Raw genomic sequence first — 144179 nt, forward strand, 5'->3', positions numbered from 1 at the left:
ATGAATTTTTTTATTTTTAATTATAATAATATTTTTTAAATATTTTTTAATAAAAAATATAGAAGTTACTGAAGATTTATCTTCTGTGAATAATAATTAGACTTATTTAATTAATATTAATTACAATAATTATATTTAAAATTCATTTTAATTAATTGAAATATTTTTGACAATTTCAACATTAATTTTTAAACGTATTAATGCGATGAAGTGAATACATTTTTCTAAAATGAGTAAATAATAATTTTAAATGAAAATATGGTATTCAACATATTTACATTCTTATTCTTTAAAGTTAATATAAATTCAATATATTTAAAAAAATATTTTGTGGTTAAGTAGTTAATTCTTAATTATGGTAATATTTAAAAAAACTACTAAAAAAAGTTGACCTAAAATATGTCTTTTTAACTGTTATTTTTATCCTTAATTAAAAAAAAAGCTGACAGCAAAGATTACTCCAGAAAATGATAAGTTAGTGGAGAAAATTATTTTTTAAAAAAGTGCATTTTTTAATATTTTTATACATATTTGGTTATCGTTAAAATAAAGGTGTTAATGAAATTGTTGTTAATGAAATTAATTTGTCGGAATATTTTTATTTTCCTCATTTTTGTATGAAATGAGACAGATAATTTTATAAACTTTTAACAAAAAACAATTAATTGGAAAAGAGATTTAATTTTTTTTTTAAAAAGAATATGAAATAGCTTGTATTTTATTTTTAAACCTTTAATTTTGAAGTAGTAGTAGATTTCAAGAAAAAGGGTGAAACTTAACCTTAATGTTAAACATTTTTCAAATTTCAACAATAAAGTAGCCGTTATTAAGCTGGGGCAACGGCTATGAGAAGTGACACGGCAACATCACCGTCTGAAATTTGCTTTTCATTATATTTCTTCTTTTTATTTTGAGTGTTGGCTTCTGCTGTCGCCTCCATTTTCAGATTTCATTTTCTTTTTCTTCTTCTTCGGATTCGTATAAGCGTGAGTGAGCGGCGTAAGGATCTTCCCAGTTATCTTGAATTTTGTTTATGTTCTTTTAACGGATCTTGCTTTTCTTCTTCTTCTTCCAATTTTTCTGATTCATGTTTATGCTTCCACTCAGTATAGCAGAGCCAATGGACGCCTCAAAGGAAAATCGCCTGCCATCGTTTCCGCTTCTGCCCTCTTCAGATCTTCAAGGTTGGTTCCTTCCTTATTCATTCTTGTTTTAATAAGAATAATTGGTATACGAGGACGAGTTTTGAGGTTTCGTTGTTTTTAATGTTTCTCCCTTTCCTTGAATCACAAAGGGCATCCAAGAATGGAGGAGACTCTGAAGCCCCTCCATCACCGGCTGCCTCTCCGCAGCATCAATCAGAATCTTATGCATAACAAAAGTCCTGTTCATGCCTGGTACAATTTGACTCCAATCTCTCTCTCTAATGTTTGACAACACTTCAAAATACATTCTTCTTTTTCTAATTTCTTTGATGATACAGCAATAGCAAAGGACACACAGTTGGGCACCACCAAGCTCCTCAGCCTCATGTATGTACTCTTCTCTTTCCATAAACCAGATGTGGATAATTTTATTTTCCTTTTTTTTAATTTTGTTTACTCTCTCATCTCTCCTATCTATCCTGTTATGTCAGGCAACTAAGAAACAGAACCCGTTGGCCCCAAACACAAGTTACCACCTAGACTCTGAAATCATAGATATTGACGATGATGATGACGAGGATGCTAGTGACAATGCAGTTCCTGTGTTCGTCAAGCATACTGAAGCCATGCTCGACGAAATAGACAGGATAGTAAGTATTTCAACTTTTCATCTCATTTTCTGCGTTTTTTGGCACAGCATCATAATGTCATGTGCTCCTCTGTTTCTCAGGAGGAAATTGAAATGGAAGATGTGCAGGAACCTGTTTTAGACATCGACGCCTGCGATAGGAAAGATCCACTTGCAGTTGTTGAGTACATTGATGATATCTACATTCTCTACAAGAAAATTGAGGTAACATTTAATTTCTGCTAACTGCCTAGACATGTACGCTAGTGAGCCGCATCATCAACACATAGTACACTGCCAATATTTAAGATCTGGCTGGTTGGTTCTTGTAATGAACAGCTGTTCTTTAAAATTACAAAATTAAGTAGACATTTTTTTGTTGGTTTTGGACATTCATGGCATTGTTCCTCCAAATAGTTAAAAAAAAAAAAACTCCTTCATAGATCAGAGCAACATCAAACAGGACAGAGCGCTTTTGTGGCTTTGATTTTGTCAATTGCCTTCATACAAACTGATTGATCAGATGGGAAAATGTTAACCCATTAGTTCTTTTGCAGAATTCAAGCTGTGTCTCTCCAAATTACATGACTAGTCAATTTGACATTAATGAGAGGATGAGAGCTATTCTTATTGACTGGCTTATTGAGGTACATTTTCATTTTCATGTGTATGTGACAAGTCTTTTAAGTGTTGAGGTTGAGTTTCTCAAAACTTAATCAAGCTTTATTGCATCTAACAGGTGCACTACAAATTTGAGCTTTTGGAGGAGACATTGTTCCTTACTGTCAATCTCATAGACAGGTTCCTGGAGCGTCAGTCAATGATCAGAAAGAAACTTCAGTTAGTTGGTGTAACAGCTATGCTAATAGCTTGTAAGTACGAGGAGGTTTCAGTCCCTACCGTTGAGGATTTCATTCTGATAACGGACAAGGCATATACAAGAGATGAACTTTTAGATATGGTAAGCAGTTTATGCTTCATTGTTCTTTTTCTTTTTTTATTTCCCTTTTTTTTTAGAAAAGCATCTAATGAAACATGTGCCAATAGGAGAAATTGATGATGAACATCTTGCAATTCAACTTGTCTGTGCCTACTCCATACATGTTCATGAGAAGATTTCTTAAGGCAGCTCATTCTGATAAAAAGGTGAGTAATGCAGCACTGTTTACTATGAATATAATACCAAAGTAACTTAACCAGTATGGGATCTATGAAACTGTATCAGCTGGAGCTCTTGTCCTTCTTCTTGGTTGAGCTTTGCTTGGTGGAATGCAAAATGCTGAAGTTTTCACCATCTTTGCTAGCTGCTGCAGCCATATACACAGCTCAGTGTAGCATGTACCAGTTTAAGCAATGGACTAAGACTAGCGAGTGGTATACTGATTACTCAGAAGAGCAGCTTTTGTGAGTTGTTTTTGCAATGTCTTTATAGTGGTCAGTTTTTGTGAGTTGATTTTGCTGAATTTCTCAAGTGTAACGTTTATTCCTTCTTTGTGATGTCAGAGAATGCTCAAGGCTGATGGTTACTTTCCATGGGAAAGCTGGATCAGGGAAACTCACTGGTGTATATAGAAAGTACAGTACATTGAAGTATGGCTGTGCCACAAAAATAGAACCAGCTCTGTTTTTACTGGATAATTAATGGGAACGCGCATGAACTTCTGGTTAGCAATTTCCATAAGATGGCTTTGGTTGTTTGGAGAGTTTTTTAGAAGTTTGTTTTGAGAACTTCACAAGACCCAGCTGCATACATAAGTTGTGGTGGATGTAAACTCTAAGGGGACCTTTCATAGAAGATTGTATAAAATGGCTATATTACTAAGTGGTATAGAAACACCCGTTTCTACTAGATAATTAAGGGAATGCAAGTAAACTTGTAGTTTTGGTTGTTTTGAGAGTTTGCTTGTAGTTTGCTTTGAGGAACTCCACAGGCCTATCAACAGAAACTTAAGTGTTGTTGTCTTTTAAGTGGTGTTTTTACTCTTAAACTACTACTATTACTTCTAAAAGTTATGTAATGGTTGCGATAACATAAAATTAGTAGGTTAGTAGTTTGGGATTTAAAGTTTAGACAAAATAGTTCTAACTTCTAGTGCAATTTCATTTACGTATTATATGGTCACAGTTCTAGAAGTTATGTAATGATTGCGATGAGATTAAAATTAGGGTTAAGTTTAGGATTTAGGGTTTATATAAAATACGTCATCCAATTTCATTTACGATCCCTCAATATGGTCACAGTTTTTCAAATTACATTTCCGAAAGGAAAAAAAATGCACAATTGCACTTGTGAATAAGCACAATTTGTCCCTAAAAGATAAACCTTCATAATTCTTAAATGATAGAAATTTTATGTGTGATTCTTCAAAATGATCATCATGTGGGGGCATGCACCAAGGGATGAAAATGAGTGGTTTTATGGGAGCAAGTACAAAAATTATTGTCATGGGTAAAAATGGTCTTAAAGAATTGTTGAAGGTAGGAAGGAATTTTCACTTACAGCCTCTTTGGATTTGAAGACGGATATACCCTTTTTACAGTGAAAGAAAGAGAATGCACGAAAATCAAAATTGAAAATAATGAACACCAAAAGCAACCAAATTGAGGGGCAAAATTTTCTCTCCACCTCCATAGTTCTTCCAACACATTCTTAATAAATGTGAAATTCCCTTTTTATCATTTCTTAAGAATTCATTTTTTTTTAATCTATCATATTAAAAAATTCGTTATATACAGTGGGATCCACATATCGGATTGTACAATATATTATCAAAAAAATATGGGAATCCAGTATATTATTAGGATTTACAAATTCAAATTGTACAATCTCGAATCGAATTTTAACTTTTAAATTGTTGATTCCAATTTGCATATTTCAAATAGAAGGTGATACGGTAAAAACTGAAAGAAAACTCACTTCAACAGTCACTACAACCAACCACAAACAACCACTCCAATGAAGCACAAGTAACCCAAATGTTTACGCCTCTTAATAACCTAATAACATAATATTTTAATTATAGTTATTTGTTTTTTAATTAAAAAGAATATTATATTATTAAAATGGGTTGTAAAGTGAACATTATTTATTTAAAATTTATTTTAATTCTAACTTATATTTTAAAATTTAGTTTTATATTAAATTATTAAAAAATATTTTTTAAATATATATTAAAAATTTATTTCATTAGATAAATAATATCTATTCTAAACTTTCCACTAAATTTTTTATTTTTTTCTTTCTTTCTTTTTCACTCTCTCTTTAATCTAAACGAAACAAAGTATATAGGTAAAATATTGAACTCAGATTATGGATACTTAAATTAGTTCTTTAAGGAGTATGATTACAGTTAGAATTAGGACAAAGTTAGATATCCTTTTCGTGTGTAGCAATATTATTACTTAATTATTTAGTTGAGACAATTTAAAACTTTTTAGGATTAAATCCCGTTACAATAATATTGATTATAATAATGTTTGTAGGTCACACAACTCATAGTTTAACTGCTTTTGAGAATAATATAATATTAAGTACAAGATGAAAAACAATCAAAGGCACAAGAAAATATTTCATAGTCATAATTTCTATATTGATTGTAACATTATGCAAATATTGATTTTTCACTTAATAATAATTAAGTGTTGCAATCAAATAATAATTAGAGTTGTTTTTAACAAGTAGAACGATTACTATTAATATATTACAAGTTTGTTAATATAGACATCATTATAAAGAATAAAATTATGATAAAATTAGGATGTATTAAAACATCTTAAACATATGTATGTGTGATTCCTTTTAATGATATTATATAAATGTTACATTATTAACTTATCAAAATAAAGACTCTCTTATTTTCTGGGATAACATATGATGGATGCTCCGATAACAATATGATAGCGGGTGGTCTGATAAGACCAACAAATACTTGTTAGGATAGGCTCGAAATGACTCTGATACCATATTACGGGGACTTTAAGCCTAACTCAACCCCATAAAACCGACTCATAAGGTGAGGTTTGCACCCACTTATATACAATGAAATATCCTCATCTCTAGTTGATGTGGGATCTCCAACATTTTGTAAAATTAAAATTAAATTCTCTCTTTACTTCAACAAAGAATGCTTACAAGTGAGTGCCCAACCTATAAGTTGCATCCTCCTTTCATTGTAGGCAAATTCTCCCTACACCATATCAGTTTTAACTGACACCTAACATATCCGTGTGAAATGACCATAACATTCTTAATGAAATGGAAAGTAGGTTACACTTAAGTACACCCAACACCTGGCAGCCAAGCACAATGTTCTTCATTCTTTCTTTTGGACATTCTCTTCCGGAAGTCTTACACACACGCAGACAACGTTCAGGCGTCGTTCAGGCAACATTTTTGAGACACTTCGATGGCGACAGAGAGCGAAGGCACCAAAGAAGGAGATGCGTCACAGAACAACAAGTTTTCACTTTCATGTGGGTTCCAGACATTTTTCATTTGTAATTGTGTTATGAGTTTCGGATGTGTATATCCGGTTGAGTTTTGGATGCTTATGTCCTGATGAACCTTTTCTTTGGTTAGTTCCGGATATTAGTATCTGTAGGCAAAACTGACACTTCTGGATACCGATATCCATAGACAAATTTGTGACTTCTGGATATTAGCATTCGTAAGCAAATATGTGACAAAGAAAAATTGAATTTAAAAAGTTACGTCAGATGCATATAAAAAATGATATGGTGCTGCTAGAAATTGCCTTCATTGCAATGTAGAAACTATGGATATTCAATCATGGGCTACGTTATTTATTTTCTTTTGCTAACAACAGCTAAGTCAAAATCCACATTCAAAATACACATTCAAAATACATCATTAGAAATATTAAGAACTATGAAGAATCTAGTTTATAGTAGTAGTAAGAGCAAACCTTCATTATCAAGAGCTCATAAAATAAACAAAGGGAATCTATTGAAACTTACATGTTTATCCTAAAAATACCAATAAAACTAGGTAGATAAACTAACTACTCATAACTATTGAATTTTTATTACACTAGTTCAATTTTTACCAAATATTATTGAAATGGATAGGAGAATTTTAAATTATGTAAATGAACAAGACGTGTCAACGTGAAAATACAAATTGTTACATAACCAATCAATATTGTTTTTTTATTCAAAAACTTTGTTCATTCCAATTATAAAAGCAACTGTCAATATATGTAAACCATAGAATATAAATTTAAACCGTTATGAGTCGTGATTGCAGTGATTGCATAATACGACTTTGTTTAGGATTATACTAAAATCGTGTTGGTCAAACATTATTTTAGTGTTAATAATGAAGTCGTGTAATTCAACTATGATTTGTTTAGCATGTATTTTTCCCCGTAATGGTTAATAAAGTTGTGTTAGGTTATCATGACTTTAGTTACATGGTATTGAAAATCGAATTCGTGTATAATTGACACTACTTCAATTATGTATGGATTGTACTAAAGTTGTGTTGAATTGACACAACTTCAATTATGTGTGAATTATATTAAAATTTGACATGACTTATCTGCATGTAAAAATGTTATACAATTTTATATTTTTCTTCTTTTTCATTGAATTTTTTAAACAAATCATTATAAAGATAGTAAATTTTTTTATTTTAATTATATTATAAAATCAAAATTGGGATTTTACTAAACTTTTTTCTAAAAAATTTCTACACTTAAACATTTTTCTATTTTGTTGTTTCTCCCAAGCCAAATTAAAATTAATCTCAATATTTTTAATTAATTATTTTAAATCATGTTTCTCTATTATACATTTTTTTCCTCCCTTTTTAAATGAATTGCAAAAGGAAAAAAAACAAGTCAAAATTCAAGAGAGCTAAATTCTGACCTAATTTTTTTTAGCACCTAGAACCATTATGCATAATTGAGAACTCGTTCTGTCAGGGTTTAAATTCTGAAGTTGCATAATAAACAAAAACTAGTTTGAAATAAAGTGTGAGAGGATATTTAGAGAATATTTTTTAATTGAGTTCACTATGGAGAAAAAATGAGTTGCCCACTGTTACTTGATCGACATTGATTGTCATCTTTATTTCATTGTAACATATGGAAACGTGTGCTAAGTACGATTCAATACCAAACCGGTTAGAGACTACTTCTAACGAAAGAGTAGCTTACCACGGCCGGGTGTAGGGATGAACAACAATAATCAGACTTTTCCTAGTAAAGAGATCAAACGAATTCCTCTTCTGAATCATTGTACAACTCCTCAAGTACTTAAAAACCCTGTGTGGAAATCAGTTTGTTTTCCTTTGAAAGTACATTTATGAGTAGTAGTGTCCAAACCCAAAATGTTTTCATCTTATTCATCATCACAAATTCATTCATCTTAATGGTAGTTGACAAAGTGAAGTATTCGTGAATCATCTTCCCAAGCCATCATATGTTCAATCATATTCTGCAATTGGCAGCTGAAAAGATTGTAAAAGAGAAGAGAGAAAGAATCAGAAATTATGTGGAGTTAATACAGCAGCAATGTGCCAAGTCAAAGGCAAATGTAATACATTAGAAGCAGCCCAAATAGCATGGCCAGAAGGAGTACATCTAGAGCAAGAATAAATTTCATTACTTTCTACTTCTACCCCTCAAAATCCTAAACTAGCCTGCATGATGTTGTAGTAATAAAATGGTAGTGAATAAGTGGGTAAATGCGAGTCAATCATAAGTTATTCGCCCCAGTGAGATTGTTTTGCAATTTTTCTTTCCAGTTCACATGGGCATTGGAGCTAGTCCATGTCAACAAACAAAGTGCTTCATGCCAAATTTAAGCAGAATTGCAGCAGAGCAAACACTTTGTCATATTCTAAGAATGGATCTTTATTCCTTATTAATTACATTTCAAATGGCAGGTCACTTTGTTTTAACAAGAAATAAAACGAAATCAAATGCATCGATTGATTGGAACCCAACTCCTAGAAACTAAGTGTCAGTCGCAGTCTCGCAGAACTGCTCAGCATCTAGTCCAGTTGGATTATGCATGACAGAATATTTCATATAAAACATAATAACTATTTTGACATTATATTATGCGAGTTGCAATTTCTTTTTAATTGCCTAAAAAGCACATTATAATTAATTGTTTGAAGATTTAAAAAAATTAATTAAATTGATTGTGTTTGCCATCGCAGCAGAATAAAATAAACCATCAATCTATCTCTAAAATATTACCCTCTCCTAAAGTAAACAAATTATTTAAGTAATCCTTCACGTATAGGAAATCATACTAAATAGTTCCCCAAGCATTGAAAATCTTTCGAATAACTCCTGGAAATTAGTAAAATGTATAAACATAGGGACAAACTGATGGATATTCAATACTTTATAGAAGTTACTTGGATAATTTCATTACTTTAAGGACTACTTAGAAAATTATTTTTGCTAACACAGGAAAATTAAACCATCAATTTAATCTCTAAAGTATGCTCTCTCTCTCTCTCTCTCTCTCTCTCTCCTAAATTTCCTAAAATAAACAAATATAAGTAATCCCTCAAGTATTAGAAATCATACTAAATAATTCTCTAAGTATTGAAAAATCTTTCAAATTAGTCCATGGATATTAGTAAAATAAATAAGTACTAAATTTTTGGATATTTAATGCATTAGAAGTTACTTATATAACTTCATTACTTTAAGGACTATTTAGAATACAACTCCATTGAGATAAATATTTTCTAAAACAAAAATTATTTGGTAGCTAACTCTGACTTAACCGTGGACTAATTATATAAGACAGCTTAGTGTGTACTTACTGCAATACACAAACTGATTCAGATCGAGAGTAACTCTGCCTTGTTTTGCTGTATCAAAAGAGTTAAACAGATTCCTGCAAATAAAAATATAAAAGTTCAACGAGGTAGGAAAAAATGGCGCCCTGTTAGAAATCTGTGGCTTTCCTTTCCCGGATTTTGTATAAAATGAGAACATACCGTGCTGATTGTAAAAATATACATATTGATATGAAGTCGTCCAGCCGAAGCCTTCCATTTTTACTTTGATCGAAGCTCTAAGAAGGATTAAAAAAATAATTTAGCATGGTCTTTGCATTAATGTGTAACGCGAATTCCAACTAAAGTTTACTTTAGGTGTCAAAACAAGGAAAAGTAGCTATAAGTCAAACATAATGCATCATAGGATTCTCCATCTCACTACTAATATACATTCAAGCTATCATTCCAAGAAAGGAACAAAAAGAAATGAGTATATAAAGATGTTTTACCTCACAGACAGAGTAAAAAGCAGGAGAATCCAGCTTGAAACCAATTTTTACCAAAGCCTGGAAGCATTTAGAATTCATCAAGATGAGTTGCAAGAGAGAATGTTATGTGAAATAAGCAGAGTTTTGTAGTCTCTCATTACTGGAAAAAGATAAATGCTAGCAACGCACAACACACTTTCTCACAGATAGGAAGTCATAAAACTGTTAGGTCTCACATCTTATTAATGACTCTCTTGATTTTGTAGTTTTCAATAAGCAATAAAAGGGTGTGTTCCTAGCACTCAAGGAAAAAACAGATCATGCACGGACACCACTGTAAGATGAGAACATGCAAGATTACACCAACAAAGGACCTTGATATTTTGTTTCTACAGGTGGGAGATTAGTTTTAAGAACTATAAGCACAATTGGGTGGAATAAAATAGTTACAGTAAGTACACGGTATAACTCAGAATAATTTAAAAAATATACCTCAAATACGTCATCAGGTACAAGAAAACCACGACCCCTGCATCAACGAGAGCCTATCAAATGTTAGGACTCATCCATTCAATCCTCATGAAAAGCACACAAATAAAAAATTATGTAATTATTTAAATTTGAATCACAAAGCCCCTGACTTTACTCTCTAAAGTGAATCCCTCACTTTAGGGAAGCCAAAGCGACTACTTCTGTATTTTGGGTGATTCAATAGTACTATCCACCAATCTACTGATTGGCACTCTATCACATAAAAGGTATTTAGACTTTTAGACTTTATAGAAGCAATGGGCCACAATAGTATTAAGATTCGAACCACCCACAGTCGCATGGTTTACGAACCTTCACATTAACAGTTTCTTTCGGAAAGGTCGTCCATCACTTCTTAAATCTAAGTAGGTGTAACTATAAAGGAAAATAATTTATAAAAAGAGACACGAGACGACATTGCATAAACTTATAACGGTGGTGAAAACAAATAAAATGATGATGACCTCTCTAGATCCGAAAATGCATGTTGAACCTGCAAAGCCATTTATTTAAGTCGTATAAGAATACACTGGGTAAATATCATAGGATAACTCGAATTTCTCTATCGAAACGTGATGTACCTGCAGATAAGGGAGGGCATGACTTAGGATGAAAAAAATATGATAATTGAGGTAGTCTTACAGACATGTGATGCGATGTGAATCAGTGTTATGAGGTGTAGAATGTAGAGTAATTCAGCACAAGTAAGAGTAAGTAGTAACCTTAAGAAGGAAGTTGTTGAGTGCAACAAATTCTGAAATTGTTTGAGGGTTAGAGAAAGTGGAATGTTGGAATTAGATAAAATAAAAAAAAAGGCAGGAACAGAGTAAGAAAAAAAGTGGAAAGTGGATAATAGGGTAGTGAGAATGTGTACCTTGAAAGTTCATGGTACCATTTCTGTCGAAATCGTACATCCTATGGAACGGCATAGAATGGATGAAAGCAGAAATTGAGAGTTAAAAGATAATGAGAGGAATTAAAACGGAGAAGAAGAAGAAACCTGATCATCTGGTGAACCACCGAGAGTGGGAATTGCAGGTTGCCCACAGCCAGAGCTTCCTGAGAAAGAGAAGAATAAGAAAAAAGAAAGATTAAGATTGCATCGCCGGAACCAACAAACACTCTTTTACCTTCAGCTGCACCGCCGTAATGTTTCCACTTTTCTCCGAGTCAACGCGGTCAAACCATTCCTGTAATGTTACCCTGTTCTCCATCCTCTTTCGTTTCGCACAAACTTCTTCCTTCCTGTACCCAACTAGCAAAAATACCTTTGTTCAACCTCGTCAAAACACCGTCGTTTCATGTTTATCAATTAATAAATGAAAACAATTTAATTTCCTTTTTTATTTTATAATTTATAATTTATAAAAAGAAGAGTAATAAAAAGAACGAAAGCAGAGCGAAGGCAAGGCAGTGGAGAGAAGAGAGACGTGTAGTAATTAAATTGATTGCGATATTATATTACTAATGTAACCTATTTTATTTATTTATATATATTTTAGGAGGGAGGGAGGGAGAGAGACGTTGTTCGGGAGGATTTTGGGGGAAAAAAAGGGTTTCCTTTGGTGAATTGAATTGAATTGCTTAGTTGGTTGGCATGAGGAGACGATCCAGGTGAGGTGATGCTGTCGAATTCATCATTCATCAATTCAATCAATCTGCCAATCCATCATTCATCAATTCAATCAATTTACAGTGTTATTGTGTTGTTATCCATGGGCGTTATTCACGTCCACTGATCCAATAAATCTGGTGATGTGTGAGTTGAATTGAGGTATATATAGTGGTGCGCGTGTGTGTGTGGGAGTGATTGGTCAATGAACGACACCAGCATTCTCATCCAATTGGTTTCCTCGCCTCCCACATGGGCAATTGTAATCGCAGCTGCATTTCTCCTCCCCACCCTCGCTTTCTCCATGTATCTTTTGTTCGAGCATCTTTCCGCTTACAAGAATCCCGAGGAGCAGAAGTTCTTGATTGGGGTTATCCTAATGGTTCCCTGCTATTCTATTGAATCTGTGAGCCCACACTTCTTTACACTACATATTATTACATATTACATGTTATATTATATCTCTGCTCACTTTCCTCTTCCCTCCAACCCCAACCAGTTTGTATCATTGGTCAATCCATCAATCGGGGTCGATTGCGAGATTCTCAGGGACTGCTATGAATCCTTCGCCATGTATTGCTTTGGAAGATACCTTGTTGCCTGCCTTGGCGGCGAGGAAAGGACCATTCAGTTTATGGAAAGACAGACTCGTCTCTCTGTTAAAACTCCTCTTCTACAACATTCTTCTGACAAGGCCACTATCAACCATCCCTTTCCTCTCAACTACTTCTTTAAACCCTGGAAACTCGGTCATCGCTTCTATCTGATTGTTAAATTTGGAATTGTTCAATATGTATGCCATGCTTCTCTTCTCCATCTCCCCCTCTCTTTCCTCCTTTCTTTTTCCTCTATACTAACTCTCTCTAAACCTTTCAGATGCTAATCAAAGCTTTCACTGCTATTCTTGCTGTAATCCTTGAAGCCTTTGGAGTCTACTGTGAAGGAGAGTTTAAAGTAGGATGTGGGTAAGATACTCTCAAATTGCATTGTTCACCACCCATATCACATAAACACGTTCGATTTCCTTTTTACCTCTTGCTTTTTTTACTGTCTCTTAAAATAACTATTTTTTCCTTATTATTGCTATTCTTTGTTATCCTTTTAAATGATTGTTATTGTTCTATAGAACATTCAAAATCTTTATATACGCAGCTATACATTTATATTATGTAGAGATTTGTGAAACTATGTTCACCAGTCACCTTCTCTTTATCGGTCGTTGACTGCTACATCTGTTATATTTAGCGTTTTGTATCACTTTTGCCCTTAACTAATAACTACTAGTCTTTGCTAACATAACATAATAAGAATATTCTCCTGGTCTATTCAGAACCCACTTTCTTCAATTTCTAAGGAGCTAATTATTAAACTACTCCAATTTCACATGAACAGAGATAACCGAGAAGGGAAACAGAATGTTTGAAAATAAACATGAAAATCTCATCCTGGAGGGAAACAAGAGTATCAGGCAAGAAAAAGAGGGGGGAAAAGGAAAGAAAGTATCCAATCATGGGAAATAGATTATAGATTATTAGATTACATTTCCATTTAGATACACCGTATAAATTTGTCCTATGACACCTAAACGGCTTTAACATAACCTGGTGTACCTGAGAATGGTAGCTTAAATTGTAGTCAGTAACAGCCATTCAAAATTGTTTTTTCTGTCTTGAAATATTTTTAACTAGAGAAATGCTAAATCGTCTTTAAATATTAGCTCGGTAATCCTACTACATCCTAATTATCTGAGGAGGAAAGAGACGAGGAAAGGGAAGTTTTAAGACTCTCTAAATATTAAATGCACGTGCATTTTTTTGTCTCTCTTTACTCTTGATGTAATTAGAAGGATTATTATTATGATGTATTCGAAATCCTCAGATAATCTTGTGATAAAATCTTTTAATTTGGTTTTTAACCAAGCCAATGGCATCATGTGATCTATGTAAGCTGACCTCATCTAGTGCGATAAGATTTTTGTTGTTGTGATTATTTGTTTAGAGGATCTAGCTTTTCTCTTTGGACTATATGTTTTTTACTAGATTCTTCAAGTAATTATTGCTGAATCTCTTGTGAGTTACTTTCATGCAAAGGTGTGTTTATTTCTATATTTGGCTGTTAAATTTGCTATCTTCATTTTAAATTTTCTGTTAAGCAATTCTGGTGGCAGGTTAAGGTTTTCAAGTTATATATAACTGCATGAGCTATCTGCTACATTTGTAGGTATCCTTATACGGCAGTGGTTCTGAATTTTAGTCAGTCGTGGGCTTTGTACTGCCTTGTTCAATTTTATACTGTTACAAAGGACGAACTTGCTCATATAAAACCATTGGCCAAGTTTTTGACATTTAAATCAATTGTGTTCCTCACTTGGTGGCAAGGTGTGGCAATTGCTCTTCTGTGCACCTTTGGTTTGTTCAAAAGTCCCATTGCTCAAGGCTTGCAGTTCAAGTCAAGTGTCCAAGATTTCATCATTTGCATTGAGGTAGATTTCGTCCTTTTATGTTTGCCTTGCTTCATTTTTGTTTGGCAATTGCATTAGGAACTGTGACAGCATTTTAATTGAATTTCTTTTGTATCTATATTATCTTACAGCTGACTGTTGTAAGGAAGCATTTTGTGCAACCATTAACCATGACTAACTCAGTTCCTGGTCCTCCATGGTCCAGAATGCCTGGTGAACATGGTCTGGGAAATGAATGCTCTCTTTTTAATCATAGTCTTGGTGGGAAGTAAATTGTGCAATTTGAGTGTGGAAATTTTCTCTAGATGGTTTATTTTAGTTTGCTGCTAATTGATCTGTCTAAAAGCATGTAGATTCAAGACACAATTATCTTTGTTGGATTATTAAACGGTGTGCTTAAATATAATATGATTGTTTTTCATGGAACTGGGTATTTTTTTGTAAATCCAACTTTTAAACTGATGTAGATTTTTTTTTCTTTATAAAAATTATCATGCTAGGCATTACAATGAAATCTGATATCTTAGCTAGACTGACACTCCAAATTTCAACTATCATCTGTCTAATGTAGATTGGTTTATCAGTATATTGATTGTTTAATTAATTTTGATAATGACCCGGCATAATGTCATGGGATGACAATATGCCACACTGTGTTAGTTCATAATTTATATTTTCAGTGTTCTGTTACATTTTGCATGTAATTTGTCAACACTTTGTATTCATCAAGCACAGATGGGAATTGCTTCCATAGTTCACCTGTATGTGTTTCCAGCCAAGCCTTATGAGCTAATGGGAGACCGCCTTCCTGGAAGCATTTCAGTTCTGGGAGACTACTCTGCTGACTGTCCTCTGGACCCTGATGAGATTAGGGACAGTGAAAGACCCACAAAGCTGCGTCTTCCTACACCAGATGATGATACCAAGAGTGGGATGACAATTAGAGAGAGTGTTCGTGATGTTGTTATTGGTGGTGGTGGATATGTAAGTTTTCAAAAGTTTGCTAATATTACAACATTTCTTCTTCGTCTCTGGGCATGTGGTGCTAGTTAACACTGCGTAAAATCCCCTTTCCTAGTAAGGGTGAGGAAATTATATTATTCCCTCATTCTCTGAAAAATTAAATCCTAAAGTATTTATGAACTTATCATAAAGGGACTAATTGGTAGTTAATAAAAAAATGAAACAAACTATTTGTAAAATTATTCTGAGGGGAATTGGGTCAAATATTTCCTTTAGCTGGCCAGGTTCCAGCACCAAGTAGAAGAAATTGCTTTTAATGTTTTCAAAATTTCAGTACTGTGCATATTTTGCAAAGGGAAAAGAAAATAAAAAATGGGTTAAAATGTCCAACTACTTTGCATGCTATTTTTATTTATTTGAACCTGTTTGGACTGTCATTTCCTAATTTGTCTGCCAATTTGCAGTTTTTAAACAGCAAATTTTGTGGGTAAATATATATACAGATACAGATGTCCTCTTAATTGAAAACTTGATTGGGATACCAAATGTGCATACATTTATAAAAAAAAGAACAGATGAACACTATATAGGTAATAAGATCTTGGATAAGAGTAAGATGGAATAAGTGAGCTGCATCAATTTTTTTATTTGTTTACTTCAATTTTTAACCCCATTCTTATTAATTTATTTTCTAAAATATACCAACAAATATGACTTATTAGGAAATTTCAGGACAACTTCCAAAACTATGTTTTATTAGTAGTAGACAAATAATCGGCTTATTAATCATAAATGCCTTTCTTAATATTGTATCTGCTTCACCCTTTCTTTTTGACATTCAGATTGTTAAAGATGTGAAGTTCACTGTCCATCAAGCTGTGGAGCCTGTGGAAAAGGGGATTACTAGATTCAATGAAAAACTACACAGAATCTCCGAAAATATTAAGAAACATGACAAAGATGGAAGAAGAACCAAGGATGATAGTTGCATTGCCTCATCATCACCTGCAAGGAGAGTGATTCGAGGAATTGATGACCCCCTCTTGAATGGGAGTGTCAGCGATAGCGGCATATTGAGGGGGAAGAAGCACCGCAAGAAATCTGGTAATGCAAGTGGAGAGAGTGGAGGTGAGAGCAGTAGTGATCAAAGTTTTGGAGGCTACCAGATTAGAGGCAGTAGGTGGGTTACTAAAGAGTAGCCAATGATTAGGGAACAGCTTTTGAGTGGGAGGAATAATTTTTTACATGCTCAGGCTGGCTTTTCAAACATGTTTGGCGCATGAGAGTTCTGGTTGAATTTTTCTTGGCCCTCAGTCGAAATCTTGATATTCTTGTGCCATTACTATAAGGGGTCTTTCTGTATTTGTATAGAGGTTACTTCTGGCAGCTTCTTATGTTTTGTACCAAACTAGAAATTTCCAGCAGTTGCCAGAATAAGCCATTGTTTGTCGGGACCATATTATTTAATAGTGGCTGGGACTTTTAGAATTTATACTTGAATGATAATGTTAGTTTTATGCAGTTCAGAGATTAGAGAAATGTGTATAATTGCCTGATTTAAGGTGTAACATCCTATATTTTCCCCTATCTATAATCTATAATCTCTATGAAATATTAAAAGAAATATATAAACATAATACAAATATATCTACAATTCTTTCATATAATGTTTTAAAATATGTCTCTTCATAAGACTTGAAACATTTACATAAAATTAAAAACAAAATTTCAAAAGAAAATAAACATTTTTCATCATCCATCTTCTCATCGAGAAACTTTATAACCTGTAACATCATCTGCTTCCGTGTAAAATACACGATCATTGCAGATCAAAGAAAAACAACTACAAAACAAAGGGTAAACTAGGTATTTTTAAAACTTATAACATAAATATAACTTTAAACATCCACATAAATCCATCATTTCTCATGCATTTCACATAACCATCAAGTGTCTATAAACAAATTCAATATTCATTTTTCTTATGTGCATAAATAATCTTAATATCATCTTTCTCCTAGTATGACAGGGTTAACTCATATAACTTAGTCATTCATATGAACCTCCTTCGACCCTCACCACCTAAATAACTTCATCTATATGATTCCATTATCTCAGTAGAGTCAAGATATCTTATTCTAAATGAATTCCTAGTCAATGTATATCTTAAACAATCTTAACATGGTATTTTCTTTCCTGAAAATACTATGTCTTGATTAAAATTCATACCCTGAACCTCACAAAAATCTAACATCAAAGAATCAAATCATACAAAATTTTAGAATTTCCAAAACATACCACAATTCATCTACTAATCATATAAATGTCTAATTAAAGAGATTTTCAATTAAATATACATGAAATAAAAGTCTATATAACTTATAACTATACAAAAAGAAATAAACCAACCTTTTAAAAACAAATATATATAGAAAACAAATTTCAGATTTATTTGTTTTTTAGAGAGTCTAGCTTGAGCTAAAATCAAACCCGAGAGCACCCAAAATTTTAACTTGAGCTAGAATTTGCTAGCTTGAGCTAAACTCAACCCGTGAGCACCCATAATTTTAGCTTGAGCTAGAATTATCTAGCTTAAGCGAAATATGCAGAAATTTTTTGCATAACTTAATATACATATTAGATTATAAATCAACATCTCATTCAATTCATAAATTTATAAATCTACACATTAAATTGACAGTTCCTGATAAGCATGATACAATCACTCTCATTGAATCATTGAGCTATTATGTCCATCTATGCATATATATGATTTCTAATTCCAAAACCATTTAAAATCAAACAACCAATTCTCAATCACAACACTTTCAATTTCAATCAAACTACAATCTACTCAAAACAAGAAATCTTGCAACAAAATTTGGAATTGGTGACCACGTCACACTCACATTTAAATTTTCTAACCTAGGATTCTATTGAAAATTTTAAACTAGCTTCTCTTACTTGGACTTTAGCAGATGCTCACTAAGAGCTCCAAACTCACCAAAAGCTTAAAGATACTCTAACTATCTAAGATTTTGTCAGTCAATCTTGTAGAGTTAATTGACAAGAGTCCAATGACGGACTCCGATCGTTGATATGATGAGCGAGAAAGTCAAAATTTTAGAGAGAAGACATAGGAAAGGAAAATGAGTTTTTAGAGAGATGATGATTCTTTTAAAAATAAAACCTGAAGAACTAAATTTCTATTTATATAGCATTTTCACTTTAATAATAAAATATTAATATACGACTATTTTTTTCAGTCCTTATCTAAGGAGAATTGACGGATGATGTTGACATTATATGGTTTAAGCATAGGAGATGAACCCGAGAATATATATATATATATATATATATATATATATCCTGCTGCTGTTTGATGGTGGGTGGGTAGCAAATAACATATGGGAAAGGAGAGGAAAGTTGATAATTCCAAGATATATTAGATTTTCTTCTTTCTTATTGACATTATATGGTTTAAGCATAGGAGATGAACCCGAGAATATATATATATATATATCCTGCTGCTGTTTGATGGTGGGTGGGTAGCAAATAACATATGGGAAAGGAGAGGAAAGTTGATAATTCCAAGATATATTAGATTTTCTTCTTTCTTATCCAACTTGGGATGACAAGATTACAAGATAATGAATTTTGCTCTTATTATTGTATTTATTTGGTGTATTTTAAATATTAATGTCTATTATAAATGGTAACACTTTAAAAATAATAAAAGTTCATTATAATTTTTTTAATTAAATTAAAGGCCACATCAAATTTTTTAAACAAAACTATAACTCCTTAAAATAAATTCCAAAGAAACCAAGAAAACTTCTTTTCTTTAATGTTATTAATAACATGCTAAGTTTGCATAAAAGAAAACACAAAATTACTAAATAATAACTACCCATCAATTTATTGATCCAAATTTAACTATAACTCCAACCTACTTTAAAAATATGTTTGTAGTTATGCTTTAAAATTTAAATTTAATAACAAAAAACCTAATACTGAACGTGAACAAGTGTCATGCAGGATTGGACGGAAGTAGTTGTAATTTTATATAGAGAAATTACCTTTTTAACGGTCTATTTTTCTTTCATTTCCATTTTACAAATTCATTTAATAATAAGATATTATATTTAACTAATAAAAATAAATATAAACAATTTTATTTTAAAAATACTAATATATTTAATTGTGAAAAAAATATCAAGAATCATTACCCTTTTATATATGAACTAAATATGTCAATGTCATTTCATCTGTGAGTCTTCTCCCACTCCCATGGCCCTCCTCCTTCTTCTCTTTTCTCCCACGAAAATAACTTTAAACACTAAGAAATCAACTAAATTGCATTAATCTTAAACTTAAATTTAACACATGAAAAATATAATTCTAATTAATTATCTCACATGAATGGTTTTCCCACCATTTTACATTTTTCAAAACATATAATATTTCCTTTTTTAGACATACTATTGAAAATTTTCCATCCTTTAGATAGGGGTAACATTCCATTTTTTTATCCGTCTTGCTATCTAAGGTTTAGGGTTTTTCTTTAATTCTTCTATACACATCTTTTTAGGTTTAGTAAGCAATACTAATGTTGTGAAATCAATAGGCAATAATAGCATGAGTGCCATGATAAATATTAATGGCTAAGTAAAAAAAAAATGTAATGTATAGATAAAATAGTAATAAGCATCAAAAAGACTTTTGTAACTTACAAAATATTTTCACTTGTTATGTTGTTAATGTTTTCCAATATTAAATATAATAAAAACTTTCATTATTAATTACATTGTTTGCAAGTACTTTACCTTAGCATACAACTTCCCTTTGAGTCTAAATAAATGTGCAAGTCTTGGAAATTTTATTTCAAACAAATATCTTTGTTTCAACCTAACTAATGAAATTTCATTTGAACTATTAGAATTATACTTAACATACTAAAAACGAAAAATCATTAAAAAATTCAGTACAGGAAACAAAATTATTAAAATATTTATAAAGAAAAAAACCATAAAATAAAGAAAATGAGAGAATTATTTAAATGGGAAAGTTGAGTTGAGAGTGGTTAAATTAATTTAGAAAGAAAAAAAAAAGGGTAGATAATAGAAGAGAAGAAAGAGAGAAGTGGAGAGTAGTAGTGATCCTTGAAGCATCCAACGTGGAGGAATTCTGATCAGACGTGGGGAGAGAGAGAGAATAAGGATCTCTTCTCTTCTCTTCTCTTCTCTTCTCTTCTTCACTGTTAACAGAAATGAAGATGGCGCTGCTGAAGGCACCCACACCCCAACTGCAATGGCGCTGCTCTGTAGCACCCACCACGCTGGCGTTTCCCAATTCTCATTCCATTTCTGCGGGTGAGTCACTGCCTTCTCCCAAATAATCACAAATTAATTGCAATTAAATCAGGTTCGGTTATAACATTAATGTGTATGGAAGAGACAGGGAGGGGAAAAGGAAGAGAGTGGAGTTGGAGGGTCAAATGCACCACCAGTGCCACCACCAGTGGCGGTGGCAGTGCGGAGATCGAGAAAGGGGCTGCAAATTTTTCGCCGGGGAGCCCAGTGAGGGCAACCAACATTCTGGTGGTGGGGGCCACGGGAACCCTTGGAAGGCAGATTGTGCGCCGGGCACTCGACGAAGGCTACGACGTCAGGTGTCTGGTGAGGCCCAGGCCGGCTCCCGCCGACTTCCTTCGCGATTGGGGAGCAACCGTTGTCAATGTAAATGTCCTGCCATTCATCACCACTTCCAATTCTCTCTTCACTTTCTTCACTCTCTTCACTCTCTTCCTGTTTCCCAGGCTGACCTCAGTAAACCAGAGACCATTCCTGCCACCTTGGTCGGCATACATACCATCATTGACTGCGCCACCGGCCGTCCCGAGGAGCCCATCAAAACCGTAACCAACCTCCTCCACTCACCTTTTCATTTCATTTCCTTTACACACATTTATCCAATTCATACATACAAACATAGGTAGACTGGGAAGGAAAAGTGGCTCTCATACAATGTGCCAAGGCAATGGGCATTCAGAAATATGTCTTCTACTCCATCCACAATTGTGACAAACATCCCGAGGTTCCCCTCATGGAAATCAAGTATTGCACTGAGAAGTTCCTCCGGGACTCTGCCCTCAATCACATCGTTATCCGCTTATGCGGTTTCATGCAGGTCACCGCCACCTTACTCTCCCCTCAACCCATGCTTTCAGAACTTCCACCTTTAATTTCTACCCACTTGCATTTCATTATCTTTCATTGCAGGGTCTTATTGGTCAGTACGCAGTTCCCATCCTCGAAGAAAAATCTGTTTGGGGAACTGATGCCCCCACCAGAATAGCTTACATGGATACTCAGGTAATCAACGTACCACAATTCATCTCCTCCCTCCACCCTCTCTTTTCCTCTTCAATTTCCTTTCTAATCGCTCTGCCTCCACCTTTAGGATATTGCTCGCTTGACATTTATAGCCATTCGAAATGAGAAATTAAATGGTAAACTTCTTACATTCGCTGGTCCCCGTGCTTGGACAACCCAAGAGGTGATTAACCTAACTTCTTCTGCTATTTCTCTTTTTTTTCCTCAATGCTTTGCTCATATACCTCCTCCTCACATCTCATATTACTGTTAGGTAATAACCTTGTGCGAGAGGCTGGCTGGCCAAGATGCTAATGTCACCACAGTTCCAGTCTCCATTTTAAGATTCACTCGTCAGTTGACTCGCGTTTTTGAGTGGACAAATGATGTTGCTGACAGACTCGCATTTTCAGAGGTACTTTATTTCTTTATCCACTACACCTTCTTTAGTAAATTGATTAACTGTTGCAGGAAATTGCTCCTTTACCCAACTTTTCCCTTTTAGATCAAACACTGATCAAGTATTCATCCACTGTTGGTTGCTTATATTTAACTGCATTTTTTAAAATTATTATGAAACCAAATCAACTTAATACCCATCAGTGAGCCATACCCATTGAGCAATTCCCACAGGGACTTCACTGATATGTGATGACTTCGTATACTAATGTTCTCGTTGTTTTATTACTAGCATCTCATAACTAATTTTTCACATCCTTCCACTCTACATATTCGTTGTCTTTTAAGTGGCTGCCTCTATGGTATATAATAGTGGGGAAGATTCACAAAAAAGATAAATGGGTGTTGCAGGTTCGGTATACTCACAAACTCGACAGAAATTCTGTTTAGTTCATAATTTGACTTTTATAGAACATCCTCATTATCTTCAACAAAAATGTATGAGATGATTTTAACTTTTAAGAGAAGTTTTAAGATGAACACTTGGGTTAAATAGGGTGGAAAGGAAATATAATCTGATCAATCTTTCGTTAGTGTCTCGTGCAAACTAAAATAAAGGGTTGTATTTTAGAAAATAAAATATGAAATTATATCTATTGTTTCAAAAAAATAATGATGTGATTTCTTGCAGTTTTATAGTTTATTAGATTACAATTTAATTGTTGATTTTTTAATATACTGTTATAAATTTATCATCCTTTAATAAATAAGAAATATTTTATTTATTTATTTGATAAAATAAATAATTGAATATTTTTTTTAATTTCAAAATTACTAAATAATTTCTCTTTTAAAAATAATAAACATTTTTTAATATTATTCTTACAAAAGTATATATATATGTGTGTGTGTATTTTAAATTATATTATTTTTCTTTTTAATTAATTTTTATAAAAATAATAAAATATTATGTATTTTAATATAATAAAAATGTGAATATACATAACTGTATTAATATAGGAAAAATTCATTAATAAAGTCCAAAAGTTTAAACTCTTGCAGTGGTTTAATTTAAAAATATCGATTTCTTGATATAGAATGGACACATTTTTTCAAAATATTTTTGTGAGAGAAAACAAGAAACAGAAAATATGAAATAAAATTTTTATAAGAGAAATTTAACTTTATGTATAAATTGAAAAGAAGAATCTAAAGAAGTTGTAAGATAGAATTTTTATTAATTAGTTTATATATAAGTTAATTTTTGTTTATAAAGAAATTTATTTGACCTTTTTATTTTAGAAGTGTTTGAGAAGAAAATGGTCTGAACATATCTTTTTGTTAGTTGTCCCATTCTTCATTAGTCCATGTGGTCACTTTTTAGACTCTTTCTTCATGTACCTCCATATGTTTTTCTGTCACCCATACAAAATGTGAAAATACTTCCATAGAGTAGCTTTCAGATTATGTAATCCGGACACGCATTTGAAAAAGACTTCCAGATTACATAATTCGAAAGCTAAAAAAACTTTCGGATTATGTAATCTTAAAACTGATTATGCATCTGAACAAATGTTTTCAGATTATGTAATCCAGAAGCTAATTATGAATTTGAAAATATACTTTTGAATTACGTAATCCAAAATATTACAAAAGAATATTTAAAAAAATATAAAAATTTATGGAGATGAAAGAACAACATATGAAAATGCAGGAATAAACAGTCAACTCTTTAATTTGAAAAAGAAAAAGAAACGTAAAATCCAAAATATGGGCCTTTAATTTGATCTTTTAGATTAAGTTTTGAATTTTAATTTGAAAAATTGCTCCCTGCACCATATGTATTAAGTTTTGAATTTTAATTTGGCTCCCTGCACCCAATTTCAGTGGAAAAGACGAAAATACATTCTGGACCCCTTTTCTGGAATGTTTCCAGAATTTTTTTTTCAGAACGAATACGGATTTTTTGTATTGTGAATTTTTTTTATTCGAAATGGGCTTTTGATTTTTATTACACAATAATCTATTTTTCCATAATATTATTTTCAATTCCGAATTTTCTTATCATAATGTGATTTTGATTTTTGTTTTTTGATTTTTATTTTCGAAACACAATAATCTCTTATGGATTTCTGGATCTACTTTTCCAGAATGTATTATTTTTAATGGATTTTCATTTCCATAATGAAGGACATTTTCAGAAATTTAGAACTGTGTTGGGTGCAGATTCAAAGGAGAATTTGCCTTTTAATTTTTGGGTTTCAACTTTAAATGAGTATCTTTCAGTTATATAGATTTGTTATATTCTCAAAATTTATAATTTATTTGTTCACCAGTTTTATTTATTCAGTAATTATTTATTTATTTTACTGGACATTGACGATTCAATCAGATAGCTATGAACTAAACGTTCACTAAGTTGTCTGTGAAACAAATGGAAGGTTATGTTATATCATAGTATCACCAAAATATATTAACATTATATTTTAGCTGTGAATAAATAGAATTTAGTGTAAACAAAGCATTTGCATTTCCTCAAGGTGGTAATAAGATATGCTTAAATGGGAAAATAATATGCAGGTCCTTAGCAGCGATACTGTGTTTTCTGTTCCAATGGCGGATACATACAATCTTCTTGGGGTTGATTCAAAAGACATAATTACATTAGAGAAGTATTTGCAAGACTACTTCAGTAACATATTAAAGAAATTGAAGGATCTCAAGGCCCAGTCAAAGCAAACGGATATTTACTTCTGAAACATTATTTGTAATATAAAACCAGTTAAGGGATGTAGATATCTAGAAGTCTCCTTGATATTTATATTTTTTTTTTCAATTTTTTTTTCCGGTTGGTGTACCTAAGAAAGTTGAGGATGTACCATAAAATTCAAACATGTATTTACGTAAGTTAAAATATCTTGATAAATATAAAAGACAATACTCTCTATTAATTGCCAAATTATCATATTTGCGTTGAACAGTGAAAGTAATAGGAAAAGTAAAAATAAAAATATAACACATTTTTGTAAACATATTATTTTTAAAAATTATGAAATATTCGATAGAAATATATTTTCAATGAAAGGACAATTTATTTATAAATAGACTTAAGGTTGTTAATGCAAAGTATAATAATAATAATGATAACATTATTAATAAAATTTATACTTTTATTTCTTTATAATGAATGCTTTATGTCATGCTTTAATATGAAAATTATAATACGATTTTTAAACTCTTATAAAAAAAATAAGTAATTTTCATTCCAATCCTGAAGAGTTGACACGTTTTTTTATATATCAAATATCTATATATATAATATATATATAACAATTGAGGGAGCACAAACAGGTCTATTTTAACACGTGTCACAACCTAAATTTTTTGGAAAAAAAAATTGAAAAAGAAATTTACCCAAAGAGAAAATTTGACCAAAGCTTCACCAATTACTACATGACACCTGAACCAACCAGAGCTTGCCACGCACCAATTCTTAAAACTCACTTTTTTTTTTCTCTCTCATTCTGATTTCCCATTCTCTCTGAAACCCTAATCTCTCTCAAAGCCATCCTATCTGAAACCCTAATCTCTCTCAAAGTCATCCTCTCTGAAACCCTAATCTCTCTCAAATCCATTCTCTCATTCCTTTTATCCTGTTCTCTTTACTGATATTCACCAATTCAGCAACTGCCTACATGCTTTATCAAAATGCATCTTTAATATGAACCAACGTATTTCCCTTTTTCGTGATGGCTGAACCCTTCTCTTCTCCATTCCCTCCAAAAATCTCAGCTTTTTCTCATCAACTTTCACTGATTTGGCCACTGCCCACGTTCTGGTCATTGTCTTACCAGCAACTCAGATATCTTTTTTTAAGGTTGTTTCTTATGGCGATTTTTGAATTTGAAAATCGCTTTCTGAGGTTATATAAGTTCTCATAAACTGGAAAACCTTCATTTCTCATTTCGTCTTCCATTCTTCCGAATAAAAGGTTAGTCTTTTATCATTCCTTTTCATTTTTGCAGTTATTTTGATGTTCTTGGTTTTCTGTTTGTTAGATTCTTCTTTGTTCTTCATATTTCTCAAGAAAGGTCTCAACTTTTAATTTTTTCAAAGAACAGGTAATTATTTAATCAATTTTTTTGATATATTTTGTGTTTTTTTGCAGGTATTTTGATGTTCTTGGTTTTCTGTTTGTTATCATCTTTTGTTATCATCTTAATCATCTTCTTCTCTGTTCTTTGTGTTTCTCAGGAAATGTCTTAACTTTTAATTTTTTCGCAACAAAAAAATGATTTATTTTGGGTTCTCTTACCAAAGTTGCTTGCTTTTGATGTTTATTCTCTTCACCTCTTTTACGGTTCCTTTGCTCCACTGTTATTAATATGGTTGCTTCTCTGTTTGTTTTGTTTTCCAGTATACTATATCATTTTTGCAGAGGATTTTGCATAGGAATCACAAAGCACCTATAGAAGGTAATGCAAGCAAAAACTAAGGCATTTTCCAGTATTCTCATTGTGTCCAGTTTTGTCCTTTGGCACCCCGGTAGCTTTTGGTCTGGCGGTGGTGGTGAAGGACATTCCCACCACGTTGGTCGGTCCAGCAGACGGTCCACCCTCAATGAACTTCTTCATCTCCTCATTCTCTGGCCACCACCCTCTTCTCTTCCCTATGATTCCTTTTCTTTTTCGTGACCGAGCGTGCCTCCTTATAGATTGAGAGCCTGTGTGTGATGATGTTAAGGTTCCCTGGTAGGTCGGCGGCTGTCCAAGCGAAGAGACCAACGTTTTTCCTTAAAGCCTGGTGTATGCTTTCTGCATCGGCTTTCATCATTGTCGTGCCAACACTCGTGTAGTGTTCTTCGTCCACTAGCAGAACGTGGCATAACTCGTCCTTGGCCTCCATGCGTGGTTCAACCTCCCGAGGGTCAAGATCGACAAGGGTGACTGCGTGATCTGCGGGTCGTCGGGGAGTCTTGCGTCTAAGAAACTGACTGCATGTACATCCTTGCGGGTGGGTTCCACCCTCAAGCTTTCCGCGTAGCAAGCCCTTTCGATTCTCTGATCCACATGGACTGTCAAGATGTCTCCTGGCGGGGATGGAAATTTCATGGCCAGGTGGGGGGTGGAGACAATCGCCCCCAACTTGTTCAAAGATGACCGTCCGAGAAGTATATTGTATGAGGTATTGGCGTCAATGACCAAGTACCTCATTTTTAGAGTTTTGCTCGCCTTTTCACCATAGAAAGTAGTGTACAACTCGATATACCCATTCGTGCCTACTCGTTCTCCTGAAAAGCCGACCACGTGGTCGTCATAGGGCGTCATCTCTTCTATTGGAATCCTCATAGATTTGAAAGTCTTCCAATAGAGGATGTCGACCGAACTACCCTGGTCGACAAGGGTCTTCATGATGGTGAACCGATCTATGTCAACCGATATCACCACCGGATAGTCCTGAGAAGGGTCAACACCTTTGAAGTTGTCATCTATGAACGTGATTGGGGGCATCCTTGGTCAGACGACAACAGAGTTTACCTGATGCACTGCGTGAAGGTGTTTCTTCCTTGCGCTTTTCGTGTCATCCCCTCCAGCAATTGTGTTTATCACTTTCCTATTACCATGTCTGTTGTTCCTCGGAGGATCGTCCCTCCTTATGCAACGCTCCTGGCGTCGGTCATCCTCCCTCTCTCGGAGGGGTGCGATCCCTCTTTCCAGTGTGCTCCTCCTTATGAGGTGAGCGTCTGGTACTTCGGCCATTACGCACGAATCGGCATAAATGTCCGGCCTGGATAAGCTCTTCTATTTTGTCTTTCAAGGCTTGGCATTCTTCGATCGTGTGACCGGTATTCTGATGATACCGGCATTTCTTGTTGTAGGCAGCGTCGACGGGGTTGAGGGCCCTCCTTGGTGGTGGCATAAATTCCACACTTAATGCCTCTTGTAAAATCTTCCCTCGATTGACGTTGAAGGGTGTATACCTAGAACTAGGGTCCTCAGTTGTCTTTCCTCGGATCTCCGCGTCCAGACCTAGACTTTCCCTCGCGATCCTTCTCTTCTTTCTTCTCTCCACTTGCTTCGGGTCGGGTTTGGTTTCTGAATTCCCGCAGTTCTTCCAACTGCATGAACTTAGCAACTCGGCGCCTAAGCTCATCCTAGCTTGCAGCAGGTTGCATGCACAGACTGTCCGCAAAGGGATTCGTTGGGAAGGCAGTAAGCAAGTGATGCATTACTACATCGGGACTAAGGTCCTGGATGCTCATCGCTACTTTCCCGAACCTTTCAATGAACTTCCTCATGGCTCCCCCTTCTCCTAGCGGATACTAACCAATGCGATAGAGGTCAGATGATGCGGTCGGCTAGTCGCAAACTAAGTGCCAAACTTGGCCACCAGCGTTTCGAAACAATCTATGGAGTTGGGAGGGAGCATGGTGAACCAACTCAAAGTTCCTCCCTTCAAAGAGGTGGGGAACACTCGACACAGGACCGCATCATCCGCGGTGTACAAGCTCATTTGCGTGGTGTACGCGTCTATGTGCTCATCGGGGTCGGTCGTGTCGTCGTAGCAATCCCAATTTAACCCCTTACACTTATATGGCTGGTAGTTGAGTCCCAATAACGGAGTCGGTGAACGAATGTCGGTGACTGGTACCCATGGTCCCGGCAGTGTTCATCGACTTGCTGGGATGAGATTCGTCACTCATCTCCAAGGGATGAGCCAGTGCGGGGTACAGCCGTTTCCTACTCCTCCTCCTCCTCCTACCCCTACTCCTCCTCCTACTGGTCTCAGCGCCCTCATACCCAAGGACACCTTCGAAGAAATGCTCAAACATCGCAACAACCCAGCCTGCCCAGGCAGAGGCTTCTACACCTACGAGGCCTTCATCGCCGCCGCCAAGTCTTACCCCAGGTTCGGCAACATCGGAGACACGGCCACTCGCAAGAGAGAGATTGCGGCCTTCTTAGCGCAAACGTCTCACGAAACAACCGGGGGATGGCCCACTGCGCCAGACGGACCATACGCATGGGGATACTGCTTCCTGAGGGAGGTGAACCAGGGTACGTACTGCTCCGCCACTCCCCAGTTCCCCTGCGCCCCTGGGCAGCAGTACTACGGCAGGGGTCCCATCCAGTTATCCTGGAACTACAACTACGCTCAGTGCGGAAGTGCCATTGGGCTTGACTTGATCAACAACCCTGATCTAGTCGCCACTGACCGTCTCATCTCCTTCAAGGCCGCCCTCTGGTTCTGGATGACCCCACAGTCCCCCAAGCCTTCCTGCCACAACGTCATCACCTCTCGATGGATCCCCTCCCTTGCCGACGTCGCCGCCCGCAGGCTTCCCGGCTACGGCACTGTGACGAACATCATCAACGGAGGCCTGGAGTGCGGACGAGGACAGGACAGCAGGGTTGAAAACCGCATCGGATTCTTCAAGAGATACTGTGATATGCTTGGAATTGGTTATGGCAACAACCTTGACTGCAACTCACAGACTCCATTTGGAAATTCACTCTCACTCTCTGACCAGTGAGACTCCCATCCCATCAGAATAAATAAATAAACTCAATAAATCTGTGTTTCCACAACTTTCCCACCATCTATCAATAACACTCCTAGTTTCCCACCATCTATCAATAAATTCATCACTTCTATATACCATATGCACACCAACATGCTACTCTTTTATTATTATTTTTTTCCCATTCATCTACGTACAAATATTATAGTTATTATATAATAAAACTATGTTGTGGAAGAATGTGATGAATGCATAATAAATGATAAGAAAACATGACTGCATGGATCAAATATTGTAATGAGCACGGCAAGGCGAGGGAGGATTCAACCTGCATTGGAGTATGTTTCTATCAACGGCAAGACTTCCCAGACCCCTAACTTTCCCACCCAAAATATTTAATCTAACTATTCTTTTTTTTATTTTATCTTTAAACTTAATATATATTTAACCACTTTACACACAATTTTAACAGTGTTTGAATTTAATGATTTACTCTTTGTAATTAAAGGATAAGGAGAAGAGAAAGTTTAGAAATCTATGCATTGGAAAATGTAAAAACACATAAATCTGATTTTATCTTTCTTCTACCAAAATTCAAAGAAAAACATTGATGAGTGTTTGCCTTGATAGTGTTAGATAAGAAAATAAAAATAAAATAGTGTTAAAAAAATAAAAATGTAAATAGTATTATATAAAGAATTGAGTACACAAATTTTTATCCTTAAATTTCAATATATATTTTTCATATATAATAGTATATAAAAAATTCTCCCATTTTATATTTATATATTTTTAATTATATTTTAAAATAAATTATCAAATTATTAAGAACAACTGTTCACACATATTTAAATAGCACAACACATTATAAACCATTCACATATTTTTGTAATTATCCACTATTCTTCTATATAATTGTCATTATTAATATTGCTATTTTTCTTAGAATATATAATTTCTCATTGATTTAGACGACATGCAAATGAGTAAACACTATGACATGCAATACTAACATTTTTTTAACACTTCAAAATAAAGGTTTTGTAAACATGATTTAACATTTAACGACATGCATTCTCTTCCCTTCCTAAATGGATATTCTAGAGGTGATGCTTAATAATTTCTTATGATTTGTTCCGGAACATCTCGTAATGAAATTTATGATTATGGAACAGCTATATAAAACAATTTAAAATGAATGTTCTAAAATTATTTTTTGGTAGATTACGGCAAGGTGTTTGATGAAGAGCGACAAGACTGAACAGGCTCTTGTTCAAGGCAGATTTCCTTCTGGGTGCTCTGTGTTTTATTTATTATGTTGAACTGTTTAAATATCCCAACTCATCCTCTTTTCTTTCTGAATCGGATTCCCTTATTCAATCTTCATGACGGTGTTGTAAATGTGGTTCAGCTTCAGGAGACCTCTTGGAGTCCAACAACATTAAGCTATTTTTTTTTTCTTAAGTAGCGTTTCACCCACAACAGTTGGCAACTTTCTTAGCGGTCAAGTTGTTAGACGTAAAATCATTCAGGTACTTTCATCAAACAGTTTTATCTTTAACAATAGTTGATTTCATCTCAGTTCATAACACAAGTTGGTCTTTCCCATCGCCATCATCCAGAGCAATCAAGATAGAAAGGAGTGAATCCACTTGATCGTCGTTCACTATCAAAACTATCTTTCATGTATATAGTGTTTGCATTTACATCCTGCATCCAATCTGAGATGCGCATGCCAAAATTTACCAGTTGGATTGTGTGAATGCATACCATACCAGTTTGTGTAAGGAGAATAAAGTCACACTAATAACCAACATTTTACTAGATCTATACTATTTTGAAACTTTCATTACATTCCACTGGAATTGCCAGAATACGTTTTCTTCAAATTCCGACCCTTTTATCCTGTGATTTCTGATGTACTAGAATGTTGACCCGTGGAATATTTTAAATATTTAATATTTAAAATAATAAATCTATACATCAAAATTAAGAATGATTGTAGGGTCAATTAAAATTATAAATCAAAATTACCTCACTTATTCAATTATTAGTAAATAATTAAGAATACATCAAATAGATCAATTATTTAATTATTAGTAAACAATTAAGAATACATAAAAAAAAATTATGACCCAAATTACAAATAACATCTTGTATTATATTTATTGTCATAACAAAGTACAAATATATTGAGATTCATCTTTTCTCAAATTTAAAAAGCAAGACATGTTTGATCCATAAATAGTACATTTTTGTTGTGAAACATTGAGTTTGAGCATTTTCTTGTTCATCAAATTGGCAAGGAATGTTTTGTACCTGTAAAAAATAAAGCATACAGAATCTTTTAGATACAATATCCATGAGGTAATAATAAATAAAATAATTTTTTAAATCATATATTCATGTAGCTGCCTTATACATGTTAACCACATAGAAAATGGTAAACACATGGTTCCAAAAACAGCAAGCCATAACTTAAATGTATACGCCTACATGTATGAATAATATTGTAAAATCACTGTATTCTGTTTCATATTATTAAATAAAGACTATTGACATAGTAAATTGTCACCTAACGATATATCTCATGAATTATAGGAAATACTATTATAGAATAAATATCAACTTCATCATTTTAGACCAAGTCTATTTAAGGCTCAATCATACAACAATTTTTCAACAATTTCATGGGAAATGCAAAATAAATTCCATAACAAAAGAAGTAAGATGTATTGTTAAGTTCAAAGCTTTATAACAGAAAATATACTCAGTAAAAGAACTAAACATACTAAAAACAATACAAAATGGACTACATAGTTGCTTTTCTTTAGGTGCTATAATATGAGCGTTGATCAATATTGTATTTAATGTCAACAGATCTCAATTTGCATCTTATGTTAATTGCATCATTGCAAAAAATAATAAATAAAAGAGAAATGTCAATATAAGAATGGACAATTAATACAATCATGGAAATATTGAAAATTGTTAACAATGATTGAGTACCTGTCATAGGTTTTGTCTTGGTAGTTTAAAGGAATGTACTGCTGAAGTTAATAGTTACGAAACAAATAAGATAGAATAATATGATACAATAAATTTAATTAGCAAAAGTTCTATTGGTTTTTGGTGACTATGTTGCTTGTTTTTGTAAACAAAGAACCATATAACTATCTGAATACAGCTGAAGTTTGATCACTTTATTTAGGAAGCATTATGTAACATCACATATGTAAAATATTATAATATAGAACCTGTGTAAAGTATAATAGCTTCCTATTTTTTGTACTGAATATCCCCTTCTTTCTCACTAAGTACAATGGAGTTCTTGTATTAAAACCCTCCCAAAGAAACAAATTCATCAAAACAGAATTATTCACAATTTAAATTATGAAATTTATTAAGAAGTTATAGATGAATACCTTTCTTTGTAATGCATTATAGTCATGTTGAAAAATTTACTATGGAAATTAAGAGGAAACCTGTAAATACAAAAAAAAAAATATTGGTTTCCTTTTGCTATATTAGAAGATATATTAGAAGAAAGATATGAGAAATATAAATAGTTTGGGATTAAAGAATTTTCATACCTGATAAGTATGGATGTAACAATATTTTTCAAACATTTTCAAATATTTCTCTGTAAACCACATTAGTAGTCGAATTAGTGGTATTTCCATCATCATCCAAAATCAATATTTTCAACCCTTTCTTGGATTTTACTCTGGAAACAACAACATATAATTGTCCATGTGTAAACACTGGATGTGGTAAATATAGACCAACTTTATTAAGTGTTTGTCCTTGGCTTTTGTTTATTGTCATAGCAAAGCACAAAGATATTGGGAATTGTCTTCTCTGGAACGTAAAAGGCAAGCCTGATTCAGAAGGAGTCAAATTCATTCTAGGAATTAATATGTTATCGCCAATATTTTTTCCGGTAATAACTTTGGCAGCAATAACATTTTTCCCCAAGTGAATTACTTGTAATCTGGTTCCATTGCAAAGTCCATTGGCTTTATCAATGTTCCTTAGAAGCATTATTGGAACTCCAACTTTTAATTTAAGACTGTGATTAGGAATTCCGGAACATTTGATATTATTCAAAAATTCAGTTGTAAACCACTCAACTTGAGCATTTTCTTGTTGATCAGATTGGCAAAGGGAGTCTGAACTTAAATAAGTAATTTCTTCTCCGGGGATTAATGTTAGAATGAAGTCATTCACTTGGTCCACACATTCTGTAGTAGGACACAATATTGCACCATCATCAAAAAATCCATCAGAGTTCAGATTTTGCATGTACCCTGGATAAACAAATTCAACCAAGTGCAATAAAGGTTGTTCAACATTTAGAATTAGAATGTCTTGTGGTATTTCAATAGTTTCTTGTCCCAACTCATTTAAGTCCATATCTCCATCTCCAATGTGAAGTATCCAATCTGCAAAATCTTTTACTTCTGATGCAGTTTGCTTTGATCTTTCACTGTTTAATCTCATATTTTCTGTAAGTTTGAAGACTTTGCAATGTTTCCAAAATTCTGAGTAGTTCACTATTGCCTTCACAATGTCATATCTTGATCCCTTTTTTACAACAGACAATATCTGCCTAAAATTACCTCCCAAGACAATGACTTTGCCACCAAAAGGTTTAAGAGCATTTTCTTCACTTACAACCTTCATGACATCCCTTATAGTTCTATCGAGAGCTTCAAAACAGAACCTATTGATCATTGGAGCTTCATCCCATATAATTAATTTAGTTTCAATCAACAATTTGGCACGAAAAATTCCTTGAGGTATGTTGCAGGTTGAATGTTCATTTATTAACAAAGGAATGCAAAATGTAGAATGAGCTGTTTTTCCTCCAGGTAGTAACAAAGAAGCTATACCGCTAGAAGCTACATTTATCACAATCAACCCTTTTGATCTAATTGCAACAGACAAAGTTTTCCACATAAAGGTTTTTCCTGTGCCACCATACCCGTATAGGAAAAATAAAATTGCCAACTTGTGACAGTACTGTTGTCATTATATTCTCATACACAACCAGTTGCTCCGCAGTTAGAGATTGAAAAAGAGAAGAATGAATTTCAGACATTTGTATCTTGTCATAATTTAATTCATCAATAATGAATCTATTCTCATAAATAAAAGAATCTGAATGAATAGGTTGTGGAAGACTGTTAAAGTCTTTTAAAGATTTACCATTACAAATCAATAAGTCTTCTAGTTGTAGAAGACAAAGGTTTTGTATTTGATCATCTTCAATTGTAAGACCTAGCAAAACAACAACATTTCATATCTTGAACAAAATAATATGTTATAAAGTTTGAGGAAAACAAAAAGTTATACCTGGTAGGTTAAACTCTTTTCTATTTTGGTATACAATGTCATCAGATAACAATTTCCAAGTTTTGTTCCAAACTTCCTCAGGTCTAGACATAGTATTCATGAGTAGCAGTGTAACAAACAATCTTCTCAACTGAGTTCCTGAAGCAAGGTTGCTGGCCTCTATAATGGCATCAATAAATTCTATATCCTCTGCCAATAGCCCCATGGCATAGCAATCCTCTTTATACGTTTTGTAAATTACACCATTAATAGTCCTGATGTTATCATAATTACAACAACACTTTTTAAAATTCAACAATAACCTGAGATAATATAATTCCCCTAAGCCAGGAGGAATATATGTAAGCCTTCCAATACTAACTCCCCTCTTCCTTGGTTTCCATTCTCTTTGTTCTGCCATCCACACAAAATGGTTAGGGTATTCAGAATAAGTCAAATTTTTCCCCTATGGATAGATTTTATTAGCTTCAAACCAAGCTAAAAGCATTTTTCTTTTATGTTCATTTGTATGCAGTATTTCATCAATATATTCATTGTCTTTAAATAGAATGGGTTGCTCGTATAACAGATGAAAAGTCAACCTTTGAACTGGAGGCCATCTATGATGAATGTCAAAGGCAAATATTCTCCACACAGCTTCACAGGGAGATATATATCTACAATCATAATATTGTTTAATTTCATCTATAACTGGTGTCTCAGTAGAGTCTTTCTGAGAATTAGTAATTTTCAAATTTGCTCTATCTGAACCTTTGTTGACATATTTAAACAAATACTTGATTGAATTAGATTTGTTGCAATATTCTGTGTTAACATGAGCCTGGTACCTCAGTAGTAGTAATGGGCTATATGGGACAACATTTCTATTGTTTAACTTAATTCCATTTTAAGAATGAATACTCCTTCATCTCGACGTCTGTAGCATGGATATCCATCCTCATCAAAAGTAGTCAACAATTTAAATTTCTTTGGGTAAAATTTTGAACATGTACCGTTAGTCATGCAAGGTGAGGAAAACCAAGCGGCTCCGCATGGACCATGTATCATGTATGTTGCAACTGCCTTTGACAATTTAGGATATAAATTTGCGTGCGGTAATTCTGCTGAAATTACATCATCAATGTCTGTTGGAGTTCTTAACTTTTTCTCTCCATCCAACCACAATAATATGTGGGCATGAGGCAAACCCCTTTTTTGAAATTCCACAATGTACATACCTATAATAAGATATAAATTGATTGAATTATAATGCATAAAAGTTGAACGAAATTTTAAAATATGGATTACTGTCATTACCTGCATTAACTTTGCCAAAATATTCATCTTTTTTTAAGTCAACCATCATTTGATCTAATTTCATCTTGAATACTCTGCAAACTATGTCTGGCCTATCAGCAGCAGTTAATCCTCTTGATGTAACAAACTCACGTATTTCAGACTAGTTTACATTGCAAGTAATAGTGATGAATAAATCACGATATCCAAACCTTTTACAAATTGCCATTGCATCTTGGCAATTGTTGAACATGTACCTCATTCCTCCTGTAAATGATGCAGGTAAAACTATACGCTTCCCAACTGCAGAAGAATTTGTTTCTCCTCTATTCATTGCCTCTTGTACACCGTGGAGAATATCACAACGTATTGTTGTTTGGTTTCCTCTTATGAACGACAATCTTTGAGCTTCAACCATAGTATATGCATCAACCAAGAATTGTTGAAACAATCGACGTGAATGGACTATATTTCCAAACTCAACACTTCTTTCTTGAATTCTAAATGCAATGAATTCTCTTAACGATATACGATTTCTTTTGCGTTCTTTGCTATTACTTCCAGAATTACGTATGGGAATATCTTCTTGATACCCATCTTCTCCAAAGGGGAATATTAAAGGATATTGTAATGTGATGAAGGCTGTATGTGTCCCATGCAACCTAAACAATTGTCCAGAAACTTTTTTCACTATGATATCTCGTCCTACATCCATGTTGCTCATATCACCCACAATTAACGTTGCTATCTCATCAGTTGTAGGGGTATTGAATCGATGTCTAAATAACCTCAATGCAAAATTTGAATGTTCAAGATCTTGAATCAATGATGTATCAAACTTCAACTCTTTCAAATTGGACCTACATAAAATTTAAATAAATAATTAATTCAAAATGATTTTATAAATGAATTTGCTGAAAATAATCTAACCTAATGTAACACATACCTAAAGTGAGATACTCTGTTTGAGACTTCATTTTGAGTATCATATATGTAAAGTTGTGCGAACTTGGGCGTTTCTCCACTGTCAGGGAGTAAGTTTCCAATGCTATGATAGTTTTTTCCATGCAGAATAAATTGAGGAGGCCCAAACCCATCATTTACAGAAGAGTGAACTTTTCCTTCAATTGAAGTAAATGAAAACATACCATTGTAACTTCTTATATGTTGTAAATAGTGTTGGCTTTGTGGATCTTGACCATTTAATAACTCTAGCATCAATTTAGGAGGTTGTTGTAGGAAAGGTAGTTGTACTTTTCCTTTTTGGAAACATATAGAAAAATCAACCTTTAGGCAAGTCTTTGCTTTCAGGGATCTTTCTTCATACCACACCTCGGCCAAACAATATTCACATTGAATATTAGGTTGTCCAAATGAAACAATATCTATATTGAAATGATAAATAAGGTTATATATTACCTTTACATTAATGCATTTAATTTGAATACAAAAGTTAAGGTAAGAGACATGCACCTTCATTTTCAGCTTTTGAATACAATTCATAAGTGTAAACTTCTATGCTCTCATCTGAACTCTGCAACGGCGACGGAAACGAAAACTCACCCTGCAACAACGACGACGGAAACGACAACTCACCTGCAGCAACAACGACGACAACGACAACACACCTGCAGAAACGACGACGACAACGCACCTGCAGAAATGACAACGACAACGACAACGACAATGGCAATGCACCCTGCAGCGACAACGACAACGACGACAACACACTCTGCAACGACAACGTCCTCTGCAATGGCGACGACAACACATTCTACAACAATGTGCTTCTCTGCTTCGAAGGAGGCCAACCTTTTCAAGTTTTATCATCGTAAGTTTTGATTCGTGATCCATTCTTGCCTTTGCTCACTCTGTATCTTTCCCATCTTAAAACCCTAGATTCTGTTATTTGTATTCCTTCATTTAATTGCTAGTTGTGTGTTGTTTGGCTTCTCTTTTAATCAATCTGATATATTGAATTTAATTAAATAGCACCACACAAAGTATAATCCTCATATGTCATTATTCTTCTACTACCACTGGTCGTCACTTCAAAGTGAGTTCAAACAAACTGTGCTAAAATATGAGTTTCGGTGCTATAGTTGGTACTTAGAATTATGATAATATAGTCCAGAGTATCCAGTGACTGAATGTAGATGATAGACACACATGCAGACAGGGACAATCACAGATTATATTGTTCAACACTTTGCATTTTGCATTTGCATAGCCATAAATATTACGCAAAGAAAGAAAAGAGAAAGGAAGAGGGAAACACACACACAGTGGAAAGATAAACTCACACTATGGATTTCTTTTTAGTCTACATACTAATATTTTTTACTTATTGATGATTAAACCTCTGTTAAAGAACATGGTTGTTAAAAAGTTTGATTCCAAAAGTGTGTTCAAGGAACTTGTGTTCAAATTCAACTTAGCCACTGTCATATATAGTAAACTTTGTTTAAGCAATAAAAGAAATGTTTGAAACTATTGAAGTCAAGAAATATTTTCTACTATGAAATGTTTGTATGATTATGAAAATATATTTTGTTTTAAATAGAAAAGTTGTAAGAAAGAGTATCAAGTTGGTTTTTATTTTTGTTTGAGGGGTCAGTGATACTTAACACTGCTATGTGTTGCTGTTTTTGGGGTTTCACCCAAAGGGCTGCCTTTTTCCTTTTCAGACCACCTACAAACAGATACTACCTAACAAGAAGGGTGAGCATCAACTTCTTTAGAGTGAAGCCAGATTCCAGTTGAATCACACTTGGGAGAGTCTACCTCTGAACCCAGTATAGCTGTTGAAGGGTAGGTATGAGTTGAGTCTTGAAGCTGCCTTTGGGTTTAAAGAGATGTGAATGGATTTCGTGCCTCAATTATTTAATTTAAACTGTGGAGTATTAATTTTGTTGTACAAACAAGCCCAGGGGTGCTAGAAGAGTTTGTTTAATTCATTTTTTTACTCACATTTTCCCTTTTACTTGCTTTTCTAGATAGATAACTTAGAATTTAGTACTCACGATAGTTTATTGTGGGTTCCAATCAGCTTAAGGGATTTGGACAAGTATAGCTTCCAAATTCGAAGAATGTAAATTATACTACCGTACCGATAGAATTTTATAAGAATGATCACTTATATTTTCATTTTAAAGGTTTAATTTGAGTCTGACTGTCTACTGGCTGCTTCAAGACATGTAATTATTAAGCCGTTTTATATAACACTTAAAATATGGTTTTATCTGGGGAATTTTTCCTATCTTTATATGCTTTGTTGTCCTAATTGATAGTCCATGTGTGACATTGACAGGTCTTCCTCCTTTTGGGCAAAGCCTTCATGTTTGTGGGTTTTGTATGGTTTTAAATACTATTGTTTTTTATGTGTGCTTCATATTACATCTCCATGCATTCTGCTTTTGGAGGTTTTCTATAGGAATAATTATGTTGTTTTGACAACTTCTAGAAAATCTGATGTAGGTGTCAAAGCATCTCATGAAGACGGTTTCTCAGCTGGGCACTGGAAATAAGCCTGTTGGTACTACAACTTATATGGCTCGAATGGAACAACTGATGTAATACCACTCTGATGTTAAAAATGGGTATAGTGAAATTGGAGATTATGCCTAGTCTAACCAGATCATTTTCATGATATCCAAATCAAATATGGCTTTATTTAATATTTCTAGTACTAACTATGAGTTGTAATATTATGCTTGTTTTATTCCCTGCACCTGAGGATTGGTTGAAGCCTAATGTTGTGTTGGAAGCATTTGAAGCCAGGGCTGCTAGGATGTGTGTTGCTTGTGCTCAAAATCTTAGCGAGTTCTCTAATCCTGAAGAGAGTAAATGATTCAATCTAGAAGCCTAATGTTTGTATTATTATATTCTTAATATTACCTAAAAACTATTTTATTTGATATAATATAAGAAATCATTTTTTTAGTAATAATTCATCCTTTGTATATGTTTCAAGGTATCATATATATTTGTTTACCATAGCTTAATTTATTTCTAATGATTTGTCTATAAAAAGGAGCTAAAACATATTGGAATCTGAATTCATCTTCTTGAATGAGTGTAAATAAAATGTTTGAGATACTTTTAAGTAAAATTATCACATTTGTTGTGACAAACAGCTTCGAAAACTTTTACTGACTAATTTTTCTAGTTTTTATTTTTTTTCTTAAACCTAATAAGCGGTTCCAAAGTTAGTTGTCTGTTTATAAAATTTGCATGAGAAACATAAAATTAATATTTATATTTACTAAAATAGAAAGATAAAGTACAAATATAGAACAATGAAAATTCCTCTTGAAATAAAATGCATCTAACAAATTTGAGAAATAGTTTTATTTTTACACGGACAAAAGGAATATATCATGAGCTACGAAAATAAAATAATTTCAACTTGGGTTTATTGGATTATCTTTTGTTTCTATCACAATCTTAGTTCACATTCATAATTTATAAAAAAAAATTATAAAAATTGAAAAAAATTACTCACTTTTAACCATATCTCGATTATGAACATAATTGTTTTGAGTTGACAAACTCTATAAATTTATTTTAAAATTAATAAACTTAAATCTACAAATAAATATAAAATATGAAAAAGTAAGTAGGTAAATAAAATAATATTTTATAATAAATTATATTATTTTGAAACCAATATAATGACCAGTTTTTGGGTATTTATATATTTGGTCATTAAATGAACTTCTATATATTTTGGTCACTAAATTAGTTTTAATGAAATTGGTTGTTAATTTAGTTTCTATATAATTGGTTACTAAATTAGTTTCTATATATTTAGTTACTAAATTGGTTTTTATTTAATGGTAACTAAATTGGTTTCTAAATTAGAATCAAAATTAATTTCTAAAATTAGCGTTTAGAAAAGAAAAATAGTTTCTAAAAACATTTTTTCTTATAGTGATTTTACTATTTGTTCAATAAACTTACCTGCCTGAATCCCTGATCAACCACCCCTGGTGAAAAAGCAGCAACTAGGCTAACCTTCCCTTCACCAGGACATGAGCCCAGTACCACGGCTGCTGGATCTGTTAGTGTTTCCAGTAAATATTCTGCGGCACTTTTAAGTGAATCAGCATCAACATCATCGAAACACTCAACTAGTACCCTGCAAATTTTCAACAAGAAATAAATAAAAACGATACATCTGCTTAATGTTTAACAAATTTTTAAAGATAATTTTTTGTCAAGTCCTACTAATTAGTTTAACAACATAATGGAATACTCAGTAAAAAAAACAAGATAAGGAAATATAAATACAAGGGACATCCTTTCAACTTAATTTCTAATAATTTCTGTAACAATCATAAAACTATATATTCAATGGACTACCAGTAATGTGATGCAATCTGCTTCTTAATTGTCAGATTTGTTTGGTTTTGACGATAAAAACTTCAAGTGAGAAAAGGTTGCAAAACTTCTATATCAAAGAAACATCTTCAGGTAGCTAAAACTGAAGAGATCTCTCTCCCCCATTATCAGGGCAACATATACCATCACACGGAGAAACATTACCTGTACTGTTTTGAATTCCCCACCAACGATGCTTTGCTCGCAATAACGGAAGCTTAAAAGGGATTTGTGAAAGGGGAAGGATCAAGCTAGTTAAGTACTTCATCGAGCGTACCCTGAAAGCCAAGGTCTTGCAATTGATACTCTACAACTCTTCACTGAGCCTATGTATTCAACCCCTTCAAAGGTAACTCTTTTTAAGACACCAACCACCAACTCTAATACTAATTTATTCATACCCAAGTATTTGAGGAATCCTTCCTTAGAAGCTAGTTGCTAAGGGGGCGAATCAAACCACTTAAGTACTTCACCAAACATCCTATACTACTCGATATGAAATTTAGGTATTCCCTAATATCTAAGTCCTTATTGATATTAACCGAGAATTTCAGAAGTATTATTGACGTGAGTCCCACCACATAGTTCCATTGATACACCGGAAATCTCTACGACACGTACCTGCAGTACACCAAATTTGAAGCCAAAATAAGCTGCATAATACATCAGCTTCATAAATACAAATTCTTAATCTTTTCCTTGATTGATGAGAAGATCTGGAACAAATAACTGTAATCTATCATTGAAGTGATGGGCAAATAGGATTAAACATTATTTTCAGTTTCATTAACAGGATATTCTCCTAATAGGATTTACAGAACAAGTTTCTTACTGTGCTGTACATGATTTACTACTCTGGTCCATGTGCAAGCGCATGTCAGAAATACAGGGATAATTACTAGTACATCAGAAATGACAATTGTAATTGGACGTATTTCAAATTTGCACTTTTTTTGGCATGAGTAGCAATCTAACAATAGTAAAAAGGGAATTTAAGTCATAAGAAGTATTGTTTTGAGCGTTAGTTGTATTTTAAACCTTACCTGAAGTTCACCTACTTTTTTTTCTTTTTTTTTTATCAGCAAATAATAGAATTAAATTAAAAAGAACATCGATGTTCCAACCCTTACACAAAATCATTCACCATTTGTAGCTATAATCATATCTAAATTAAGGCAACCAAACCATAAAAAAAATACAACAAACAGCTACCAAAGTGCCTCTAAATTATGCAGTAAGAACATGGCAGCTAGTCCCAACATCCTGTACCCCTGGATCTACATCAAACATGTAATTCCCTGACTTCTTTCCCTCTGCTGCAGCCCCAGATACCTCCTACCCATCCCTTGGCCCATCTTGTTGGTATTTCAATGCATACAAGCCCCCAAACTGTCTTCAACCGGGTTCTCTACACTACATAAAACTAGCATCCAGCGACACCCAGTTCAAACTTCACTTCAACCGGGTTCACCTACTTTGAATACACATGTCATGATAAACGTAGTCTACAAGCTTAGAACTACTAAAACAAAAGTAATACAATCGAACTTTGAAGGTCAATACTACAAGTGTTTGAAGTAAATCCTACCTCTTCTCCATATTTTTCTCCAAACATTGCAATAGCCCCAGCAGCACTTTTTGCATCAGCCAGAGGCATCACTTTGGTTTGAAGTAGTGTTGCATCTTCAATCCATCCAATGATTAGCACTTCAATTTCAGCAAGTTCAGTATCATGAAGTGGTCGGTGGAAGTTGAAATCAAACCTGAGACGATCAAATGCCACCAGTGAACCAGCTTGTGAAGTCTCCTGACCAATAACTTTTTTAAGGGCAGTTTGTAGTAGATGAGTGAGTAGCAGTATGATGGACCTACAAAACCCAACTATACTTATTATAATTTGAACAACTTGTAAGTTTGAAAATCTGAAAATATATGACTATAAACAAGCAAATCAACAGTTCTTGCACCTTAGCTCGCTGCCTCAGCTTCATATCAACTGCTGCTTCCACTTCTTTGCCAACCTCTACAACACCCTTTTGGACTGTACCCTTGTGCACAAATATGTTGCCAAATGATTTCTGAACATCTATTATCTCCACAACAGCTTTTAGTTGATTATCACCCTCTGAAATATATAGAAAACCATGATCGCCAAATTTGACCCCGATTCAACATAAAATGGTCTTATTCAGTAAAACTTTCACATTACTCCCTTCACTGACCTGTACAGCTGGATTTCCATTCACCATGAGGCTTTCTATCATTGCTTTACAATGAAGTCTGTCATATCCAATAAATTCAGTGTCAGGTACATTCTCTGCAATATTTTCCCCATTTTCAATGGCAAGTTTAATAGTATTGTGTGCAGCTTGAGATTGACGCCTTTGCTTTTCCATCTCAATATCAAAACCATCCATATCAATACTCACACCACGTTCTTCAGCCACTTCTTTTGTTATTTCCATTGGATATCCATAAGTATCATACAACAGAAACACATCTTCGCCAGCCATGCAAGGAACAGTTCCATTTCTTTCTGCACTTGATAAGGCATCAGCAAGTTTCTCCTCAAGCAACTTTTCTCTTCTCTCCAGTGTCTGCACAAACAGAAGCTCTTCTCTCTTCAGCTCCTCAAAAGATACGTGGCGCTTTGTTCTTCACATCAGCCTCAATGTGTGTATTTAATTCCACAACCTTCTCAGCAATAATTGGTAAAAACGCTCCTTCAAGGTCTCCCCTAGAATCACCCTTTTCCAGAATACGTTTTTAGATTTTTTTGTTGAGAATGAATTTTTTTTGTTGTGGATTTTTTTTATTAAGAATGGAATTTTGAATATATTATTTTTAATTCTGGATTTTTTTATCATTCTATATTTTTATTTTGGAAACACAATAATCTCTTTCATATCTAAATGTATTATTTTTAATTCTAGATTTTCATCATTTTTGGAAATTTAAAACGGGGTTGAGTGGAGGTTAAAAAAGATTGGAAGTAGGAAGAATTTGTCTTTTAATTTTTGGGATTCAACTTCAAATGTGTATCTTTTCAGTTATATAGATTTGTTATATTCTCAAAATTTATAATTTATTATTAATCTTTGTTCACCAGTTTTATTTATTCAGTAATTATTTATTTATTACTTGTCCATGGCGGATACATACAATCTTCTTCTTGGGGTTGATTCAAAAGACATAATTACATTGGAGAAATATTTGCAAGACTACTTCAGTAACATATTAAAGAAATTGAAGGATCTCAAGGCCCAGTCAAAGCAAACGGATATTTACTTCTGAAACATTATTTGTAATATAAAACCAGTTCAGGGATGTAGATATCTAGAACTCTCTTTGACATTTATATTTTTTTTTTCAATTTTTTTCCGGTTGGTGTACCTAAGAAAGTTGAGGATGTACCATAAAATTCAAACATGTATTTACGTATCTTGATAAATATAAAAGACAATACTCTTTATTAATTTCCAAATTATCATATTTGCGTTGAACAGTAAAAAATATAACACATTTTTGTAAACATATTAATTTTAAAAATTATGAAATATTAGATAGAAATATATTTTATATGAAAGAACAATTTATTTAAAAATAGACTTAGGTTGTTAATGCAAAGTATAAAATAATAATAATTATAACATGATTAATAAAATTTATACATTTATTTCTTTATAATGAATGTTTTGTGTCATACTTTAATATGTAAATTATAATACGATTTTTAAACTCTTATTATGTTTTGCTTTTGTGAAGACTATTGAGAAATTTTGATTATATTGTTGTAGTTTGGAAGTGTTAAATAGTTGTGGTTGTAATCGTTGGTTGATGGAAGAAATGTTCATGTTAGTTTACGAAAGTAGTTTGAAACTTAAGAACGCTATGCTTGATTGTAGTGTAATTACACCTTCAACAATTTTAAATAATTATAAAAATCTATGTTTGATTGTAGTCTGTGACACCTTGAACTTAATAGGAAATGAATCTTTAATGCTGAACATGAATTTTGATTAAATTGAAAAGGAAGAAATAATATGAAATAGTTTTATTACTTGATATGTGAATTGGTCATATGTAAATAGAATAGTAATTAAAAAAAAAGATATAAATGGATGATTATCCTTGTTTGTGGCCTGCTCTTTATATGCAAGATTATCATTTGGTTCTGGTTCGCTCTTCCTGGTCATCACGCTTGGGAAGCCGCCGGGGTGGGCCCGCAGAAAGGTTTGGTAATGGTGGGCCCCGTGTTTTAAGGAATGATAAAAAATATTTTTATTATATAATATAAAAGTAGAAATTTTAGATAATGAAAGAAGATTTTAATTGTATACTCGTTGTTAATGTAATATTTTTCTTTAATAAAATAAAAAAAAAAGTTTAGATGAAAATTTGTGAAATGAATAAGAAAAATGATAGTTTGAATTTTTTTGAAGTTGTATATAATTATTAATGTAATAAATTTAAAAATAAATATATATAATTATTTTTTTTATAATTAAATAATATTAAAATATATTAAAATAATAGTATAAGAGTTGTATAAAAATTTGGTTTCTTAATGTATTATTATCCAATCAATAATGAAGGTAAGGTGGAAGGAGAAGAAAAGTAAAACTAAGATAAGTTATGGTAAAGTATGAGTATAAAAGAGAGAGGTGAGGAAGGGAAATGGAAAGAGAGAGAGAAATGAAGAAGAATAGGATGATGATGATGATATGGAGCGTAGGAGTGGTGTGGATGCTGTTGTTGGTTGGAGGAAGCTACGGAGAGCAGTGTGGAAGGCAAGCAGGAGGTGCACTCTGCCCAGGGGGCAACTGTTGCAGCCAGTTCGGGTGGTGCGGCTCCACCACCGACTACTGCGGCCCGGGTTGCCAGAGCCAGTGCGGGGGACCGTCTCCTGCTCCTACTGATCTCAGCGCCCTCATATCCAGGTCCACCTTCGACCAGATGCTCAAACATCGCAACGACGGAGCCTGCCCAGCCAAAGGCTTCTACACCTACGATGCCTTCATCGCCGCCGCCAAGGCTTACCCCAGCTTCGGAAACACCGGAGACACGGCCACTCGCAAGAGGGAGATTGCGGCCTTCTTGGGGCAAACGTCTCACGAAACAACCGGGGGATGGGCCACTGCGCCCGACGGACCATACGCATGGGGATACTGCTTCGTGAGGGAGCGGAACCCCAGCACGTACTGCTCCGCCACTCCCCAGTTCCCCTGCGCCCCTGGGCAGCAGTACTACGGCAGGGGTCCCATCCAGATATCCTGGAACTACAACTACGGTCAGTGCGGAAGGGCCATTGGGGTTGACTTGCTCAACAAACCTGATCTAGTCGCCACTGACTCTGTCATCTCCTTCAAGTCCGCCCTCTGGTTCTGGATGACCGCACAGTCCCCCAAGCCTTCCTCCCACGACGTCATCACCTCTCGATGGACCCCCTCCTCTGCCGACGTCGCCGCCCGCCGGCTTCCCGGCTACGGCACTGTGACGAACATCATCAACGGAGGCCTGGAGTGCGGGCGAGGACAGGACAGCAGGGTTCAAGACCGCATCGGATTCTTCAAGAGATACTGTGATCTGCTTGGAGTCGGTTATGGCAACAACCTTGACTGCTACTCTCAGACTCCATTTGGAAATTCACTCTTACTCTCTGACCTTGTCACCTCTCAGTGACACTGTCATCCCATCAGAATAAATAAACTCATAGATCTGTGTTTCACTTTCTGATCACAACTTTTCCAATAACACTTTTCCCACCATCTATCAATAAATTCACTACTTCTATATACCATATGCACATCAACACGCTACTCTTTTATTATTATTATTTTTTTCCATTCATCTACTTACAAATATTTTAGTTATTATATAATAAAATGATGAGTTAACTCATCTCTATAAAATAGATTTATAAAAATGTTCCGATAATAGATGATACGATAGACTCAACAAACATTTGTTAGGATAAACTTTTAAACGACTTTGATACATATTAAAAAGTTGACTTTAAATTTATGTGAGTCATAAAATCAACTTATGAATTAAACGATTTTGATAAAACGGACTTTAAAATCAACTTATAAAATAAGATTTATACTCATTTATATAAAATAAAATATCATATATAAGATCTCCAAATATTTCATTTCATTTTCAATTATAAAAATTTAAGTAGATTAAGTCAAATTAATTATATCATATTAATAGTTTTACAATGTATTAATTCAAATTTATTGTATGGTATGGAAGGAGACTCTGTCCATGAAAACATGACAGCATGGATCAAATATCGTAATGAGCACGACAAGGCGAGGGAAGATTCAACCTGCACTGGTATATGTTTCTATCAACTGCAAGACTTCCAAGACCCGTAACTTTCCCACCCAAAATATTCAATCTAACTATTCTTTTTTTACTTTATCTTTAAACTCAATATATATATTAACTACTTTACACACAATTTTAACAGTGTGTTTGAATTTAATGATTTACTCTTTGTAATTAAAGATATAAGGAGAAGAGAAAGTTTAGAAATCTATGCATTGGAAAATGTAAAACACATAAATCTGTACAACAGAGTAACATTTTAATGTTTGAAAATTTGAGATGAAAGTTTAGATAATCAATAATAAGTAATATTTAATTATTTTAATAATTATATTATTAATCTTTGAACTAAGAATGGTATTGCATCGTCCACCTCACAAATTTTTATCCTTAAATTTTAATATATGTTTTTATGTAAGTTATTCTACTTTTTTAAATGTTGAAAGTTATAGTCAACTTCTTCAAGCTTTTAAAAAAAACACATGAGCAAGCTAATCGTTTGACTCTCTTAAACAATCAATTGAAAGGGTTGAATAACTAACTTGAAAACAGAGTCAAGGCACTAGAAGAAGAGTTGGAGAATTAAAAAACTGATTTTGAAAATCTAGAACACTGCATTAAAATTGAATTAATCTGTTTTACATTCTGACTGTTGCAGATTCTTTCCCCAAGCAGTTATGGGTCAAAGTGAAATTATCATGGGTCTGATTTCGTTGAGAAGGGTGTTACTTTTGTCATAAATGGAATATATTCCATAATTTCTTGAAAAATTAAGAATCTTTATGACTAGTCAAAGTATTCATGTGCCACCATGTGAAATCTGCCACTGAGTGACGTTCCACTTTGTAACCTTGGACCATGTTCTCTTTCTTGAAGACTGAAACCCACTAAATGTCAAGGATTGGAACTGTTTTATGTGAATATATAAACTCATATGCAGTTGTTTCTCTTCACAAAAACAACCCATTGCCACATCTCTTGTTGGTTTGAAAATCTGCCCAAGAATCTCATTTTGCTTTTCTATTTTTCTCTTTGTCTTCGTGGGACCCACACCCCCCTCATCAAAGAGGATCAAAACAAGGATTGTAAGAAGGGGAGGACGCATTGAGGCATGGTTCTCGGATGAAGATGAAAAGATCGAGAAATATCTTCATGAAACAAGTAGGAAGACAATAAACAATCCAAAGCTTATCTCTTTGACTTGGTTAAAGGAGCAGAAGCTAGGTGAGCTGAGAATTCTTCTCAAAGAACAGATGCTGAAGAGGTTCTTGGAGATGTCAGGAAACACATATCCTGATCTTATAAGGGTATTCTATACCAACCTTCACTTTGTTGGAAATAACCTTGTTTCTCATGTAAAAGGGGTTGATATGGAGATTACACATGAAGTATGGACTGCCATCATTGGATTAACAAAGGGAACATTGGTGTGGTGGAGGAATTTAACAAAATACAATTTTACAAGAATTGCTTGAAGAATCCTCAAGCTAAAGTGAGTATTTTTTCAGTGGGAGGTCTTAAGTTGAATGAAAGGCTAATTGTGACATGGATGCTCACACCTAGGGGGAGCAATCATTCTGTGCTTACTGAGGAGGATCTTGTCTACATGTATTGTATTATGAGCAAAGTCAAGATTAATTGGATCCACATCATCAAGGAACGCATGCAGAAATCAATGAGGTTAAGTGATTATCACTATCCATATGCTGTTTTGATTTCTAAATTCTTGAATTATTTTGAAGTGGACCTTGAGGAAGAACAAACTGAAGTTGTGAAATCATCTCTTGAAGTGAACAATGGTTCACTTAGCAAGATGGGTTTCACCAAGATTAGTGGAAAATGGGTAAGCAAAGATGGTGATCAAGGTGGTTCCTCAAGTGGTGTGCAAGCTCAACAAGAAGAGGAAGATTTTGATGTTGAAGGTGCTGGAGTTGATGCTCAAGAAGAACATGCTGCTGCTGATATAGGTGATGGAACAAGTGCTGGAAATCAAGGAGAAAAGATTATCTCAATGTCTCATTTTGAGAGGTTTATGGTTAATAGGATGGACAACTTTGCTGAAAACCAAAGGAATCTCCATGATTTTTGTGCTACAAATTTTCATAACTTTGATGACAGATTCCAAAGTATGGATACACGTTTCCAGAACCTTGATGAACAAATTTAAGTTGTTCAAAACCAACTATTTGAGCTGCAGTACAGAAAGGAAGATTGAAGCAAAGTTTTAGTTATCTTTATGCTTATCTTGCTTTAATTTTTGGACATCACTTTCCTAATTTTGTTTTTATCTCTTCTTAATTCTATTTGTGAAGAAAAATAGGGGAAGAATATGGTTTATGTGTTGTCTTAAAACTGCTATAACTCTGATTGAAGTGTGTTTTAGTTTCTGTTGCATATGCTGGATTGGTTTTGGTGCTGCAGTTTTGGTAGTTTTGGCATTGTTTGTGGCTGGTTTTTCTACTCTTGTGGTTATGCAGAAAACTAGTTAGTGTGCCATCATAACCTGCTATTAAAGATGCTTTGGGTTTGCATAGTTTCTGTTTTACAGGTGTTGTTTCAAATTCAAACAAGACTAACACAAGCAACCAGGGATTTGTCTTCATCAAATAGGGAGAGATTATTTATCAAGAGTGATCAAGAGCTTTGAAGAATCCAAATCTAAGGTGTTTGATGAAAGGATGGAGTGGTTGTTGTGTGTGGGTGGGATTTGGGTAAATTAAAGTGTAATCCACTCCATTGTTGAATCTAAAACTGATGTGAATTAAAACCTTTTTGAAAATGGATGTTTTTCTAACCAAGTGAAATAAAACCTGTTGTTTTGTCGAATCAACCAGTTGTTTTACTCTTAGAGGCTTTTGAAAAGGGTTGAAAGCTGTTTGACTTGGTTGACTTTGTTGTCAAACAAATTCAATCGGTTGTTTTGTGATTTCAACCGATTGTGTCTTTGAAAATCCTAACAGAATTCAATTTTGATTGGTGAATCTGTCTTAAATGATTTCTAATTGAATACGCTTATGCTTTAAATGTTTTTGACCAACCTTTGGAAGTATATATAGTTTGTTATACGCTCCTGGAAGGTAAGAAACAATTTTGAGAATTCAGTTTGACAAATTTGATCTCAACTTTTCAAGATTCACATCAAGCTTTGGATTTTCAAGTGAGAGTGGAATAAGATTGCAATTGTATACTTTTCAGTTGTGCTTTGATCAGGTGTAATCCTTTCTCAATCTTCAGTATTTCTGTATTTGTGTTGCTGAGAGTGTTGTGTGTTCTTGAGGTGTTCAAGATGTGGTTTGCCAAAGGTAGTGTGTTTCTTGAGGGGTTCAATGTCACTACTTTGGTGTGTGGTGTTTGTAATATGGTTTTGATTGCTTAGTGGATTGTAGCTCTTGGTGTAAGAGTGAACCAATATAAATATGTTTGTGTGATTCTCTCTTTTCCTGATCTCACATATATCTGTTTTAAGTTGTTTTTTATTAACTGCTGATAAAAACAATCGATTGAATCGCAAAAACAACTGGTTGATTTTCTGGACATCAACTAAAACAGTTTTGTACTTTGCTTTCCTTAGTTTCTTTCTCTGTGATTCTTCATTGACTTTCATTATACCTTCAAAGTTTTCGAAAATCTTTTATAAACAATTCACCTCCCCTCTTGTTTAAGGCCATATATTCTAAAAGGATTCTCCAAGGAGCAAAATAAGATATCAGAAAATTCAAAAGGCAGCTTTGGTTGTAGTGATCACAACGAGAAGGTTGATGTATTATTTTTAGAATTTTGAGTTATTGTGAATTTTTTTTTGCCAATTAAGCAGGTTTTACTAAAGGTAGAATGATGAAATGGACAATAGAGCTTTCAGAATATGAATTGGTGTTTGAAAGTAGGGATTTAATACGACCTGAAGTTCTGATACAAAACAATAACATTTTAATGTTTGAAAATTTGAGATGAAAGTTTAGATAATCCATAATAAGTAATATTTAATTATTTTAATAATATATTATTAATCTTTGAACTAAGAATGGTATTGCATCGTCCACCTCACAAATTTTTACCCTTAAATTTCAATATATATTTTTCATTTATAACCGTGTATAAAAAATTCTCCCATTTTATATTTATATGTTTTAATTATATTTTAAAATAAATTATCAAATTATTAAAAACAACTGTTCAAACATATTTAAATAACACAACACATTATAAACCATCCACATATTTTTGTAATTATCCACTATTTTTCTATATAATTGTCATTATTAATATTGTTATTTTTCTTAGAATATATAATTTCTCATTGATTTACAATAGACGACATGCAAATGAGTACTAACATTTTTTTAACACTTCAAAATAAAAGTTTTGTAAACATGATTTAACATTTAAGGTCATGCATTATCTTCCCTTTCTAAATGGATATTATAGAGGTGATGTTTAATAATTTCTTATGATTTGTTCCGGAACTTCTCGCAATGAAATTTATTATTATGGAACAGCTATATAAAACAATTTACAATTTAAAATGAATGTTCTAAAATGATTTTTTGGTAGATTACGGCAAGGTGTTTGATGGAAAGCGACATTGGAAGACTGAACAGGTTCTTGTTCAGAGCCGTTTTCCTTCTACGTGCTTTGTGGTGTTTAAATATCCCAACTCATCCTCTTTTGTTAAGAAAATAATAATGATTAAATTATACGTAATTATTGTATGCAATATTATACGATATTGTATCTAATTATATGCAATTAATTTAATAATGATAGAATCTATCTCATATGATGAATTGATACTGCTAATTAGATTGTAATTATATATACATATAAAAGAATAAAACATCTTTATTAGAGTACCGAGCACCGATCTTGGTGTGCTCTTGGTGTAGCCTCTCCATTTTTTATCCGTTTAAATAAGAAATGTCTGGCAAAGAAGACACAGTAACGAGTCCGACAAAAACCTAGGCTTCACCGCCGAGCAAATTCAACAATTGGCTAACGATAAAAGTGACACGTTTGTTAGCGCTGCAGGTCTGCTTGCCCAAAACTCGTCTATTAATTCTGCTTTTAGAAAACCATGGATTTTGGATAGTGGAGCAACCAATCATTTTGCATCTGATTCACAATTTTTCACACACACTTCATCATCATTTATTCCAAATGTTAATCTGCCCACAGGCTTAACTGCGCCCATCTCATCGAGCACAATTAAATTCAATGACAATATCACTCACAAAGATGTTCTTTGCGTTTTTTCTTTTAATTTAAATCTCATATCCGTTAGTAAGATAACCAATTCACTACATTGTTGTGTCGTTTTTACTCCACATGGTTGTGTTTTGTAGGACTTGGCTACGGGAGGATGATTGGCCCCTCTTCCAAACCAAGTCCACACATCTCAAACCTGACCCTGATTTATGACACAAGCACCTCGAACATCCTTCGTGTCTACAACTTGCATCTTCCTTACTACCTATTCTATCACTAAAAATCTCATTCTCATTCATAATAATTGTAGTATTTGTTCCAAAGCTAAACAGACAAGTTACCGTACTTGGTTATTTCTTATGAATCACAAGTCTGAAACCCAAACATCTCTTAGAATCATTCATTACTTTTGCACAAAATCAATTTCAGGCATCTATTAAAACCATTCGCGTTGACAATGGATTGGAATTTATTTCTATGCGTAATTTTTTTCTCAAAAAAGTATTGAATGTCAACGCACGTGTATGTACACTCCTCAACAAAATGTAGTAGAACACAAACATAGACACATACGAGCCCTCCTATTTCAGTCTCATTTACCATTAGAATTTTGGGAGAATGCGTTTTAACTGCCACATATATCATTAATCGCTTGCCAACACCCTTACTAAAAAATAAAGGATCGAGTCAAATACATAGCATTTTCGGTTCGGACCCTAAGTCAATGTATACAGGATCTACGGAAACCTCATTGGATGCCGCAATTCGAGTTCTAAAGTATATCATCGGGACAAGGATTGCTATTGCCATCCGAAAACAATCTAACATTGACAGCTTATTGCAACTCAGACTGGGGAGGTTGTCAGACAACTTGGAGATAAGTATCTGGGTATTTCATTTTTAGTTCTTCTATTATATCATGAAAGTCAAAAAAACAAACAAGATCATAAACGGAAGCAAAATACCACGCGATGGCCAATACTTGTTTGGAGATAGTTTGATTGCGCGACATTACATATAGTATTTCATGAACGCACAAAACACATTGAGATAGACTGCCACATTGTCGTTTTGCTGTCAAATTAATATGATTCTAGCGTAGATTTGTATTGTCTAACACTAGAGAAATGATAGTATATAATTGTGGTTAGATGACCCTAAGTCGTCTCCCAACGAATCCAATAGTAAAATTAGTATATCAGTGTTTAGAATTTATCTACAAGCAATAAAAGTTAGTAACAACAATAATAAAAAAAAGGGGCTTAAGATAGTTATGCAGAAAATATAAAAGAGATTGAAATAGAAAATAAAAAGCGGTTGATCCCAAGTTTTTCCACCATTGAATTCTTCACAGGTTCTCTAAAGATTAATCCTTTCTCAATCCTCCACCAGAGCTAAACCAGATTGAACATGCGTTGATCTGATTCAAGTGAAACTCACTAGTAAAACATGCGTTTACTAGTTTAATCAATACCCACTTTGTTCCATATTAAACTCTCAATCATGCGTTCAAGTACAAGCTCTCACAAAAACTAGTTTTTCAGAAGATTAGACAATAAAAACAACTGTTATAAAGAATTGAAAAATGAAACTTTTATTGAATAAAACCTCAAAACTCAATGAGAAATTACAAAAGAATCAACAAAAAAGGTTTAGCCTTCCATGGGGAGGCAAAACAAAAGAATTACAAAGAAGAAAAGAAACTAAGAAACAATTTCCAATTATAGACTTGATACTTGTGTCCTTTTATAGACTTTTCTGCTCCAAGGATCTTGGGAAAATATTGTAGTTTATATTTTGTTAACCGTTTCCAATTTTCCATCTTTCCAAAATTCTTGTATTTTGCAGAAGATTTGCTTCCAATTCTGTTTCTGATATATTGTAGATTTTATTTTCTCTTTTTTTTTCCTCAGAATTTGTTTCTTGTTTTGGTTCAAGAAGTAACTTGGACTTTTGCATATTTGGCCCGTTCACAAAGGTAGATGCTTCCTCCAGATAATTTACTCTAAAAACACAAAATTAACAACAATAATAGTTAAGGCCTAAATAAACCCAATTATAAGAATATTAATTAAAACAATGGAGTTATTTATTATTATAGTCCAATAATCTATGAATAAGGCTAGTGAGTGTGAATAAATATATGCGCATCAGCGACATTACATAAATGCACATTCACCTACCAACTTGGAATGAGTATTAAGGAAATAATAATTATCAAATTATACGCAATTATTGTATACAATTAATGTAATAATGATAGAATCTGATGAGTGAATCTGTCTAATTAAATTGTAATTTGGAGAGATTAGGTTTCACTACATGAAGTTATGTAAATACATAAGAATAAAACATTTTCTTTCTTTGTAAATACAATTTTCTTATATCTTTTCTTTCTGAATCGGATCCTCTTATTCAATCTTCATGACGGGGTTGTAAATGTGGTTCAGCTTCGGGAGGCCTCTTGGAGTCCGACAACATTAAGCTATTTTTTTTTTTCTGACGTAGCGTTTCACCCACAACAGTTGGCAACTTTCTCAGCGGTGAAGTTGTTAGACGTAAAATCATTCAGGTACTTTCATCAAACAGTTTTATCTTTAACAATAGTTGATTTCATCTCAGTTCATAACACAAGTTGGTCTTTCCCATCGCCATCAAAAAGCTTCAGTCTAACATCATCCAGAGCAATCAAGATAGAAAGGAGTGAATCCACCTGATCGTCGTTCACTATCAAAACTATCTTTCGTGTATATAGTGTTTTGCATTTACATCCAATCTGAGATGCGCATGCCAAAATTTACCAGTTGGATTGTGTGAACGCATACCATACCAATTTGTGTCAGGAGAATAAAGTCACACTAATAACCAACATTTTACTAGCTCTATACTATTTTGAAACTTCCATTACATGCCACTGGAATTGCCAGAATACTTTTTCTTCAGCTTCCGACCCTTTTATCCTGTGATTTGTGATGTATTTTCCAGACAGCGAAAATCGATATATTCTGTTGCTTTAGCATAAAAGGATTTGCTAAGCGTATAAGAATTCAATTCCCTTTTTCACATAGAGTAGCCATGAGTTCTGACCGAGCCTTGTCGAGGGCACTTGACATCCTTTCAACTTAATTTCTAATAATTTCTGTAACAATCATAAAACTATATATTCAATGGACTACCAGTAATGTGATGCAATCTGCTTCTTAATTGTCAGATTTGTTTGGTTTTGACGATAAAAACTTCAAGTGAGAAAAGGTTGCAAAACTTCTATATCAAAGAAACATCTTCAGGTAGCTAAAACTGAAGAGATCCCTCTCCCCCATTATCAGGGCAACATATACCCTCACTCGGAGAAACATTACCTGTACTGTTTTGAATTCCCCACCAACAATGCTTTGCTCGCAATAACGGAAGCTTTGTAGACTTCTGCTTTTGCACGTACTGCAGAATTTTCATTTCTCACTGCCCGTAACTCCTCTAAAAGGTTTTCTACCCTTGTTGTCACTTCTTCTGGCTTAGCCTTCATAAAGTGATATTAATATATTAATTATAACACGTAATTACATGCAAAATCAATATTGCCGAGAAGAACGTATGCTCAAAAGTGCTTGAAAGAAATGGTGCAATATGCTGAAAATGACCAAGCCAACAACAGCCCTGGAATTTTTTATTTTACGAAAATACTAATTAAAAAGTATACAAATAAAGGAGTTGTAGAACGTAAACATAGACACATTTTAAACACAACACGAGCTCTCATATTTCAATCCCATTTACCATTAGAATTTTGGGGGAATGCGTTTTAACCGCCACATATATCATTAATCGCTTGCCAACACCATTTCTAAAAAGTAAATCACCTTTTGAGACGATATATAATCGTCCACCTTCACTCTCTCAGTTAAAAACTCTTTTGGTTGCCTATGTTATGCAACTGTTGTTTCACCCTAAGCAAAAATCTTCATTGGTTATCCCCTCAATAAAGAAGCATACAAATTATTTGATATGGATGCAGACACTTTTTTTACAAGTCGGGATGTCATCTTCCATGAAAGTGTTTTCCCATTCTGCCAACAGTTCCAGATGCAATCCTCACCTCCATCACAAGGTATTTTGCCCATTATTGACATTGACTTACCCACTTCTGTCCAACATTCACTCGATCAATCTTCTTCTCTTACTCATCAGAATGCACCTGAACCTCCACCAAAACCAACTTTCTTCTCCTACTCGTCACAATACACCTGAACCTCCATCAAACCAACCCTCTTCTTTTACTCGTCACAATGCACCTGAACTTCCATCAAACCAACCTTCTTCTCCTACTCGTCATAACCTCTAGTAGACCAACCTTCTTCTCCCATGCCAAGAAGTCTAGCACCCATTACCAACTCATTACCAACCCTTCTCCAACCGACCTTCCTGTTCGACGATCTAGTCGCACATCAACCCTACCTTCCTGGCTTCAAGACTACGTAACGGGATCCCTAGCCAATCATTCCACCACTGCCCAAGACTGACCGAATGGAACCAGGTATCTATGCATAATTTTCTTTCTAATTCACGATTTTCTTCTACACATAGTGCATATCTTTCTAACATCACAACCACCAAAGAACCTCACACTTATGCTCAGGCTATCCTTGATCCAAATTGTCAAAAAGCAATGGACGAAGAGCTTTCTGCCTTGCAGCTAAATCAAATGTGAACCTTGACACCGTTACCCGCTGGGCAGAAACCCATCAGATGCAAATGGGTCTATAAAATAAAGTACAACTCAGATGGTAGCGTCGACAAATATAAGGCGCGCCTTGTCGCAAAGGGGTACACTCATTTTGAAGGTGTCGACTATTCTGAAACTTTCTCACCAACAACAAAAAATTAACAACTTTCTCCTCACTATTGCAGCAGCCAAAAATTGGTTTACTCACCAGATAGATGTGCAAAATGCCTTTTTACATGACACATTGCATGAAATTATTTACATGGACTTGTCACCCGAGCATCATCGACAGGGGAGAACATTGTATGTCGACTCAACAAATCACTTTATGGTCTCAAACAAGCATCTCAGACATGGTTTTCAACACATGTGATTAAATCTGTAGAATTTCAACAGTCCATTACTCTCTATTCACAAGACAGAATAACTCATCATTTATTGCCCTTTTGATTTATGTGGATGATATTCTTTTGACAAGAAATTATTTTACAGAAATTCAGTGTGTTAAAGATTGTCTATTACAACAATTTCGCACTAAAGATCTTGAAGACCTAAAATATTTTCTAAGGATTGAATTTTCACGTTCCAAGGCTGGTATTTACATGTCCCAAAGAAAATATGCGCTTGATATTTTGCAGGATACGAGACTCACAGGTGCTCGTCCAGACAAATTTCCAATGGAACAATACCTAAAACTCACACCAGACGAGGGAGAGTTATTAAATGATAAAGTCAAATACAGGCGACTCGTGGGACGACCGATATACCTCACGGTTATTCGGCCTAACATAGCATTTTCGGTTCGGACCCTAAGTCAATATACACAGGATCCACGGAAACCTCATTGGGATGCCGCAATTCGAGTCCTAAAGTACATCAAAGGATCATCAGGACAAGGATTGTTATTGCCATTCGAAAACAATCTGACATTGACAGCTTATTGCGACTCAGATTGGGGAGGTTGTCAGACAACTCAGAGATCAGTATATGGTTATTGCATTTTTCTTGGTTCTTCTATTATCTCATGGAATTAAAAAAAAAAAAGACAAACGTATCAAGATCATCAGCGGAAGCAGAATACCGCTTGATGACCAATACTTCTTTGGAGATAGTTTGGTTGCGATATCTGTTGCAGGATTTAAAGGTGCCATGTAACTTGCGAGCTCAACTTTTCTGTGACAATCAAGCCATATAACAGCAAACCCAGTATTTCATGAACACACAAAACACATTGAGATAGACTACCACATTGTACGAGAAAAATTACAAGTTGAGATAATCAGTCCTTCATAGGTACTGACACGTATCAACTCGCTGATATTTTTACGAAGACACTGGGCAAGGAACGGTTTTTGACGCTACGACACAAGTTGGGGTTCATGATCTTCACCTACCAACTTGAGGGGAGTAATAAGAAAATAATAATTATTAAATTATATGCAATTATTGTATGCAATAGTGTACGACATTGTCCATAATTATATGCAATTAATTTAATAATGATAGAATCTCATGATTAGTATCCCTACCTAATTAGATTGTAATTTACCTCACCTCATTGAGACACGATTTTATGGGGTTGAGTTAGGCTTAAAGTCCACTTCTTAATATGGTATAAGAGCCATTTCGAGCCTATCCTAGCGATTGTTTGTGTTGGGCCTATAGTGTCACCCACTATCGGGCCGCTATCGGACCACTCATAATATATAGTCTCACGCACGAGTTGGCAGTCTCAGTGTGACGGGGGTGTGTTGGAGATCCCATATTGACTAGTGATTAGTGCCTTTCATAGTATATAAGTGGGTGCAAACCTCACCTCATTGAGCCGGTTTTATAGAGTTGAGTTAGACTTAAAGTCCACTTCAGGCATCGACAAATTTCTCCTCAAGCAACTTTTCTCCTCTCTCCAGTGTCTGCACAAACCGAAGCTCTTCTCTCTTCAGCTCCTCAAAGATACGTGGCGCTTTGTTCTTCACATCAACCTCAATGTGTGTACTTAATTCCACAACCTTCTCATCAATAATTGGTAAAAACGCTCCTTCAAGGTCTCCCCTACTATCACCCTTTTCCAAAATATGTTTCCAGATATTTTTTGTCAGAATGAATTTTTTGTATTGTGGACTTTTTTTTATTCAAAATGGACTTTTTCAGAATGTATTATTTTTAATTTTGGATTTTCTTATCTAGAATGAGATTTTGATTTTTTTTCTGGTTTATTATTTTCGAAACAAAATAATCTCTTCCATATCTACTTTTTCATAATGTATTATTTTCAATTCTGGATTTTCATTTTCACAATGAACTGCATTTTTGGAAATTTAAAACTATGTTGAGTGCAAGTTAAAAAAATTGGGTGTAGGAAGAATTTGTGTTTTAATTTTTTGGATTGAACTTCAAATGTGTATCTTTTCAGTTATATAGATTTGTTATATTCTCAAAATTTATAATTTATTATTAATCTTTGTTCACCAGTTTTATTTATTCAGTAATTATTTATTTATTTTACTGGACATTCACGATTCAATCAGATAGCTATGAACTAAACGTTCATTAAGTTGTCTGTGAAACAAATGGAAGGTTATGTTATATCATAGTATCACCAAAATATAGTGAATAAATAGAATTTAGTGTATACAAAGCTTTTGCATTTCCTCGAGGTGGTAATAAGATATGCTTAAATGGAAAAATAATATGCAGGTCCTTAGCAGCGATACTGTGTTTTCTGTTCCCATGGCGGATACATACAATCTTCTTGGGGTTGACTCAAAAGACATAATTACATTGGAGAAGTATTTGCAAGACTACTTCAGTAACATATTAAAGAAATTGAAGGATCTCAAGGCCCAGTCAAAGCAAACGGATATTTACTTCTGAAACATTATTTGTAATATAAAACCAGTTAAAAGATGTAGATATTTAGAAGTCTCTTTGACATTTATATATTTTTTTTCAATTTTTTTCCGGTTGGTTGGTGTACCTAAGAAAGTTGAGGATTTACCATAAAATTCAAACATGTATTTACGTATCTTGATAAATATAAAAGACAATACTCTTTATTAATTGCCAAATTATCATATTTGCGTTGAACAGTGAAAGTAAAAAGAAAAAAAAATATAACACATTTTTGTAAACATATTATTATGAAATAATAGATAGAAATATAGTTTATATGAAAGAACAATTTATTTAAAAATAGACTTAGGTTGTTAATGCAAAGTATAAAAAAAAAATTATAACATGATTAATAAAATTTATACATTTATTTCTTTATAATGAATGCTTTGTGTCATACTTTAATATGTAAATTATAATACGATTTTTAAACTCTTATTATGTTTTGCTTTTGTGAAGACTATTGAGAAATTTTGATTATATTGTTGTAGTTTGGAAGTGTTAAATAGTTGTGGTTGTAATCGTTGGTTGATGGAAGAAATGAATTTGAAACTTAAGAACGCTATGCTTGATTGTAGTGTAATTACACCTTCAACAATTTTAAATAATTATAAAATATCTATGTTTGATTGTAGTCTAATTACACTATGACACCTTGAACTTAATAGGAAATGAATTTTAGTGCTTAACATGTATTTTGATTAAATTGAAGAAGAAAGAAATAATATGAAATAGTTTTGTTACTTTATATGTGAATTGATCATATGTAAATACAATAGTAATTAAAAAAAAGAAATAAATGAATGATTATTTTTGTTTGTGGTCTGTTTTTTAACACTTTGTTTACTTTAGAGGTCATACTGTTTTTGACGATGGATGTGTGGGTGCCACCCCGTTTAAGTGTTACATGCGAGCGAGGGGATGATGGAGAGAAAGTAAAAAGGTTGAGGAATCATCTAAAAAATAAAAGATAGAGGATAAAGTGATGAAGAGAAAGTCACGTTACACATGAAGTTATCATCCTAACCTTACAAATGAAATTATCATCCTAATCTTCATTTGATTCTTCGAGGCTTCATTTTAAAACTATCTAAATAAATTAACTTATGTAATAAAATTAATTTAAATTAATAAAATAGTAAATAAAAAAAATTATACTTAAAATTAAAATTAAATTTAATTATTTCTTTGAATTTTACATTATTATTTTTTATTTATAAATAAAACTTTAAATTATTTTAATTAACTAAAATATAAACAAAATTAATAATTATTTATCCATTTTTTTATATAAAAAAATAAAATTTATAATTTTACTATTTACATTATAAAAAATAATTTAAAATACTCTTACAACTTTCACATCATCCACATATTTTAATAAACTAACTTTCTTCTCTAATTTATATCAATCTACACAACTACAACTTAATTTCGCTCCCCAACCCTTGAATTTTCCACTCCCAAATTCAAAATGATTATCGCTTGGTTCTGGTTCACTGTGTTTGGTCGTGGTCTTCCAGTCTTCACGCTTGGGAAGCCGCCGGGGTGGGCCCGCAGAAAGGTTTGGCAATGTTGGGACGGAAGCGGTGTTTTAATAAAATAAAAACAGTTTAGATCAAAACTTGGGAAATGAATAATGAGGGTGAGGTGGAAGGAGGAGAAAAGTAAAATTAAGAATAGTTAATGTTGAAGAAATTGATTATGATGGTAAAGTAAGAGTATAAAAGAGAGAGGGAAGGAAGGGAAACGGAAAGAGAGAAAGAGAAAGAGAAATGAAGAAGAATAGGATGATGATTATGATATGCAGTGTAGGAGTGGTGTGGATGCTGTTAGTTGGAGGAAGCTACGGAGAGCAGTGTGGAAGGCAAGCAGGAGGTGCACTCTGCCCAGGGGGCAACTGTTGCAGCCAGTTCGGGTGGTGCGGCTCCACCACTGACTACTGCGGCAAGGATTGCCAGAGCCAGTGCGGGGGACCGTCTCCTGCTCCTACTGATCTCAGCGCCCTCATATCCAGGTCCACCTTCGACCAGGTGCTCAAACATCGCAACGACGGAGCATGCCCAGCCAAAGGCTTCTACACCTACGATGCCTTCATCGCCGCCGCCAAGGCTTACCCCAGCTTCGGAAACACCGGAGACACGGCCACTCGCAAGAGGGAGATTGCGGCCTTCTTGGGGCAAACGTCTCACGAAACAACCGGGGGATGGGCCACTGCGCCCGACGGACCATACGCATGGGGATACTGCTTCGTGAGGGAGCGGAACCCCAGTGCGTACTGCTCCGCCACTCCCCAGTTCCCCTGCGCCCCTGGGCAGCAGTACTACGGCAGGGGTCCCATCCAGATATCCTGGAACTACAACTATGGTCAGTGCGGAAGGGCCATTGGGGTTGACTTGCTCAACAAACCTGATCTAGTCGCCACTGACTCTGTCATCTCCTTCAAGTCCGCCCTCTGGTTCTGGATGACCGCACAGTCCCCCAAACCTTCCTCCCACGACGTCATCACCTCTCGATGGACCCCCTCCTCTGCCGACGTCGCCGCCCGCCGGCTTCCCGGCTACGGCACTGTGACGAACATCATCAACGGAGGCCTGGAGTGCGGGCGAGGACAGGACAGCAGGGTTCAAGACCGCATCGGATTCTTCAAGAGATACTGTGATCTGCTTGGAGTTGGTTATGGCAACAACCTTGACTGCTACTCTCAGACTCCATTTGGAAATTCACTCTTCCTCTCTGACCTTGTCACCTCTCAGTGACACTGCCATCCCATCAGAATAAATAAACTCATAAATCTGTGTTTCCCTTTCTGATCACAACTTTCCAATAACACTTTTCCCACCATCTATCAATAAATTCACTACTTCTATATACCATATGCACATCAACATGCTACTCTTTTATTTTTTATTATTTTTTCATTCATCTGCATACAAATATTTTAGTTATTATATAATAAAATGATGAGCTAACTCATTTTCATAAAATAGATTTATGGAAAATTACGTGGGATTTTTAAAAATATTTTTATCTAATAACGGTCCGATAATAGGTGATACGATAGATTCAACAAACATTTATTAGAATCAACTTTTAAACGACTTTAATATATATTAAGAAGCGGACTTTAAACTTACCCATAAAATCAACTTATGAATTAAACGACTTTGATATATGTTAAGAAGCGGACTCTAAACTTATCTGACTCATAAAATCAACTTATGAAATGAGATTTACACTCACTTATATAAAATAAAATATCATATATAAGATCTCCAAATATGTCATTTCATTTTCAATTATAAAAATTTAAGTAGATTAAGTCAAATTAATTATATCATATTAATAGTTTTACAATGTATTAATTCAAATTTATTGTATGGTATCGAAGGAGACTCTGTCCATGAAAACATGACAGCATGGATCAAATATCGTAATGAGCACGACAAGGCGAGGGAAGATTCAACCTGCACTGGTATATGTTTCTATCAACTGCAAGACTTCCAAGACCCGTATCTTTCCCAACCAAAGGAATCTCCATGATTTTTGTGCTACAAATTTTCATAACTTTGATGACAGATTCCAAAGTATGGATACACGTTTCCAGAACCTTGATGAACAAATTTAAGTTGTTCAAAACCAACTATTTGAGCTGCAGTACAGAAAGGAAGATTGAAGCAAAGTTTTAGTTATCTTTATGCTTATCTTGCTTTAATTTTTGGACATCACTTTCCTAATTTTGTTTTTATCTCTTCTTAATTCTATTTGTGAAGAAAAATAGGGGAAGAATATGGTTTATGTGTTGTCTTAAAACTGCTATAACTCTGATTGAAGTGTGTTTTAGTTTCTGTTGCATATGCTGGATTGATTTTGGTGCTGCAGTTTTGGTAGTTTTGGCATTGTTTGTGGCTGGTTTTTCTACTCTTGTGGTTATGCAGAAAACTAGTTAGTGTGCCATCATAACCTGCTATTAAAGATGCTTTGGGTTTGCATAGTTTCTGTTTTACAGGTGTTGTTTCAAATTCAAACAAGACTAACACAAGCAACCAGGGATTTGTCTTCATCAAATAGGGAGAGATTATTTATCAAGAGTGATCAAGAGCTTTGAAGAATCCAAATCTAAGGTGTTTGATGAAAGGATGGAGTGGTTGTTGTGTGTGGGTGGGATTTGGGTAAATTAAAGTGTAATCCACTCCATTGTTGAATCTAAAACTGATGTGAATTAAAACCTTTTTGAAAATGGATGTTTTTCTAACCAAGTGAAATAAAACCTGTTGTTTTGTCGAATCAACCAGTTGTTTTACTCTTAGAGGCTTTTGAAAAGGGTTGAAAGCTGTTTGACTTGGTTGACTTTGTTGTCAAACAAATTCAATCGGTTGTTTTGTGATTTCAACCGATTGTGTCTTTGAAAATCCTAACAGAATTCAATTTTGATTGGTGAATCTGTCTTAAATGATTTCTAATTGAATACGCTTATGCTTTAAATGTTTTTTACCAACCTTTGGAAGTATATATAGTTTGTTATACGCTCCTGGAAGGTAAGAAACAATTTTGAGAATTCAGTTTGACAAATTTGATCTCAACTTTTCAAGATTCACATCAAGCTTTGGATTTTCAAGTGAGAGTGGAATAAGATTGCAATTGTATACTTTTCAGTTGTGCTTTGATCAGGTGTAATCCTTTCTCAATCTTCAGTATTTTTGTATTTGTGTTGCTGAGAGTGTTGTGTGTTCTTGAGGTGTTCAAGATGTGGTTATTCAAAGGTAGTGTGTTTCTTGAGGGGTTCAAGGTCACTACTTTGGTGTGTGGTGTTTGTAATATGGTTTTGATTGCTTAGTGGATTACCCAATGGTTTATGGGGACTGGATGTAGCTCTTGCTGTAAGAGTGAACCAGTATAAATCTGTTTGTGTGATTCTCTCTTTCCCTGATCTCACATATATCTATTTTAAGTTGTTTTTATTAACTGCTGATAAAAACAATCGGTTGAATCGCAAAAACAACTGGTTGATTTTCTGGACATCAACTAAAACAGTTTTGTATTTTGCTTTCCTTAGTTTCTTTCTCTGTGATTCTTCATTGACTTTCATTATACCTTCAAAGTTTTCGAAAATCTTTTATAAACAATGCACCCCTCCCCCCTCTTGTTTAAGGCCATATATTCTAATAGGATTCTCCAAGGAACAGAAGTAAAATATCAGAAAATTCAAAAGGCAGCTTTGGCTATAGTGATAACAACGAGAAGGTTGATGTATTATTTTTAGAATTTTGAGTTATTGTGAAGAAAAATTTGCCAATTAAGCAGGTTTTACAAAAGTGGACAATAGAACTTTCAGAATATGAATTGGTGTTTGAAAGTAGGGATTTAATAGTACGTCAGGTCTGATACAAAACAATAACATTTTAATGTTTGAAAATTTGAGATGAAAGTTTAGACAATCCATAATAAGTAATATTTAATTATTTTAATAATATATTATTAATCTTTGAACTAAGAATGGTATTGCATCGTCCACCTCACAAATTTTTACCCTTAAATTTCAATATATATATTTTTCATTATAACAGTGTATAAAAAGATTCTCCCATTTTATATTTATATGTTTTAATTATATTTTAAAATAAATTATCAAATTATTAAAAACAATTGTTCACACATATTTAAATAACACAACACATTATAAACCATCCACATATTTTTGTAATTATCCACTATTTTTGTATATAATTGTCATTATTAATATTGTTATTTTTCTTAGAATATATAATTTCTCGTTGATTTACAATAGACGACATGCAAATGAGTACTAACATTTTTTTAACACTTCAAAATAAAAGTTTTGTAAACATGATTTAACATTTAAGGTCATGCATTATCTTTTCTTTCTAAATGGATATTCTAGAGGTGATGTTTAATAATTCTAAATGGATATTCTAGAGGTGATGTTTACTAATTTCTTATGATTTGTTCCGGAACATCTTGTAATGAAATTTATTATTATGGAACAGCTATATAAAACAATTTACAATTTAAAATTAATGTTCTAAAATGATTTTTTGGTAGATTACGGCAAGGTGTTTGATGAAAAGCGACATTGGAAGACTGAACAGTTCTTGTTCAGAGCCGATTTCCTTCTGGTGCTTTGTATTTTATTTATTATGTTAAGCTGTTTAAATATCCCAATTCATCCTGAAAAAATAATAATGATTAAATTATACGTAATTATTATATGTAATATTATATGATATTGTATTCAATTATATGTAATTAATTTAATAATGATAGAATCTATCTGATGAATGAATATGGCTAATTAGATTGTAATTTGAAGAAAGAAAGTCTCTCTTCTACACTAGTATATACTAGTATATATTTCCTATACATGAAGTGATGTAAATACACATAAGAGAATAAAACATCTTTCTTTCTTCGTACATACAATTTTCTTTATATGGTATTAGAGCACCGAGCACCGAGCACCGATCTTGGTGTGCTCTTGGTGTGCTCTTGGTGTGCTTTGAAGCCTCTCCATTTTTTATCCGTTAAATAAGAAAATGTTTGGCAAAGAAGGCACAGTAACGAGTCCGACAGAAACCCTCGCTCAACAAGTGACACGTTTGTTAGTGCTGCAGGTCTGTTTGTCCAAAACTCGTCTATGCTTTTACAAAACCATGGATTTTGGATAGCGGAGCAACCAATCATTTTGCATCTGATTCACAATTTTTCACAAACACTTCATCATCATTTATTCCAAATGTTAATCTGCCCACAGACTCAACTGCGCCCATCTCATCCACGAGCGCAATTAAATTCAATGACAATATCACCCTCAAAAATGTTCTTTGCGTTCCTTCTTTTAATTTAAATCTCATATCCGTTAATAAGATAACCAGTTCACTAAATTGTTGTGTCGTTTTTACTCCACATGGTTACATTTTGTAGGACTTGGCTACGCGAGGATGATTGACTTGGGTAAACAACACGCAGGCTTATACTACATGTCCCCTCTTCCAAACCAAGCCCACGCATCTCAAATTTCGACTGACCCTGATTTATGGCACAAGCGCCTCGAACATCCTTTGTGTCTACAACTTGCATCTTCCTTACTACCTATCCTATCACTAAAAATCTCATTCTCATTCATAATAATGGTAGTATTTGTCCCAAAGCTAAACAGATAAGTTACCCTTTCCTTTAATGACAATAAAATCTCATTCTCCATTTTAATCTATTGCATGGTGACATTTGGGGTCCTCATAAAACCTCAACTCATTTTGGAAAACGTTTTTTCTATACTAGATGTACTTGGTTATTTCTTATGAATCACAAGTCTGAAACCCAACATCTTTTAGAATCATTCATTACTTTTGCACAAAATCAATTTCAGGCATCTATTAAAACCATTCGCGTTGACAACGGATTGGAATTTATTTCTATGCGTAATTTTTTTCTCAAAAAAGTATTGAATGTCAACGCACTTGTGTGTACACTCCTCAACAAAATGGAGTAGTAGAACACAAACATACATAGACACATACTAGCCCTCCTATTTCAGTCTCATTTACCATTAGAATTTTGGGAATGCGTTTTAACCGCCACATATATCATTAATCGTTTGCCAACACCCTTACTACAAAAATAAAGGATCCAGTCAAATATAGGAAACTCGTGGGACGACATACTCGGCCTGACATAGCATTTTCGGTTCGGACCCTAAGTCAATATATACAGGATCCACATAAAACTCATTGGATGCCGTAATTCGAGTCCTAAAGTACATCAAAGGATCATCGGGACAAGGATTGTTATTGCCATCCGAAAACAATCTAACATTGACAGCTTATTGCGACTCAGACTGAGGAGGTTGTCAAACAACTTGGAATTTGGGTATTGCATTTTTTTTAGTTCTTCTAAGATCTCATGAAAGTAAAGAAAACAAAAAAAACGTATCAAGATCACCCTATTTGTAGACTTATCTAACACTAGAGAGATGATAATATAATTGTGGTCAGATGACCCTAAGTCGTCTCCCAACGAATGCAATAGTAAAATCAGTAGATCAGTGTTTAGAATTTATTTGCAATCAATAAAAGTTAGTTACAACAAAAATAAAAAAAAAGGGCTTAAGATAGTTATGCAGAAAATATAAAATAGATTGAAATAGAAAATAAAAAGCAGTTGATCCCAAGTTCTTCCACCATCGAATTCTTCACAGGTTTTCTAAAGATTAATCCTTTCTCAATCCTCCACCAGAGCTAAACCAGATTGAACATGCGTTGATCTGATTCAATCGAAACTCACTAGTAAAACATTTTACGCGTTTACTAGTTTAATCAATACCCACTTTGTTCCATGCGTATACTCCATGAGAATACTTACCTCCTTTCTTTTGAATCATGCACCCAAGAAATTAATTAGAACGGTGCGAACTAACTAAGAAACCAAAGTTTAAGATAAGGAAGACTCTCAATCATGCGTTCCAGTACAACCTTTCACAAAAACTAGTTTTTCAGAAGATTAGACAATAAAAACAACTGCTATAAAGAATTGAAAAATGAAACTTTTATTGAACAAAATCTCATAACTCAATGGGAAATTACAAAAGAATCAACAAAAAGGTTTAGCCTTCCATGCGAGGCAAGACAAAAGAATTACAAAGAAAAAAAGAAAGTAAGAAACAATTTCCAATTATAGACTTGATGCTCGTGTCCTTTTATAGACTTTTCTGTTCCAAGAAACTTGGGAAAATATTGTAGTTATATTTTGTTAACCGTTTCCAATTTTCCATCTTTCCAGAATTGTTGTATTTTGCAAAGATTTGCTTCCAATTCTGTTTCTGAGATATTGTAGATTTTAGTTTCTCTTTTTTCTCCTCAGAATTTGTTTCTTGTTTTGGTTCAAGAAGCAACTTGGACTTTTGCATATTTGGCCCGTTCACAAAGGTTCCTTCGGATAATTTACTCTAAAAACACAAAATTAACAATAATAATAGTTAAAACCCAAATAAACCCAATTATAAGAATATTAATTAAAAAAATGGATTTATTTATAATTATAGTCCAATAATCTATGAATAAGGCTAGTGAGTGTGAATAAATATATGCGCATCAGCGACATTACATAAATGCACATTCACCTACCAACTTGGAATGAGTATTAAGGAAATAATAATTATCAAATTATACGCAATTATTGTATACAATTAATGTAATAATGATAGAATCTGATGAGTGAATCTGTCTAATTAAATTGTAATTTGGAGAGATTAGGTTTCACTACATGAAGTTATGTAAATACATAAGAATAAAACATTTTCTTTCTTTGTAAATACAATTTTCTTATATCTTTTCTTTCTGAATCGGATCCTCTTATTCAATCTTCATGACGGGGTTGTAAATGTGGTTCAGCTTCGGGAGGCCTCTTGGAGTCCGACAACATTAAGCTATTTTTTTTTTTCTGACGTAGCGTTTCACCCACAACAGTTGGCAACTTTCTCAGCGGTGAAGTTGTTAGACGTAAAATCATTCAGGTACTTTCATCAAACAGTTTTATCTTTAACAATAGTTGATTTCATCTCAGTTCATAACACAAGTTGGTCTTTCCCATCGCCATCAAAAAGCTTCAGTCTAACATCATCCAGAGCAATCAAGATAGAAAGGAGTGAATCCACCTGATCGTCGTTCACTATCAAAACTATCTTTCGTGTATATAGTGTTTTGCATTTACATCCAATCTGAGATGCGCATGCCAAAATTTACCAGTTGGATTGTGTGAACGCATACCATACCAATTTGTGTCAGGAGAATAAAGTCACACTAATAACCAACATTTTACTAGCTCTATACTATTTTGAAACTTCCATTACATGCCACTGGAATTGCCAGAATACTTTTTCTTCAGCTTCCGACCCTTTTATCCTGTGATTTGTGATGTATTTTCCAGACAGCGAAAATCGATATATTCTGTTGCTTTAGCATAAAAGGATTTGCTAAGCGTATAAGAATTCAATTCCCTTTTTCACATAGAGTAGCCATGAGTTCTGACCGAGCCTTGTCGAGGGCACTTGACATCCTTTCAACTTAATTTCTAATAATTTCTGTAACAATCATAAAACTATATATTCAATGGACTACCAGTAATGTGATGCAATCTGCTTCTTAATTGTCAGATTTGTTTGGTTTTGACGATAAAAACTTCAAGTGAGAAAAGGTTGCAAAACTTCTATATCAAAGAAACATCTTCAGGTAGCTAAAACTGAAGAGATCCCTCTCCCCCATTATCAGGGCAACATATACCCTCACTCGGAGAAACATTACCTGTACTGTTTTGAATTCCCCACCAACAATGCTTTGCTCGCAATAACGGAAGCTTTGTAGACTTCTGCTTTTGCACGTACTGCAGAATTTTCATTTCTCACTGCCCGTAACTCCTCTAAAAGGTTTTCTACCCTTGTTGTCACTTCTTCTGGCTTAGCCTTCATAAAGTGATATTAATATATTAATTATAACACGTAATTACATGCAAAATCAATATTGCCGAGAAGAACGTATGCTCAAAAGTGCTTGAAAGAAATGGTGCAATATGCTGAAAATGACCAAGCCAACAACAGCCCTGGAATTTTTTATTTTACGAAAACACTAATTAAAAAGTATACAAATAAAGGACATTCATTATGTATTTGAGAAAGTTCATTCGCTGATATGTTTAATTCATTGCGGAAGAAACTAGACAGGAAATCCTTATAAGGCATAAAGAAAATTAAAATCCCAAAGCTAAGTGATAAGCACCCAAAACACCCCATACTGTCCCTGAAAGCCAAGGTCTTGCAATTGATACTCTACAACTCTTCACTGAGCCTATGTATTCAACCCCTTCAAAGGTAACGCCTGATTCCAGATGCAATACCCTGTTCTGATACTATTTTAAAACCGCGAATTTCAGAAGTATTATTGACGTGAGTTCCACCACATAGTTCCATTGATACACCAGGAATCTCTACAACACGTACCTGCATTACACCAAATTTGAAGCCAAAATAAGCTGCATAATTCATCAGCTTCATAAATACATATTCTTAAGACATTTGGTATACAAATTTTGATACAATTTAACAAACATTTGATCTATTTATCACTTCTATCATTTTGAAGATGTGAACTTGTACTACAAACGTTACCATAGAAGATAAAATAATCTACTATTTAGAATCTCTTTATCTCTTTTTCTGAGGACAATTTACATTAAGTTGCTTAAAAAAAGTTATTTGCATTTGGGGTTTGATGTACAAAGCTGAATTGTTATTAGTTTAGGATCACAGTGATGGTTTTATAGTTTGTTCATCAAAGTTTTGTTAAAAACAAAATTTGTTGGAATTTGGCTTGGAATAAATGGATATTGCTAGGCAAGGAAAATAGTTAAAATTGATAGTCCCTCGGCATAAAAAAATTAAACTCTATTTATCTAACTTGGTTACAGTGATATTTTATAAAGGAAATTTATATTGTTGTAAAATTGTTGGATGATTATGTTTTGCTTTTGTGAAGAATATTGAGAAATTTTGATTATATTGTTGTAGTTTGGAAGTGTTAAACATTTGTGGTTGTAATCGTGTTAGTTGATTGAAGAAATTTTCATGTTAGTTTATGAAAGTAGTTTGATTGAATTTGAACTTAAGAACGCTATGCGTGTTTGAGGGTGTCAGGAGGGTATGCCAGTTGAAGCTTCATCCTGGTCGTCCCTTGTGTTTGAGGGAATCGGGAGGGTATGTCGGTTAAGACTTCATCCTAGTCGTTCCTGATGTTTGAGGTATCAAGAGGGTATGTCGGTTAAGATTCCATCCTGATCGATCCTTGTTTATGAGGTATCGGGAGGGTATGTCGTTTAAGGCTTCATTTTGGTCGATCCTTGTCTTAAAATGCAGATTTTAAGTTGCGCAAGCTTTTGTAGGAAATGCCTCGTTAAAACTTCTCTGGCCGAGGTAGTCGATCGGGCGAGGAAATAGTACATGGATTTTATTTCATAGCTATAATAAAATTTGAGGTGTGTGACATTCCACGTCCTCGGTACAGTTTTTTCCGATAGCCATTCTAAGTGGTATGCCCCCCAACAGCGACGTCCCGAATCCGAAAGGGGCCTTCCAGTTGAAGGAGAACTTGCCGTCCTCTTGGCTTCACTTTGCATCATCCAAATGAGGTCTCCTGCATGGAAGCTTCTTGGCCGAACTTTTGTGTTGTACCGCCTGATCGCTCGTAGTTTGTATGCTGCTTCGCGACTTTTTTCATTATCTCGGAGCTCGTTAATAAGGTCGAGCCTGATCGCCAGACTCTCCTGGTTTAGGGATAGGTGAAAGAGTTGCCTTTAGATGGTAGGCTCGCCTATTTCAACTGGGATCCTGACTTCACTGTCGTATGTTAGGTTGTACGGTGTCTCTTGTGTTGACGTTTGAGGGGTGCATCGGTAAGCCCACAAAACTTCCAATAGCTCCTCCGTCCATCTTCCTTTCGCCGCGCCGAGTCTCTTCTTTAGTTCATTTAGGATAACCTTATTCGCAGCCTCCGTCTGATCGTTGGTCTGGGGTGTTGGACCGAGCTTGTTATGGATTTGATGTTGAGATCGTCGTAGAAGGATTGTAGTCCTCGGTCGATGAACTGTCGTCCATTGTCGAATATGATGGTGTGCGACACTCCAAACTGACACACGATGTTCTTCCATACAAAGCTTTGGACGTTTATGGTCGATATTGATCCGAGAGGTTCGACCTCTATCCACTTTGTGAAGTAGTCGATTGCGACAAACAGGTGTTTGGTTTGGCCTTTGCCTGGGGAGAAGGGACTGATGATGTCCATCCCCCACACAGCGAATGACTGAAGTTATGTTGTGAAGCTCCTCCGGTTTTAGATGATGCAGGGGGCTAAACTCTTGGCACTTTATACATTTCTTGACGTAGTTGGCACAATCTCCTTGAACCGTTGGCCAGTAATAGACGGCCCTGAGAACTTTTGTCACCATCGTTCGCGCCCTTGAGTGATTGCCACACGCCCCATCATGAATTTCTTTAAGTACATACTCTACTTGCTCTGTGGTGATGCATTTCAGGAGTGGGGTTGAGTAGCCTCTTCGGTAGAGGTCCCGCCCGATCATTGTATATCTTGCACATTGGAGTTTGGTTGCCTTCTTTTCGTCGGGTTTGCATGTTCCGTGTTCGAGGTAATGGATGATTGGACCCGTCCTGATTTCGGTCTCTATTATGGTCAAGCATGTCGTCTCGCCTACGCTAGGTTATTTCAGGCAGATCTGGACGGCTGACCTGTGATGGCTCTTCTTCTTTGTTGATGCCATTCGAGACAGTGCGTCGACCCATTTTTTGTCTTGCCGGCGTATGTGTTCGATGGTGACCTTGTCGAACCTCACAATGGAATTACTATCGTGTGGTAGTACCTTTGGAGGAGCAGTTCTTTCACTTCAAATTCTCCCTTAACTTGTCTGACTACCAGTTGGGAGTCGCTTTTGCAAATTACGTTGCAGGCTCCTAAGTCGTGCGCTAGGTTTAGGCCGGCCAAAATGGCTTTGTATTCGGTCTAGTTGTTCGTTGCCCTGAAGGAGAACTGCAGTGCTTGTTTGACCAAGAGATAGCCCGGTCATTCCAAGACAACCCCTGCTCCACAGGCGGTTTTATTGGATGATCCGTCGACGTACAACGTCCATCCGGTCGAGGTGTCTTGTTGGGGTGTCAACTCTACTGAAAAGTCAACAAGACATTGGGACTTGATGGCGCCCCTCAGCTCGTACCGAATGTCAAATTCTGACAGCTCGACCGACCACCCTATCATATGTCCTGCAAGATCAGGTTTAGACAAGATTTTATATATGGGGTAGTCGGTTTTTACCGTTATGGTGTGATTTTGGAAGTAGGGTTGCATCCATCTCGTTATCAGGATCAACGCTAGTGCTACTTTCTCGATCATTTGATACCTTGCATCGGTCGCGTGTAGCGTGCGACTAACAAAGTATACCGGTCGTTTTTCTTTCTCCACCTCTTGTACCAAGGCCACGCTGACCACCTCTTCCGACACCACCAAGTAGACCACGATTGGCTGATCAAGTCTTGGTTTTTGAATGATGGCTGGTGATGAAAGAAATTCTTTCAGTTGTTTGAAAATGTCCTCACAGGTTTCGTTCCAACTGATTTTTGCTGTCTTTCGGAGCATCTGTGTCATCGGTCTAATTCGCTCGGCCAACCGAGGAACGAATCTGGATAGTGCTGTCAGCCGGCCCAGGAGTTGTTGCACCTCCTTCAGGTTCTTTGGGTTTCTTATCTCGGTTATCACCCTGCACTTGTCGGGGTTTCCCTTGATTCCCCGATGGGTTAACGTGGAACTTGCCTCCTTCTGCCCCGAACGCACACTTATCAAGATTGAGACGCATGTTGGTTCTCCTCAGAGTGTCAAAAACTTCTTGCAAGTCTTTGATGTGTTGGGTGTAGGAGTCGGACTTGAGGACTATGTCGTCCACATAGACTTCCACGCTCTTGCCGATCATTCCTTTGAATATGGTTTCCATTAGTCGCTGATAGGTAGCTCCAGCGTTTTTTAAGCCGAACGGCATTACTTTGTAGAAGTAATTTGCATTGTCGGTTGTGAAGGCCGTTTTGTCCTTGTCTTTGGGGTGCATGCTTATCTGATTGTACCCAGAATAAGCGTCTAAGAAACTCAAGACTTTATGATCGGTCGCTCCGTCCACAAGCCGGTCAATGTTGGGTAGCGGATATGAGTGCTTCGGGCAGGCTTTGTTCAAATCCTTGTAATCAACACACATCTGCCATTTGTCGTTCGACTTGGTGACCATGACGATGTTGGTCGGCCAAGTGGTGTATCGGGCCTCTCGGATAAACCCAGCGACCAAAAGCTTGTCAGCTTCTTCTTTGGCCACCATCCTTTTCTCTTCCCTGTGATTCCTTTTATTTTGCGCGACCGAGCGCGCCTCCTTATAGACTGAGAGCCTGTGTGTGATGATGTCAGGGTTCACCCTTGGTAAGTCAACGGTTGTCCAAGCGGAGAGATCGACGTTTTTCCTTAAAGCCTGGTGTATGCTTTCTGCATCGACTTTCGTCATTGTTGTTCCAACACTCGTGTAGTGTTCCTCGTCCACTAGCAGAACATGGTGTAGCTCGTCCTTGGCCTCCATGCGTGGTTCAACCTCCCGAGGGTCAAGATCGACAAGGGCGACCGCGTGATCTGCGGGTCGTCGGGGAGTCTTGCGTCTAAGAGACCGACTGCCTTGTACATCCTTGAGGGTGGGTTCCACCCTCAAGCTTTCCGCGTAGCAATCCCTTGCGATTTTCTGATCCACATGGACCGTCAAGATGTCTCCTGCCGGGGATGGGAATTTCATGGCCAGGTGGGGAGTGGATACAATCGCCCCCAACTTGTTCAAAGATGACCGTCCGAGAAGTATATTGTATGAGGTATTGGCGTCAATGAACAAGTACCTGATTTTTAGAGTTTTGCTCACCTTTTAACCATTGAAAGTAGTGTACTACTCGATGTACCCCTTCGTGCCTACTCGTTCTCCTGAAAAGCCGACCACGTGGTCGTCATAGGGCGTCATCTCTTCTATTGGAATCCTCATAGCTTTGAAAGTCTTCCAATAGAGGATGTCGACCGAACTACCATGGTCGACAAGGGTCTTCATTATGGTGAACCGATCTATGTCAACCGATATCACCATCGGATAGTCCTGAGAAGGGTCAACACCCTTGAAGTCGTCATCTATGAACGTGATCGGGGGCATCCTTGGTCGGACGACAACAGAGTTTACTTGATGCACTGCGCGAAGGTGTTTCTTCCTTGCATTTTTCGTGTCACCCCCTCCAGCAAATCCTCCAACAATTGTGTTTATCACTTTCCTATTGCCATGTTTGTCGTTCCTCGGAGGATTGTCCCTCCTTGTGCGACGCTCCTGGCGTCGGTCATCCTCTCTCTCTCAGAGGGGTGCGATCCCTCTTTCCAGTGTGCTCCTCCTTATGAGGTGAGCGTCTGGTACTTCGGCCATTCTGCACGAATCGGCATTGTTCCGTCCGGTTGACCTGGGACATCTTTGTGCACAATCTCACCCGTCAGCTAGGGACTCCTTCCCACTGGTTACCTGTGAAATCGTGCAAAGAAGGACAAAAGGGCGCCCTAGCGGCCGTTTGCACTCCGACGCTCAAGTCAGCCAGCAAGAAACACCAAAAACTATGCACCTCCGTATCAGAGCACTGTGAAGGGTACTCTGAAGGCGGTTAAACGAACTGTGTCTAGTGTCTATTTTCTCATTCTGGCGAAGATCTTTCCCTAGTCTCTTGTGCGTAACCTCAAGGCTCGAGCAAGCAACTAGAGAGTTTATGGTAAATTTGCCAAAAATTCGAACCCCGTTCCCAACATTCAAAGCGCTATTTAAGCTCTTCACGCATTCAAAGCGCCTTAAAACGCATTTAATTATAAAAACGCTCAGCGCATTTAAGACGTTTGAAACGTTTGGGAGCATTTATAGTACCTTAAACGCTCGAAACGGAAAACTGTATTAAATAACCTTAATTACCTTGTACCTGACAACGTGGCGTTTCCATTCTGACTTGGCTGCTGTACACGTGGAGGACCTCACAGCACCGTTACCCCATCTGAGGGTGTTTCCTCGCGTGAGCCCTCCTACCTGGGAGTGCAACTGCACAAGGGGTGACTTTTTGGGTGCCAACTCATGCCCCCAAGCCTCTAGTCACTCACTGTGAGAGCGTATCTACCTTCCTCTCGTGCCCTGTGCCTGGCTGCCCCCGGGCATGACCCCTCTCCTGGGTCGTATCTATCCCAAGGGCGTTTCTGGATGGCAAGGGCACTTCACGAGTCAGGTTGCTCTATACTGGCGCTATTTTTGTGGCCTTGAAGCGACCTTTCTCTTCTCTTTATCACTTTTCCCTGGTTATCAGGGGTCTGAGGCCTTCCCACGGTGTCGCCTCCTCCATGGTCTTTCCCACCCATGGGTATCGGGGAGCAGCGCTGTGGTCACCTTGCTTTTGTGTCATTCCACCTTGGCGACACCCTGCTAGGCGACGCCTGCGCTTGGCGTCACCCCACCTGGGCGACGCCTTACGTTGACTTTGACCTCGACGCTGACTTTGACCTTGACTTCGTCAACGCCCGGGTATGGGATGGGACACAAGCCCCCCAGTCTTAAGCTGATGACTTGTCTTCGGCGAAAAGACTAAGGCCTCGCCCACGCCATCCACGTGGCACCCAGTGATGTGTCATTCTTGCTGACGTGGCAACCTTGAAAACATTGACATGACATTGTCTGAACCCTTGGGGTGCTCTTAATGGCTGATTGGACATCCTCTGAAACGGGGAAAACAACACTTTTTGGGCCACGCTTAATCGCGTGCCACGTGGTTCATCACGCGGTCATCCCTAAGAGCCTCTTGCGCTCCCCTTGAGTTGCAAGTGTAACGTTTAAGTTACCCAAACCCCGCGCTTGAAACCACTGTTACATCCACTTTCTCTGCCTTTCCTCACCGTTCATCTTCTTCGAATTTCTTCTCTCGCGACCCCTGCTCTTTCGTGCTTCTGCTCTCCACACCCTTCGATCCCCAAAGGTATGGTTTTTCCTCTCCTTGACGATTCCCTTTACTGCATGAACTGCCTGGGACTGTTTATGTTACTGCATTTCTTTGGATGTCGTTCTTGTGCTTCTTCGTTCCTCTCGTTCCTCTTTTCTCTAGTGTGGGTAGGGTTCACTTAGGATTCCTCCATTTTTTCCCCTTTTCTCCTCCAATCCCTTTTTCTCTGAACCCTTTCTTTTTCTCTTTTACTCTTCAGCTCTTGCATCAATGGCGAAAACTAAGACCAACGCGCCTCCTCCGCTCCCTAGGTCTTACTATAAAGATGAGTATGACTGGGCCCCCGACGATCTCCTCGACGAATGCTCCACCCTAAACTCCGTTGATGACGTGGAGGCCCACAGGGGGGACCCCGCGCTTTACAACTTCAACGCTTTCCATAAAACTCACGACTCCCACGTCTTGGTATGCCGGGTGAAACTCGGGGTACCCGTTTGTGGGGACTCAAGGGACACTGGAGGAAACCCCTTCTTCTTCCTTTACCAAATGGTACTCCAAAGAGTGGGTCTGCGTCTACCTCTCACTTCCTTCGAGAGGGAGCTGCTCACAGAGATCAACACCGCCCCCGCCCAGCTCCACCCCAACAGCTGGGCTTTCGTAAGGGGGTTTCAAATTCTTTGCGGATATCTGGGTGTCCCTTCTTCCGTGGACGTTTTTCTTCATTTTTTCGAGGTAAAGAAACAAGGGAAGAGCCTATGGATGAGCTTCTCTGGCGTCGTCGGGCGCATCATCCTCACGCTCTTCCAAAATTCGTTCAAAGGGTGGAAAGGGAAGTTTTTCAAAGTACGTGCAACCAAGCACGATCCTACCGCCCTAGAAGGCTTTCCTCTATACTGGACGAACAAGCCCATAACAATGAAGGCCCTGGCTTTGGACCAACTTGCTCCCGCTGATCGGGACGTGTGCAAAGCCTTGGCGGGGCTTGGGGTAGTCTTTGATACTGCCAAGCTCATCGCCAATGAGTTCAACGCCCACGGACTCTCCACTTACTTCGGTATCTGCCCCTGCTTGTTTATACTGCATGAGCTGTCGTGGTTATACGAACTCGCTTGCTCCGCTTGAAACCCTATGATTATCTGCATGTGTTTAGCTATAAATACTCCCATTCTGCTATATCTGAATTGGTCTTTGCTCTGTTATTCTCGCTGCTGCAGGTTCAGTGATGACTTCGTCGAGGCGACTCGCCCTTGCCAAATTCCTGAAGAAGGCAAGGTCAGCCAAAGAGGGTGGAGACGCGGTCACCCCTGCCGTGCCAACCGTCGCTTCCCTGCCGACTCCTCCTTCGTCCACCTCTCCTCTCCCATTGCCGCGGTACCATTGGCCATGGCGTCGACTCCTGCCCCAGCACGCCCCAACAAAGGGAAGAGGGTGCTGGTGGTAGATTTTGACAGTGAAGATTCGGGCGTCGCCTTGGTTTCCAGTAAGAGGAGGGCTACGGGTGTCCCTGTCTCGACAGTCGCGTCTCCCGGTGGTGGGAGTTCTCTCAGGAACGATCCTCCAAGTGCCACATCACCTCCACCTTCACCAGCCCACGAGGAACGAGAGGAAAGGATTGATTTGGTTCTCCCGCCCTCGTCGTTACCGCTTCGTGACGCAGCTGAGGCCTCTGGCTCTGCCCCTCCTGCATCAGTTCCAGCTTCGACTTCTCGCAAGCCCCGAATTCCTCGCCCCATCCATAGGGAGTTGACGCAGGGTTTCATTGAAGGAATGTCGCCAACTGATCCTCACAAGGGGGGAGGCATGCCTTATTATATGGGGGCATTCCTGGCGGTGGCACTCAAGTGGCGCACCCAGGCCCGAACCGCTATCAAGGGGAAGGAGGCTCTCCACAAACTGAGACAAGAAGTGGGAGCGTTGAAGGAGGAGAAACAAAATTGGGGGCTCAAGAAGGAAGCTTCCCAATCCTCGCTAAAACTGGCCCACGAGGGCAGGGAGGGGGCCGAGGCGTACGCGCGCGAACTTGAACAGGCGCATGTCGATCAGCTGGCCTAGCTCACTTCCTACCAAATCCAAAGTATTGGCCTCCAAGAGGCGGCTCTTGCCTCCGAAGTACAACGGAAAAAATTTGAAGAACTGGACGCTGCTTGGAGGCAGAAGTTAAGCGAGAGAGAGAACGCCTTGGCTGCGAAGGTCGAAGCCTTGAGCCTTCTCCAAGCCGAGGCTAACAAGCTCTGCGTGGAGAAGGAATTCCTGGAGAAACAGTTGACATCCAAGGACTCTAGGGTTGCGGAACTAGAAGGGGAGGTCCAAGGACTGACTGGGGAGATGGCGGACGCGTTTGAAGAGGGCTTCCAAGAGGCTCTGACTCAGGCGTCCTGCGAGAACCCTGGCATCAACATTTCAAACTGCGACCCCACACACCATGTCGTCGACGGGAAGGTCGTGCCCTTCGACTTGGATGACTGAATCGCCGTCTCTCACCCGCCACCTTTACCTTTCGAGCTTTATAATTATTTTTGCCACTCTGTGATAAACTTGTAACTTCTTTGCACTTTTGTCGGAACTTTGGATTTTGCATGACAAATTCGTGCCTTTGCGTTATCAAATTCCGTCTGTATGATTTTACCTTCCTTTCTCGTTTCCACGTGCTCCGATTGCTTTGCCCCCCATCGCGTTCCTTCGTAGCTTGTTCCGCCTTCGTATCTATGAGGCCTTTGCCTCGTGAAGGCGTCAGTGGCTTTGCCGTTGCTGCAACGCAAAAGTTGAGACATACTCCAGGCCTCAAACGTTCGGGATAAGGCCACGTATCAATGCCCACGCCCACGGAGAGGCTTGCCTAATGGCACCATATCGTCCGTGGGGTGTCTCAAACACCTAAGCGGCCTGTCCCCTGATTCTCGGTGCCTGGCGCCCACGCCTGAGGAGAGGCCTGCTACCGCAGCGTCGTATCATCCTCAGGGTGTCTAAAAACGCCAGTCGTTGGGAAAGCTCAAAGCCCTCCAGGGGTTGTTCCTTCCACGGTATTTCCTCCCCAAGGGTATCGGGGAACGACCCTGCCAGCAATTCACTCAGCATTTGGCGATCTCGCCTCCCTCCGCAGTCTTTCCTACCTGCGGATATCGGGGAGGCGACGCCGCTAGTGATTAGCTTTGACTCCTTCGATTTCATCTCCCTCCACAGTCTTTCCTACCTGTGGGTATCAGGTAGGTGAAGTTGCTGATACTTGTATTGACGGCGCTTTTAAACGTTTCACAATGGTAATACCTTCTACTTTGGCTACGCTTTCTCTTGGTGACGCCCTCTCTTTTGGCGACGCCACCTCTCTCAACGACGCCCTCTTGTATTGGCGACGCCCTCGATGTCTCATGGTGGCAACGCCATCTGCGCCTTCCACTGGCGACGTTCGGGGCGGCTAAACCGTTGACTTTACTTCGACGTCGGCTCTGACTTTGGCTCAGGTCGACGCCCAGGGTGGCGAGGGACCCTAGGTCTCGCCGTGCCGTCCACGTGGCGCTTTTCGTATGGCTGATGGGACGTTCCCCCACTTGACTAGGTTCTGACACCTCCTGAGTCTCTGACCCATTCTCGACGGTGTGTCGTACCTCTGAGCATTCTTTCGATACGACGTTTTCTAAGTGTTAACCAGTGGTGCCAGGACCATCCTCTCATTCTCTGCCACGTGGCTTAGTTGCATGGTTTACCCATTCGCGTCGTTTGGCGCTCTAACCGTAATATTTAATTCTTCAAAATCTTGAAACTGCCTTCATCGTCTCTGTGCTTTCGTAACATACTTACACCATCTTCCTCCTCTCAAAGAGTCACTCTAGTGTCTTCTCTAACCAACGTATTACCCCGCCTTTCCAGCGAACCATCCTCTTTCGACCCTCCAACTCTCTTTCTGACATTGTTCCGTCATGTCTTCTCGTATTCCTTCCCCCAGGGTTAACCATAAAGATCTGTATCCCTAGGCTTCAAGCGAGCTTCTGGACGAGTGCTCGTGCCTTCTTTCCACCCTGGCCATCAGGAAACACAAAGGAGAGTCGTGCTCTTATAATCACGCGAGGAGGCATGACGATGACATCACCGTGCTCCCTTGCACCCTGGGGGAGCCGGTGTGTGGGGACGAACGCGCCAACGACGGGATTCCTTTCTTTTACTTTTATTAGGTGGTGTTCCAGAGCGTTGGCGTACGTCTGCCCTTCTCCAGGTTCGAGAGGGAACTTCTGACGGAGATCAACGCTGCACCAGTCCAACTGTACCCCCCAACAGTTGGGCTTTTGTTAAGGCCTTTGACGTACTGTTCGGGTTCCCTGGGTGTGCGCCCTCGGTTGATATCTTTCTTCACTTTTTCGAGGTGAAACGTCAAAGGAACAACCTTTGGGTGACCCTCAGCAACGTTCCTAGTAAGGTTCTCCTGACTCCCTTCCAAAGCTCCTTCACGGGGTGGAAGGGTAGGTTTTTCAAGATCTGCTGTTCTAATATCGTGCCTTCCACCCTGGATGGGTTCCCGCTGTACTGGGTGAGGGAGGCACGAGCTCTCAAGTCCAAACCCTTCAAGAAACTAAGCCCGAACGACCAGGTTGCGTGTCGGATTCTGGCTAAGGCGGGGGGTTTTGACTCCGCCACCCTGATCAGTTTGGAGTTCAACGCCGGAACCCTAGAGAAGTACATATGTACGAGTGACTATCTCAGAAACTTCTGCTTTTTACCTTCATTAGATCTCTACGTGGTCTAACTCATGGTGCCCTCACTGCTCTTGTTTCCCTTGGTGCAGGTTCAAAGATAAACCCCCAGCGGAGGTCACAGCTCACCCAGGCGTTGAGGGTTGAGACTGAAGCGTCGTCCTCCTCCCTGCCAAGGTCTGAAGGCCACTGAAGAGTGGTTCGTTTGTATTTTTTCTTTTTCTGTATGAGCACTGGGCCTGTAATGTCTGCCCTATTCACCTTGCTCCCGTTCCTTTCGAGCATACATGTAAATTTGACTCCACTGTGCCATGCTTGATTTCTTTAACGCTGTTTTACATTTGCACACGCTTCATACACTGCGCGTTTTTCCTTTGTCACCTTTCTTAGCGGCGCTCTGCGCTTCTTGGCGACGCTTTCTTTCTTGACGACGCGTGTGCTTGGCGATGCCTGTCGTCACTTCGAAAGGGAAAAAGATAAAGACTGAAACCAAGACAAAGGTTTTTCCTCGAACTTCTTTTCCTTTTTTATTTGGGTGACCTCGTTAAAAAACCCCCGAGAGGGAAAAAGAGTGTCCCCTTCAACTAAATTGTTACATGGCTGCTTACATAAGTCAACTAAAATAAAATTTTAAATTGGCTGCATTCCAGCTGCGTGGGATGGGACCCCCCTCAAATGTCTCTAGGTTGTACGAACCGTTGCCCTTAGCTTCGGTAATTCTGAAGGGTCCGGTCCACTTGGGAGACAGCTTATTCTCCAGCTCGTATGGATGAGCCTTCCTCATAACTAGGTCGCCAATCTGAAACTGTCGCGGCTTTACCTTAGGGCTGTATATGGATCGCAGCTCCTCTGGCGGCGCCTTGTGTCAGTCTGCGTGTTTTTAGCATTGCTTACAACGCTGGGCATGTCGCATGCAATCTTCCTTTACTGTTAGCCAATAAAAACCTGCGCGCACCAACTTAGAAGCTAAGGACCTTCTGCCTACATGGCTCCCACAAATGCCTTCGTGGAGCTCCGTCATTATTCTGGTACACTCGTCGCCGCTTACGCATGTTAAGATAGGGTGAGTGAAACCGTGCCTGAATAACACTCCGTCTACCAGGGTGTACCTTGCAGCATTTCTCTTAACCTTCTTACCTTCTTCAGGCTCCACTGGGAGAACCCCATCCGCTAGGTACCGCCTGTATGGCGTCATCCAGGTGTCTCCTTCGGCTAAAACATGTATCTGTGCTCGCCTCCCTCCTTCGGGCGTGTCCGTGTATACGCTAATGTGAGGCGCCTTCAACGTATCCTGAGTCAAGGAACGATGACTCCTTGGCCTTCCTCTCGCGGTGCTTATATGGAGGACATCCACCCTGTTATCCTCTATGAATTTCCTCGGAGCCTTAAGCGTCTCTTGGATTACATTCCTCTGCCTATCCCCCTTGCCTGAGCTGGCCAGCTTGGCGAGCAGGTCAGCTCTGGCATTCTACTCCCTTGGGACATGCACCAGCTCAAGAGCACTAAAGGCTCCCTTTATCGATTCGACGTACCTTAAATATGCCGCCATCTGCGGGTCTTTCGCCTGGAACTCACCCAACATTTGCCCCGTAACCAGTTGAGAGTCACTCTTCACTAATAGGTTTCGTGCGCCCATTTCTTTGGCTAAAAGCATTCCTGCAATCAGGGCTTCATACTCAGCCTGATTATTACTGGCTTTGAAAGCGAAGCACAGGGCCTGCTCGATCAGTACACCGTCTGGTCCTTCCAAGACTATTCCCGCACCACTTCCTTGCTGGTTGGAAGAGCCATCCACTGAGAGCGACCACTGTGAGCCTACCTCCACCTCCTATTCGCCTCCAGGCAAGAGTTCTGCCACGAAATCTGCGTATACCTGCCCTTTGATGGACCCTCTGGGCTCATACTGGATGTCGAATTCTGAAAGTTCCACCGCCCAGCGCACCATCCTTCCAGCTACATAGGGCTTCTGCAGTACCTTCTGTATAGGGAGGTTCGTCATCACTACCACCGTGAAGCTGTGGAAGTAATGACGAAGCCTCCTGGCGGAAAACACCACCGCCAACGTTGCCTTCTCCAACGCCTGGTACCTCGTCTCCACGCCTTGTAGGGCCTTGCTTACGAAGTAGATAGGTCTTTGAATCTGGTCCTGCTCTTGGACTAACACAGAGCTGATAGCTCGTTCCGTCACCGTGAAGTACAGCCGGAGGGGCACGCCTTCAACCGGTTTGCAGAGGACCGGTGACGCTGCCAGGTATTCTTTTAGCTTGATGAAAGCCGTTTCGCATTCGTCCATCCATGAGAAACGACTATTCCTCTTAAGGAACTAGAAATATGGGTGCCCATTCTCTCCTCTGGCAGAAACAAACCTCAAGAGCGCCGCCATCCGCCCCGTCAGCTGTTGTACTTCTTTTACTGACGTCGGGCTACGCATGGCATGATGGCTGCACACTTGTCGGGATTCGCTTCTATTCCCCTCTCCGTGAGCATGAAACCTAGGAACCTCCCGGCCTCTACCCCAAAGAGACACTTCTCGGGGTTTAGTTTGAAGCGGTACTTGGATATAGTGACGAATAATTCCTCCAGGTCTGCCACATGTTGTGCCTTATCCTTCGATGCCACTACCATATCATCCACGTATGCGTATACATTTCTTCCTAACATGGGTGCTAGAACCTTGTCCATCAGCCTTTGGTAGGTGGCACCCGCATTCTTCAAGCCGAAAGGCATCACCTTGTAACAGTAACTGCTAGTTTCCGTCATGAATGCGGTTTTGCTTTCATCTCTCGGGTGCATTTTAATATGGTTGTACCCCGAGAACGCATCCAGGAAACTTAGTACCTTGCAGCCGGAGGCGCTATCTACCAACGCGTCAATGCTCGGCAGTGGGTACGAGTCCTTCGGACACGCCTTGTTTAGGTCAGTGAAGTCCACGCACATCCTCCACTTCCCATTCGCCTTCTTTACCAGAATGACGTTGGCTAGCCACTCGGGGTATTGGATTTCCCTGATGTGGTCATCCCTCAGCAGCTTCTGCGTTTCTTCGCATACCATCAGCTGCCTCTCTTCATTGAATTTTCTCCTCCTTTGGCGCACGGGGCGAACCGTGGCGTCCATGCTGAGGTGATGACATAAGAAATCAGGGTCGATGTCGGGCATGTCCGAGGCAGACCACGCGAAGGCGTCCAAATGGCGTGAGATCACCTCTGCCACCGCCTCCTGCTCTTCTTGGCTCAACAGACGCCCTAGTTTAAACGTCTTTCCGCCAATGTTCCTATCCACCACGTTAGTCGCTTGTTGGTCCCTGCTGTTATCCTGAATGGGCGTCGCATCTTTCGCTGGCGTCGTGCGGTCGGGACCCTCCCCCATGAGTGTGTCTGCTTCGGGCGTCGCCCCCACGGGCGTGGCCTCAACAGGCGTTGACCCGGAGGGCGTCGCCTCTATCATTGTCACGTCGACACTTGGCGGACGCTCAAACACCATGAACACGTTTTTCCTCGATTTTAGCCTTAGTTCATAACACTAAAAACACACGCGCGCATACACTCTTTCAAAGCATTCCAAGAAACCACGGGAGGTTTCTTGCGATATATAATGTCCATTACAATTTTATCCCACCATTCTTTGGCATAGCCCAAAAAGGATAAAGAAACTAATCTAAGTTTTTGGTCATCTTGGACCTTATACACATGAAAATAATGGTCAACCTTAGTCTCCCATTCTAAATACACATTAGGATCACTATCACCATTAAAACTAGGGACTTTTTTACAAGCAATGTTGAACACTTGGTGATATCTTTGGTCACGGTTATAGCTCTCTTCATGAGAATGATGGTGATGCCTTCTTCTTCTATGTTCTTCTTCACCAAGGACTGAAGCTTTGGAAGGAGAATGCTGTTTGTAAGATGCACCACTTGAATAGCCAGCCATTTTGCAAATAAAAAAACAGCAAACACACAAAAACAGCAAACAAGTTAAGAAACAAAATTAGCAAAAACAGTGAGCTTTTTGGCAATGAAACTGCCGAAATGAACTAAGGCTGAAAAGATATCACTCTCAAAGAAATAATGTTCTTGCACCAATCTGATCTTGAGGCCTTGGAATCCTCAAATGAAATATGTCAAAGCAAGCACACCAATCTTAAGAGCAAACCACCACAAAACCAAAGAAACAATAAAGACAAACAAGAAAAGGTATAAGCAAGGAAAGGTAATTGCAAAAGGAATACTATATGTAAGACAAACTCAAAGAGTAAGAATGAAAGACAATCAAGAAAATAAAGAACTCAATGAGAAAAGTAGGCACACAAAAGATTACCTAAGGAAAAGCACTAGAGTAGATGAAGAAAACAAAAAAAATTTAGCTACTGGAAATTTTTTTTTTTATGCAAACTGTGTTTGATATTCACTGATTTAACTGGAACGTTGTAGAGCGAACTGGATTATGAAATTTTTACCACAGAAACTTCAAGATGTTAACTCAAAAATGGCACTGGAATCAATTAAAAAAAGTAAGCCAATTGAGAGAAATAAAGTTTTTAAAATCACTGCCAGATTACCGTATTTTTTTCGGCAGGAATGTACACTTTTTTTATTTTATTTATCATTTTTTGTGTACTTCATATTTTTGAATGATTCTTTTTTCTATTCTTTTCTAACACTTTGAATATCTCAAATCCAGAATTTCAGAATTTTACAGTACGTAAATCAGTTGCAATAAGGAAAAACAGTAAGCACTCTTTTCAGAAACAGAGGAATCCTAATAGGAATAAAAAAAACAGAATGATGAACTATCAAAGACATAATAGAAAATGATGTATTGGAACTTGTATAGGTCTAGAATACAAGTATGAACTCAATGCTAAAAAGAAAATGCTCAAAGGATCACATCAATTCAGAAAATTATATGACACCAAAGCAAGAAACAATCAAAACAATAAAAGTACTACTAGAAGTAATGACATATATGGAATAACATGACTAAGACAAAACTTAACATGATTCAAAAATTAAAAGACACAACACAAATTGTAACAAGTGGAAGGAAGCTTAAGGTAAACTCTAGGAAGGATAATGCCATTCCAAAAGAGCAACCATACTCATAAGAATGATGAGTGCCATAAACCTTTCCACAAACACTTGGAGCAAAAGAAAAACAGCAAGAAAACTCAATTAAAATTCTAAAACAGAAACTTAAATTGCAAGAAATTAAAAAGAGCTCTTGAAATAAAGTGCACACAACTCAACAATTAAACAAGAATGAACCTAAGACTCATGATACCACATGATGTGATTCCAATAGCCACATAGAACAAGATTCTTGACACTTTGAGGAATCACCTTGAGCTGGAAAATAAAGAGGCACTTTCTTAGAAGTTGGATCATGGTTCTAAGTCAAGAACTCACCAAAACAAGTACCAATTCCCAAACTCATTTGGATGAACCAAATATTGTCAAATTGAATCAACAAAGGAATTATAAAAGAGAAGACCGAACAGAATTAAAACACAAACAAATGTACCAAACAGAATTTAGAAAACCAAAACATAGGTGCTGGAAAATTAAGGACAGCCGAACCAAAAAATGCTCAAGAACACAAGACAACAAGAGTAATTGAAAGAGAAGAAAGGAAGGAGAAGAGAATGCTCATGAAGATGGAAGATAGGTTGGATGATCACGCCACTAGAAGTATGGATGCTCCTAGATGAGTGTGGAAGCCGCCACTTGAGGAAACCATGGTCCTTCAAGATAAGACTAGAGTAGAAGCTCAAAAGCTCTCCAAATGCTCACTCCAATTTTGAGTATAGTTTCTTTAGATGAATTCAAATCTGAATTTTACAAAGGAAGCACCTCTATTTATAGCCTAAGGTGCTGAAAAATAGGTGGGAAATTTCAAATAAACTCATTTGAAATTCCCACCAAAAACAAGTCACATGGGAGGTGTGACCTTTTTCTACTATGACACCTCCCAAAAACTACACCTACACCACTCTCCTAAGTCACATGGACAATGTGACTTTATTTTACATTTTCACACACCTTTATTTAATAACCACACCTCCTAAAACTATACAAGAGTATTTCAAAGCTTGGCCTTGCCCCTCATGGGATGGACTTGGGCTCTTTGGGCTTTGGCCTTCTTGGGCTTGGGCTTGGGCCTCATCTTTATTTTATGTCTTCTTTTAATTTTGAGAAGACTAGAAGGAAGAACTTCAAATGTGAGGGTGGATGTCCTCTTCCTCCATTAATAAAAGCCTCCTTTATTTGATTCTCATCATACTCCTCGAGTTGGAGAGAATTCGTCCACGAATTCTGAATCCCTGCATATAACAAAGTCAGTTTAGTTTTACAATTAAAAGTTGAAGAAAAATGTAAACATGACTTAGCATTTGTAAATAATGGGATTTCAGAAAAGGAGGTTCTATAAATCGACCAAGTTGGAAAAATTTGTTTGGGAATGATGTGATGTTTTGGAAAAAGACCTCTTAAATGGTGACAACCATTAGGAGGTATGAAAAAATCATCCCTAACATTTTTTAACCAAGATGGTGGTGAAATAGGAACCTTGGGTAATGAAAAAGATAAGGAAGGAAAACACCTTGGAGGTGAAAGGATAAGACCCATGTCAACTTGGCCTTCTTTGTCTTTTTCTTGTTTACTTGTGGTAGGTGGGTGAGTTAGGTCTTGTTTTACCTTGTTGATCTTTAAGATTTGCTTTTGTGGACAATGAAGAGCTATGTGCCCAAAACCTAAACATTTAAAACATTTGATATTTGAAGTTTTGGTAGGTGACTTAGGAGTAGAAAGATTTGTAGTAGAAACTTTGTTTGGAAACATGGTTTGTTTGGAAAAATTGGAAGGAGAAATTTTGTTTGCATCCTTCCTAGAAGAGTTGTAGAAATCATCATCATGAGTATTTTTGAAAGTTTTGTTCAAAAGATATGATTCTACCTTGATGGCTTTGCGAAACACGCTCTTTAAAGAAGAATATTCTTTTAATTCTACAAAATCTCTAATATCTCTTTTCAAACCACGTACAAACCATTTAATCTTTGACTCTTCATTAGCATGCATATTCATTTTAGTCAAAGTTGTTTCAAAATCTTTAAAGTATTCATCTACCATCCTATGTCCTTGAGGAAGCCTTTGGAACTTCAACAAGTGTTCCTTCCTAGAAGGAGGAACAAACCTCGCGCGCATACACTCTTTCAAAGCATTCCAAGAAACCACGGGAGGTTTCTTGCGATATATAATGTCCATTACAATTTTATCCCACCATTCTTTGGCATAGCCCAAAAAGGATAAAGAAACTAATCTAAGTTTTTGGTCATCTTGGACCTTATACACATGAAAATAATGGTCAACCTTAGTCTCCCATTCTAAATACACATTAGGATCACTATCACCATTAAAACTAGGGACTTTTTTACAAGCAATGTTGAACACTTGGTGATATCTTTGGTCACGGTTATAGCTCTCTTCATGAGAATGATGGTGATGCCTCCTTCTTCTATGTTCTTCTTCACCAAGGACTGAAGCTTTGGAAGGAGAATGCTGTTTGTAAGATGCACCACTTGAATAGCCAGCCATTTTGCAAATAAAAAAACAGCAAACACACAAAAACAGCAAACAAGTTAAGAAACAAAATTAGCAAAAACAGTGAGCTTTTTGGCAATGAAACTGCCGAAATGAACTAAGGCTGAAAAGATATCACTCTCAAAGAAATAATGTTCTTGCACCAATCTGATCTTGAGGCCTTGGAATCCTCAAATGAAATATGTCAAAGCAAGCACACCAATCTTAAGAGCAAACCACCACAAAACCAAAGAAACAATAAAGACAAACAAGAAAAGGTATAAGCAAGGAAAGGTAATTGCAAAAGGAATACTATATGTAAGACAAACTCAAAGAGTAAGAATGAAAGACAATCAAGAAAATAAAGAACTCAATGAGAAAAGTAGGCACACAAAAGATTACCTAAGGAAAAGCACTAGAGTAGATGAAGAAAACAAAAAAAATTTAGCTACTGGAAATTTTTTTTTTTATGCAAACTGTGTTTGATATTCACTGATTTAACTGGAACGTTGTAGAGCGAACTGGATTATGAAATTTTTACCACAGAAACTTCAAGATGTTAACTCAAAAATGGCACTGGAATCAATTAAAAAAAGTAAGCCAATTGAGAGAAATAAATTTTTTAAAATCACTGCCAGATTACCGTATTTTTTTCGGCAGGAATGTACACTTTTTTTATTTTATTTATCATTTTTTGTGTACTTCATATTTTTGAATGATTCTTTTTTCTATTCTTTTCTAACACTTTGAATATCTCAAATCCAGAATTTCAGAATTTTACAGTACGTAAATCAGTTGCAATAAGGAAAAACAGTAAGCACTCTTTTCAGAAACAGAGGAATCCTAATAGGAATAAAAAAAACAGAATGATGAACTATCAAAGACATAATAGAAAATGATGTATTGGAACTTGTATAGGTCTAGAATACAAGTATGAACTCAATGCTAAAAAGAAAATGCTCAAAGGATCACATCAATTCAGAAAATTATATGACACCAAAGCAAGAAACAATCAAAACAATAAAAGTACTACTAGAAGTAATGACATATATGGAATAACATGACTAAGACAAAACTTAACATGATTCAAAAATTAAAAGACACAACACAAATTGTAACAAGTGGAAGGAAGCTTAAGGTAAACTCTAGGAAGGATAATGCCATTCCAAAAGAGCAACCATACTCATAAGAATGATGAGTGCCATAAACCTTTCCACAAACACTTGGAGCAAAAGAAAAACAGCAAGAAAACTCAATTAAAATTCTAAAACAGAAACTTAAATTGCAAGAAATTAAAAAGAGCTCTTGAAATAAAGTGCACACAACTCAACAATTAAACAAGAATGAACCTAAGACTCATGATACCACATGATGTGATTCCAATAGCCACATAGAACAAGATTCTTGACACTTTGAGGAATCACCTTGAGCTGGAAAATAAAGAGGCACTTTCTTAGAAGTTGGATCATGGTTCTAAGTCAAGAACTCACCAAAACAAGTACCAATTCCCAAACTCATTTGGATGAACCAAATATTGTCAAATTGAATCAACAAAGGAATTATAAAAGAGAAGACCGAACAGAATTAAAACACAAACAAATGTACCAAACAGAATTTAGAAAACCAAAACATAGGTGCTGGAAAATTAAGGACAGCCGAACCAAAAAATGCTCAAGAACACAAGACAACAAGAGTAATTGAAAGAGAAGAAAGGAAGGAGAAGAGAATGCTCATGAAGATGGAAGATAGGTTGGATGATCACGCCACTAGAAGTATGGATGCTCCTAGATGAGTGTGGAAGCCGCCACTTGAGGAAACCATGGTCCTTCAAGATAAGACTAGAGTAGAAGCTCAAAAGCTCTCCAAATGCTCACTCCAATTTTGAGTATAGTTTCTTTAGATGAATTCAAATCTGAATTTTACAAAGGAAGCACCTCTATTTATAGCCTAAGGTGCTGAAAAATAGGTGGGAAATTTCAAATAAACTCATTTGAAATTCCCACCAAAAACAAGTCACATGGGAGGTGTGACCTTTTTCTACTATGACACCTCCCAAAAACTACACCTACACCACTCTCCTAAGTCACATGGACAATGTGACTTTATTTTACATTTTCACACACCTTTATTTAATAACCACACCTCCTAAAACTATACAAGAGTATTTCAAAGCTTGGCCTTGCCCCTCATGGGATGGACTTGGGCTCTTTGGGCTTTGGCCTTCTTGGGCTTGGGCTTGGGCCTCATCTTTATTTTATGTCTTCTTTTAATTTTGAGAAGACTAGAAGGAAGAACTTCAAATGTGAGGGTGGATGTCCTCTTCCTCCATTAATAAAAGCCTCCTTTATTTGATTCTCATCATGATCCGACTTGATAACTATTACCTTGCCGCTGAGGTCTGACAGCTTCATCTTCATATGACGCGTGGAGGATACCGCGTTGAGCCTATTCAGCGCCGGTCTCCCCAACAAGATGTTGTAGGCGGAATTGGCGTTTACGACCAAGTATCGTATGCTTTCGGTGCGCGAGGCTTCTCCATCTGTGAATGTCGTCCTCAGCTCCAAGTAGCCTCGGACTTCCACTTGGTTGTCTGTGAACCCATATAGGCAGCCTGTGTAGGGCCTCAGAAGTAATAATTGTCCCTAAGGACGGATATCGATCCCACAAAGAACAGTGAATCATCGAGTACAATATTCGCTAAATATAACAACAGAACAATAAAAAAGAGTGTGAAGTGAATATGTTGGCACTGATCAATAAGAAAACAAATAAAGAATTAGTTGCTTCAATTGGAAAAATTGGGATTAAGTTTCATCTCTCTCACTCTCATGTATTTTGATTAGCATGTTAATATTAAGTTCTTTAATTGAAATTGATGCCCGTATAAAAATCATTTATATCGATTCCTCGCATATAAAATCCTTAAGAATGTTCCCTAACTATCGATCCTTCGCATACTTATAAGAACAACTTAGAACGAAGCTCAGACGTTTAATAGCAATTAACATTTCAAGTTTATTCCTAGCACTCAAATATGTTAAGTATTGTTGTTTAGGTCCGAACCCTAAAAATACCTTCCGGTCAGATTTAAGATTCTCAATTTGTCACGGAGAATTAAAAGTAAAACAACAATACCAATAATCAATCAAGAACTGAATATTAATATATAAAATATCACCTCAATACATAAGAGTTTGAGCATATTACTCCCAATCCCAAAGGGTAGAATTAGTCACGCATACTTCTATCACCTTCCATTCTCCCAATTGGGTTACAATTCACTCTATGGTGTTTTCCTCTCAATCTGGCACCCTAAGGTTGAGCCTCTAGCCCTCTATTTATCCTAGTTTTCTAGGGTTAGGTTGTTTATTGTGTCGCGCTAATGGGCTAAATGATAAAACATAAAAAGGCCCAATCTTTCTTTCTTTTTTTCTTTCATTCTGGGACCTTCTATCTTTATCTTTTTGGCTCAAATCATTCATCTTTAATCCAAATCTCCAATCTTCCTTAGAAATCTGCAATTAACACCAAATTTGGGAGTAAAATACTCTTATTCAAATAAAGATCATAAAAAATGTAAAAAGGTATAAATTCATAAATTAGGGATTATTTTATATGTAAATTAGCAATAAATCCTCATAAGTGCCTATATTTTAATATGAAATATTACTGAAATTAAACACTTATCACCCGCTGTGATGACTGAGATGACTACGGGGTCGTTGTCGTGGGGTACAACGTCTCGGAGATCCCCTCTCGTGAACACGAGGTCCGACTCCCATGGCTCACCCACGATTCTCTCTTCAATTGAGTTGACCCCCCTCGCGTATTTCTTCTGCTGGGAGGCGGTGAGTCCGCCACCAGAAAAACCTCCAGCGATGGTATGGACCTCGCCGAGCACGGGCATCTCGTGCGCCTGTTCTTCTGTGGGCGCCGGCAGGGTGGGTGTCTCGGCGGGTTCTGCAACATAATCCTTCAGGAAACCGCTTCTCACAAGCTCGTCTAGCTGATACCCCAATGACCAAAAGCTTCGTGGAACTCACACCAAGAGTCTTTTCGTGGCCCCAATACCTTGTCAGTCTTCTCCGGTCGCCTCAACCTCTCAGCTATATTAGGCACGGCTATCAGGTCCTTCAACTCCACCGCGAAGTTGTACCTCGCCGGTCTGGCCCTCTCCCTGACAGAACGATCGCCTCCTGCTGGACCCCGGGGCCGGGGCTGGGATTTTCTAGTCTCGTAGAGGCGTCTCTCAACTGGTTATTTTCTTCCCGTTGTGGTCTCGTTGACCCTGACGGGCTGACTCCGCGTCTGTACCCCTGGGTGTGAGGGCACGACGCTGGTTCGTTTTTCACACACCTCTCCCTCGGAAGCGATATGCTCCACCGCGCAACGCCGTATTTCGGCGAAAGTCCTTGGGCGATTGCGTATAATAGACCCGCAAAAGGGGCCGGGACTCACGCCCTTCCTGAAGGTATACACAATCATGGGCTCTTCCGAGGTACCGATTTTCACCACTTGGGCCCCGAAGCGGTTGATGTATTCTTTCAAACTCTCTCCTTGGTATTGCTTCACGTCAAATATGTCATAGGAAACTGGCGGTGGGGCCCTGTTCGCCAGGTATTGCTCTCTGAACAGCTGTGACAACTGCTGGAAGGAGGTGATATGGCCGTTAGGAAGGCTAATAAACCAATCCATCGGCATCCCAGTTAAAGTGCTCGTGAAGAGCTTGCATCTTGCAGCGTCTGAACCTCCTACTAACACCATCTGCGTGTGGAACGCAGTGAGGTGCGCCTCAGGATCCTCCATTCCGGTGAAAATCGCCTTAGGTCCCGCGAACGTGTTGGGGATCGCTGCGTCTAAGATTTCCTGCGAGAAGGGAGTGGAGAACTCCCTCGGCGGGGTGAGATGTTCCATCTCATCTGGTTCGCGTTGCCCCGGGTTGTTCCTCAAACCCTGGCACAGCTCTTCATTCACACGATGGAGCTCTTCGTTCCTCGCATGCGAGGCTTTGAGATCTGCCTGCATGCGCTCCTGTTCCAACTTCGATTCTGCCATATCGTCTTGCAGCCCTCGCATTATCTCCATGACTTGCTGCATGGACATCTCCTCACTCGTAGCGCGTGCAGTACCTCGTCTTGTGGTGGCCATTCTTCACTGTTTTCTCAAACCTCTTCCAACGTTACTGTAACTCGAAAAATCTCCTCAAATTTGTGATGGGACTGATGTTTTATATCGGCCCCACGGTGGGCACCAAATGTTCCGTCCGGTTGACCTGGGACATCTTTGTGCACAATCTCACCCGTCAGTTAGGGACTCCTTCCCACTGGTTACCTGTGAAATCCTGCAAAGAAGGACAAAAGGGCGCCCTAGCGGCCGTTTGCACTCCGACGCTCAAGTCAGCCAACAAGAAGCACAAAAACTATGCACCTCCGTATCGGAGCACCGTGAAGGGTACTCTGAAGGCGGTTAAACGAACTGTGTCTAGTGTCTATTTTCTCGTTCTGGCGAAGATCTTTCCCTAGTCTCTTGTGCGTAACCTCAAGGCTCGAGCAAGCAACTAGAGAGTTTCTGGTAAATTTGCCAAAAATTCGAACCCCGTTCCCAACATTCAAAGCGCTATTTAAGCTCTTCACGCATTCAAAGCGCCTTAAAGCGCATTTAATTATAAAAACGCTCAACGCATTTAAGACGTTCGAAACGTTCAGGAGCATTTATAGTACCTTAAACGCTCGAAACGGAAAACTGTATTAAATAACCTTAATTACCTTGTACCTGACAACGTGGCGTTTCCATTCTGACTTGGCTGCTGTACACGTGGAGGACCTCACAGCACCGTTACCCTATCTGAGGGTGTTTCCTCACGTGAGCCCTCCTACCTGGGAGTGCAACTGCGCAAGGGGTGACTTTTTGGGTGCCAACTCATGCCCCCAAGCCTCTAGTCACTCACTGTGAGAGCGTATCTACCTTCCTCTCGTGCCCTGTGCCTGGCTGCCCCCGGGCATGACCCCTCTCCTGGGTCGTATCTATCCCAAGGGCGTTTCTGGATGGCAGGGGCACTTCACGAGTCAGGTTGCTCTATACTGGCGCTATTTTTGTGGCCTTGAAGCCACCTTTCTCTTCTCTTTATCACTGTTCCCTGGTTATCAGGGGTCTGAGGCCTTCCCACGGCGTCGCCCCCTCCATGATCTTTCCTACCCATGGGCGGGGAGCAGCACTGTGGTCACCTTGCTTTTGTGTCATTCCACCTTGGCGACACCCTGCTAGGCGACGCCTTATCATGGCGACGCCCTGCTAGGTGACGCCTTATCTTGGCGATGCTTCCTCTTGGCGACGCTTCCTCTTGGCGACACCTGCGCTTGGAGTCACCCCACCTGGGCGACGCCTTACGTTGACTTTGACCTCGACGCTGACTTTGACCTTGACTTCGTCAACGCCCGGGTATGGGACGGTACAGGCATAAATGTCTAGCCTGGATAAGCTCTTTTATTTTGTCTTTCAAGGCTTGGCATTCTTTGGTCTTGTGATCGGTATTCTGATGATATCGGCATTTCTTGCTGCAGGCAGCGTCAACGGGGCTGAGGCCCCTCCTTGGTGGTGGCATAAATTCCGCACTTAATGCCTCTTGTAAAATCTTCCCTCGATTGACGTTGAAGGGTGTATACCTAGAACTGGGGTCCTCAATTGCCTTTCCTCGGATCTCTGCGTTCAGACCCAGACTTTCCCTGACGGTCCTTCTCTTCTTTCTTCTCTCCACTTGCTTCGCCTCGGGCTTGGTTTCTGAATTCCCGTAGTTCTTCCAACTGCATGAACTTAGCAGCTCAACACCTAAGCTCGTTCAGGCTTGCAGCAAGTTGCATGCACAAACTATTTGCAAAGGGGCCCAGTCGGAAGGCAGTAAGCATGTGATGCATTACTACATCGGGACTAAGGTTCTGGATGCTCATTGCTACTTTCCCGAACCTGTCAATGAACATCCTCACTGGCTCCCCCTTCTCTTGGCGGATACTAACCAATGCGATAGAGGTCAGATGATGCGGTCGGCTGGTCGCAAACTGAGTGTCGAACTTGGCCACCAGAGTTTCGAAACAATCTATGGAGTTGGGAGGGAGCATGGTGAACCATCTCAAAGTTCCTCCCTTCAAAGAGGTGGGGAACACCCGACACCACACCACATCATTCACGGTGTACAAGCTCATGTGCGTGGTGTACACGTCCATGTGCTCATCGGGGTCGGTCGTGCGGTCGTAGCAATCCCGATTGAACCCCTTCCACTTATCTAGCAGGTAGTGGAGTCCCAATGATGGAGTCGGTGAACGGATGTCGGTGACTGGTACCCATGGTCCCAGCAGTGTTCATCGACTTGTTGGGATGATATTCATCACCCATCTCCAAGGTATGGGACCTTATCCTTCGGCTCCCCGATAGTTTTTGATCTGGCGGTGGTGGTGAAGGACCTTCCCACCACGTTGGTTGGTCCAGCAGACGGTTCACCCTCAACGAACTTCTTCATCTCCTCATTCTCTTTTCGGAGGCTTCAGATCTCTTCCTCGTCTCTCCTGACGATTTCTTCATGCTTCCTTTTTATCTCAGCCATTTCTTCCTGTAGAGCCATCAACATCGTCATTTGATCGGCCTTAGACATTTTTTCGCTCACCATGCTTCGAGTGGACACCATTTACCGTTTTCTTCTACAATAATTCTCTCGGTCCCATGGTGGACGCCAATTGTTCTCGTTCAGGTATCGGGGCGCAAAGAACTATTGCTTGATGCACCTGTTGGTCGGTTGCTTTAGCCTTCAATCCTCCTTTCTTACTAGTTTTCCTTTCCTTCTTGTCTCGTCTTGCAGTCGCTCGGGAACACAGGCTTGGATGGTACCAGCAAAAGGCACTCCGAAGATCAAGTCAGTAAAGGACTCGGCTCTCGGTTGTCAGAGCACTGTAGATAATGACGTACCTGATTCTTGGAATTTGCACTATTTATATTACCTTAAAGGGCCTTCTTTGGTGGACCGGATTAGGAGATTGATTCGTGTTTAAGGTTGCGCTAAGTAACCTTTAATTATGGGTTAACCTTGTTAACTCGGTCAACTCATGACTCGTCGTCATGGGTCGGTCGACTTCGTGCTATCTTGTGGCTTTCGTTATCGTAAGTGAGTGATCAGATGACCGAGCCGAGGTGACCAAGCCGACCGTATCAGTACATATCATATTTGCGTTGAACAGTGAAAGTAAAAGAAAAAATAAAAATATAACACATTTTTGTAAACATATTATTTTTAAAAATTATGAAATATTAGATAGAAATATATTTTCAATGAAAGGACGTTTTATTTATAAATAGACTTAAGGTTGTTAATGCAAAGTACAAAAATAATAATTATTATGAGATGATTAATAAAATGTATAAATTTATTTCTTTATAATGAATGCTTTATGTCATGCTTTAATATGAAAATTATAATACGATTTTTAAACTCTTATAAAAAAAAAGATAAGTAATTTTCATTCCTATCCTGAAGAAAAGTAGTTGACACGTTTTTTTATATATCAAGTATATGTATACATATGAACGAAAATAAAAACATGTTTTTCATTTACAAATTTTGATACAATTTAAAAAGCATTTTATTTATTTATCACTTCTCCATCATTTTGAAGATGTGGACTTGTACTACAAACGTTACCATAGAAGATAAAATAATCTACTGTTTAGAATCTTTTATCTCTTTTTCTGAGGACAATTTACATTAAGTTGCTTAAAAAAAGTTGTTTGCATTTGGGGTTTGATGTAAAAAGCTAAATTTTTATTAGTTTAGGATCACAGTGATGATTTTATAGTTTGTCGATCAAAGTTTTGTTAGAAACAAAAATTGTTGGAATTTGACTTGGAATAAATGGACATTGCTAGGCAAGGAAAATAGTTAAAATTGATAGTCCCTCAGCATAAAAAATTTAAACTCTATTTATATAAGGAAAATGATTATTTGACACTATTAAATATTAATATTTTATTTTTTTTTATTTTTTTATTTTTAAAAATTATTTTAACATTTTACGTTTTGTTTATATTTTTATTAAGGATATTTTTTTATTTTTTTATTATAAATATTAATATTTTGTTGTGAGTGTAAAGTGAAGTAAGATATTAAAATATCATTATCCTTTATCTAATTTGGTTAGAGTAATGTTTTATAAAGGAAATTTATATTGATGTAAAATTGCTGGATGATTATATTTTACTTTTGTGAAGAATATTGAGAAATTTTGATTATATTGTTGTAGTTTGGAAGTGTTAAATAGTTGTGGTTGTAATCGTTGATTGAATTTGAAACTTAAGAACGTATGCTTGATTGTAGTGTAATTACACCTTCAACAATTTTAAATAATTATAGAACATCTATGTGACACCTTGAACTTAATAAGAAATGAATCTTTAATTCTTGACATGAATTTTGATTAAATTGAAGAAGGAAGAAATAATATGAAATAGTTTACATGAATTTTGATTAAATTGAAGAAGGAAGAAATAATATGAAATAGTTTTGTTACTTGATATGTGAATTGGTCATATGTAAGTAGAATAGTAATTAAAAAAAAAGAAATAAATGGATGATTATCCTTGTTTGTGGTCCGCTCTTTAAATGCATGATTATCGTTGGTTCTGGTTCGCTGTTTGGGTCGTGGTCTTCCAGGTCACCACGCTTGGGAAGCCGCCGGGGTGGCCGTGGGCCCGCAGAAAGGTTTGGTAATGTTGGGCGCAAGCCGTGTTTTAAGGAATGATAATCGACAACCTATAAAAAATATATTTTTGTCAGTGAAAATTTTAGATAAAAAAAAGGATTGTAAACTCGAACAAAACAAACAAGGTTGTCAATTTAATAAAATAAAAAAAGGGGAATGAATAAAGAAAATATAATTTGATATTTTTAAAGTTGTATATAATTTTTAATGTGATGGATTTAAAATTAAATATATAATTAAAGATAAATTTATAATTAAATGATATAAAAATATATTAAAATAATAATATTCAGATAGTTGTAATTTGATTGAATAAAAAATTGGCGTAGAGTGAATAATAATTACCCAATCAATGATAAGGTGGAAGGAGAAGAAAAGTAAAATTAAGAATATGTTAATGGTGAAGAAATTGATTATGATGGAACAACTAAAAGTATAAAAGAGAGAGGGAAGGAAGGGAAATGGAAAGAGAGAAAGAGAAATGAAGAAGAATAGGATGATGATTATGATATGGAGCGTAGGAGTAGTGTGGATGCTGTTAGTTGGAGGAAGCTACGGAGTGCAGTGTGGAACGGAAGCAGGAGGTGCACTGTGCCCACGGGGTCTCTGTTGCAGCCAGTGGGGGTGGTGCGGCTCCACCATCGACTACTGCGGCCCGGGTTGCCAGAGCCAGTGCGGGGGACAGCCGTCTACTCCTCCTCCTCCTCCTCCTACTCCTACCCCTAGTCCTCCTCCTCCTACCCCTACTCCTCCTAGTCCTCCTACTGATCTTAGCGCCCTCATTCCCGAGTCCACCTTCGAACAAATGCTCAAACATCGCAACAACGCAGCCTGCCCAGCCAGAGGCTTCTACACCTACGATGCCTTCATCGCCGCCGCCAAGTCTTATCCCAGCTTCGGCAACACCGGAGACACGGCCACTCGCAAGAGGGAGATTGCGGCCTTCTTGGGGCAAACGTCTCACGAAACAACCGGAGGATGGGCCACTGCGCCGGACGGACCATTCGCATGGGGATACTGCTTCGTGAGGGAGGTGAACCCCGGTACGTACTGCTCCGCCACTCCCCAGTTCCCCTGCGCCCCTGGGCAGCAGTACTACGGCAGGGGTCCCATCCAGTTATCCTGGAACTACAACTACGCTCAGTGCGGAAGGGCCATTGGGGTTGACTTGATCAACAACCCTGATCTAGTCGCCACTGACCGTCTCATCTCCTTCAAGTCCGCCCTCTGGTTCTGGATGACCGCACAGTCCCCCAAGCCTTCCTCCCACGACGTCATCACCTCTCGATGGACCCCCTCCCCTGCCGACGTCGCCGCCCGCAGGCTTCCCGGCTACGGCACTGTGACGAACATCATCAACGGAGGCCTGGAGTGCGGGCGAGGACAGGACAGCAGGGTTGAAAACCGCATCGGATTCTTCAAGAGATACTGTGATATGCTTGGAATTGGTTATGGCAACAACCTTGACTGCAACTCACAGACTCCATTTGGAAATTCACTCTTACTCTCTGACCTTGTCACCTCTCAGTGACACTCCCATCCCGTCAGAATAAATAAATAAACTCATAAATCTGTGTTTCAGTTTCTGATCACAGCTTTTCCAATAATACTCCTAGTTTCCCACCATCTATCAATAAATTCATCACTTCTAGGTTTTTTTTTTTTTTATCATAATGAGGTTTTTTTTTTTTACAAAAATGGGGTTCGTTTAAAAAAAATTACAAATTTAGACAAGTCGCGTTTAATTAGGACAACTTCATATACAGAAATCGTTCCAATTAGGCACGACTTCTACCATGTCATACTAAAGTCGTGCCAACTTGATACGACTTCTGCCCTGTCATACTGAAGTTGTGTCAACTTGGCACGACTTCTGCCCTGTCATACTCTTAGAAAATGATGTATCAAATTAATTTTTAATATTACATAACTTACTATCCAATATATAAATAATAAAATTAAAATATATATATAACGTGGCAGAAGTCATGTCAAGTTGGCACGACTTCTGTATGACAGGGCAGAAGTCGTGCCAAGTTAGCACGACTTCAGTATGACATGGCAGAAGTCGTGTCTAATTGGAACGATTTCTGCATACGAAGTTGTGCCGAATTGGCACGACTTGTCTAAATTTGTAATTTTTCTTTAAACGGATCCCATTTTAGTAAAAAAAAATAATAATAACCCCATCATATTAAAAAAAAAAAAAAAACATCACTTCTATATACCATATGCACACCAACATGTTACTCTTTTATTATTATTATTATTTTTCCATTCATCTACGTACAAATATTATACTTATTATATAATAAAACTATGTGTCATTTCATTTTCAATTATAAAAATTTAAGTAGATTAATTCAAATTAATTATACCATATTAATAGTTTTTACAATATATTAATTCAAATTTATTGCATGGTATCAAAGGAGACTCTCTCCATGTCGTGGAAAAATGTGATGAATGCGTAATAAATTCGTTTCTATATTTTGGTTAATTTATTACCGTGTTTTTAAAAAACTCAATTTGATTTTATGTTTTTTAAAATGTATTTAAATTGTATTTTTCTGTTAAGTTCCTCCTAAGAGTGTTAGGTGTTGCTTATGTTGACAGAGAGATAATTGACGGAGAGAGCTTTTATGTGGAGAGGGTGTGTTTAGGTAGAGAGAAAAGCGAGATTCAGAGTTGTTGTTGTTGTTGTTCTTCTTCTTCTTCTTATTCTTATTATTATTATTATTATTATTATTATTATTATTATTATTATTATTATTATTATTATTATTATTATTATTATTATTATTATTATTATTATTATTATTATTATTATTATTATTATTATTATTATTATTATTATTATTATTATTATTATTATTATTATTATTATTATTATTATTATTATTATTATTATTATTATTATTATTATTATTATTATTATTATTATTATTATTATTATTATTATTATTATTATTATTATTATTATTATTATTATTATTATTATTATTATTATTATTATTATTATTATTATTATTATTATTATTATTATTATTATTATTATTATTATTATTATTATTATTATTATTATTATTATTATTATTATTATTATTATTATTATTATTATTATTATTATTATTATTATTATTATTATTATTATTATTATTATTATTATTATTATTATTATTATTATTATTATTATTATTATTATTATTATTATTATTATTATTATTATTATTATTATTATTATTATTATTATTATTATTATTATTATTATTATTATTATTATTATTATTATTATTATTATTATTATTATTATTATTATTATTATTATTATTATTATTATTATTATTATTATTATTATTATTATTATTATTATTATTATTATTATTATTATTATTATTATTATTATTATTATTATTATTATTATTATTATTATTATTATTATTATTATTATTATTTATTATTATTATTATTATTATTATTATTATTATTATTATTATTATTATTATTATTATTATTATTATTATTATTATTATTATTATTATTATTATTATTATTATTATTATTATTATTATTATTATTATTATTATTATTATTATTATTATTATTATTATTATTATTATTATTATTATTATTATTATTATTATTATTATTATTATTATTATTATTATTATTATTATTATTATTATTATTATTATTATTATTATTATTATTATTATTATTATTATTATTATTATTATTATTATTATTATTATTATTATTATTATTATTATTATTATTATTATTATTATTATTATTATTATTATTATTATTATTATTATTATTATTATTATTATTATTATTATTATTATTATTATTATTATTATTATTATTATTATTATTATTATTATTATTATTATTATTATTATTATTAATTATTATTATTATTATTATTATTATTATTATTATTATTATTATTATTATTATTATTATTATTATTATTATTATTATTATTATTATTATTATTATTATTATTATTATTATTATTATTATTATTATTATTATTATTATTATTATTATTATTATATTATTATTATTATTATTATTATTATTATTATTATTATTATTATTATTATTATTATTATTATTATTATTATTATTATTATTATTATTATTATTATTATTATTATTATTATTATTATTATTATTATTATTATTATTATTTATTATTATTATTATTATTATTATTATTATTATATTATTATTATTATTATTATTATTATTATTATTATTATTATTATTATTATTATTATTATTATTATTATTATTATTATTATTATTATTATTATTATTATTATTATTATTATTATTATTATTATTATTATTATTATTATTATTATTATTATTATTATTATTATTATTATTATTATTATTATTATTATTATTATTATTATTATTTATTATTATTATTATTATTATTATTATTATTATTATTATTATTATTATTATTATTATTATTATTATTATTATTATTATTATTATTATTTTATTATTATTATTATTATTATTATTATTATTATTATTATTATTATTATTATTATTATTATTATTATTATTATTATTATTATTATTATTATTATTATTATTATTATTATTATTATTAATTATTATTATTATTATTATTATTATTATATTATTATTATTATTATTATTATTATTATTATTATTATTATTATTATTATTATTATATTATTATTATTATTATTATTATTATTATTATTATTATTATTATTATTATTATTATTATTATTATTATTATTATTATTATTTATTATTATTATTATTATTATTATTATTATTATTATTATTATTATTATTATTATTATTATTATTATTATTATTATTATTATTATTATTATTATTATTATTATTATTATTATTATTATTATATATTATTATTATTATTATTATTATTATTATTATTATTATTATTATTATTATTATTATTATTATTATTATTATTATTATTATTATTATTATTATTATTATTATATTATTATTATTATTATTATTATTATTATTATTATTATTATTATTATTATTATTATTATTATTATTATTATTATTATTATTATTATTATTATTATTATTTATTATTATTATTATTATTATTATTATTATTATTATTATTATTATTATTATTATTATTATTATTATTATTATTATTATTATTATTATTATTATTATTATTATTATTATTATTATTATTATTTATTATATATTATTATTATTATTATTATTATTATTATTATTATTATTATTATTATTATTATTATTATTATTATTATTATTATTATTATTATTATTATTATTATTATTATTATTATTATTATTATTATTATTATTATTATTATTATTATTATTATTATTATTATTATTATTATTATTATTATTATTATTATTATTATTATTATTATTTATTATTATTATTATTATTATTATTATTATTATTATTATTATTATTATTATTATTATTATTATTATTATTATTATTATTATTATTATTATTATTATTATTATTATTATTATTATTATTATTATTATTATTATTATTATTATTATTATTATTATTATTATTATTATTATTATTATTATTATTATTATTATTATTATTATTATTATTATTATTATTATTATTATTATTATTATTATTATTATTATTATTATTATTATTATTATTATTATTATTATTATTATATTATTATTATTATTATTATTATTATTATTATTATTATTATTATTATTATTATTATTATTATTATTATTATTATTATTATTATTATTATTATTATTATTATTATTATTATTATTATTATTATTATTATTATTATTATTATTATTATTATTATTATTATTATTATTATTATTATTATTATTATTATTATTATTATTATTATTATTATTATTATTATTATTATTATTATTATTATTATTATTATTATTATTATTATTATTATTATTATTATTATTATTATTATTATTATTATTATTATTATTATTATTATTATTATTATTATTATTATTATTATTATTATTATTATTATTATTATTATTATTATTATTATTATTATTATTATTATTATTATTATTATTATTATTATTATTATTATTATTATTATTATTATTATTATTATTATTATTATTATTATTATTATTATTATTATTATTATTATTATTATTATTATTATTATTATTATTATTATTATTATTATTATATTATTATTATTATTATTATTATTATTATTATTATTATTATTATTATTATTATTATTATTATTATTATTATTATTATTATTATTATTATTATTATTATTATTATTATTATTATTATTATTATTATTATTATTATTATTATTATTATTATTATTATTATTATTATTATTATTATTATTATTATTATTATTATTATTATTATTATTATTATTATTATTATTATTATTATTATTATTATTATTATTATTATTATTATTATTATTATTATTATTATTATTATTATTATTATTATTATTATTATTATTATTATTATTATTATTATTATTATTATTATTATTATTATTAATTATTATTATTATTATTATTATTATTATTATTATTATTATTATTATTATTATTTATTATTATTATTATTATTATTATTATTATTATTATTATTATTATTATTATTATTATTATTATTATTATTATTATTATTATTATTATTATTATTATTATTATTATTAATTATTATTATTATTATTATTATTAATATTAATATTAATATTAAGAAAAATAATATTAATATTAAGAATAATAACAATAATAATAATAATATTAATCTTAATATTAATAAAAATAATATTAATAATAATATTAATATTAATATTAATAATAATAAAAATAAAAATAACAATAGTAATAATAATAATAGTAATTGTATTAATAATAATAATAACAATAAAAATATTAATAATAATAATAATAATAATAATAATAACTTTCAATTTCATCCCTCTCTACATAAACACACTCTCTCTGTCACATAGACATTATCTTTCTGCCACATAAACATTCTCTGTCTGCTACGTAAGCAGCATTTGACGGTGTTAAGTAATACTTAACGGAAAGTATCAATTTAGATGCACTTTAAAAGATATAGGGACTAAATTGATTTTTTTTAAAATTACGGTATTAAATTGAATATTGACCCAAATATTAAAACAAATAAAATAATTAAATCTAAATTATAAGAAAAGATGAGAGCATGGATCAAATATAGTAATGAGCACCGCAAGGCGAGGGAAGATTCAACCTGCATTGGAATATGTTTCTATCAACTGCAAGACTTCCAAGACCCGTAACTTTCCCACCCAAAATATTTAATCTAACTATTGTTTTTTTACTTTATCTTTAAACTTAATATATCTTTTAACACTTTACACACAATTTTAACAGTGTATTTGAATTTAATGATTTACTCTTTGTAATTAAAGAGATAAGGAGAAGAGAAAGTTTAGATATCTATGCATTGGAAAATGTAAAACACATAAATCAGAAACATTTATTTTAATCCATGTGAAAATTTGAGATGAAAGTTTAGATTATTTTATTTTAATAATTATATTATTAATCTTTGAACTAAGAATGGTATTGCATCGTCCACCTCACAAATTTTTACCCTTAAATTTCAATATATATTTTTCATTTATAATAGTATTGTAGAATAATGGGCCTAGATTCAATTTAATGGTTGATTGTCACCCGGACCGTTAGTTGGTCATGACAAGGGCAACCTCAATAGCCTGCGTTAGAGGTTGGGGATATGTAAAGTGATGGATCTAGACCCAAAGATATCATAAATGGATTGTAATTCAATCTTTAATGGCAGAGGATGTTCATACGTTAAGTATCCTGAATTAATTAGACTTAATCACCTTTAATGGCTCAATGAAGACAGAATAAAAAATGATACATATGGTATGGTCGATATATACCAAGGGGAACACCAACAAGTAAGCTATCTTTTACACATTAGTACAGGGTACATTTATCCTAGACCACTTGGAGATGTTTTAGGGCTAGGTTATTCCTACTTTTGTCTATAACATTTGGCACCCACCGTGGGCAGGCAAAATTACTCCTGCACCACAAGATCAGAATAGAAATTGAAAATGAGAGGAACAAGGAGAACAATGGTGGAAGAAGAGACAAATGGGGCTTCAATCAGAGGATCCCCATCAGAAGCAACACGTATGTTAAAGGAGATTATGGAAACAATGAGGAGGCAAAATGATGAGCATGCGAAGGAATTTAGAAGGGGACAAGAGGAAGCAACATTGTGGATGAATGAGGCATTAAGGGGACAGGAGCGACTTCAAAGGCGAAATGAGGAGTTTCAGAGGCATGTGGAGGATCGGATGTTAGGAAGGTAGGAGTTGGAGGAAGTGGAGCCAGATTTCCAACCATTTTCGGAGGAAATTCTGAATGAATCATTTCCAACGAACTATATGTTTTCGAAAATTAGTTCCTTCACGGGGAAGCAGGACCCAAATACTCACATAAAAATGTTTAGGGCACAGATGTTGATTCACGGAGGATCAGATGTTGTTCGATGTAAAATGTTGGCAGGATCGTTAGTAGGAACGATGTTGGATTGGTTCAGCACTCTTCTAGAGGGGCCGGGTAACATCTTTGGAGGTTTTTGTTCGATTGTTTGTCGCTCATTTTGCGGCAAATAAAACAAAACCCCCAGAAACGACATATTTGTTTGAGATGAAGCAATCCAAAGGGGAATCGCTGAAACAATATTTGCGTCATTTTAATGAGGTGGTGCAGATTCCTTAGCCAAATAAGGGGATGTGTGTGAAAGCTTTTATTAGAGGGATAAGGTATGGAGGGTTTGGGGAGTCACTGGTGAAAAGAAAGTCGGAGGATATGGTAACCATCAATCTTAGGGCTACGCCATATATTAAAGTGGAGGAGATTGTTAGGAGAAAGAAAGGGAGAAGAAGGAACAAGATCTAAAGGAGATAAGGCAGTAATCAGTTTTCGACCAACTAGTAATAGAGGTGGAGGCCCAATAAGGGTGAGAAGAGAAGATCGAGTGACTGGTCCTTATGGTGAAAGGAGGGAGGAAAGGTATGGTGAAAGGAGGGAAGAAAGATTTGTTTGGTTCCCGCCAAAGCTGATGGAGTCTCAGAAGGATATTGTTAAAGATGTCAACACAACAAAGCTTTTACGTTTTTCGAAGAAAACCAATATAATCATGGGAAGAAACTTTAAAGCATGGTGTTGTTTCCATAAAACAAATGGATATGACACAGAAAGATGTTATACTTTGGCGAGACAAATAGAGGAGTTGGTGAAAAGGGGTCTAATACAAATTTTTAAAGGAAGGTCGGATGAGGAGGATAAAAGAGGGTTAATGGAGGTTGGAAAGGGCACAAAGGAAGAAGAAAGAGATGATTAGAGGGGGGAAGGATATGAGAAGCCTATAATGGGAGATTTAAATACAATTGCGGGTGGATTTTCAAGGGGAGAAGTTTTCAGTGCAGTCGGAAAATGCTATGCAAGATCGGTAATGCAATTGGCAACGAAGGTGGCTCTTATACTGACCCCAAGCTTTACAAGGGAAGATTTGAAGGATGTTTTTCCTCATGACAATGACCCTGTCGTTATATTAATAGTTATGAAGAGTCGACGTATTCATAGGGTATTGGTGGACCAAGGTTCTTCGACAAATGTGCTCTTTTGGAATGCGTTTGTGGCTATGGGAGGATCGGTGGATGAGCTTGAGCCATATAAAGGTGTTGGTTGGTTTTTCAGGCGACTCGGTTCAGATGCGGGGCTATCTGGAGGCTCGGACAACCTTTGAAGAGGGAAGTGAGGTCTACATGGTAGTTAATACTGTTGAACAAGATGCTTTGATGTCTCCAAATCCAAGAGGAAATCTTGAAGACCTTGTTGCTGGGTGTGTGTGTTGTCTAGTTGTTTGAAACTTGTTAGTTCACTCCTTAAGATGATCCAAGTTCATTTGAATCTTTAACCTTTTGAAAAGATGTGTTTTCTAAAAAGCTGTCAAAAATTCAACAGGTTGTTTTTCAAAACAACAGGTTGTTTTACCTTAGCAGTTTTTGAAAAACTTGGTTGACTTTGCTGTCAAACCAAAACAATCGATTGTTTCGATAAAACAACCGATTGCTTTCCTGCAAACCTTAACAGAATTTTGTTAAGCGGTTTTAATATGTTTTAAATGATCCTAACTAACTTGGCTCCTTTATTAAATGCTTTTGACCACTTGGTGGGTCTATATAAAGGTGGTTTTACGCTCCTAATCTTGGAGTAACAGAAAGAGTTTATTAAAACAGTTTTTCCAAGATTTGAAAAAGCTTTGAATCATTCTTAAGTGTGTGGAATAAGATTGGGTTGTAATTCTGAACTTTAAGCTTTGTAATACCTAGGTGTATTCTATTCCCTTCTTCCTTGATTATTGTATTTTTGTATTTGTGTTGCCAATGAGTGTTGTGTGTTCTTGAGGGGTTCAAGATCAAGACTCTTGGTGTGGTTTGCCAAAGGTAGTGTGTTTCTTGAGGGGTTCAAGGTCACTACTTTGGGATGTGGTGTTTGTAATCTGGTTTTGATTGCATAGTGGAATACCCAGTGGTTTCTGGGGACTGGATGTAGCTTTTGGTGTAAGAGTGAACCATTATAAATTGCTTGCGTGCTTATCTCTTACCCTTAACTCTTTAAATTCCGTTTTTAAGTTCTTTTTATAAACTGCTGATAAAAACAACCGATTGTTTCGAAGAAACAACCGATTGTTTTTCTGATATCATCTTGAAACAGTTTTGGTTCTTTGTTTCTTTGATTTCTTTCTCTGTAATTCAGCATTGATTTTCATTATACCTTCAAAGTTTGCGAAAATCCCTCTTAAACAATTCACCCCCCCCCCCTCTCGTTTAAGGTCATATATTCTAACAAATACTCCTTCATCATATAATATTTTGTTGGGGAGACCAACTATTAATAAATTAGGAGCAGTAGTATCGTCAGTACATATGAAAGTGAAATATCCAGTTGAGGGAGATAAGGTGAGAGTAATAAGGATAAATCAGAGGTCTGCAAGAAAGTGTTATAAGGGTAGCTTAAAAAATAAGAAAATATGTTGGCAGTTAGAAAGGGTAGAACAAAGTTGTGATGAGGTGGAGTTGGATCTGAGGGTTGATTATGAGGAAGAAAGGCCCCAACCAGTGGAGGAAATCAAAACCATTGTGTTGAAGGAGGGTAGGATGGTGAAGATTGGTAGTCACATGCAGGTTGAAAGGGAAAAAGAGTTGACAGAATGTCTGAAAGAAAATTTTCAAGCCTTTGCATGGTCGGTACAAGATATACCAGGAATAGATCCAGATTTCATCTGTCATCGTTTGTCTGTAAATCCAAATGTGAAACCGGTAGTACAAAAGAGGAGGAAGTTAGGTGAAGAAAAGCAACAAATAGTGAATCAAGAGGTGAAGAAGCTAAAGAGTGTGGGCCATGTTCGGGAAATACAGTATCCTACTTAGCTAGCCAATTTGGTGTTGGTTTAAAAAAGCAATGGCAAGTGGAGGATGTGTAAAGATTTCACAAACCTAAATAAGGCAGGTCCTAAAGATGCCTACCCGTTACCTAACATTGACATGTTGGTGGATGTGGTGTCTGGTTGTGAGTTGCTAAGTTTTATGGATGCATATTCGGGATATAATCAAATCTGAATGCATCCTAGGGATATAGAGAAGACAACCTTCAAAATAAGTTTATCAAACTTTTGTTACGCAGTGATGCCTTTTGGATTGAAGAATGTAGCGGTGACCTATCAGCGGTTAATGGATCAAATTTTGGGAGGTATGATTAGAAGGAATGTGGAGGCTTATGTTGATGATATGGTAGTTAAATCCATAAAGTTCGGCAGTCAAGTGCAGGATTTGAGGGAATTTTTTCAGACATTAGACAAGTACAAGTTGAAGTTGAATCCAACAAAAATGTGTGTTTGGTGTAAGGGCGGGAAAGTTCTTAGGGATTATGCTGACTCAAAGGGGAATTGAGATGAACTCGGAGAAATGTGAAGCAATTTTTAGCATGAGAAGTCTGGTGTCGGTCAAGGAGGTACAACAACTGGCAGGAAGAATGACATCATTATCACGTTTTATCTCGAAGGTGGGGGAAAGATCGGCTTCTTTTTTCTAATGTTTAAAGGGGAACAATCGTTTCACGTGGACAAATGAATGTGAAGAGGAAATTAAAGAGTATTCTTGCATCGCCACCAATCTTGATCAAGCTTGCAGCAGAATTGCATGTATATCTGTATTAATGCGTAACAGAAAAAACGATAAGTACAATTAAGCAGGTTTTACAAAAGGTGGATTTGGCGGGAAGGATGATGAAATGGGCACTAGTGCTTTCAGAGTATGGCTTGGTGTTTGAAAGTAGGGGTTTGGTACGACCTCAGGTTCTGGTAGATTTTGGAGGGACCGAATGGTGTTTTGGTAGAGCATTCTTTAAAGTTTGCGTTTTGGGCAAGTAACATAAGGTAGAGTATGAGGCTTTGTTAGCTGGGATGAGATTAGCAGAGGATATAGGAGTAAATAGGCTAGTGGTCAGAAGTGACTCAGAATTGGTGACGGAACAGGTGGTAGAAAATTTTCAAGCAAGAAATCCGCATTTGGCCAAATACTTAGAGAAGGTGCAGGCAATGGCGACCAAGTTTGAGGAGTTTAGTTTGGTGCATGTTTCGCGGTATCAGAATTCTAGGGCAGACCTATTGTCTAAGTTGGCAGGTGATGAGCATATATTTATTCACACTCACTAGCTTTATTCATAGATTATTGGACTATAATTATAAATAAATTCATTTTTTTAATTAATATTCTTATAATTGGGTTTATTTGGGCCTTAACTATTATTATTGTTAATTTTGTGTTTTTAGAGTAAATTATCCGGAGGAAGCATCTACCTTTGTGATGGGCCAAATATGCAAAAATCCAAATTGCTTCTTGAACTAAAACAGGAAACAAATTCTGATGAGAAGAAAGAAAAAAATAAAATCTACAATATCTCAGAAACAGATTTGGAAGCAAATCTTCTGCAAAATACAAGAATTATGGAAAGATGGAGACTTGGAAACTGTTTACAAAATCTAAATTGCAATATTTTCCCAAGATCCTTGGAGCAGAAAAGTCTATAAAAGGACACAAGCATCAAGGAGAAAAGGGAGAGCTTGATAGGGTTTTCTTGGTTTCTTTTCTTCTTTGTAATTATTTTGTTTTCCTCCGCATGGAATGCTAAACCTTTTTGGCTGATTCCTTTGTAATTTCCCATTGAGTTATGAGGTTTTGTTCAATAAAAGTTTCGATTTTTAATTCTCTATAGCAGTTGTTTTTATTGTCTAATCTTCTGGAAAACTATTTTTTGTGAGAGGTTGTACTTGAACGCATGATTGAGAGTCTTCCTTGTCTTAAACTTTGGTTTCTTAGTTAGTTCGCATTCTTCTAATTAATTTCTTGGGCGCATGATTCAAGAGAGAGGAGGTAAGCATTCCCATGGAGTATACGCATAGAACAAAGTGGGTATTAATTAAACTAGTAGGCACATGTTTTACTAGTGAGTTTCAATTGAATGAGATCGGCGCATGTTCAATCTGGTTTAGCTCTGTTGGAGGATTGAGAAAAGATTAATCTTTAGAGAACCTGTGAAGAATTCAATGGTGGAAGAACTTGGGATCAACCGCTTTTTATTTGCTATTTTAATCTGTTTTATATTTTCTCCATAACTATCTCAAACCCCCTTTTTATCTTTATTGTTATTGCTAACTTTTATTGCTTGCAGATAGATTTTAAACCCTGATCAACTGATTTTACTATTGGATTCGTTGGGAGACGACTTGAGGTTATTTGACCACAATTATACTATCATCTTTCTAGTGTTAGACAAGTCTACGCTAGAATCATATTAATTTGACAGCAAAACGACAGCTATCAGCAGGCACCAAAAGATCGACCAATCATAGGTCTGTCATACAAGAAAATTTGGTAGAGCCGAGTGTAGTCATAGGAGAGAAGATGCAGATTTGTAGTCAACATAGTTGGATGGATATGAATTTGAGGTGGTTCATGGAGGGAAAAGAGTAAAGCACAAGGTATTTTGAGAAGGAATAAGAATAAATACAACTTGATTGAGGGTTTTTTATTTAGATAGGGATTTTCCTTACCCTTATTAAAAAATGTGTAGATGAGGATGGAAAGGAGAGGATAATGCAAGATGTTCATATAGGAGGAAGATCGTTAGCGGTAAAAATTGTATGAGTTGGTTTCTATTGGTCCACTTAAAGAAGTGATTGTCTAGAGTATGTCAAAAGATGTGATAAGTGTTAGAAACATGCAAAAGAAATTAAGGTTCCCACTAAGCGCCTGTACTTATTGATCGCACCGTGACCTTTCTTTAGGTGGGGGATTGACATTTTGGGACCTTTCCCCATATCGTTAAGGCAATTTAAGTTCATCGTGGTGGCTATTGAGTATTTTACAAAGTGAGTGGAAGTAGAGCCTTTAACAACCATTACAGTAGAAAAGATTACGAAGTTTGTGTGGAAGTCGATAGTATGCATATTTGGTGTACCTAAGGAGCTCATATCAGACAATGGGACACAGTTTGCTAGCAGGAAAATGAGGGACATGTGTGAAGAGATGGGAATTCGTAGATATTCTCGACAGTAGAGCATCCTCAATCTAATGCACAAGTTGAGGCGGCAAACAAAATTATCTTACAAGGTTTGAAGAAAACACTTGGCGCAGCTAAAGCCAGGTGGGTGGAAATTTTGCCTGAAGTGATTTGGTCGTATCATACAACGGTGCAGTCAACAACAAATGAAACCTTGTTCAGTTTGGTTTCTGTTGGAGATGCTATATTACCAATTGAGTAAGAAATGACATCTAGAAGGGTAGGCGATTTTTCGGAAAGAGCATCGGAAGAAGGGAGACTTTTTCAGCTAGACACCATTAATGAATTGAGAAACAAAGCAAAGCTTGCGAAGGCAACATGGAAAAGGAAAGTAGAGACCAAACATTTAAGTAAGGTATATGCGAGGAAGTTTAGGGAAAGAGACCCTGTTTTAAGGAAAGCGGGAGAAACACAACATGGGTTGGGCCTTACAGAGTACGTGAAGTGGTGGGAAAGGGAGCATATTTCCTTGAGACTCTGGATGGTGGAGGTGTGCCAAGGACATGGAATGTGGCCAATTTACGATTCTATTACAGTTAGTTGTGTTTTATTCAAATTTTCTTTTCATACCCTGCTCAGAAACAATTTACACAAATATGTCTTTTTGCATAATAAATGAGAAGTATTATTATAATATTTGTTTTGTTAGGCAGGGATCAACACGAAAACCATGGAAGGGGGGTGTTCACCCTCCATGGTGTCGAGCTAAAATCTCGGTCCAATAAAAAAATCATGGTAGGGTGTTCACCCTCCATGGTGTCGAGCTAAAAGCTTAGTCCAATAACAAAACCATGATAGGGTGTTCACCCACCATGGTGCCAAGCGGAGCCTCGGTTCACAAAACCATGGACTGGTGTTCACCCTCCATGGTGTCGAGCTAAAAGCTTGGTCCATAACAAAACCATGATAGGGTGTTCACCCACCATGGTGCCGAGCGGAGCCTCAGTCCACCAAACCATGGACTGGTGTTCACCCTCCATGGTGTCGATCTAAAAGTTCAGTCCAATAACAAAACCATGGTAGGGTGTTCATCCACCATGGTGCCGAGCGGAGCCTCAGTCCACAAAACCATGGACTGGGCCCTCCATAATGCCGAGCTAAAAGCTCAGTCCAATAACAAAAACATGATAGGGTGTTCACCCATCATGGTGCCGAGTGGAGTCTCGATCCACAAAACCATGGACTGGTGTTCACCCTCCATGGTGTCGAGCTAAAAGCTCGGTCCAATAACAAAACCATGATAGGGTGTTCACCCACCATGGTGCCGAGTGGAGCCTCGGTCTACAAAATCATGGACTAGTGTTCACCCTCCATGGAGTCTAGCTAAAAGCTCGATCCAATAACAAAATCAGGGTAGGGTGTTCACCCACCATGGTCCAAGCGGAGTCTTGTTCCACAAAACCATGGATTGGTGTTCACCCTCCATGGTGTCAAGTTAAAAGCTCGGCCCAACAACAAAACCATGGTAGGGTGGATTGGTGTTCACCCTCCATGGTGTCAAGTTAAAAGCTCGGTCCAATAACAAAACCATGATAGGGTGTTCACCCACCATGGTCCAAGCGGAGTCTCAGTCCACAAAAACAAGGTATGAAATTTGATGTGCAATTTAGAAAATATTATTATTTATTTATGCTTGGAAGGCAAACATGATGATTACAAAATAAAGTTGATTTTAGTTTTTGGACTTATGGATAGACTTCGAAGTTAAGCTAAGTACGCCTATGTTTTGGCTTTTCTGGGTGTAGAAATCGTAAGATATGTGATGTTCTATAAGTTTGTCTCATCTGTTCGGAATATGTATATGATAACAATAACTTTAGAAAGTTTTGAGGTTAACATTGGAATGGTGATAGCATATATAATAGGATAACATCGGAATGGTGATAGCAAATATAATAGGATAACATCATAATAGTAGTAGCAAATATAATAGACAAGTTTGGATTACAAATAATAATCATAAATATGATAGGGATATATAAAGTTTTTAAGATACAAAAGGTTTTTTCGACCTTCGTTACTCATCAACAATTTGACCGTCAACAACACTCTTGAAAGGGCCTAGTACCGATGTATCAATTTTTGGTTGAATTACTTTGATTTGTTCACTGGCACCGTTGAAGCCTTCAACAAAGGATCATGAGATTTTATCTTTGGCCAGTCTCCAATGCAGTGTCAAGGGTGGAAATCTTGTTTTTGAAGCATGGCTTCTGTGTCCTCCCAAGATCGGTTAGTTGCCTGGCGTTTGTCTCGATGTCGCGCATAATCTTCAATTGTTCGCTGCAGCTTACCTAGAACCTCGTTCCTGTCCTTAGCTATTTCGGCCACTTTGTTTTTGTAAGAGGATATCCAGGATTGGGCAGTCTTGAGTTCTTTGGTCAGTTTGTTCACCTTGGCCAACTCCTGGGCAACCTTGTGAGCCTCTTCAGAATCTTGTCTCACTAATTTATGGGCCATTTGATCAAAAAGGGTTATCAGCTTGGGCCAGGAAGATGGTTGGTGGGCAAGCACCACAACCTTGTCACTTTTTTTACAAGACTTGGCTTCAGATGAACCTTGGTGATAAGAGGAGTTGTCCTCCAAGTCAATAGGATCGGCTGGCGGACGATGGTCAATGGACCGTTTCTTTCCAACTACCATGGTAGCAGTTTTCTCATAATCGATTGGCGTGATTTTGGCACTAGACTTAGCAGCAACCCCTCTGGTCCGGCGAGCCATCTCAGCTTTGGTTAGCAGCATGGAGTTATCTGAAGAAAAAAAAAAAGAGAAAAAGATTTTGTTAGTTGGTAGTAAAGAGCAAGGAAGCAAAGAGAAGTTGGTCGAGGTAGGTACCGAAGTAAACTTTTAAGCCTTTGGGTCGGTACTCGAGCTTTAAAAGGATCGGAGTTTAATGATTAGGTTGACACCGAGGGTGAGACAACAGATAAGGGGAATCCTTCTAGAAGAGTGGGTTATGTTCTGATTTTTGGATTTTCACAAATTTACCTTTGAAAGATTTATATGAGGATTGAAATCGCGTACGAATCGCTCGACCTTTGACACCACTAACAAAGGCCCATGAGGTATGTTTGGAGATTTTATATTAAAAAAATAGAAAAATATGTTCGAACTCGAAACAATATCGAGTTGGCTATATAGAATGTGAAAGAGTCGGACAAAGACCCAACTGTTTGGAAACTGTTTGGATGCAGTTGGGCAGGTGTTACATTCATGGTTAGCATAATTTTTTCTTCGAAAGGGTGTAAGGGTAGTCGGACACCGACTTTGGTAAATAAGGTTTCATAGAAAAAACAAAAGGTGTTTCATCTACACAATCTTTACAAACATGTTCTTCCGGTTTACAAGGAATTATAATTACATTTTTTTCAAAGCTAGTACGACTCAAAGATTGAGCGTGGCAGAGTTTTCAAATTCTTTGTGTAGAAGTAAAAACAAAAATTTCACGGATAATGTCAAGTTTAGCCAAGGATACATAGAATAATAATCTATGAGCAACTCACACACATTATATGCAATGAACACGAATGGAAAACAGTGATAATACAGGCAAGTTTATGAGACAATCGAGGGCGTACCTAGGGGATGGAGTTGAAACAAGAGAATGGAGGAGAATGGATGCAGAGGAAAGAACGTGAGGTACAGTGGATGAATGTAGCAGAATGCGAGATAGTGTATGAAGGCGAGGTTGGAGCGTGAATGGGGAGTAAGAAGTAAAAGTTGAAGAGTGAAAAGAGAAGAAAAGGGGAAATGATGGGAACACAAGACGAAGGGGTAGTGTTTGGCAAGGAAGAAGAAGAAACGCGGGTAGTGCAAAGCAACGTCAACCAGTGGGAGTGCAACACGTGGCTATCGGGAAGAGTAAGGGTCAGACGATGTGATGTGTGGTAGAAGAGTATTAAATGCGCAAGCAAATCCCTATAAAGGATAAAGGATCGAGGGGAGGAAAGGCTTTAGCTATTCTTACGCACCCTCAATGGCTTAGGCCAAAGGCTGAGGGCATGTAGAGTGATAACTTGAATCCAATTTAATGGTTGATGGTCACTCGAACTATTGGATGGTGATGACAAGTCTCGATAGCATGCGTTAGAGGTTGGAGACATGTAGAGTGATGGGCTTGGATCCAACGTATTATAAATGGGTGTAATTCGATATTTAATGGCAGAAGAAGTATCCTGAGTTAATTAGATTTAATCATCTTTGATGGTTCAATGAAAGCAAAATCAGAAATGATAGGTAGGGTATGGTCGATATATACTAAGGAGAACACCAACAAGTAAGATATCTTTTACGCACTGGTACATGGTACATTTATCCTATATCACTTGGATATGTTCTAGGACTAGGTTACTCCTACTTTTGTCTAGAACAGGTCTATAAAAAATTTCTCCCATTTTATATTTTTATATTTTTAATTATATTTTAAAATAAATTATCAAATTACTAAAAACATTTGTTTCACACATATTTAAATAACACAACACATTATAAACCATCCACATATTTTTTTTGTAATTATCCACTATTTTTCTATATAATTGTCATTATTAATATTGTTATTTTTCTTAGAATATATAATTTCTCATTGATTTGCAATAGACGACATGCAAATGAGAAAACACTATGACATGCAATACTAACATTTTTTTAACACTTCAAAATAAAAGTTTTGTAAACATAATTTAACATTTAACGACAAGCATTCTTTTCCCTTTCTAAATCGATATTGTAGAGGTGATGTTAAATAATTTCTTATGATTTGTTCCGGAACATCTCGTAATGAAATTTATGATTATGGAACAGCTATATAAAACAATTTAAAATAAATGTTCTAAAATGATTTTTTGGTAGATTACGGCAAGGTGTTTGATGAAGAGCGACATTGGAAGACTGAACAGGCTCTTGTTAAGGGCAGATTTCCTACTGGGTGCTCTGTGTTTTATTTATTATGTTGAGCTGTTTAAATATCCCAACTCATCCTCTTTTCTTTCTGAATCGGATTCCCTTATTCAATCTTCATGACGGTATTGTAAATGTGGTTCAGCTTCAGGAAACCTCTTGGAGTCCAACAACATTAAGCTATTTTTTTTTTTTTTCTTAAGTAGCGTTTCACCCACAACAGTTGGCAAAACTATCTTTCATGTATATAGTGTTTGCATTTACATACTGCATCGAATCTGAGATGCGCATGCCAAAATTTACCAGTTGGATTGTATGAATGCATACCATACCAGTTTGTGTCAGGAGAATAAAGTCACACTAATAACCAACATTTTACTAGCTCTATACTATTTTGAAACTTCCATTACATGCCACTGGAATTGCCAGAATACTTTTTCTTCAGCTTCCGACCCTTTTATCCTGTGATTTGTGATGTATTTTCCAGACAGCGAAAATCAATATATTCTGTTGCTTTAGCATAAAAAGATTTGCTAAGCGTATAAGAATTCAATTCCCTTTTTCACATAGAGTAGCCATGAGTTCTGACCGAGCCTTGTCGAGGGCACTTGACAAATTTTCAGGCTTCCTCCCACCTGCCTGAGCAAAATTGGGCCTTCCACCTCCACCACCGCCACATAATTTTGCTATTTGGCCAATAAACTTACCTGCCTGAATCCCCTGATCAACCACCCCTGGTGAAAAAGCAGCAACTAGGCTAACCTTCCCTTCACCAGGACATGAGCCCAGTACCACGGCTGCTGGATCTGTTAGTGTTTCCAGTAAATATTCTGCGGCACTTTTAAGTGAATCAGCATCAACATCATCGAAGCACTCAACTAGTACCCTGCAAATTTTCAACAAGAAATAAATAAAAACGATACATCTACTCAATTTCTAAGGAATACTCGATAAAAAAAACAAGACAACAAGGAAATATAAATACAAGGGACATCCTTTCAACTTAATTTCTAATAATTTGTGATCATAAAACTATATATTCAAGGGACTACCAGTGATGTGATGCAATCTGCTTCTTAATTGTCAGATTTGTTTGGTTTTGACGATAAAAACTTCAAGTGAGAAAAGGTTGCAAAACTTCTATATCAAAGAAACATCTTCAGGTAGCTAAAACTGAAGAGATCCCTCTCCCCCATTATCAGGGCAACATATACCATCACACGGAGAAACATTACCTGTACTGTTTTGAATTCCCCACCAACAATGTTTTGCTCGCAATAACGGAAGCTTTGTAGACTGCTGCTTTTGCACGTACTGCAGAATTTTCATTTCTCACTGCCCGTAACTCCTCTAAAAGGTTTTCTACCCTTGTTGTCACTTCTTCTGGCTTAGCCTTCATAAAGTGATATTAATATATTAATTATAACACGTAATTACATGCAAAATCAATATTGCCGAGAAGAACGTATGCTCAAAAGTGCTTGAAAGAAATGGTGCAATATGCTGAAAATGACCAAGCCAACAACAGCCCTGGAATTTTTTATTTTACGAAAACACTAATTAAAAATTATACAAATAAAGGACATACATTATGTATTTGAGAAAGTTCATTAGCTGATATGTTTAATTCATTGCGGGAGAAACTAGACAGGAAATCCTTATAAGGCATAAAGAAAATTAAAATCCCAAAGCTAAGTGATAAGCACCTAAAACACCCCCCTTCTTAAAAGGGATTTGTGAAAGGGGGAAGGATCAAGCTACTTAAGTACTTCATCGAGCGTACCCTACTACTTACTGTGGAATTTAAGCACCTCATACCGTCCCTGAAAGCCAAGGTCTAGCAATTGATACTCTACAACTCTTCACTGAGCCTATGTATTCAACCCCTTCAAAGGTAACTCTTTTCAAGACACCAACCACCAACTCTAATACTAATTTATTCATACCCAAGTATTTGAGGAATCCTCCCTTAGAAGCTAGTTGCTAAGGAGGCGAATCAAACCACGTAAGTACTTCACCAAACATCCTATACTACTCGATATGAAATTTAGGTATTCCCTAATATCTAAGTCCTTATTGATAAGCATTTGAAAGGCACGATGAGAACCATTCCAGACTATGCTCAATGCCATCTTGTACAGAATAAGATGGTTTGCCTTTCTAATCCGTACCCCTTCCCCCCCAACAAAAGCGTAAGAGGGAAAACAAAAGGATGTCTATGCCCACAAACTTTTATAATTAATAATTTATCACAATAATTGAATAACACATAGATATTAACCGAACAAGGTGATTTTAAAATTTCGGTCCATATAGATAAAAATGAATATTAACTGGTTCATCCGAGGGCGAACTATGACTTTTTCAAAATTTTGGCAAGGCTTTGAAAACTCCAAAGCCAAGATCATGGAACATACTTTGAGAGTGGAACATAGCTGCTTTAGATAAAAGTCTCGGGCATTGATATATTCAATGAAGGCTTCACCAGCTACAGCTTCAATACGCCTGATTCCAGATGCAATACCCTGTTCTGATATTATTTTAAAACCGCGAATTTCAGAAGTATTATTGACATGAGTCCCACCACATAGTTCCATTGATACACCAGGAATCTCTACGACACGTACCTGCAGTACACCAAATTTGAAGCCAAAATAAGCTGCATAATACATCAGCTTCATAAATACATATTCTTAATCTTTTCCTTGATTGATGAGAAGATCTGGAACAAATAACTGTAATCTATCATAGAAGTGATGGGCAATTAGGATTAAACATTATTTTCAGTTTCATTAACAGGATATTCTCCTAATAGGATTTACAGAACCTAGTATCTTACTGTGCTGTACATGATTTACTACTCTGGTCCATGTGCAAGCGCATGTCAGAAATACAGGGAAAATTACTAGTACATCAGAAATGACAATTGTAATTGGACGTATTTCAAATTTGCAATTTTTTTGGCATGAGTAGCAATCTAACAATAGTAAAAAGGGAATTTAAGTCAGAAGAAGTATTGTTTTGAGCGTTAGTTGTATTTTAAACCTTACCTGAAGTTCACCTACTTTGAATACACATGTCATGATAAACGTAGTCTACAAGCTAAGAACTACTAAAACAAAAGTAATACAATTGAACTTTGAAGGTCAATACTACAAGTGTTTGAAGTAAATCCTACCTCTTCTCCATATTTTTCTCCAAACATTGCAATAGCCCCAGCACTTTTTGCATCAGTGAGAGGCATCACTTTGGTTTGAAGTAGTGTTGCATCCTCAATCCATCCATTGATTAGCACTTCAATTTCAGCAAGTTCAGTATCATGAAGTGGTCGGTGGAAGTTGAAATCAAACCTGAGACGATCAAATGCCACCAGTGAACCAGCTTGTGAGGTCTCCTGACCAATAACTTTTTTAAGGGCAGTTTGTAGTAAATGAGTAGCAGTATGATGGACCTACAAAACCCAACTATACTTATTATAATCTTGAACAACTTGTAAGTTTGAAAATTTGAAAATATATGACTATAAACAAGCAAATCAACAGTTCTTGCACCTTAGCTCGCTGCCTCAGCTTCATATCAACTGCTGCTTCCACTTCTTTGCCAACCTCTACAACACCCTTTTGGACTGTACCCTTGTGCACAAATATGTTGCCTAATGATTTCTGAACATCTATTATCTCCACAACAGCTTTTGGTTGATTATCACCCTCTGAAATATATAGAAAACCATGATCGCCAATTTGACCCCCTGATTCAGCATAAAATGGAGTCTTATTCAGTAAAACTTCCACATTACTCCCTTCACTGACCTGTACAGCTGGATTTCCATTCACCATGAGGCTTTCTATCATTGCTTTACAATGAAGTCTGTCATATCCAATAAATTCAGTGTCAGGTACATTCTCTGCAATATTTTCCCCATTTTCAATGGCAAGTTTGACAGTATTATGTGCAGCTTGAGATTGACGCCTTTGCTTCTCCATCTCAATATCAAAACCATCCATATCAATGCTCACACCACGTTCTTCAGCCACTTCTTTTGTTATTTCCATTGGATATCCATAAGTATCATACAACAGAAACACATCTTCGCCAGCCATGCAAGGAACAGTTCCATTTCTTTCTGCACTTGATAAGGCATCAGCAAGTTTCTCCTCAAGCAACTTTTCTCCTCTTTCCAGTGTCTGCACAAACCGAAGCTCTTCTCTCTTCAGCTCCTCAAATATACGTGGTGCTTTGTTCTTCACATCAGCCTCAATGTGTGTACTTAATTCCACAACCTTCTCAGCAATAATTGGTAAAAACGCTCCTTCAAGGTCTCCCCTACTATCACCCTTTATACCAAGCAACCTTCCTGTACGAGCAACCCTTCTAATAAGCCGTCGAACCACATAACCTCTCCCAACATTTGATGGAACAACTCCATCAGAGATGAGAAATACAATTGCACGCATGTGATCTCCTATAATCTAAGATAAATCAGAAAAAAAAAGGCAAAACAAAAAAAAATGAAATGAAAGACATTAAAAATAAGAAAGACAACTTTAGGTTAAAATAAGCTAAGGTTTTACTGCAGTTTGTATGAAGATAGTCATGTTTACTTTGAGATTCCTCTTTGTCTGGTCATCAGCAATACCATAAGAAACATTTGCTAACTTAGAGGCCTCCTCTATGATGGGGAAAATCAAGTCAGTTTCATAATTGTTTGGAACCTGCAGAAAGCATTGGCTATATATAAGATGGGCTTTAGGAGCATGTGAAATTATCTTAAAATATAAACGGTTCTTTTACAACAAAAATCAACATAGTGAACATATACCTGTTGTAGAATACGAGCCATACGCTCCAGTCCAAGGCCAGTGTCTATGTTCTTCTGTTTTAGAGGTTCAAGAGAACCATCATCCTTTTTGTTGTATTGCATGAAGACTAAGTTGTAGAACTCTATAAACCTTGTATCATCATTGAGATCCTGCTTTCATCCCCCAGGTCCCAACCACCCAACAGAATACATGTCACTGAAATGATTTTTAATCTTTCAATCTAAAAAAGGCATACTTACAGCATCTGCATATCCCCTCTCAGGATGAAAATCATAATAAATTTCTGAGCAAGGACCACAGGGACCTGTCACTCCACTGGTCCAGAAGTTATCTTCTTCTCCCAACCTTTTTATACGTTCAACTGGGACACCAATCTGCACGGAAATCAAGTAAGCAATAGGAACAACAATCCAATATGCTTTGTCAAAATAGAAGTTAATTATGTAAGTAGATAAGATGACGGTTGAGGAAAACAATTTGTAGCTAACCTCGTCAGACCATAGCTGAAAAGCTTCATCATCATCTTCATAAACACTAATCCATAATCGGTCCGGTGGCAAACCAAACCTAAAAGGGTAATTGGAAGAGAAGATAAATGATAATATATTTTGAAATAAGAAAGAGGTGGGGTGGAGGGGAAAATGTACTGACTCTGAGGTGGAAAGCTCCCACGCCCATAGAATAGCTTGTTTTTTGAAGTAATCACCAAAGCTGAAGTTTCCAAGCATTTCAAAGAAGGTATGATGTCTGGAAGTTAGGCCAACATTGTCGATATCATTAGTGCGGATGCATCTCTGTGCAGTAGCAGCACAAGGTACTTGTCTTGGAACCTGTAATTAGCAAGTTAGATAGGAGAGGTTTAGTTTAAGCGATTGAAGGTGAGGCATGGGGGCATACCTTGCCGAGGAAGATGGGCTTGAATTGGAGCATCCCTGCGATGGTGAGTAGAACAGTGGGATCATCGGGGACGAGAGAAGCGCTGGGAAGGAGGCTGTGACCGCGGGAAGCATAAAAATGAAGAAATCTCTGACGTATGGAATCCCCACTCACACAATTGGGATTCACTGTGACTTGTTGCTGCTGCTGTTGCTGTTGTTGGTGTTGGGGAAGAGGAAGGTCCTGTGGCTTGGAAAAGAATGAAGTGCGAAAACGAAAGCAGCGTGTACGGTGCGGTCTGTGAGAGAGAAATCCTGAGAATAATGGAATTAGGATTACGATGAGAATGAGAATGAGAATGATATCTTAATAGAGAAGATGAGAGAAAGTTAGAAGTGAAGGAAGTAACGAACCATTGGTATTATTAATATTATAATTGTTAGAACTGGGAATGGCGGCAAGCTTTGGAAGCTTTGCAAATGGAAGAAGCGCCAACCCTTCCATGGGAATAACGATGCCAATGCCACCAACACCAACTCTCACTAACGGATAGATAACTCTTCCTCTATTCACTACGCTCCCCACCACCACACCACATAATATTATAAATATATATAATCTATTTCAAACATTAAAATGCAAGATTTATTCATTACAAAGTGAGAGTGTTCTTTTTAAGTGAGGAAATTGTATCTCTTTTACATTTCACGATACCCTCTTTTTATTACAAGTTAGATTTTTATTTTTTTTTCATTTATTTTCTGTGCTGGTATGGAACGAGATCGAGATGACTCTCACGGACGGTCTGTCCGAGCGACACACTTAACCATTAACACTCAAACTAAGGTTAAACTACCGCTAAGAATTAGGTAATGCAATCATAAGTGTGATTCATTCCATTAATTGGGCCAAATAAGGTAAACTCATTAAAATAATATAAATAGTGCACATTTAAACGTCATTATCACTGTACACACCCGAGTGTCGAATGCTCTCTTTACTGACTTGAGCGTCGAAGTGCTCCTGCAGGTACTTTCCCCCATTTGGCATTCACCCGAGACTGAGAGCCAAAGGAGTAGTGCGAAGACTAGGAGGATCACAGTGAAGTCTTAGCGACCTACCCAAAAGAAGAAAGAAGACGAAACTTTCAATAGTTTTCTAGGTATCATCTCCCTAACAATAACATTTTCTCATATGCTCCTGGATTATAACCATTCACCTCTATTCAAGTAATAATAAAAGTTTCATCAAAGATGAATGAATATAACACAAATTTAAAATAAATAAAAAATTAAAACAAAAAATATAATAATATTGGAGGAAGAGATTGGCATTCATTCATATCTGATATGAGTAAGAACGTTTATCTAAAGAAAGGTTTAAAAAATGAACGCACACGGATACCCATAAAATATGAAAACGGAAAAAATTAGAGAAAATATGTTATGTAACTCAAATTTATATTAGGAAGAATATTGATATTATAAATCAGTTCATCAATTTGAAAAAATGCTTCCGTAAATGCATCTTAGAACTAGAGAACAAAGTTTGAAAATATAGTTATAACAAAAGTACCAGCGTGTTACTGAAATTACAAAGTGAATTTATAAATTAGATATACTAGAAACCAATTAAGAAAACATTTTCTTTAATGGGTTTAAAGATGGGAGACCATATTCAGAAACAATTCTAAATTGATTAAAAAATTCTAAAATGATTACTTGTACGTGTTATCAAAAGAATCTCAAAATTTTTTTAAAAAAGTTTCAGAAAGAGATCTCATGTTTGACATTTCCAATCTAGACCAATAACTTATAAGCTTAAAATTTACATTTGATAACATATTTCATTGAGATGAATAAAACTCTATATGAATTATAAAAATAAGAAATATCTTTAAAATTTTCAAAAGTTAAAGTATAACAAAAAAAAGTGTAAGTTTTATGAAACTATTATAATAAAGTAAAAGAAAAATATCTTGAAAATAATATAACATAAGTAAAATTCAAAATAAGATTATGATACTTGAAATAATTGATATTTATCCAAATATTACAAGAAATAATTATTGTCTTAAATACTAAAGCATTTTTTGATAATTAATGTAAATCTTTAATATTAAAAGTGTTTCTTATATTAGTGTAGAAAAGTAACTTGTTAATAATTTAAGAAACTAATTGAACTATAAGTCTATTTAAGCCACATATTAAAAAATACAAATTAAAATTCACTCACTTCAATTTAAACTTTTAATTTTTTAAACTTAATCCAAACTATTGTATGAACTGACAGACTAAATCAGGCCTATTTTCTTGAATTCACACCGATAAAATCAGGCAAATATAAAATTAATATACTTACACTTTTCCTCAATTTTCCTTCTTTTTTTTCATTATTTGATATCTTAAAGAGTCAGAGAATTAGGATGAAGCAATTTGAAAAATCGTGCATAAAAGCATTAAACGATTTGGGGCATAAATTTAATTTGCATGAACGTTTGATTTCTCAAAAAATGTGAACATGAGATGAATGATAACAAGGTTTGTTTGATAGATATAATGACGAACAAAGTTATTATAGTGAATTTAATCACATGTCTAGCATTAGGCATATTTCCAACAACAATATCTAAGGCACATTAGCCTTACACTGTTCTCCTTTTTCTTTCGTAATCTGAAAGTATATAAAGTTTCTTTAACAAAGACTTACGAATCCCAAGTGTCTTACTATTTATGTCTCTAACTATAACTTTATCTAAATATAACAATAGTGAATTTCTATTACCTATTCAAGGTCAATAAAACCTCTAACTATACAACTGTCATATCAACTCATTACGTTGTGCTCATAACAAAAATGCGCTATTCGTTAATGAACCTACATTAATTTAAAAATAATCAATACTTTATTAATTGATTTAAAAATCATAATTATTTTCAAAAATTAAATTATTTATTAGCCACTGCTAACAAATTCATATTTCGTGAACTGGCATTGGAATGACAACTTTTTTCTATATGCCGGAATTGCCATCAACCTATAGCATTAAGTTCTCTTAGTGTCAAATGTTAGTAAGATGATCCTAAAACATTCAATAGTATCGTGAATTGGTAAATTGCCACTATTGAATGAAACTGAGATTTAAAAATGTTTGATCATGAGTTACTTTGGAAACAAAAAATTCTCTGTTTGCTCTTCTCAATTCTCTTACAGATGTGAGTTTCCTCTGTTTTGTCCATCACATTCACCGTTCCTTAATGCCCGCTAAGATGTCCTAATATGACACTTTGGTCTTTGCAGCCTTCCTCATGGCCTAGTTAGCAGCCTCCATTTGTTCATCAACACCAATGGATGCCCCCAAATACTGTATATGTTACTGTGTTTGGAGTAAGTCATATTTTAGCATAGAGAGATGAACGCATGGGTGAGGCAATGTTGATGGATTTCGAAAAAACATGAGTACTTACAAGCTAAATTAATGAAGACGAATATGCTAACGTCAATTCCATTCCAATCAACCACGGATAATTGTTTTGACATTGACATTGACATGGTGAAAGTGCTGTTTTTTATTTTTTGTTTCAGGAATGGTAAGCCAGTGGATTATGCATACTGTTGAAGTTGGCAAGAATTTTCAAGAAGGATATCCTAAAGTTTAGAGCCTAAGTTACAAAGACAAAGATCTTAATGCAGTTCACAAAGTGTGACTTAGCTTGCTAAGGGTAGTTTCACAGGCATGGGAGCTATGAGGGTCAACAGAGGGAGTTAGGCCAAATCCTACTCAATGGACCCAGTACCCTCCAATGGCTTTGTCATCACCATCCCCATCATTTGCAAGTTTGTTGGCATTTCATTGCAAGCTTTGTTTAAACATTCTATCCAATTTTTTTCCAATTAACAAATTAAAAATTATGTGGGACTAAAATCGCACATGAGAGAAAGTAGGAACTGAGTAATATACCATGATTTGTTGAATTTAATACAATGTATTTCAGAAACCCCTTATCCCGAGCAGAGCAGTCCAACTCAAAGTTGATGGCAACAATGTCTGTGCATGTCCAGAAAGTGAACAAACTGATACTCTCTGCTTGCAGCGAGATCAGAACAAGAAAGGAAATGAAGCCTGTGATAACATTTGGTGAGTTTAAAGACACAGGGGGAAGAAAGGTAAACTGTTTCAATCGCCTAATTAGGAATTTGGGGGTGTATGCAGATGAGCATGCATTATAGTTTTACCAACTAGAAATGGATCCACCACACCATGAAAATGGCCAATAAAAGGTGTTGCATTCAGATACAATCCAGCTGCAGTTGATCATTCACTCTGCAATCTGTCCGAATGACAAGCAATCAACAGTATAAGTAACTTGAAATAGAATCATTGTGCAAAAGAAGATGCAACGCTTATCGCTGATAAAAGAAAAGATGACTAACTTGATTAAGAGGATTGTCAGGAGATTTCTTCCATAGCTTCCATATCAAGTCCTTGTACTGATTGTGAGTAAGACCAGGTTTCTCTTCTTTCAGCTTAGGGAGTTCAGCTTCTTCGAATGCCTGCAAGGTATGATTAGCGGATCGAATTCAAATAAATGATATGAAGTGATAAATAGGATAAATTTATACCTTGAAGGAGGCCTTGAGGCGCCTCTCGGGATGGCGATCGGGAGGCAAGCTGTCGACGATGGTCATCTGAGTGATGGCATCATCCAAAGATCTCGCTTCGATAACGGAATCGTCGCGATTAGTGTTGGACACCAGCACCATTCTCTCATACTCTTCCTCCGCAGCAGTGCGACTCTGCCGCTTCTTCGCCTCCACCGCCTTCCTCTCAGCCTCTGCCTGCTCCTCTTCCCGCCGCTGCCTCAGCTCCACCTCCGTCACCTTCGGCACCGGGATCGACACCCGGTTCGCCTTCTTGTCCACCTTCTTCATCGCCTTCTCCATCTCCTTCTCCTCCTGCTCCGCCAATCTACGCACCTCCGCCCGACGCGAGGCTGCTTCGGCCCTCTTTTCGGCCTCTTCCTCCTTCTTCTTGGCGGCTCGTGACTTGGAGCCCTCGGCCTCCTGCCAGTACTGATCAACCTTTTCGCGAGTCTCCTTATCCTTGCGCTCCGTTTCCGCGGCACTCTTACGCGCCCTCGCCGCCTCCGCCTTGCTGTTCACCCCCATCTTCTTCGGCATCTTACTGAGGGTTTGCTTTTCTTCCGATGCTGATGTTTGAATACGATCGTTTGCTGTGACCAGATTATATATCCACGAATCCTTCACTTCCGTTCCTTCCTTCTCAATCTTTCTTTATTTCTACCCGCCAAGGCCTGCCACTCTCCCCATGCTCCATGGGCCTTGGCCCGCTTCTTCCCCTATCTCAATTCATTTTCGCCAATTACTTCCTTCACCTGATCAAATCAGAATACTGATTTCTACATTAAATCATAAAAATACTCTTGAATAAAAAGGATCTTATATTTCGATTGTTTTTCCAGATTTAGATTTCCAGAATCCCTTTTTTAGTTCTGGATTTTATTTTCCAGAATTCCTTATTTAGAATTTTTTTTTTTTCATTTCGAAGTTGTTTTTTTAATAAAATTTTGATTTTTCTTGGAATTACATTTCCAGAATATAAAAGTCTATTTCAGATTTATTTTTGGAGAACTTTTGAATTCCAAATTTTCAGTTCCAAAGATTTTTGCCTTCATTTTTTTTACCTGTTATTTACCTTTAATAGTGGCATTTTAAATAGTAGTACGTACGGAAATTTTACAGAATAAACTTACAAATACAGTATTTAATACAATTTGAGTTGGGAATAGATTTTAAAAGTTTGAGTACACGAAACAATAGTGATGAATGACGACCTCTATAATCAATAAATGAACTTTCAACCAGTCTATTTGATTATGAATGTAAGGATGAATTGTTTGGAGCGAAGAAGATGGTGAAGTAGAGCTCGGAATGATGAAGGAGACTCTTAATAAAAGAATACTATAATAAGATTAACCATGGTCATGCAATTAGTAAAGTCAGAGTTGTGTACTCTTTTAAGAGGAAAGATGGTTGATTTGATGGATTTAAGAGAGTAGAGAATAGAGATATGAATGAATTGCGGACAGGTCAACTTTCAACCATGAAAATTGTGTATCCAATACCTTTTCCCATCAATTTCCATCAAACTTGACTACAAAAATTTTCTGTCAGGAAACAACAAATAGAAGGGATTGTCCAAGATCACAAACTTCATCGTCTTTTGGTTAACCTAACCATAAAACTTGACAGATTTAAAATCTTCAAATTATTGACTTGAAGATCTTTTGGTTTATATTTCAGGTAGTATGTCTTTAAGAACATTTTGTCAAATATGAGGGTGTGTAGGTGCATTAGAAATTAGGCTTATTATTTTCTGATAACTTGCAGGAAGAAGAGAAAAACAATGCTGCTTATTTTGTTATTTTATAATAGATATGTTTTAGTGGGGAAAGTGGTTTTCTGCAGTCTCATTGAAAGAGAATAATTTGAGTAAGCATATGCATGGAGGACTGGGAAACTGTCGAGCTGGTCAAACCAGATAGGAGTTTATACTTTTTTTGCATATTCTGCCTGCCACGTTTCATCGGGTGGTTGTCAGATTTCCTTAGGAGTTAAACGCAAAATAGGACATTTTTTAGTACATAAATCCAAATTCTTACTTCCGAAAAGACAAACCAAGATGGCATGAAAAATTAAATTGAGCATCACTCGGATATGGAGTCCCTCAGATGGGCGAAATTACACCCAAGTTATGATGGTCCATTGCACTGTTCCTGCTACCCGCAATACATACACATGTAAGGAAAAAAGAAAAGAAAAAAATGGAAATATTATATTGGAAAGCCACTATCATCATGTCATGCCTTAAAAATAGAATAACAGTGGAAGGCATGAGCATGGCACATCTAAAAATTGGGTTTGTATGGGGAAATATTGGAGCATAGCATAGCATGTACAAGAACAAAAATATCCAGCTCTCTCACCAGACTTCAATCCTTATTTTGTGTGCAATCTGATTTTTTCCGTTTAGCAGCAACTCGTGGCCGTAGCTGTATGAGCATGTAAGTAGGTAAACTTTCGTAAGCAAATGCAATATAGTAGTATGGGAGGGGGAAAATTAAAAAGCAACAATTATGTGGACTGTGTTTCAGCATGTAAACAATAACTTCCATGGAATGACGAGAGATATATGACTGCCGTGAGGGCCATAAGAGGATGATTGGCCAACAAATAGTCTATATTCAATATTTCTATAACTTCTTTTACTAGGATGCATTTTAAAAGCCTTTGCCTTTGTCCTTGTCCCTTACTAATCAAACCAATTCAAGTCTCGTTAAATTATTAACCCTAATTAGCACACAAACAGAAGTATAAACCAAGAAACGCAAACTGTCAATCAATCACCAAATATTCCTTTGACATAAATACAACAATAAAAGTTATGCAGTTGGCATACCACTTCCACATACTTCAGTTGCTTCAATACTTGTTCTGTTTCAAGCTCCTGCAGCAAATAAATAAGGGAAACGGATAAGATTCAATGAAAGATGATAATATTTGCAGTGATCAAAATAAAGGATTTAACATGATATTTTGTTTTGTGTAATTTATGATAAGAAAACAATGAGCTATAAGACCTTGTCCTAATCTATATTAATCGAATACATGCAAGGCACACAAAATACTACTCACTATACCTCTCCTACAATTTAAAATGGATTGCAGTATCAAATATTTTAAATATTATATATTTGAACATGTCTGACAAATGCTAACTGTTTCATGCTTAACATCTCAATATTATATTTTATATAAAATTTAATACTCATTGATATATTAGTTGTGATGGTATTGTGTCTTATATTTTTGCCTATATGTTGTGTCCCCTGTGTTGATTCTTCTGAATACTTGAATCTGTGTTATATTCATGCACTCCATTGAACACAACAACATTGTCTGTGCAAGAGCATATAGAGTTCTGGCCATATTCAACCAAAGTAAAAGGAATTCTTTAATCATAAACAAATTAAAATGAAATACTTCAGCATAATATTTTTATGTTCAAGCTTTGTAAAGCAAATAGGTAAAAAATGAAGAAAAAAAATGAGTTTTTCAACTCAGCATTAAAAAGTAACACCTTCATGACAAGACAATCAACAGAAAGGAGAAAGCTGAATGAAGAGTTAAATATATTTCACCTGAGGTGCAGCACAATCAGCATGAGATGGATCCCAATGGATAGCACAAAAGCACTCCCAGACATCAGTTTGAACTTCAAAAAAAGGTGCCCTGCCAAACAAAAAATATTGGCTAAATTAATGCAATTTAAGCACAAACAAGAGACTCTCTCTCACACACTACTCCTTTCTCAAGCTTTATTCATTTATCTCTTCTGTATGTGAAATAAGTAGAAAGAGTACGACGGTGCAAAGGTGATGGTGACAAGTCTAACTATTACGAAGTGGACTTTAAGCCTAACTCAACCCCATAAAACCGGCTCGTAGGGTTGAGGTTTGCACCCACTTATATACAATGAAAGGCTCTAATCTCTAGTCGATGTGGGATTTCAAACACACCCCCCTCACGCCGAGACTGCCAACTCGTGCGTGGGACTATATATTTTGGATAGTCCGATAGCGGCCCGATAGCGAGTGGCACAATAGGCCCAACACAAACACTCGCTAGGATAGGCTCGAAAATGACTCTGATACCATATTACGAAGTGGACTTTAAACCTAACTCAACCCCATAAAATCGGCTCAATGAGGTGAGGATTGCACCCACTTATATACAATGAAAGGCTCTAATCTCTAGTCGATGTGGGATCTCTCGTGCATGGGATAACATATTATGGGTGGTGGCCTGATAAACCCAACAAACACTAGCTAGGATAGGCTCGAAATGGCTCTGATACCATATTACGAAGTGGACTTTAAGCCTAACTCAACCCATAAAACCGGCTCATAGGGTTGAGGTTTGCACCCACTTATATACAATGAAAGGCTCTAATCTCTAGTCGATGTGAGATCTCCAACACTAACTATAAAGGCGTTTAGCACAACCTAACTTAAACAATTTTTCCCAGAATAAGCTGGATAAACATCTGAAACACACCACTTTAAGAAATACCTCAGCAATCTCATTGGTAGTAAAAGGGTGAGCCATTGCAATGAAATGGGCATATTTAGTCAACTATCCATCACCAATAATATTGTATCGAGCCCTATAGCACTTGCTATCGTCCAATAAAATCCAGTATTACATTGGACCACACTTGTGAGACTTGGATATGTTGAACATGGATGCACCCAGTGAACTCTATGGTAAACTTGTAAAATTACAAGTTTAAGGGTGAGTTTGTGTTTACATTAAATTTTTAAATTTGATGACTTCACCTCAGAATTGCCATTGTTCAGTGTAATTTTAAAGCCTTTCTCACTTTGAACAGTGACTCACTCCTCATGCTAAATTCCCAAAATCTCCTCTGTTGTTTGACAAATCCATCATACTATAGTCTGCAAACTCACTGGTGCTGATACTGCTGTCTGCAACCTTGTCAGATGACACTGCTGTTTGACCACTAGTACCCTGTTCATCTATGGATAATATTAATTCGAACTTAAGTTACATATGATATTTTGAAACTTACAGAAATTAAGGTATTTTCACTATGTTGATACTATGATCAAATAGGGATAGTTTTTACTTGATATTTTGTTACTAACTCCTTATGGTATGCTTGAAGTTGGCTTTTTAGTATTTCAAGTAAAGTTTCCTGGGATTAAAGTCAAGCCCCGACTCCATGGGTCCCTTTATCTCACTCAAAGCAAATAAACTGGAGATATTTTGAAAAAAAATGATATCACAGATGCCAAAACTCATTTCTTCTCCTGTGGAACCACAAACTTCAAAAAAAGGGGTTCAGCCTATATTTCTGATGCATCCGCTTGAGTTTGTAGGTGGTATTATTAAAGATAAATGTACAGGATGTTATTTTTCCCTTGCACAGGCTCTTTATTTGCGTATGTTGAACCAGTCTTGTTCCTGGCCCATTGTTAGTTGGGTTCGACTATATATAGCCAGTTTTCTATCTTGTAGGGTATAACATGATCATAATAATATGATTGCATTACATTTTAGTTATCTTTTCTCTCTCACATTGAACTTCAAGATTCGCTTAAAGTCTTAAAGTTATCTTAAATAAAAAGACTATTCTTCAAAATAATAACTTATAATATAAACCCTAAGAAACAACCTTTCATTAAGTTTGAATTGCACCATTTTACAGTCATATTTTCTTGCTTCATAACTTAAAATATTCAAAACAACAATGTTGCAGGACTTACCTGCGCCATTTTCCACATATAGTTCCATTGGCTCTGTCTATAACTGCCTGGCATTGAATCCAATTACCAATGGCACTAAGTTTAGTAGGACTTCGTGTGTTCTCTTCCTGCAGAACAGAAAAGTATTTCCATCGCTAGGAGGCTCAAATTAAAATGAAGATAAAAAAGTAAATGGGAAAACATTTACCAGTAGCCGATTGAAGTCCGAAGGATTAATTTCGAATGGTTCAGGAAGGGCATCTTCCTCACTGCAAGAAACAACAAAATGATGTTGGAAGCAACTTAATACTGAAATATGGCTAAAATATACTCCTGATGAACAATTCAGACGGATAGACACACTAAATCTAAATATGCATAATTTCACCTAAGAAAATTAAACCCATCAACCAATCAGGAGAGTAATCTCATCAACTGTTTCTATGCTACATTTGTTTTATTTTATCAAAGGATCTGTTTAAAAATGCAACGTAAAAGCTTAAGCCCCTCTGTTCTTTGCCAATGAACCTCCAAAAATAGGTAAAGAACAAGGTTTAACAAGTGTAGCAAAAGGGAAAGGCCACGGTGAAAGAAAATAACTCAAGGTAAAGTTTACTGATAAATTTATGCAGGAACTCCCATCAACATATGTATGTTGAACCATGTAAAGACTAATAAAGCCTCAATGCCTCATAGAGAAGATGTCGTGTGGCAGCTGACAAAAGAACATTCAAAGTTTGGACTGGCTCGGTCACAGATAGACAGTCTACATTTAGATATACCATTTTAGAGTGGGCCTGTGGGGCAATTTAATTATGTGGAGAAGCAAAAAACAAAGTATAGTTCCAAGGTGTAGTATTGAAGCTGAATATAGAGACATGGAAAAAGGAGTATGTGAAGCTTTGTGGTAGAAAAGGATTCTTGAGGAGCTACAATTTCAATGACTCTCCCTGTGAACTGTATTGCAGTAACAAAGCTGCCATATATACTGATTAGAAACCTGTCCAGCATGACTGATCAAGCATGTGGAAACTGATAGACATATTAGAGATATCTAGAATTACCGTTTTGTTGTATTTTATAGTTGTTAAAGTACCTAGTCAGGAAGTTTCATTTATAACTAACTTTCATCTGTATCAGACTGCTGAGTCAACAGCTAGCTAGATATAAATAGTTCTACACAGTTTCTATTCAATGAAATTAATTTATCCTCTAATACATTTTATTTTCGTTTCTCTCTGTTCTATTAAGACTGCATGCCCTTTGTTCCAATGACAAGTGCAAAATTCAAGTAAATCTAACTATCAAAATTAAAGCACTTATCCACACTCAATAGATTAATTGATCTCCAAAAGTCTAAATAATATACTTTTTCAATATTATCACTCTACTTTTATTCTAAATACATTTTTTTTTGCAGAAAATGAAGAAAAAGAAGAGAGGAAAAACCAAGTGAAGCCACCGCTTGAGCACCAAAGCATCACTCAAGCAACACATGCCAGTTGCTCTGCAAAGAAATGGTTGCTCCAGTAACCAAATAGAGCTTGAGCGATGAATGCCAATTGTGAAGCACACTAGAGGTCAAATGGACGCTCAAGCAAGGAGCCAAAAATCAGTTCAAAATTCCAAACCACAGCTCAAGCCATGAAGAAAACTGTAGAGTCAAGCAAGAAGATCGCTTGAGCGACTAATCGACACTTAAGCGATATGCACATCTTAATGAGGAAGAAAGACGTCACTCAAGTGACAGATAGGTGCCACGCAATGTGATTGAACTTACCACACAAGTAAAAGGCTTGCTCAAGTGACATGATTGATTGAGCTTACCACTCATGTAAAAGGTTCACTTAAGCAACCAATGGATGCTCAAACAAAGAATGGTGATCTGCAAGCCTATAAATAGGAGTTTAAGCCTCGCAATGGGATAGATGTGTTTTAATTACAGGATTTCGATTACACTTTTATCTCTTCTTTGCAAGAGTAACAGTTGTAGTTCTGTGTATCTGTTCTTCAAGGAAACCAAAGCAAGGAACAAATGACTAGGGAAACAACTTTGTTGTTACTCTTATGATTTCTGTTTGACTGAGCAATTTCATCTGAGAGAAAACAGCTTCAAATTGACCACCAGATAACCAACTACCATGGCCTACCTGATAGGGCTTTCCCTAGATAAGCATCTGAAGGCCATGACCACCCTCCAATGAGTGTTAGGTAGACAAACAATACCTACAACAACAAAAATGATCTCTGGTAGGTGATACTTACTACGCCAAATCGGCTATGAAGAAGATCCTTGACTAGTTGATACCTTTAGTCCTTGCCCGGTGAACAAGACACTCTATATACCTACCAGTCACTAAACGTTTGAAACCAATAATTGCATCAACAAAACCCACAAGAATAAGGGAGGCTTTCACTCAATACATCTAGGATATTCTCAAGAACTAAAGCACTTGGTATTCACAAATTGATAAGACTTTTCAGACTTTCAATGCTAAATGGGATTTTTTGGAAGGAAGTCTTATAAGGTGAAGAGAAGTATATTGTGATGAATATCTGTCGTTTAATGCATTGTATATTCTATTTCGATACCATGATTAGCTGCTTTAAATCTTATATTTGATTTCATTCAGCTAACTCTTGCAAGTTCACTTGTCTTCAAGAGGAATTTATGGACTCTCGATGAGTTTATATAATCTCAAGTTTGACAACCTTGGATAGATGTCACCATTCCACTTATGGTGACTTATATGCAATTCGGTGAAGAAGTTTTTTTTTCTACAAACCACTTAATCATTAAAATGTCTTCCAAAGTACACAAATTCAGCACCAAACACCCTACCCTTTTATATAACACTGGGATCCTAACTTCTATTCCCCTTTATCTTGGATGTTTTGCCTTTGTCCCAGACAATTAGCCTCATTACAACAAATGGACCCTAAATCCACAAATGCACCTTCATAGGGTACTCAAATCTCAAGATAAAAAAAGTTACAAATGCTACTTTACTTTACCACTATCACTCCATGGATGTAACCTTCCATGAGAACTAGCTCTATAACTCCGAAGCTGCCATTCAAAGTGAAAGGGCAAACTAGAACTCCAAGAGATAGAACCTCTTTATTCTACTAAATCCTTGAAGAATAGTTTACTACACAAAATAATAGTAAAAGCTCATATTTAAAGCAATGTAAAAAAAAACACCCACTACAGAATGCCATAGAAAATTTGGTTCCAGACATTTGTGAATAAAACAGAAGTTACCTTTTTATCGGACCTGACCAGTCAAGAACTTCTGCTTGAAATCCTTTACCAACCCGCACAGCAGTTGTATGTGGCGCAGTGTCTCTCAACATCAAAAGTATGGGATTTGCTTCACCCTTAACTGAGGTAGCTCTACATTTGCCCAATTCATTGTGGATACTTGGTTCCTTGAGATTTTTCTGCCTTTTCTTCAGACATGAATGACAAAACCACTCATCAATTGGCAATTTTTTCGACCGTGGATTGTAGCAAGACGGATGATATGCATCTTCACAGTGATCACATAAAAGCATGTTAAGTGAACTGTCTAAACGATCACATATTTTGCACGACCTGGAACAGCAGCTATTACCAGTGATGGCAGCATCTTCCCCAGAAGCCACATTATCTTCAGGAGAATATTCTCTAAGAAGTCCATGGGTTCTTAAAGTATTAATGCAGAAATCCTTTTCCGTCACTTCTTCCCTAGTGGAATCCATGACTATTACACTGGAGGAGGAGCATTCACCATTTCCATCCATTTCAGTTTCCATATCTGGCTTTGAAGAGGAGCAACTATCATTTACACTGCTAATACCTAAGTTTTTGTGGGTGCTATCCTTGGCTACTCCATCAAACAAGACTGAAGGTGTAGTAGGATTTTTAACCACTTCAATTTCATGATTTACCCGAAAACCAGCTGGCTGTTCCTCAGCTGATGATAAATGTGCAGCAGAGCTTATGGCTGAAGGGTAGTTTGCACTAGCCTGCATATTAGTTGGCTCTAGCTTGAAATTTGAGTCCCGACGAAGCTTCTTTCTCCTGTATACCATCTTAGGTTGAGGTGTAGTATTTTCCGTCATTATACTAGCAGTTGATGTCTGACCAAAGCTTGAGCAGTAAGAATCATCAGCATGACTTCTATCTTCCTCCACTGGTTCAGCTTTTCTACACCAGTCAAGAGGGTACCTATTGCATTTGAGACACACCTGCCAAGTTTCACCACTAGGCATCCGGTCACATAGAACATCTTTCCCATCATCAGATACATAACATAGACCAGCTTCAACTGAACTAAGGAGAGAAGTTTGTGTTAACATTATCACCTGAAGCAAATTCAGAAAAAATGTTGTATACTGCTACAGAGCCCCAGAGATAGAGTCGAGACAATCAAGTTTTTGTGTGTCGAATTAAAGATCATTGAGTTGTTGGAAGCATGTCCATCAATCTCATCTAGTCAACACACTAATGGCCACCTGGTTTTAAAATCACAAACAGAAGTAGGAAAAAAATATAAGAAACAGGTATAGGCAAAAACAGACATCCTATCATACATACACACTACAGACATATCTGTCTGTCTTTGGCAATAAAACAACATTGAAGCAATTTTTCAATAACTGTAAATTTGAAAGGTTCAAAATATCAGGATGAAGGCCAACAGCATCCTACAAACTAAATCAATGCCTTCTTCATAGACCTGAAAAATACATGTCAGCAGCACAACACAGTATAAACATTGCAATGAATCATATCGTATCCTACTAACACTCCACAAGATTTCACTCAACCTTTTGTAAGCCACTTAGTAGGTTGCTCTTTTCGACACACTAGCAACTAGCTCTGATACTAAATAACAAGCACCCAAACACTCGGAAAAGCCTCCCTTAAAAGTTAGCATCAAAAGCGAGAGAATGAAGAAGTAAAAAAGTCCATCGAGCAGCCACACAACTCAATGTGGATTTAAACACCTCATAATATCCAAGCCCTTGTCAAAAACCCCATTTATTTTTAAGTTCTCTAACAGATTAACCTCATGGCATACACATTAAGCCCGTAATAATTCTTTATTCACAATTCCTTCATTTATTTATATAATCAGAGAACTATTATGAAAGAAGGGAAAGATAGAAATGCAACAGGATAAGGAAACCTCAAAACTAAACAAAATTTAAAGAACAAAAAAAACCTAGAACATGATACATGTAACACAACACAAAAATCTCAGTTTATATCTACCAAAGAAAAGACCTTTTTTAAAATACCACAAGAAGTTAAGTGAACTACTTGACTCCAAATGACTCAAGAAGCAACACTTGACCAAAAAAAATTAGCATTTCTGCAAACCTCATCCACCAAACAGTACTAAATTAAGTCAAAGCCTTCCAGCATCTCTATTTATTGATTACAAAACTTCTAGAATTAACACATAATAACTTCTGATAAAGGGGAAGTCCTGAGCAAGCAGTGTAGAAACAAATAAGAAGCCCTTTCATGACTCAATTTGCACATGACAGATAAGGAGAAAAAGCAGTTAGACATATTTGAATTTTAAATAAATACTTGGTATCTATTTAATTTAGTCAGTTTAGAACAGCAACCAAAACAAAAGAATTAACCCATAAGAGCAACTGATTTTCAAGTTGGCTGGTCTTGGAAGGAAAAAATCACTGCTGAGATGAAGTGAGAATCTAGAAGTAAGATTTGCAAGAAAATAAATCTGAGGTATTAAGAGATCAAAAATTCTCTGGTCTGGATTTGGAGTGATATGGGTTGAATTCGGAAGACAAAAATGGACAGTAATTCAGAGAATTACCTATCATGCAAATTTCTGAGTAAAGATTCCCCAATACAGTAGAATTTGATGAAGAATGAATATGAACTTAGCTTTATACTTGGAGAAAGAAAAAGGAGGTTTGTGGAGGGTAAAATCACCATAAAAGAGGTATAAAATATGTATAATCTACATAGAATGCCCATATAACTGATAGTAGGCTGAAAAAATATCTCATCCAAATTATAAAATACAACTTATAAGCTCTGTATTAAGCTTTTAGATGGAGGGTATAGATAAAGAGAAGGGTGGAGGGTAACTTGCCTTGTTTAGATGTTTAAGTAACAAAAGGAGGAAGACTTACAAGTGTAGAGGAATTACATCTTCCTGTCAACCCCCCCTAATTCAAGAGGGGAAACTTTACCCCTCAAAGTCCTCCATCCATGTAAGGTTTTAAATCACATATTTCACCTCCTAGTCTCACTCCTTACCTCCCATCCAACAACAAATTTTTTGTTCTACTAGGACAAGTTTGGCTTCATGAATTAGACAACACCATTAAACTAGGTTGAGGACTCTTATAAAGTGGACTTAGACCTAACTCAACCTTACAAAACCAACTTGTAAGATGAGGATTACTCACACTTATATATTGTATTTTGACTTTGTCCCTAGTCAATGAGGGACTTTGGTTATTCCAAATAAGGACAAACTCTCAAAGAAATTATTCATCTTAAAATTCCTCTTAAAAAAATTCTCCTATGTCCTTGGTCTCTCTCTTTGACTCGCCCCCTATTTATGGGATTAAAAGCCATGCAATCTCTTCACTGATCTCTCCATTGACCTTCTTTGTACATGACCAAACCGTCTTAAACGATCTTCAATTGCCGTTTCCTCAATTAATGTCACACCAATATCTCCTTGTATAGAACCCTTTTGTATCTTGTCCTTTCTTATGTGACCACCACACATCCACCTTAAAAATCTCCCTTTTGCAACTCCCAAATTTTTCTGCTGCTGTCCCTTAAAGCCTAACCATGACTACCATAGTGTATAGTTAGATGTATAGCAATACAATAAAATTCAACTTTGAGCACAGCAACAAATTTACAATCACAAATAACTTTTTATCCCTTTCTCCATTATAGCCATTGCATTTGTATCCTGAATGTGACAACCTCATTAATTTACCCATCATTTCATATCAGTGATCCCGTATTTTTTAACTTGAAAATTTGTGGTAAGACATCTCTCATCAAACCATGGATAAAAATCAAGCCAATACAAGCAAGCATGATACATTGATACCAAATATGTATCAATTATCAAGTCCAAATCCTTCTAAAACCAAGTAATTCAAATATATAACCACTAATTACGATAAAGACAAAGTTTCCTAGAAAAAGTTACCAGCACCACATTGTATCCCCTAATTTTTTTTTCTGTACAACTTAATAATTGTCCCCTTCAAACGCAAAATGCCAGAGCACTTTCCTTCACAGGAACTAAACAAGATCTCTCCTCATCTACCTTCTCACAAAAAAAAAATACAACACACTGATCCACTCCAACCTGTTTGACAAAATATGAAGGGAGTGAACAATGGAAAATTACTTGGCAACAGGCCTGTGCTTGATAAGGTAACCTTAACTCACTAAAACATGTTAGGCAAATAAAAATGCAACTAATATTGGAAAATTGAACTTGTATACACCAAAACTTAAATTAAAAGAATTAAGAAAAAACTCCTAGTAAGTTGTGGATGAGGCCCCGACTTCCCAAAACTTAATTCATTTTTCGGTAATAAAATTGAAAAAGCGACGGATTAGGAATATGTAAAGGGGGCAAGTTGCCACCCTTGCTTGAAATAGGCCGTGAAGATAGCATAACATATAAACACGGTAACATTGAATTCATAGAAGACCACATGATAGTTTAACAATGCAAAGAAAGAATGAATCTAATAGTTCGGTAATCAATTTCAGTAATGCATTACACAAGTGCTTACTATTGCTCTCCCTGTTTCCATATAAACAAGT

General features: G+C 35.9%; 11 protein-coding genes and 1 long non-coding RNA gene across 35 annotated transcripts in view; 7 read left to right on the plus strand and 5 right to left on the minus strand.

The window, feature by feature from the left end:
- Positions 1–845: 845 nt before the first annotated feature.
- On the plus strand, positions 846–3741 carry LOC137823070 (G2/mitotic-specific cyclin-2). Of its 2 annotated transcripts, none has more exons than XM_068628183.1 (11): positions 846–999; positions 1108–1184; positions 1295–1397; positions 1484–1532; positions 1637–1795; positions 1876–1998; positions 2331–2420; positions 2513–2734; positions 2821–2919; positions 2999–3177; positions 3277–3741. In XM_068628183.1, exons 2-11 carry the CDS (start codon positions 1121–1123, stop codon positions 3413–3415), a joined length of 1227 nt encoding a protein of 408 aa, XP_068484284.1. In that variant the 5' UTR covers positions 846–999; positions 1108–1120; the 3' UTR covers positions 3416–3741. The 2 variants fall into 2 exon arrangements, with proteins under 2 accessions (XP_068484284.1, XP_068484285.1); XM_068628184.1 differs by having other exon boundaries at positions 846–986.
- Positions 3742–7989: 4248 nt separating this feature from the next.
- LOC137823073 (uncharacterized) lies at positions 7990–11825 on the minus strand. Of its 3 annotated transcripts, none has more exons than XR_016515412.1 (10): positions 11691–11825; positions 11561–11619; positions 11435–11475; positions 11283–11314; positions 11025–11141; positions 10522–10558; positions 10051–10107; positions 9761–9837; positions 9584–9657; positions 7990–8245 (listed from the first exon to the last, which is right to left on the minus strand). XR_016515412.1 is itself a non-coding variant. In XM_068628189.2 (10 exons), the coding sequence occupies exons 1-10, from the start codon at positions 11772–11774 to the stop codon at positions 8226–8228; spliced, it is 510 nt and encodes a 169-aa protein (XP_068484290.1). In that variant the 5' UTR covers positions 11775–11825; the 3' UTR covers positions 7990–8225. The 3 variants fall into 3 exon arrangements, 2 of the variants coding, with proteins under 2 accessions (XP_068484290.1, XP_090151009.1); XM_068628189.2 differs by having other exon boundaries at positions 11025–11053; XM_090294883.1 differs by lacking the exons at positions 11561–11619; positions 11691–11825.
- Positions 11826–12301: 476 nt separating this feature from the next.
- Positions 12302–17129, plus strand: LAZ1 (organic solute transporter ostalpha protein (DUF300)). 5 transcript variants are annotated; one of them, XM_068628187.2, is made up of 7 exons: positions 12302–12578; positions 12672–12965; positions 13049–13137; positions 14393–14654; positions 14765–14855; positions 15409–15617; positions 16439–17129. In XM_068628187.2, the coding sequence occupies exons 1-7, from the start codon at positions 12378–12380 to the stop codon at positions 16793–16795; spliced, it is 1503 nt and encodes a 500-aa protein (XP_068484288.1). In that variant the 5' UTR covers positions 12302–12377; the 3' UTR covers positions 16796–17129. The 5 variants fall into 5 exon arrangements, 4 of the variants coding, with proteins under 4 accessions (XP_068484288.1, XP_068484289.1, XP_068484286.1 ...); XR_016515411.1 differs by lacking the exon at positions 14765–14855; XM_068628188.2 differs by lacking the exon at positions 14765–14855 and having other exon boundaries at positions 15369–15617.
- A 3548-nt stretch (positions 17130–20677) lies between these two features.
- Positions 20678–61224, plus strand: HCF244 (NAD(P)-binding Rossmann-fold superfamily protein). Of its 3 annotated transcripts, none has more exons than XM_068627680.2 (8): positions 20678–20968; positions 21057–21334; positions 21415–21513; positions 21591–21785; positions 21878–21970; positions 22059–22154; positions 22245–22385; positions 24950–25328. In XM_068627680.2, the coding sequence occupies exons 1-8, from the start codon at positions 20866–20868 to the stop codon at positions 25124–25126; spliced, it is 1182 nt and encodes a 393-aa protein (XP_068483781.1). In that variant the 5' UTR covers positions 20678–20865; the 3' UTR covers positions 25127–25328. The 3 variants fall into 3 exon arrangements, with proteins under 3 accessions (XP_068483781.1, XP_068483780.1, XP_068483779.1); XM_068627679.2 differs by lacking the exon at positions 24950–25328 and adding an exon at positions 60862–61224 and having other exon boundaries at positions 20746–20968; positions 21051–21334; XM_068627678.2 differs by having other exon boundaries at positions 20748–20968; positions 21051–21334.
- LOC137822728 (endochitinase) lies at positions 29004–29903 on the plus strand. The gene has a single exon (XM_068627682.2). It carries the CDS (start codon positions 29004–29006, stop codon positions 29901–29903), a length of 900 nt encoding a protein of 299 aa, XP_068483783.1.
- On the plus strand, positions 46463–47701 carry LOC137821546 (endochitinase). The gene has a single exon (XM_068626189.2). It carries the CDS (start codon positions 46584–46586, stop codon positions 47586–47588), a length of 1005 nt encoding a protein of 334 aa, XP_068482290.1. The 5' UTR covers positions 46463–46583; the 3' UTR covers positions 47589–47701.
- A 1213-nt stretch (positions 61225–62437) lies between the features above and the next one.
- LOC137820019 (endochitinase CH5B) lies at positions 62438–63927 on the plus strand. The gene has a single exon (XM_068623787.1). The coding sequence runs from the start codon at positions 62832–62834 to the stop codon at positions 63813–63815; it is 984 nt and encodes a 327-aa protein (XP_068479888.1). The 5' UTR covers positions 62438–62831; the 3' UTR covers positions 63816–63927.
- A 36467-nt stretch (positions 63928–100394) lies between these two features.
- On the plus strand, positions 100395–102245 carry LOC137820021 (endochitinase). The gene has a single exon (XM_068623788.2). It carries the CDS (start codon positions 101120–101122, stop codon positions 102167–102169), a length of 1050 nt encoding a protein of 349 aa, XP_068479889.1. The 5' UTR covers positions 100395–101119; the 3' UTR covers positions 102170–102245.
- A 15037-nt stretch (positions 102246–117282) lies between these two features.
- Positions 117283–119184, minus strand: LOC137822569 (uncharacterized). Its single transcript, XR_011082941.2, has 2 exons — positions 118977–119184; positions 117283–118148 (listed from the first exon to the last, which is right to left on the minus strand). It is a non-coding gene; the product is annotated as an uncharacterized LOC137822569 (long non-coding RNA).
- A 1336-nt stretch (positions 119185–120520) lies between these two features.
- Positions 120521–126586, minus strand: EMB1030 (Alanyl-tRNA synthetase, class IIc). Of its 6 annotated transcripts, XR_016515478.1 has the most exons (13): positions 126407–126586; positions 126015–126307; positions 125769–125947; positions 125606–125684; positions 125357–125491; positions 125117–125266; positions 124899–125009; positions 124107–124766; positions 123849–124006; positions 123476–123748; positions 122715–122924; positions 121533–121690; positions 120521–121183 (listed from the first exon to the last, which is right to left on the minus strand). XR_016515478.1 is itself a non-coding variant. In XM_068626339.1 (12 exons), exons 1-12 carry the CDS (start codon positions 126495–126497, stop codon positions 120847–120849), a joined length of 2934 nt encoding a protein of 977 aa, XP_068482440.1. In that variant the 5' UTR covers positions 126498–126584; the 3' UTR covers positions 120521–120846. The 6 variants fall into 6 exon arrangements, 3 of the variants coding, with proteins under 3 accessions (XP_068482440.1, XP_090151203.1, XP_068482439.1); XR_011082853.2 differs by having other exon boundaries at positions 122632–122924; positions 123849–124766; positions 126407–126585; XR_016515479.1 differs by having other exon boundaries at positions 122632–122924; positions 123849–124759; positions 126407–126576.
- A 3339-nt stretch (positions 126587–129925) lies between these two features.
- LOC137821651 (coiled-coil protein) lies at positions 129926–131685 on the minus strand. The gene is made up of 3 exons (XM_068626351.2): positions 130617–131685; positions 130428–130547; positions 129926–130324 (listed from the first exon to the last, which is right to left on the minus strand). The coding sequence occupies exons 1-3, from the start codon at positions 131172–131174 to the stop codon at positions 130313–130315; spliced, it is 690 nt and encodes a 229-aa protein (XP_068482452.1). The 5' UTR covers positions 131175–131685; the 3' UTR covers positions 129926–130312.
- Positions 131686–132697: 1012 nt separating this feature from the next.
- Positions 132698–144179, minus strand: part of LOC137821649 (uncharacterized) — a 12280-nt gene continuing 798 nt past the window's right edge. For 2 of the 10 annotated variants that reach the window (XM_068626350.2, XM_068626348.1), the window contains exons 2-9: positions 140693–140842; positions 139608–140591; positions 136551–136611; positions 136364–136470; positions 134216–134306; positions 133474–133521; positions 133001–133066; positions 132698–132790 (exon numbers count right to left, since the gene is read on the minus strand). In XM_068626350.2, coding sequence (XP_068482451.1) covers positions 133007–133066; positions 133474–133521; positions 134216–134306; positions 136364–136470; positions 136551–136611; positions 139608–140449 — 1209 coding nt within the window. In that variant the 5' untranslated portion in view covers positions 140450–140591; positions 140693–140842 and the 3' untranslated portion in view covers positions 132698–132790; positions 133001–133006. Of the gene's footprint in view, positions 133067–133473; positions 133522–134215; positions 134307–136363; positions 136471–136550; positions 136612–139607; positions 140843–144179 lie in introns of all 10 variants that reach the window. The other 8 variants (XM_068626342.1, XM_068626345.2, XM_068626343.2 and 5 more) reach the window with 5 other exon arrangements.

The sequence above is a fragment of the Phaseolus vulgaris genome, chromosome 9 (assembly GCF_051622355.1).
Source record: "Phaseolus vulgaris cultivar YP4 chromosome 9, ASM5162235v1, whole genome shotgun sequence".
NCBI lineage: Eukaryota > Viridiplantae > Streptophyta > Magnoliopsida > Fabales > Fabaceae > Phaseolus > Phaseolus vulgaris.

Coding starts and splice junctions, on each gene's coding strand:
- HCF244 (XM_068627679.2), top strand. CDS start 20,866: ATGAAGATGGCGCTGCTGAAGGCACCCACACCCCAACTGCAATGGCGC. Junction 21,514..21,590: donor CCGAGGAGCCCATCAAAACC/GTAACCAACCTC, acceptor ATACAAACATAG/GTAGACTGGGAAGGAAAAGT. Junction 21,786..21,877: donor GCTTATGCGGTTTCATGCAG/GTCACCGCCACC, acceptor CTTTCATTGCAG/GGTCTTATTGGTCAGTACGC.
- EMB1030 (XM_068626338.2), bottom strand. CDS start 126,497: ATGGAAGGGTTGGCGCTTCTTCCATTTGCAAAGCTTCCAAAGCTTGCC. Junction 126,308..126,406: donor TAATATTAATAATACCAATG/GTTCGTTACTTC, acceptor CATTATTCTCAG/GATTTCTCTCTCACAGACCG. Junction 124,767..124,898: donor AGACAAAGAGGAATCTCAAA/GTAAACATGACT, acceptor GATTTATCTTAG/ATTATAGGAGATCACATGCG.
- LOC137821651 (XM_068626351.2), bottom strand. CDS start 131,174: ATGCCGAAGAAGATGGGGGTGAACAGCAAGGCGGAGGCGGCGAGGGCG. Junction 130,548..130,616: donor GCCTCAAGGCCTCCTTCAAG/GTATAAATTTAT, acceptor CATACCTTGCAG/GCATTCGAAGAAGCTGAACT.
- LOC137821546 (XM_068626189.2), top strand. CDS start 46,584: ATGGAAAGAGAGAGAGAAATGAAGAAGAATAGGATGATGATGATGATA.
- LOC137820021 (XM_068623788.2), top strand. CDS start 101,120: ATGAAGAAGAATAGGATGATGATTATGATATGGAGCGTAGGAGTAGTG.
- LOC137823073 (XM_068628189.2), bottom strand. CDS start 11,774: ATGGAGAACAGGGTAACATTACAGGAATGGTTTGACCGCGTTGACTCG. Junction 11,620..11,690: donor TTACGGCGGTGCAGCTGAAG/GTAAAAGAGTGT, acceptor TCTCTTTCTCAG/GAAGCTCTGGCTGTGGGCAA. Junction 11,315..11,434: donor TGGTACCATGAACTTTCAAG/GTACACATTCTC, acceptor AAACAATTTCAG/AATTTGTTGCACTCAACAAC.
- LOC137820019 (XM_068623787.1), top strand. CDS start 62,832: ATGAAGAAGAATAGGATGATGATTATGATATGCAGTGTAGGAGTGGTG.
- LAZ1 (XM_068628185.2), top strand. CDS start 12,378: ATGAACGACACCAGCATTCTCATCCAATTGGTTTCCTCGCCTCCCACA. Junction 12,966..13,048: donor AATTTGGAATTGTTCAATAT/GTATGCCATGCT, acceptor TAAACCTTTCAG/ATGCTAATCAAAGCTTTCAC. Junction 15,618..16,438: donor TTATTGGTGGTGGTGGATAT/GTAAGTTTTCAA, acceptor TTTGACATTCAG/ATTGTTAAAGATGTGAAGTT.
- LOC137823070 (XM_068628183.1), top strand. CDS start 1,121: ATGGACGCCTCAAAGGAAAATCGCCTGCCATCGTTTCCGCTTCTGCCC. Junction 1,796..1,875: donor TCGACGAAATAGACAGGATA/GTAAGTATTTCA, acceptor TCTGTTTCTCAG/GAGGAAATTGAAATGGAAGA. Junction 2,920..2,998: donor CAGCTCATTCTGATAAAAAG/GTGAGTAATGCA, acceptor AAACTGTATCAG/CTGGAGCTCTTGTCCTTCTT.
- LOC137822728 (XM_068627682.2), top strand. CDS start 29,004: ATGTCGGTGACTGGTACCCATGGTCCCGGCAGTGTTCATCGACTTGCT.